Source organism: Cyanistes caeruleus, chromosome 16 (assembly GCF_971803275.1).
Source record: "Cyanistes caeruleus chromosome 16, bCyaCae1.hap1.1, whole genome shotgun sequence".
NCBI classification, from domain to species: domain Eukaryota; kingdom Metazoa; phylum Chordata; class Aves; order Passeriformes; family Paridae; genus Cyanistes; species Cyanistes caeruleus.
The window spans coordinates 10705100-10825657 of NC_141716.1; the positions used below are offsets into that span (position 1 = coordinate 10705100).

Consider the following 120558-nt stretch of genomic DNA (forward strand, 5'->3'; position numbering starts at 1 on the left):
GAATCAAAATCTCCCCTAATGCAGTGTAACATCATGTCAGGCTTTTAAACACAGTGACTGATACCAAAACCAAATGCCATTCCTGAAGTGTGCCTTATGCCAATTTCATAGGCAATTAAGAGTCCCTGCCAGGAGTCAAACCAATCCCTGGAGCTGGGAGAGAAGCCAAGAAGCCTCCTGGGCCAGGGAGTGGCACTGGGGAGCCCACACTCACCCACTGGGAGCAGAACAGATTCCTCATGCTGCTGTCAGATATTGTGTCTGGGATCAGCTGCCCTTTCCAGGGTGAAACGGGTTTCAGAGGGTTTGGAGGATTAATCACCATGGACTCTATTTCTCCTTGGGAAACAGCCTCCTCCCAGACTGAGCAGATCCACAGGGAGCAGCTCTGACACCGAGCTGTGGGGTTTCACTGAAACCTTTCTAGCTCAAGAGAGGCCTTTGGGCTCAGAATGTGAGTCACTCCTTGAAAGAGCACAAGGTGTAGGGAAGTGTTCACAGGTGATAAACCTGAATCTCTGCAAGAGTGTGAGAGAACATCCACAGGGGGAAGGTCTGGCTAAGGTGGCACTTACTCTTCTATGTTTTTGTGAGTTCTGTCCAGAATTCACTTATTACTACTGCAACATAGCAGAACCACGGTTTAAGAGTCAGCAAGTGACCCACAGAGACACGGCTTAAGGGTAAAACTTCTCTTATTGCTGCTGCCTCTGTATATGCAAAACCCTGAAAACAAAGCTGATGAGAAGAAAGCACAGCTGTGCTCTCCTCCTCACTGGATCCACAGAGATCTAGGTGCAGGATGGATGGAATGGGAAAAGCTTTAGCCACGTTAGAGGTTAATTACAGCTCTGGGACTTGACTTAGATCAGCAGCCAGGACCTTGGCAGCCCTGGGCTGCGCAGGGTGGAGGCGGCTTTCCAAAGCCCGAGTCTGGCAGCAGGAGCCTTAGCCCAGGGCACTGGAGAGCTCAGCAACTTTGCATCAGTCTCTGAAGTCCATAATTCAGTGTCTGTTTATTGAAATTGTGTTGTAAGCACAGCTGCTTTCTGAGGCACGTATGGAAATGAAGGGGGAGTCTCATAAATACCCTGGCTCTGCGCCAGACCAGTGAGTCAGCGTAAAGAGCTGAAATGCAGCTTAACAGCTACAAGATAAAAAAAAACCCCTGAAACATCCCCAAAAATGCTCCCCCAACCACCCCCCCCACACCCCTTCTTCTCTGTTGAAATTTGGGTACCAGCATTGTGATGACAAGGACAGGACAGCCCCAGCAGGATCTTGCAGGGCTCAGGGCCTGGGGCTGGAGAAGGTGGAGACCTTCAGGGCAGAGGGAGGGCTGAGCTCATCTGAGAGCCCGCAGGCATCTGCATCATCCTCGGTTTTTGCTGGCAAATCAAAGCCTTTGCTTCAGTTGCCAATGCAAAGATTTGGAGCTAGAAGACAAATACAATATTTGTTTGCTAATACAGTCAAAATTTACTGCATCAAGTTTTCTTTATTTCTTTTTCCAGTGCAAATAAAATTTTGCAGAGACCTAAGTTAAGAAAAAAAAAAAAAAAAAAAGGACACTTCAAAGGTGAACTTGAATAAAAAAGCACCACTAAAGCAACCAGCAGTTCCAAAGACCCAGTTCCTAGATTCCTCTTCCTCATCCAGCATTCAATCCAATTTCACAGGTAGTTTTGGTTGTTCAAATTCCTTTGCTGGAGAGATTTCACCCAGGCCTAAGAAGAGGATTTTCCTCTGGTGCTTTTACAATACATGAATTGGATTAAACCAAACAGGTGGAAAGCTGCAGTGCCTGAAGGACACTGAGCAGTCCCCGTGGTGTGGGTGCCCAGAAGGAGCTGCTGTGGGCCGTGCTGGGAGTTTCAAGTGAAGAAGTGAGGTGACAGCAAAGCTGGAAGCTCTGCAGGCTCCCAGGACACGCGTGGCCGTGGTCTCTGCTCCGCCGTGTCAGACACACAGCTGGGCTGCAGCCACACACAGGCCTGAGGGTGATGCTGTGTTCTCCTCTCTCTTCCTCAATTTATGCTTCCAATTTCTGCAGTTTTAGTGCCCTGGCAAAGTTCTCCTTTCATGGTGTTTCAAGGTCTCCTGGTGTATTTATCTGAGTCCAGCTCGGGGCTGCTGTCTGATGGCGAGCGAGCAGATCATGTCCTCACTTAAACCTGCTGCAAAGGAGCAGGAGCCTCTGCAGAGCAGAGGAACACGTCCTCTCCCTGCCTGCACATCCAAACACCTCTGGGAATGCCCATGGGCAGCCTGGCAGCACGGGGAGGGCTGGGGAGGAGAAACAAGTCATGAGACAGCAAACCAAGGCAGAAGCTGGTCACAGTCAGGGCTGCTCCGAGCACTGGGGCTCACCCAGGGCAGGAGGGGAAGCAGCTGGGCAAGGGAGGCACAGAGAGCACTGGGAGGGTGCTGGAGAGGAAGGTGAGTAAAATGGACATGGGGAAACAGAAGGAAATGGGCAAAGTTGCAGGTGAGGGCAGGTTTTGAACAGAGATAGAGGGAGGAAATTGGTGGTGCAGCACACGGGGAACTGCAGGGTGAGAGGGGAGGAGGGACCCAGCTGTGGGGTGGGAGATCACTAGAAGGCAACAGCAAGGGACAAGAAAAGGAAATGATGTTCAGACCAGGCAGTTGCCAGTGGTAAAACAATATCTTAGAGAAAAATTCATTAATAACACTGACATTGATTATTGTCTTTAAAACAAACAAACAAACAACAGATTCAAGGGCTTGAAAAGTGTTGATGTCATGGGAAGGCTCTCAAATGTCTTACACGTGGAATAACCAGAGTCTGAGTTAAAAAGGAAAATTAGATGAAGGAAATCAGTAAGAGAAGAGAGGACACAGGAGGACACCAAGGGAAAGGTGAAAGTAGCTGCAGAACTGAGGGACTAAAAGAGACAGAGGAGTGGATCTGGGATATTCATGCTGATTTCAGTAGAAGGTCAGGAGAGGATATCAGAGATTAGCTGAAGAATTAACCAAGATGCAAAAACATAGTGCATACATCTGGTAAGGCTGAATTTAAAAGTGCAGTAGAAAGAAAAGTCAAAAGTGACTGATATTTCATGTTCCAGCTTCAGATCAGTAAAAGACTTTGCAAAGGCTGGTGGGAGGGGCTGTGACCTTGAGGGCATCGCTCCACCTGCACCAGGAAAGTCCACACCAAAGTGGGCAGTGAACTGTCAGAAGGAATTCCCAACAAGCTCTCCAAGTGTATCCTCACCACTGCAATAAAAATAAGACGTGGGATGGCGCCAGTGGCAGTTTGTACCTTGTAAATAGACCAAAAGAAGAAAAAAGATTAATTGATCAATCCCCAATATTTGTACAACACACCCTTATCACAGGCTGTCACTCACTCCTCCTCTTCAGCAGGCACAAAGGCCAACTCCCAGAACATTCAGTCCCAGCACTACCCAGGGCAGTGGAAGCTGTAACATCCAGGACTTTCCCAGCACGGCCACCTGCAGACACAAAAGCCAGGAGGAAAACCTCTCCAAACCCACAAAAAGCCAGGACCAGGCTGACCTATGAAGGATTTCAAGCCTTGACAAGAAAGTATTACAGGCTGGTGGGCAAAGATCCACAGCTTGCAAGGTCTCAAGTCAAAATCCCTGTGGTTAGGAGCTGCCTGCTTGCCCAGGGTGAAGCTGCATCCCAGTTTTTCACAGCCTGCTCCTCCTCATCCTCATGCTGGAGGAACAGGCACTGCCTGCCCCACCTTGTCAGGGGTGTCTGCAGCCAGAGCCAGACCCCTGGGACCAGGTGAGCACATCCATGGGGTCACCTTAGTGCCTGCCATGAAATCCTGTGGGGTTTGCTTTGAGGGGATTTGCTCTGGAGGAGGTTTCCTCCCCCAGCCCTGCTCTGTGAGAGGCAGGAATTGCACTGCAGCAGAGCACAGCCCTCCAGAGCAGCAGCAGAGCTGCAGCAGCACCAGATTAACCTCACAACTCATCCCTGACTCTTTCCTAGAGCCTCAGATCCCTGCTGGGGCCTCCTGCTGCAGCAGCAGAGCACCATGTGGGGTGAGTGCCATCTCCAGAAGCTTCTGGGGAAGACCACACAGACAGCTCCAAGCTCTTCTCTCTGTCCATAGTTTGGGGGACGAAAATCCTTTATACTGCTATAGCTTGTTTCCTTTCTTTAATACCTGTTACTTACCTTCCTCACAGCAGTTTGGGGAGATTAATCACAAAGATCCTCTCAAGGTGCAAACTTTGCACCTGGCTGCAAACTTTGAAGGTCAGGAGTAAGCTGGTTTATGTTTATTACAGACTAAAACATGAAAGCACAACGCTCTGCTGGTGCTGCCCAGGCTCACTGCACTGACACATTGGCAATAGATGCAGATCAGGGAGTTTAAAGGTCACAGCTGCTCATGAGGAGGGGAAACTCAAAGTCTCCAAGAAGAGTGAACCAGAAGCAAGACCCTCTGGCTACCTGAAATCAGGCCTCTCTGGACAGCTCTGGTGTCAGTGATGGAGGCTTTTAGGAAGAAAATATCACATCAGGCAAAGCAGGATGCCCCTAAAACATCTCAGCACTGGGCTACTGAAAGATGCTGCAGCATTTAGATGAGACAGTGCTATTTTATTTGTAACTATCACTCCTGATAACATCCTTGAATTTTTTAGTGTAGCCCATAATTCACTTGTGGAACAGGGTGAGCCTTCACCTGTAGTTCACAAAGCTGATGGAAATTTGGAAAAGAATTGCCATGGTCCTGTTCTCCAGCCTGGGAACTCTGCCCAGAGAAAGCAGAGCCTTACACAGAAACCCAGAGCAGAGCTGTGCCACCAGGTTTGGTACACCTGCAAAATGGGGGCTGCACCGTCCTCAAACACCTGCAGCAGCACTCATTTCTCTATATTCTGGTTTCTTTAATCTGTTAAAAAAACTCCTGAGCTGAGAATACAGCCCTTGATCAGGAACACAACAGTGTTAAGTGCAATGGTAAATACAAAGAGCAGGGCTGGTTTTGAAAGCAAATGTCACTTTTGCAGAGGGCTGTGGTTTAGAGGGGAGGTCAGGGCACCACCAGAGGAAAACCATGACATTTTCTACACAACTCTCACACACTGGCCCCATTAAAGGCCTTCCACCTTCTATTAGGCAGCCATTGATTGGAATTAATTAAAATATCTCTTGTGCACTGGACTTGAAACTCATCAGTGCTTTGTCATTATCTGTGAGTTTTCTCCCCAGTTAAAGCAAATATTGTCCAATAATCTGGTTTGCAGTAAGCACACAGAACATTTAGCCACAAAATACTCTGTGGCATTCAGGTATTTGACAAGCTGGAGGGTTTAAGGGTGTGCCTGGCATTTCTGTTTAGATATACAACTGTGCAATGTATTTTTTAATCCAAGCTTAGAGAGAAACTTGGCCTCAGAACCCTCTGGAACAGAAAGACTGCAAACACGTTTCTGGGATCATAACCTCAAGCCCTTGGCTTGTTCTGGCTCTTAACCCTTGAGATGAACCAGCCATGCTGTGCCTTGCAGCCTGCTCTGTCACCTGGTTCTGCTGCCTGAGCAGCTTCATCTTCCAGTTTCCGAGAGGGTTTATTCACAGGAATTTCTCTCCAACCATTCCCAGGGCTCTGGTGCCTTCACTTGGGTCCTGCTGCTGTCCCAGGGGTGAGCACACACTTTGTCCCCTGGAGCAGCACCCAGAGCCAGCCTGTGGGAGGCTGGCAGTGCCAGCCCACATCTGACAGCTGGGCCAGCTTCAGAGGGGCCCCAGCTCAGCAGGAACTGCCCATGTGGAAGGAAAGGAGCAGGAGGAGACTGTGAGTGCTGGGGCTGCTCCCTGGGAAATGATCCTGACAGGCCATGCATCTTTAATGATGCTCTCTGCACAGGACACATTCGATAGCTGGAGGCATCAAAGCCTCAGCAGGAGTGTCAGAAGCCTTTGTCCATCTTTCAGAGCCAGATCCAGTTTCTACAGTTGATGAAAGTCCCCTGTTAGTTTTAGCAGGGCCTGAGGAAGGAAAGCTGCAGCTTGGGCTTACAGCTGTGAGTCAGGGGCTGCTTTATAGGGATTTAAACACAGATATTCCAGGCTTAGGACTTTCTCCTCCATAAGAAGGATGGCTTTACTGGTCAGCTGCCCTGACAATGATGATGCTGTGCAAACACAAGACTCTGCAGCAGCATTCAGATAACCTGGGTTATGTTTTCAGAGCTCCCCTGTCACTCATGCCCACTGTTTCCAACAGGGAACGTAATGCCTTTGCTCTTTAAATCCAGGAATTCACACTTAAATAATCAGCATTTAAGAACACTGAGAATGAGAACAAAGGAACACCAAAAGACACATCAGGAGACAGCAGAAACTCAGCCCTTCATCAAAGTTCCTTGACATTAGAAATACAGACTCAAGGTTAAGGTATCCAGCCTTAATTGAATATTCAGTATTACACAACACAGCACTAAAAGCAACATCAGGATTCTTTTTTTCCCCCCTGAGGCTATTGAGACCTGGTTTAATGATGTATCAAGACAACCTAACAGAGCAGAACACACGGAACAAACCCCATTCTCTGGTTATGGGAGCACACAAATCACTCCTGCCCCAAACTTGGGTTTTATTTTGCAACCCCTCCGATTTTCCCACTTTTATCAAGCTTAAAAGTTTTTTATCTTTTAGCACAGCAGATGAATGGGTTTTTTTTCCTTTCCCAGTGCATTCAGCAGTTTATTTGGGCACGGCTCTGTATCTATTGCAGGTCAAGATGTTCCTAATTACTTTCACATATAATCCAGTTAACTAGCCCTGGTCACCTTACAGAGCAAATGAAAGACAATTTTTTCATTGAGATCCTAATGAGTAGGAAAAAAATCAATATGACAACTGTAACAGGAAAAGTGATGATGACAACATACACTGTCCTACAGTATTTAAAATGAGGGGAAAACATTCATTCTAATCAATATTAATTGGAAGTTTCCTGCTCTGAGTGCTTGTTACTAGTCTGGTTCACAGTTGTATCACCTAGTCTGATCATGGGATCTCTGTCCCACAGAGTTTGTCTGGTATTTTTTGACACAAAGATGAACTTCCAGGAAAAAGAAATACTAAGAAAAATAGGAACAAAGAATGAGATGATGGTTGTTTCACAGATAAATTCTGCTCACATGCTTCTTCATTTTATAAGACATAAACCTGTTAATTTCTAGTTCCCATTGGAAGATTTGGTGCCTGACTAGGCAGAGTGCAGAGGTCTTAATTTTAAGGTCTTACCTATGCCCAACATCCCCTCTTTGACTGCTGCTGCTTGTTTAACAATAACACATTTAACCACACAGTTACTCAGCTGTTCTAAAGGTGACTGGACGGATAAAAACTCACAGCACTGGGGATGAAGTTATCAAAAAGGCCACTTATATCACATAAACAACACTTATTTCAGTCTGAAGGCATCACAGGTGTTGGCTCACTAGCCAGGACAAACACAGAGCTGCCACACTGCTCAAGCTCCCAGGAAAACACAAGCACAGAAAGGAAGATGGCATTTTGGAAATGTAAGAGGACCCTGCATAAAGTTATTCCAAAGCACTCAAGACACTGCTAAATGTTGATAACTGCTTAGCATTAATTAATTTTTTTTTTAATTCCACCCACAGGTGAAGGAATAAAGCCCTGATGTTTGAAATGAGCACTTTTGAAGGCTCAGCAGAATTAATGCTGTAATGACTCAGTGCTGGTTACCAGCAGAACTTGAACTGGGGACTGGTGGCACTAAAGAGACTCCAAAGGGACAGGGCCAGCTCACAGCAGTACCTGGCTGTCCCACTGCTCTGCAGGCCTAACCCCACTCATTTCCTAAAGGTTTTTGAGAAGGATTATTCTGGAGGAGAAGGAAAGAAGAGAGGATTTGCGATGGTTAATCTGAATAGTCTTAATTTCTTAAGGAGTTACAGTATTTTTATACTCATAAGAGAAATGCAGTTCTGCAGATTAGAGTGTAGGGAGAATTAGGGATGGCTGTTGCCATGGCTGGAGATGGACAAGCTGCTCCTTGGTTTGAGCAGAAGCTTTGGCAGCCGTGCTGAGCTATTCCTGAGGGGTTAAAGTGGGAGACTTCTGGTCTGCCTTGTGCCAACAGACTCCACATGCAGGTCTGTCAGATGGGATGAAGGCGTCTCCAGACAGCCAGCAAAGCCTTCAGCTGTGGGACTGAGCTACCCAGCCCTTCCTCAGAAACCCCTGCTCAGCACTTGAGGACACTAAATATCATAACACAGAATGCTGTGGCTAAGCTTCTTTGGTAAGGTCCTAAATTTTCTTGGTAATAATGTTTTAGAGGCATACAGAGGGTGAGGCATCAGTGAAGTCACCAGAAACACAGATTTATATCTATTAAATCTCACAAGTGCAGTGAGTATGCACAATAAAATTATTTACTTGGCTATGCCTTAAATCACACTCTAAAAAATAATTTTAGTGCCTGGACTACAGCATCCTGGTGTTAAAATATCACTACCTTCTATCAAGGAGCTGTTCCTATCCCTGACCATGACACAGTGGGGGAAAAAATATCATCTAAATCTGAAATACAGAAGGAAAAAGAAAGGTTTCCAAAAGCAATGAATATTGGTTTAAGTTTGCTCCCAAGATATCAACTGTTATCAGGCTGGACATGTACAAATCACCTCATAATGCCTGAAATACAAATTCTGAAATACAAATGCCAAGCAAAGGACAAAATCTTGCCTTTTCCTCAGGCTGGTAGGCTGTAACTCCTCACTCAGGTGTGTATACCTAAATAAAATACATATACCCATAGAGTGTAACTGAAGTTTCAGGTATGACTTTTTAAAAAATAAGTCCATTTGCAGCTCTCATGAACACAGAAATACTGAGGCTCACTTTGGAGGCCAGGCCTTGGCACACCTGGCTCAGCAGCATCATCCCCCAGTCCATGGAAAAGCCCTGGAGCTGCCTGGCAGAGCCCAGCTGGAGGTGGGAGATGCTGCAGAGCTCCCTTGGGAGCACAGGGACTGCAGGGCTGGGGTGCACCACTGCCAATTCACACGTGTGGGAGGGATAGAGAAAACCAGAAAAATCCTCTCCTGATTTGTTTTACTAATTCATGCAGGCAGCTCCTTTCATTTCTTAAGACAAGAATTAGGGGAGTTAATGGGTTGCTATAAATTCCTTATTACTGGAAAGCTGATGCTGTCACTGCCTCTGCCCAACACAGGCACACAGCAGCATTGGAAGGGAAAAGTCCTTGTGGTTTCCTTGGGCTGTCACATGGCCTGGGGACACCCAATTTAGAGATCACCAAGACCTCTTAAATTACCTCTGGACAGGCATGAGCCCTTCCCCTGCCCAGAGGGGCTTCAGGAACAGCCAGAATTCCCAGGAGGAGGCACGCTGGAGGTGTGTACCTGGCTGACTCCAGGCTGGCCCAGGGTCACAGCCTCATTTGTCCTCTGACACTTCACCCAGTGCTGCTGGACACCTCTGTTTGCTGTGAGTTTAATAGTGACCCAAACCACTGCAATTCAGCTTCCCAGGGCTCCAGCACTGCACACAACAGAATAAACCCCCAGCAGCATGAACCTCCCAAGAAGTCAGCCAACACCCTCCACCTGTTCTGCACTGAGGGAATCACCCATTTCCCCTCAAATCCAACCAGCTGACGCCTTCCAAGGCAGTCACCAAGCAGGAGTGTCACCAAAAACACCTGGGGTCAGGCACATCAACAGAGACCACAAGCAGAATAACTCAAATAGTTCATTTGTGTCCTCTAGAGCAGCCCCCTCTCACCATACAGGTGACAGTCCCAGCCCTCTCTCACCATACAGGTGACAGCCCCAGCCCTCTCTCACCATACAGGTGACAGTCCCAGCCCCCTCTCACCATACAGGTGACAGTCCCAGCCCTCTCTCACCATACAGGTGACAGTCCCAGCCCCCTCTCACCATACAGGTGACAGCCCCATCCCCCCCTCACCATACAGGTGACAGTCCCAGCCCCCTCTCACCATACAGGTGACAGCCCCATCCCCCCCTCACCATACAGGTGACAGTCCCAGCCCCCTCTCACCATACAGGTGACAGCCCCAGCCCTTGAGCAGTGGCACAGCCCTGCCAGGCTGCAGCTCAGTGGGTCCCCAGCAGACCTGGCAGGGGCACAGAGTGCTGCTGGCACTCCTGGCTGAACTTGCTCAGCCTGAATCCTTCACTGCAGCCCAAGCCTGAGCATACCCACACCACTGCTGGAGACAGGCCCCTGACTCCTGGCTCTGAGCCTGTGAGAGAGAAACAGGCACTGCTTTCAGCAGGGCTGCAATAGGTGTGGGTTCCCTGCAGGTCCAGCAGGCTGTTGTCCACACTGTGACAAATGGCTTTGTCCCTTCCATCTTCCTGCCCTAATTACCCCCAGTGTCCAGGCTGACCATACACAGGTATGGCAGAAGTTTGGGAGGAGATCCAGAAAAGAGAGAGCCCACAGCCCCAGGAGCAGCAGAAGCAAAGAATAATCCATACTAGAGATTATTTTCAGCCAGCAGAGAGATGGGGAAACATTCCTGATGCTGGTGATCCCTGGTGAGACACTTCTCTGAGCAGCTGCAGTAGGAAACGCTCTCAGAGTCATCATTAAGCCTTCTCTTAATTCAAGAGTAAGGAGAACATTATCTCAGATATATCTACAGCTTTCCTCCCTATCTCCTGTGGGAAAACTGGTCTCTTCTACCTGGAGCAAACCTCCTTTAAGCAAAGCAAAAGGGAGCCTGTGATCAGTGCAGGGGCTCTGCAAGGAGCCCTGCTGACCAGGGGACACGAGCCAGAGACACCTGTCCTGCAGGAACACCATTCCAGCCCCTCCTCAAAACCCACCCATCCCACAAAGCTGAAGCCAAGCCAGGAGCTGAGCCAGGGGTCCAACAGGAGCTACAGGGAACACCTACAGTGGGATATCACTGGGGTTACCCCACTACAGAAGGAAAAGCAACAAATCCCAAAGACTTGTTTGTCCCTGTTTGCCTCCCCTCTAACAGCAGTCATCAATGCAAACCAACAGACCCAAAATTTCTGAAATCACACAGCTGAGAATCAAACCCCTGCGAGACAAAGCTGATTCCAAGCTGGACACACTCATTATCCCCATCCCTCTGAGCTCATCTCCTGCCTACCCACACCTCACCCACTGACTGATCCCACCACCAGGCACTCCAATGCACCCTCCAGCACAGCACAGGCACAGCTGGGCAGGATCCCTTTTATTCTGCAAGGATTAGAAATGCTCCAACCAAATGTGCCATGTAATTATTGCAGTAAGGTATAAAGCAGAGTGGAGGTGGTGAATAGTTCATGGTGCCTTATTTAGTGGCAGGTGATTAGTTAAGTTACAGGGTTGTGGTTTTTTGTTGTTTTATTTTTTTTTTCTTTCTTCCTTAATCTTTCACTCTTCTGTGAAAAATTCAATTTGCCTTAAGGCAGTGTTGAGAGCTAATACTGACTTAATCCCTGAGCAGCCCGGACCTGACCTGCTGCAAATTCCCACCTCTATCACAAAACCACATTCCTCTCCCTGACAATACAATGGCCCTTGGATCCTTTTACCTTCAGACCCTGCTTAAGATGTGCGCTTCAAAACACATTATATAATTGTGACTCAAGAATCAAATCAGAGCCAGCAGGTGAAAATGTATTTGTCTTGTTCTGCAAGCCTGAAAAAGCAGAGTTAACTATTTTCTGTAGCTCTTTCTTTGAAGACTTCCAATTTTTCCTTCTCCCCATTTCCCTGTAAGGATCTTAATCTTTCTGCTCAGCAAACATTAATTCTCCTCTGTCCTGCCAGTGTTAAAATTGGCATTTCTGTTGATCACTCCTCCTCCTTTCCCTGTGCATCTAATTGATCATTATCGATTCTAATGTCACCAGGAATCTGGGAGGGATTCTTAATATCAAAGTACTCCTGGGGAACAGCTCAGGGAGGAACTGCAGACAGAAATAAGCATTTATTTCTCCTTGCAGCCCTGCAGTAACAGAGAGCTTGACATACACTCTCCTCCCTCTGCATTCAGAAGTTTAAGCAAATAATTTGAAGATCGTATTCTCGAGCACAAGGGTGTTCCAACAGCCTCTCAGTGACACCCAGCTGTGTTCCTGAAACACAAGGGTAACAGTGGCCTTGGACACGTGGGTGTCAGCATGCAGCCATGTGGAAGGGAAAAGCAGAAATGTATTTTCATCACATGAAAAATGTGGGCTGGAGGCTCAGAGGTGAACAGTGATGTGAGAACAAGGCTGCGGTACCAGGGTGTGGATAAAGCGTGTTCCAGCTGCATCATTCTGCTCCTGCTGAAGTCATTAGTGCTGGATTTCCACCAGGAGAAGATAAAAGCTCCCAGGCTCAAGGACTGGATGCCAGAACGTGCTGTATGGAAGGTAAAGGGATGAGGTGTCAGTGCTGGCACTGTGATCCCTGTGGGATGCACCAGGGCGTTGCAGGGACAGCCAGCAGTGCCAGCTGCTTCACTCACAGCAGGGCAGGCATGGAGCCATCAAACCCTGGAGTACAAGAGCAAATTATAAAGGTACAGCAGGGCACCTTTGCAGAGCATCCCCCACACCAGTGTGCTCGACACTGATGTGCAGGAACTTGGAGCTGAATGAAAATCACCCAGTCATGGAATGGTGTGGGCTGGAAGGGCCCTTAGAGCCCAGCCAGTCCCACCCCCTGCCACGGGCAGGGACACCTTCCACTGTCCCAGGGTGATCCAAGCCCTGTCCAGCCTGGCCAGGGATGGGGCAGCCACAGCTTCTCTGGGCACCCTGTGCCAGGGCCTCATCACCCTCACAGGGAGGAATTTATTCCTTTTATTCCTTAGATTTAATCCAAATCTACCCTCTTTCAGTATAAACTGTCTGCACAGGCTCACAGGGTTGCAAACCTTTATGAGCCCACCTGGAAAGAGTCACCTGAGGGCTGGGCATGACAGCAGGGTCATTGCTGCATCTCAGCACATGTTCTGCTTCCCAAAACAGCCAGGGAATGTAGTTTTGACAAAAAATGGAGAGATTAGTGGAAAACAGAGCACATCCTGTGGAGCTCTGACAGCCAAAGGCTCTTCATTCTGTTTTCCATGGGAAGGTGCTGAGAGGAAAAGGGTCAACTCTGGAAAATCCCGCTGCTCCAGCTGCACCTGGGTGTACTTGTTTGGGCTGGGATAGAGGTAATTTTCTTCCCAGTAGCTGGTATGGGGCTGTTTTGGGTTTGTGCTGAACACAAAGTTGATAACACAGGGATGTTTTTGTTCCTGCTGAACAGGGCTTGTACCATGCCAAGGACTTTGCTGTTGCACCAGGGAGGAGCGTGGGGGTGCTGAGATGTGGGTAAGGGACACAGGTGATCCCAGCTGGCTCCAGGGACACACAGCCCGTGTGGCCTCGTGCTCAGCACACAGAGCTGGCAGGAGAGGAGGGAGAGGGGAACATTTGGAGTGTTTGTCTTCCCCAGGCACTCACGGTGGAGCAATCCTCTCCTAGGGAGAGCTGAACACCTGCTGCCCATGGGGAGCAGGGAATGAATTCCTTGTTTTGTTTTGCTAGAATGGGTGACTTTTGCTTCCCATATTAAACTGCCTTTATCTCAATCCAAAAGTTTTCTCACTTTTCTCTCACCCCTCTCTCTGGGGCAGTGAGCAAGTGGCTCCATGGGGCTGAGATGCTGGCTGGAATGAAACCACAACACCAGGGAGGGAGGATGCTGTGGGCACAAAATGATGCTCCCTGGGGTTCTCTCTCCACATCTCAAGCAGGGAGTTCTGTATTTTATATCCTGCATTGATCCTATCTAATGCCTTTAACTTCTCTTTCCAATAGCTAAATTATTTTTAAAATCTTCTCATTTACTCACTTGAGGAAACTCTCTTTTCTCTGGAGAAATTATTCCACTGTTCTGCTCAGTAAGGAAGAAATTAAACATGATCATATTAATTATGGTTCCTCATTTAACATAAAGCTGTAATCAAATGGCTTTTATGTCTAAACAGTTGTGGCAGAGCTACTAAAAATGGGCATTAAAAGCTTGCATTAAGTTCAAAATGTTTGAATTATACATCTCAGAAGAAACTGATGCCACACTGGGAGAGGTACAACCATTTTATTTTCAAGCAGAAACATGGAGGTGCAAAACACTTTAAAAATAAACATTTGCTTTAATTTCCAGGAAGATCTGAAATAATATGTAAATTTATAATAATATACCAGGGTTTTTTTGCTTAGATTTAAGTCATGGTGCCTTCTTTTGAAAGGAAGGCACAGCCTGGTTGGGCATTTTCTGACAAAGCCCAGGAAACAAAAAATCTGTCAAGGACATGAAGTCTGCAGAGCAGGAGAACAGGAATTTATCACTTCTGGCAGGGCTGGACTCACTGGGCTCTTACCAGCCTGGTGGGGACTGCTGGTGTCCGTGGCTCCAAAGCCAGTCTCAGATTTGAGGACTGATTTCCTGAGCCAGAAAACCCAGGAGCATTTCTGTCTGCATTTCAGGAAAACACTTCCTCCAATTCAGGAGCTGGAGCTGCCCAAACAGCCGCCTACAAGGAAGAAAAATAGGAAATGGTCAGTGGGGCTGCTCAGAACGAGTCACAGAGGGTTCCTTCTATGGGAAACACCAAACTGCTATTTTGGGTTCAAAATCACAACAGTGGTGTTTGGAGGGGTGCTTTTTTTGTTGTTTTCTTAATATTTACTTCTTCCAGAGCAGGGACGCTCCCATGTGAACCAGCCCCACTTCCCACGTGGCTCTGAAGCTCAGTCCCCACTGCCAGGCCATGCAGAGGGGTGTTGGAGAGCACTTGAAAGTTAAAGTTCTCCTTGAAACAGTGAATGTCTACTTAACCCCTCCCCATAAAGCCCAGAGCTTGAGATAAAATCCCTCTCTGAGCCCTGCTTCCAGTGTAAGGGTGCACTTTGATACCTGATAAAATCAATTGTTGGTGGCTGCTGGCTCCTGTGACTGAAGTAGCACTGCTTGTAGAACTCCCATCTGCAGCTCCTCCTAAATTCACAATTAAAAACACATTTCCAAGCTCTCTGTAAGACTCAGAGTACAACCAGTGCTTGTACCTATTTGAAATCCCAGCATGTAAAATTGCAGAGCGGGTTGAAGGTGACAAAATGTTATAAAGTGCACTTTGAGTTGGGTAAACACACTCAAGGGGTTTATGGTTCCTGGGAATTGTCATCTCTGCTGCCTGGGGAATCTGGTGTGTGGTGAACAACAGCATTCACTGAGATTTCTAGCACGCATTCAAGCGACTGGGCTCAGGGGGAGCATAAATATGAGTTATTCCCTCCATTTCTGCATCATTATAAAAGCTGTTTTCACTCAGTACCCAGACAAATGGATGTGGGCAGGAAGGGGCAGAAGCAGCCTCCTGTGAGCAGGAGCTGAGGTAAAAGGCACGGATGTGTCAGTTTTACAGCACAGGGGCAAGCCAAGCCCCCGGGAGCTGGAGAATGGTCATGCAGCCCGGATTCAGAGCAGCCCCTGGGGAAGGGGCCTGGATCACACATGTTGGGTGTCCCTCACCTCTCCCAGGCACCAACCTGAAGCACCAACCCAGCTCAAAAAGCTCCATATCGAAAAGCCACAAATTGCCACAAGTGGCCGGTCGCATCCCGTCCCCTGGCGGCCCCGCAGCAGCGCCAGCTGCTCTGAGCTGCTCTGGACACGGCTGCGGCTCAGGAGGGCAGTGCTGGGCAGAGCACAGGCTGGGACAGTGCTGGGTGCTGGGTGCTGTGTGATGTGTGATTCATGTATGATGTGTGATGTGTGATTGATGTGTGCTGTGTGCTGTGTGATGTGTGCTGTGTGATGATGTGTGATATGTGATGTGTGATTGATGTGTGATTGATGTGTGATGTGTGCTGTGTACTGTGTACTGTGTGCTGTGTGCTGTGTGCTGTGTGATGTGTGCTGTGTGCTGTGTGCTGTGTGCTGTGTGATGTGTACTGTGTGCTGTGTGATCTGTGCTGTGTGCTGTGTGCTGTGTGATGTGTGCTGTGTGCTGTGTGCTGTGTGATGTGTGCTGTGTGCTGTGTGATGTGTGATGTGTGCTGTGTGCTGTGTGCTGTGTGATGTGTACTGTGTGCTGTGTGATCTGTGCTGTGTGCTGTGTGATGTGTACTGTGTGCTGTGTGATCTGTGCTGTGTGCTGTGTGCTGTGTGATGTGTACTGTGTGCTGTGTGATGTGTGCTGTGTGCTGTGTGCTGTGTGATGTGTGATGTGTGCTGTGTGATGTGTGCTGTGTGATGTGTGATGTGTGCTGTGTGCTGTGTGATGTGTGATGTGTGCTGTGTGCTGTGTGATGTGTGATGTGTGACTGATGTGTGCTGTGTGCTGTGTGCTGTGTGCTGTGTGCTGTGTGATGTGTGCTGTGTGCTGTGATGTGTGATGTGTGCTGCGTGCTGTGTGATGTGTGATGTGTGCTGTGTGCTGTGTGATGTGTGCTGTGATGTGTGATGTGTGATGTGTGCTGTGTGCTGTGTGCTGTGTGATGTGTGCTGTGTGATGTGTGATGTGTGATGTGTGCTGTGATGTGTGCTGTGTGCTGTGTGCTGTGTGATGTGTGATGTGTGCTGTGTGCTGTGTGATGTGTGCTGTGATGTGTGATGTGTGATGTGTGCTGTGTGATGTGTGCTGTGTGATGTGTGCTGTGTGCTGTGTGATGTGTGATTGATGTGTGCTGTGTGCTGTGTGCTGTGTGATGTGTGATGTGTGATGTGTGATGTGTGACTGATGTGTGCTGTGTGCTGTGTGCTGTGTGCTGTGTGCTGTGTGATGTGTGCTGTGTGCTGTGATGTGTGATGTGTGCTGCGTGCTGTGTGATGTGTGATGTGATGTGTGATGTGTGCTGTGTGCTGTGTGCTGTGTGCTGTGTGCTGTGTGATGTGTGACTGATGTGTGATGTGTGCTGTGTGATGTGTGATGTGTGCTGTGTGCTGTGTGCTGTGTGCTGTGTGCTGTGTGATGTGTGACTGATGTGTGATGTGTGATGTGTGATGTGTGATGTGTGCTGTGTGATGTGATGTGTGCTGTGTGCTGTGTGATGTGTGATGTGTGCTGTGTGATGTGTGCTGTGTGCTGTGTGATGTGATGTGTGCTGTGTGCTGTGTGATGTGTGACTGATGTGTGATGTGTGCTGTGTGCTGTGTGCTGTGTGCTGTGTGCTGTGTGCTGTGTGCTGTGTGATGTGATGTGTGCTGTGTGCTGTGTGCTGTGTGCTGTGTGATGTGATGTGTGCTGTGTGCTGTGTGCTGTGTGCTGTGTGCTGTGTGATGTGTGATGTGTGATGTGTGCTGTGTGATGTGTGCTGTGTGCTGTGTGATGTGTGATGTGTGATGTGTGCTGTGTGCTGTGTGCTGTGTGATGTGTGATGTGTGATGTGTGCTGTGTGCTGTGTGCTGTGTGATGTGTGCTGTGTGATGTGATGTGTGATGTGTGCTGCGTGCTGTGTGATGTGTGATGTGTGATGTGATGTGTGCTGTGTGCTGTGTGATGTGTGCTGTGTGCTGTGATGTGTGATGTGTGCTGCGTGCTGTGTGATGTGTGATGTGTGATGTGATGTGTGATGTGTACTGTGTGCTGTGTGCTGTGTGCTGTGTGATGTGTGCTGTGTGCTGTGTTCTGTGTGACTGATGTGTGCTGTGTGATTGATGTGTGATATCTGATGATGTGTACTGGACAGTGTGCGGTGCAGGACAGCGGGACAGGCTGGGACAGTGCTGTGTGATGTGTTCTGTGTGATTGATGTGTGATATCTGATGATGTGTACTGGACAGTGTGCGGTGCAGGACAGCAGGACACAGCCCCTGCCCGGGCTGGATGTGCCCGAGGCCAGCCCGGCTCAGCTCTTCCCGTTCCCAGGCCAGGGGACACTCCCGGGGCTGAATATCAAAGGCCTCCTGCGAGCCACGTCAGGCAAAAAGCATAAATAAAGCCTCCAGAGCAGTCGCAGCAGTTCCCACAACAAGAAGTCACCAGCGGTTAACAAAGGATAAAAGCAAATAGCCGAGCCCCCGGTTCCTTCCATGGGCACCACCCTGGAGCAGGAGGGTGTCCATCGCTGCTGGAATCAAAGCCTTCCTCTCCATTGTTTCCTCGGCACAGCCCGTGGCCCTGTGCCACGGCGGAGCTGGATGAAAGGAAGCCGGAGCCCCCAGGCGAGGAGCCGAGGCTGCAGCCGGGCCCCTCTCGCTGCCGCTCCCGCCTGCGCTGCTCGCCCCGAGCATCCCCAGCCCAGCACAACAACGGGATGCTCTGTCCAGCCTGGTGCTGCTGCTCCAAACCCACCGTCCTTGCTGAGCTCTGTCCTTTGGATACCTCAGCCTGTCCTGTCCACCAGGACAGGGCTCTGGGTCCCGTGTAAGGGCTCCAGGAGCACTGCGTTCCTGTGTCTCTGGCTGTGTTAGCATTTACCATTATTTACCATCCTCTCCCTGTTAACACACGCTTCACACTGCTGCTATTCATATACTTCCCCTTGGAGGTCACTTGCAGGACCAGGCTGGAGGAACCTTTGATCCAACAAACCTTTCTGTTTATTAAGGGAAGTTAATGACTGAGTCTGAATGAAGCTATTTTGACTTATCCACCTTTATGGTGTCTTGTCTATACTGAGAGTTTGGCCCTGTTGCAGCCCGAGTTCCGCTGGTCTCCCCATCTTTGCAAGGATGCAAATCTCTGCTTCATCCGCTGGGAACTTTCTCCAACAGGGTCTCCATCAATGACAATTGTAACAACCAAGTAGAAAGCAGTTATTGAATAGGGAAGTTAAAATTCTGCTCACCATTACCAGCAAAAGCGAGGTTCACTGTCATGGGCTATCTTTCAGGGAGGCTCGTATCCTAAATGGGGCTTTTCATGAGAAATCCACTTAGTATTCCTCTAAAATTCCAGGAGAGTGAAATTCCCCACTCCTTCATCTCATTAAGGATGAAAGAATGCCAGGTACGTGGCAGGAATCTGGGGTGAGAGGAGGAGTGGGGTATATTTTAGCCAAGTTGTAGAGAGGGAAAAATAAACTGATCTAAGGATGAGGATATGAAATGTTTCCCAGAGGTGAGAAGCAATGTCAGCCAGGAGAAATGTGCTAATGCACAAGGAACACAAAACTGAGTTTAAGGGTGACATGTCACTGTGGGTGTGCTCAAGAAAGCACTTTGGGACCCTCTCAAGTCATTTTACTTCTGGAGCACTGAGAGTTTATCAGCTGATGGCTTCTCGATCAGGTGGATTTATCTCAGTGCAGCAGAGAAAATGCTGGAAGGCAGCTGGTGCTCAAGGTGAGGGGGTGACAGAGAGTTCTGTGTGCCACAGGGGACTTCTGGTCATTCTAGCAGGGACTGAGTTATTTCTGAAATTGTGTGGAGAAGCCCTGTGAAGCCCTCGAAGCACAGCAGGAAGATCAGACCAACAGGACTGTTCCTCATCTGGATGCAGTGGGGCTTCTGCTCAGGTGCAGAAACAAGTGTCAGTGAGGCAGGACAGTTTTACACATTACCCTTCTCCTTTGAAGGGAATGAAAACACCCCAAAGAACAAAATCTCCACATCAAAATGTTTAGTGGACAGATAAGACCAGACAAAAACTGTTTACACAGACTGGAACTCACTACCAAGCAAGCTCAGACAAGGCAGTGAGTGCCCAGCCTCCCAAGCTTGTGCAGGACGTTTTTCTCACCTGGCAGACGGAGACATTTAGGAGCACAGGATACACTCCAGGGAGAGCTGCAGAAACAGCTCTGGTGATTGTTTAGAGAGGAGAAAAAACAGCCTCTGCTGCAGCCAACAGCCTCCCAACCCTCCTGGGCATCAGGGCACTCAGAAAGTGTCACCACAGCAGCTTTGAGGCTTTGGGGGCTGCAGGTTGCCATCATCCCTCAAACCTTCTCCCACCCTGAGGTTCACCATGCATCCTTGCCCTTCACCTAAACAAGGAAGGAACCCAAGGCACCATGGTCTCCCTGCCATCCAATACTCTATCACCCACTAGATTCCCAAAAAGCCCAAACAAGAGAAGCTTTCCAAAGGTCTCTCTCCTCCGGAATTCACTTGACATTGGTTTGAACAAAGCCACACTTTTTCCTTGCGTGTTGTGATGCTCATTTCTCCAGCCAGACCTGCCACAAGCTTCCCTGGGGATGAGCTTCCTCCAGCTAGAACAGCCTGACTACTGGAAGTGCAGGAACTTGGATGCCTTCACAGAACATCACTGACAACACAAAAATGCTTTCCCCATCAGCACTGCATATTTACCTCCTGTCAGATGAAGGGAGAAGCTGTTTCATACATCACTTCAGTTCTGAAATAATTTAAAAGCTAAAGAAAATACTGTCCTGACTAAAGCCAAGAATTTTAAGAGCACAAAGGTTTCTCAGACCATAAATATCCAGCTTACTTCATACTCTGATAGTGGGGAACAGCAACTGCTGACAAATAAAAGCAAATCTGCACAAAGTGGTTCTCACCACACTTGAGACTTCTGTTGGCTTCAGGAAATGAGAGCTTTGAAGATTTTTCCACTTGGCACTGTGCAGTGAGCACAGATGGACCAAGTCTCCATGATTTTTCTTGACATTCCTCCTTCCCCAGAGAAGATGTGCACTCTGTGAAAGCCTCAGCCAGAACCACTCTGCTGAGACACAGAACTGAGGGCACAGCAACAACCATGAATTCTCATAGTAAACACTGCTTAGAGATGGATGCATGAAAATGGTTCTTTCATCGTGACCTCTGCTGCATTAGAAAACGAGAACCAAGTCCATTGCTCAAAAAGAGAAAGAAAAGACCCCTAAGGGTGTAAAAAAAGCAATATAACTTAAAAATAAACAACAAAAAAATCCCTTGAAACCATGACACCTTGCTAACATGAGGGCTGAGATAGTGTGAACGTGAAGGGGGGAAAGGTGTTTGTCAGCCACATACAGGAAGCTGTGCCTGAAATGGAATGAAAGGAGCCTGAAAAACTCTTGGCAAACCATGCTCAGGGTCTGAGCCGTTTGAAAGCGAGTTCTGCTGCAGCTGATGCTCGCTCCCTGCACAGAGCAGTGGGAGTGAGCAATGGCAATCAGCACAGCTGCTCTGTGCCTGGCACTCCGAACCTTCGGGTGGAAATCCCACTGTATGACTTTGGGGATAATGTTAAATCCATTACAGCATTCTCCTCTCCCCTGCTCATCCCACACAAGCTTCAAAACTTGTGGTTTATGACTGACTGCCAGAGGATCACTGTGGGCTGTCTCTGGAGGGATAATCCTAAATTTCAAGTGACAGTTCACGGGCATCTTCTCTTTCTTCCGAGATGCTGTCTTACACAGCACATTAAGTATTCCAGAGATTAATAACTAGAGCAGAGAGTTCTAATCTTGGTGTCCTAGCAGAGATTTAGCAAAGAACATGTTTGAAGTTGCTGTGGCACAGGAAGCATAAGCCTTGAAGCCCCAGAGCGAGGCTTGTCAGCAGCTCCAAAGGAAATCTGGGACATGGGACATGTGATGGATGTTCAGTCTCCAGGGCTGCTCACTGACGTGGTGTTTCCACCCAGGGCAGATCTTAGGGACCCTGTGAAAGGTGGGACCCAGTTTGAGCTCTCTTTTAAATAGACCAAACTCAGCACTGCTGTGAAATTGTACCTTCATATTCTTTGACCTAAATTAGGGCATAACTGAACCGTATAACCAGCTTACAGGTGGAACTTCATTTACCAAGGACCAAATGGGAACCACTTGGCCATCTCAGACCTGGCAATTGCCCTGGCTCAGCTTGGAGGACACCTGCCAGGATAAACACAGCACTGATTCTGAGACTGCTGGCACAGCAGCTCACTCAACAGCAGCCCTGCCATCACTTGCCCAAGGCCCTCACAGCAGCACTTTGAGATTCCTGTCCACAGCGGGATCATTTTTATCTCCTACTGCTCCTCACACAGCCAAAAATCCCATTAAAAGGAGGCCTAGCAGGTGACTTTTGGCCTGTTTCCCTCTCAGACAGCATAAACCAATGACAGGAGACAGCCCAAGATCCTTCTGGGTTTGGAGAGCCCTGTGCCACTTACATGAAAAACAACCAAATTCTTCTGCACATGGGGATGAGAAAACCTTGCCACAAGTGTCACAATGGTGCAGCTGCACAAGGACTCCAACATCACTGTCCAAAATGACACTGATGTGTCCTCCTGCCCTCAGCACCACACACTCCTTCCTGCCAGCACCAAGGCTCAGGTAGCACCACAGCAAATCACTACCAGGGAACTGAACTGAAATGAGTAAAATTCATCCCATTCTGCAACGTTCAGCTTTTCATGGTGCTGCTCCAAGCACCTGAATGGGCACCAGCACACCCAGAGCAGCCTGTGACAGTGATCACCTTGTCCAAGTTCATCAATTACTCTGGCTACTGTGGCACAAAATATCAAATTAACAGTTAATATTCAGGAGATTATAAAATTACGCTTCCTTAAAGCTGTTTAAGCAGCTGCTCTGGCACCTCTTTGCAGAATTAGACAGCTCTGCTTTGAATTAATGCAAGTGGCTGGCATAATTTGGGCAAAGATTTAGAAGTCACATAATCATGCATTAGAGATGCCCTTTCAGGCCCTCATTCTGGAACAGTTTTATGCACAGCACACTTATCTATTTAGCAGGCAACACCAAATATCAGAGCTACTTCCATACTCTGGTAGTCCCTCTGCCTAAAGTAGCTAAAGATGGGTCAGAAAGGGGTCAAACAGCAATGGGACATTGTTTACTCCAGGTTACTGAGATCAGAAAAGACATGTTGGAGTGTAGCTTCCCTGGTTTCAGCATAGCATGTTTTTCCACATTCTTTACCACACATAGAACTCCCTTAATTGTCCTAAAACCTCCAGGCAGCCAGGGATAGGATCAATAATCCAAACTTGAGGTCACCTGGAGGCAGCCAGCTCCCTTCTGGGACTGGCCCGTGCTGGGAACCACAGGAACTGTGTCAGAGCAGGTCTGCACCAACCCTGCCCTCACAGGCTCCCTGAAGAACACTCAAGGCACAGGAGAGACCTCAATATTTGCCCATGAATTTCTCTTTTGTTGTTTTAAATTGTAAATCTCAGTAATACTTTTGAATCCAAAAATCTTATCCTGTGGCAACCAAATTCAGCACAAACAAGTTCCTCGTGCTCTTTGCTTTGAATCTGCCAGCTGACAACTCACCTTGATGCTCTGCAGCCCTTGGGGACACCAAACCACCACCTCTACACCTTCTTCATATCAGTCACAGTCTGGATATTTTCCCCATCACCTTCCCTTTTCTAGCTTTTGCCAAACTGATGGAGCCTCCTTAGGTTTGGGTACAGCATTCAATATGGATTATTCTCTTGGGAAAGCAACAAGCTGTTCAGTGTGACAGCTGAATCCCCAGGCAAATTTAACTTGGAACATATTGTACAGCAGGACAGGGGCCTGGCTGCCAACCTGTGTTTTTAAGGTACAACCAATCAAATCCATCCTCAGAGCTCTAAAGAGGTGAAATCACTGACACACGTAAGTTAGTGGTAAAGCAAAAAAGTTTTGCTTTATTGCTACGACAACTTTTTGATCAAAAAGTCCCATCAGAGAGCTGCCCTGCTCAGCCTGCAGAACCACTCAAGGGCAGCACAAGGCTTGGCAGTGCCTCTGGACGGTGCTTTATGTAGGGCTGTGTCTTTGTGTGCCCAGCTCTCCAGTTTCAACCACAACATCAGTATCTGACACCGATGGAGACAAGAAGTACCCACTGGTTAACTGGAGGTGGTTTAGCAGGAAGGAGATGAACAGGAGGCCTCGGGAGGTGGGCTGAGCTCAGCCCCCCATGCCCTGCAGCACGACCTGCCCGACATGTCCCGACAGACGACTGTGAGACGGGCAAGGGGGACACCTGCTGGGCTGCCCGGCTTGCTACAGCCCTGCTGCAATAAAAACCATATAAAAACAGGCCATTTTATTACATTTTAAAAAGCTGTAAAACGTACACTCTCCAAAACCCCTGAGCATTACTATGCCAGTCGTGAAGAAGCACTTTTCCTCTCCATGAGCTGCTGTGTTTGAGCAGCACGGAGCTGCTCCAGCCGTGCCAGCGTGTCCAAGGACCTGGATGGGATCTCGGTGCTCCAGCAGCCAGTGAGGCTGTGCCCTGCTGCACTCAGGAACTCTTCCCTGCAGCGCTGGGGGTGCCAAGGACAGGGCTATGCCTGCTCACTGGGGTTCCCTGTGCCCGAGGCTTTGCTGGGAGCCTCTGCTGCCCGCGGGGCCTGCTTGGGAAGGCGGATGGGAACGTAGACATTGGAAGCACAGTGTTCCTTGAGGTATTCCCCCCCTTTCTCCTCATAGTCCTTCCTGCTTATCCAGCCCTCCTCACGGCTCATGTATTCCACTGCCCAGTCCCTAGCCCCGTACCAGGCATCCAAGATGGGGCTGGAAGCAAGGTGAACCTGGATGGAAGGAAAACAGAACAATGGCAATTCAGCACAGGAAAGGGAAGCCCTTTTTACCATGGTTACAATGGTATATGACAAAAACAATGGAATTTCAGAAATTTGAGCTGATTATTCAGTGTCTCTCAGAAAGAGTAATGTTAGGAATGGGTTCAAGTCTGTTTTCACATTGTTATCAATTCCTAAGCAACCAATTTGAAAATTTCCAGCTGAACATGCTTTTGTGTGCCTAGTCCTTTAGCAGAAGCAGACTTTCCCTTTCTCTACTCACTATGCTGTCTTCACAAAGAGCAACTGAATCTTTGCTTAACCTGCACCTTTTCAGGTCAAAAAGCTGTTTGCAGAGTCTTGCTTTAAAACCCTCTCCATGCCCATGCTCTAAGTACCCCTGCTCTGCACTTCACCCAGTTACATGTGAACACAGAACAGGCTGTTCACATAATCATGGCAATACACACACCTGAAAGGATGACTGGAATGGCCTCATTTCCAGCAGCTCCTTCTGGATTCTGGCTTTCAGTCCAGGGTACATTGTATTTCCACCAGTGAGGAAAACATTCTGGACAAGGATAGCCTGTTGTTCCTTTGAATATCTGTGAAGTACAGGAACAGCTTCAGCCTTTCTCAAGGACATCTGCCCTATGAATTAAAACAGCTGTGGGGAATACTGATACCTTTTCCCAGGATTCACTTTGAAAAACTTCATTTTCCTAGCACAAAGAGCTTTGTTTGCTTTCTGGAAATTAAGGGGGTGGCAGAAAAAAATCCTGAAAGCACTCAGTACCCCATGAATCAACAACTGGATTTCTTTCTAGGGCTGGAATTCTTACCTTTCAGAAAATGTCATCTCCTGTTTGATATAGTTAAGGGGTGATATTTCATCAATGCTATTTTGTCTGGAAATGTCCAGCAGGTGTGCCTGTATCTTAATCTAAAAAGTTACCTCTGATTTTGGGCTCCCAAAACCAGAGACTGCCAGCTCACTGTTGCAAGGGTCTGTTGTTTCCCCCAATAATTAGCTGGACCAGGGATCTCCAAAGTGGGGTCTATGTAAAACAATCCAGTGGAGTGTAGGAAGATAAATTGATAAATACATTTATATAGTGTTTATTTCACCTTTATCTCATTCTTTTTTAATTTCTATTTTTGTGTGTGTTTTAAAATGTTCATAATATATTAGTTTAGTAGTAGCTGTAATTTACAAATATACATATATTGGAGGTGTGTGCTCAAACATTTTTCTTTGATAGGGTTATTGATCAAATTGTAGACTCACTGACTCAAAACAAGCAGAGTTACATGTGGCTTTCAGGAAGACATATCTAACCTACAATGCTTGACCCCCACCAAAAACAACTATCCAACATATTTTCTCAAATTATTGCTAAACCCCCAGGATTTCAAAAGCTGGTATCAAATGAAGAAAAGCTTGTCTGAAGGAAATAGTTCTGTAAACTCACCTTTCAAGGACATATTGCATGGTTTCTGCTATACCAGCCTGGTCCTCTCCTATCAGGGAGGGCTGGAAGACAATCTCTGGAGCCCTGATTCTTTCAGTGCCAAGGAAAAGCTGGTGGTACTCTGCCAGGTTAAACACGGGCTATGAAATGTGGAGAAGCAGTGGGAAATTATGGTAAAGAACAGTAATATTCTAGAATAAGCAACATTTCAAACAATTCTGTACAAAAACCAAGATGGTAATGCTCCCACAGAGAAACAGCATTATGCTAAAGGTTCTAGAAGGTCAGGGAAGCTGGACTTTTTCTATAATTTAGATTGCTTGGAGCCACTTAATTCTGAGGCTCAAGCTCCCAAGTTGAAAGCTGTGTGCACTGGGATATCGGGCTATGGATCACAGACAAAAACACTTGAGCAGAACTTTTTTCCCTTAATAGCACAGCACTGCAACACCAGGCACTGCCTGCAGAGTGAGCCAAAAGGGAATTCTCTTCCTAAGCCACCAGCTAAGATTGCCAGGATTTCTCTCTTAATGTCCTTTTCGTGTAGTTTAAGCATTTCTTCCCAGAGCAGGCAAACAATGTTTGCATGAGGAGAAATGTCAGCAGACTGGCTGGACAACTGGGATGCAAACCCCTGGCACAAAGTGTAAATACAGAAACCAAACCTGCACTGCAGCAACAGGCTTCTCAACTTCAGGCTGCTCCTCAGCAAACAAAGGTTCAAACTCATTAATACTCTCCACATCCTCCAGGGACTGTTCACTGCCCAGTGGATCCAAGTCAGGAGTCTGGAAACAGAGCAATTATGTTATGGTAGGTCAGCTCAGGTGTGATTTCAATTCTGGCAACATGGCTGGAAAACTCAGTTTTCTCAAATCTCAACTCTTTAACATGCCTGAAAGCAAACATGCCCAGGAAATAGAAATACAGACATTCATGCAAAGCACAAAAATCAACCACTTCCAAGAAATTTATCCCAATGCCAGCTCAGAAATCCGGGCCTCAGTCACCAGGCTGACTGCCAGGATGCCAGGCAGTCATGTCCTAAGCATAACAGCATATTAAAACTTAGTAAAATAACTTTTTATATTGGTTAAAACCTGGTACCCTCCCAGCACCTCTAACTGCTCTATAATTACCATGAAATTCCCTATTTTGCTTGTGTGGGACTGGAAAACAAATATTTGCTAGCTACAAAGCCACCACACAATTTTTGAGAGTTTCAACTGTCTACTATTTGCTCACAGGATGCACCAAACTCCCTTTTTACACAGAAGTGAAGCTCTTTCCTAATGAAAAGCACCGCTCAAAATCCTACCAGACTCCTGCTGTGAGGTAGGAGCAGCTTCTAAAATGTCTTAATTTTTTTGTTACAATGTTACCTCTGGGACCTCATTGCTAAATATTTGCTTTGGTTATTTTAAACTTGAAACATTTGTTGCAATTCCAGGATGAGCTAAAATTAAGAACTACAAACATCTTAAGTATCTATTTTATATGTACTCAGCCACTTTCAACTACCCAAACTGAAGTTAACAAGCGTTCCTTACAGCAAAAAATGTCTCATGTAGTCCTGTTAAATGCACTTCTTTTTATATCTTATAAGAAAAGGAAAAAAAAAACAAAACCAGAAAGATACACACAACTCAGCTGAACACCTGGTATTACAAAGGGATTTTGTGATAATTCTAAGTGCTCTCTCAAGGCACAGACCAAACAGCAAAGCTTGTGGATTCATTCTGAGGTCTGGGACTGCAGCTAGCAAAGAGCAGGGGTGTGGGAGATGTTGGAGTTTAGGCACAATCACTGAGAAAAAGCACAGGTAACTGGTAATCTTTCAATTCTTTTTCCTAGAATACCTTCTTTTGGCAGAAGGCAGGAAGATTCTTCACCACAGTCATAAGCCCATCATCTCCCTCAGTTTTGCTGACGCACAATCATTTTGATTCTTGCACTGATAATCATATAATCATGGAATGGTTTGGGTTGGAGGGGACTTCAAAAGCTCATCCAGCTCCACCCACTGCCATGGGCAGGGACACCTTCCACTAGACCAGGCCAAGCTGGCCTTGCACACTTCCAGGGATGGTCTAGCTACAGCTTCTCTGGGGAAACTAAATAAGGATCTCTCCTCTCTGCTTCCATTTTCTGTTTTTCTCTCTACCTTTTCCTTGAACACAGGCTGATAAAGCTAAAAAAGCTCTGTCTTATATGACTTGAAAGGCAATTAAAAGCACATGCACAAGCAGCCTTAGAGCACCTCTTGGCAGCAGCTGCTGTGTGCTGGGCCTGTGTGAGTCTGGCAAAGCAGACAAGGAGCTTCTCATCTTCAAGACAGCTCCAACAACCAAGTTCTTTCATTAAGGAACCAAAACAGAACATGCTGCTTAAATGCACCAAAACCAGACAGCTACAATGAAGGCTGGGTTGGTTGTTTACCATCAAGTTCTCTGCACTTGAAAGGGAAGAACAGAAAGGAAAACAAATACTGTTTTTAACAAGAAGACTGAGAGGTTCCCCTATATCTTTAATAGAAGGCTACTGAAGATTAAGGATGGTTGTCTCAGGACACTCTCTGAAAAGAGAGAAGCAGTTGCCAACTTAATAATGACTTGCAGTGTGTTAAAGAAAAAGCTTAGATCATCAATGGAAGTCTGAAGGGACACATTTGTAAGCACAGAAGTTTAATTCCTTCACAGATAAAATGAGGATTAACTTGGTGAAAGCATCCTACCTCTGGCTTGCTATCCACAACATCTACTTCAATGTTGACTTCTGACTGTAGGATTTTCTGCTTCGTTTGTTCAACAGACAGGCTCAATTTGTTGATGTAAGACTGAAGTTCTTCTGCAGAGTCCATGTTCAGCTCCACCAAAGCTTTGTGGAACTGATCCATCTGACCATCTTCTAAAAGTTCCTGTGGACAGACAGTCAGCTGTGATGAACAATTCAGCAGTGATGTACAGACACTCTGCTTGAATGGCTAGAGACTATGATGTGCACACTTTGACAGAATTTGAAGTACTTCCCAAAAGAAGTGCTGTTCAGAAACTGAAAACACCCCTGCATCAATAATCTGTTATCTCACAAGTAACCTTGGCAGGCTCCTATCAGAAAACACCCACGACACTCACAGCTTCCTTACCATGATGTGTGACCTTCTGACAATGCTCTGAGGGCAGCCTGCCCTCCTCCCAAGATACCACACCGAAACTCTGCCTTCATTACCTGCACATACAGCAACCTGTCCAGCCTCTCCTGGTCCAGCTGCAGCTTTTCCTCCCGACGCCGCGCGTTGAGCTCCTGAAGCCGCCGCAATTGCTGCTGCCTCTTCTCCTGCTTCTCCTCGGATGCCACGGTGCTGCCCAGCAGCTTGTTGGAGAAAGGCAGCTGCATCTTGTGCACATTGTTCTCGTAGTACTCTGGGCACCGCCACTTCTGCAGCTCTGGGCATTTGAAAAGCAAAGGAACTTTTTGTTCTGGCAGCCCAAAATGATTCGCGTGTTGTGTGCACCCCGCGTGAAGGATGAAAAGTGAGGAATGAAGGCAAAAATAGTGCATGCACAGAATTTTGTCACCTCTTGGCAGCTGTTCCCAAGCTTGGCTGTTCCCTCTGAGCACTGCCTCCAGGCCACACACCCAGTGCAGGCAGCTCTGACCTCCAGGAAACACCAAGTACTACAAGTGCACACTGAAGTCTCTCTGCCCAAGGGGAGGGAGAGCTCTCACACATTTCTAAGGAAGGCTCACTCAAAAGTGACAAATTTAAAGGAAACACTTTTCTTTAGCCACTACTTCAGATGACAGTTGCCACGGAAATTTCAAAACTTATTTAATTCACACAAAGTCATAAGAAATGTCCTGTGCAACTTTGAAAACCTTTAAGCAGATAGGAAACACAGAAATCCTGACCAACTTAAAGGTTTTGTTGATGTATAAAGGAAACTATAAGCTCATTTTAAATTATTTTCCACTGAAAGCATCACAATTTTTATTCACAGAGAAATTTGAACCAATACATATTTTTTGGTAGTAGTAGTAGTACTTAAATTTCATTTCTGTCTTAATTTTAAATGTTAGACCACTGTTATGCATGAGGCAGGTTACCACAAAGAAAACAAAACAGCAGTAGAATATTTCCAGAAGAATTCGAGCCAGCTTCGAAACAAGGGGTAGAGAGGACAAACTAAGTGTGCTTGAGCACTACCTGGTGGTGAACTAGAGCTGGTTTTACCTTCTATGTAGTCCTGGGCGATGTAGCTGTGCTCGTGCAGGATCTCCTCCATGCGGCTCAGCGTGATGGCTGCGAAATGCCCGGGGTATTTCAGCTGCAGCAGCCGCTGCAGGTACACGGCAGCCTGGCACCCCCCCAGGTTAATGCGCTTGCAGTTCTTGGCATCCAGCCTCAAAATGCAAACAGGCACAGCTCAGGCTGGGGGAATTCACAGGAAATCAAACAGAGCTCCTGCTCTCCCCTGAATTATTTGATTTCTGTAGATGAATATTCACAGATAAATATTTCAAGGTTCAGTTACCAGTGAATCTAATGCACCTGCTTTTCTTGGGCAACGGCACAATCACTGCTGTGGTCACTGTTCTACTCTGAAAGGTTCTGTTCTGCTCTTTTAAAAACCCCAAATATTAAATAATTTTGGCTACAGCAAGAAGATGTTCTGTTCTAACAAGAGAAGTGATAGGTAGTGGCACTAAAAGTAGTTTTTTAACATTTGTAATGCTTTGTGGTTGGACGTGTGTAAACCCTGAAAATTTGAAACTGTTACCAGATATAATAAAGCCATCTTCCCCAGTAAAGATTAAAAAAGAGAAAAAAGTAAAAAGAGAAAATAGAGCAATGTAGCAGAATAATCAGAATGATAAAAGCCTCAAGCACTGCAGAAGGCTCACACACAGAGCACTTCACTTTGTCCTAAAGCTGCTTTAAAACCTAATGTATGTTTTTTAATGCCCAGTTTCACTTGGGGCACATATCCCCTTCCCCCTTTGGAAGTACACATCAAGGCACAATTAGCAACTAAAACACAACATTTACAAGAGCTGCACTGCTTCTTCCAATTCAAAACTCAACAGAACTTAGCAAAATCTGTAGACCTGGTTTTAACTCATCAATATTAATGAATACAAGAGATAATAGTGCAGGGCTGGAGGAACAGGTATTTACATGACTTGAAAAGCCAGTGGCTACAGCAGACTTAAGACACCCAGAACTCACCTGCCTTCTAAAACTGGCAGAATGTGTGTGCACTGGTACCCTGAGGATATCACCAAGCCACTGCAGGGCCAGTTCTGCCTTCTGTTGTGATAAAAGCTGTACAGGCTGTCCACGCCATAGGACACTTTTGGCACTTGGTAGCACTCGAAGAGGAGCTCAGACATCATTTGCCTTGAGTACAGAGGATTGCAAACTGCTTCTGTCAGAACAATTGGGTGATCCACGCAGCCCTGGGAGAGACAAGGGGGAAAAAACAAAGGTATGAAGGGAAAATACAAGGTTTATTTATCTCCGCTTCTTCCTTTAAGCATCATCAACAACTCCTCCAAAATGGGCACGAGAAAGCACTTTTTGTGCAGGGTATTAATCCTGAAAGTTAAATTATATCTGGTGTTTAAGGGGGTAAAAAAGATCTTAATGTTAATTCAACCAAAGAATAAACTCATAATGGGGAAAGTGAATGGACTTTTAAAGGCATATATAAATTATTAAAAATCTAAGAAACCAAAATCTATGCAATGAGGAAGTGAGTGAAAACTAGTGGAAGTTCAGTTCCATTCTGAGTAAAGCTTTCAAACTGATGTTATCATGCAGGCAGATAACAAGAGCTCCATGATCTAGAAGCAATTCTTAACACAGCTGGGTATGCAGGTGGTCAGTAAACACCACTGGTAAGAGCATTACCCAACAGGCAGTTTAAGGGAGTACGTTTAGATTAGATATTAGATTTATTCCTGTTGTGTGAGCGCGGTGAGGCCCTGGCACAGGCTGCCCAGGGAAGCTGTGGCTGCCTTACCCCTGGAAGCGTCCAAGGCCAGGCTGCCCGGAAATCTGAGCAAGCCGGTGCAGTGGAAGCTGTCCATGCCCATGGCAGGGGGTGGAGGACGGTGCACTCCACGGTCCCTTCCAACCCAAACCATGTTGGGATCCGCGGGCGGCTCAGCCCCGGCCCGCCGGTACCTGCGAGGAGACGCCGAGGCGCTGGAAGACGTGGTCGAGGAGCAGCTCCTGCAGCTCCAGCTGGACGGGCACGTTGCGGTCGAAGGGCGAGCGCAGCAGCCAGCGCAGGGGCTCGGGGCTGCCCAGGTCATTCCCCACCTGGGTCTCTGCGCCGGCCCCGCCGCGGGCCCCGCGGCTCCGCGCCGCCAGCGAGCGGAACCGCAGCAGCGGCTCGGCGGGGACGGCGGGGTCGGGGCAGGCCCATCCCGCCCTCGTCTGGAAGGAGCCGTTGTCGATGACCAGCGGCGCCGGCTGCGGGCTCCGCACGGCCGCGCTCGGAGCCAGCACCGGGTCCGGGGCCCAGCGCACGTCCCGGAACGCGAACACCCGCGCGGGCGCCGCCATGGCGGGCGCGCCTCCCGCCCGCGTCCGGCCGGGAACTCGGGCCCGCACGGAGGTTCCGGGCCGCCGCTGCCGCCAGACGCGGGGGCTTAAAATAATCATCTTAAATGAGTGTGCTCCGTCATGTGAGCTCTGTGTGTGCTTCCAGCAGGAGACGAGACCTAATCGCTGGGATAGGAAGCAGCCAACACAGCACAGAATCATAGAAAAGGCTTTAAAAGATCCCATTCCAGCCCCTGCCATGGCAGGGACACCTTCCATTGTCCCAGGCTGCTCCAAACCCTGGCCTTGGACACTGCCAGGGATCCAGGGACAGCCACAGCTGCTCTGGACACCCTGTGCCAGGGCCTGCCCACCCTCACAGTAAAACAATTTCTTCCTAATATCAAACCTGAATTTCCCCTCCCTCGATTTGTACCCATTCCCTCTCACTGCAGTTCCTGAGGGAGAGTCACTGCCCAGCCTCCCTGTGGCTCCTTCACACACTGGAAATGTGCCGTGAGGGCTCCACACAACCTTCTCTTGTGCAGGATGGGCAGCCCCAGCTCTCTCAGCCTGTCTCAAGGTGCTCCAGTCCTCTTAGCAGCTTTGTGACCTCCTCAGGGCTTGCTCCAACAATTCCACGTCCGTCTGATGCTGGAGACACCAGAACTGTGTGCAGTGTTTGAGGTGGGGTCTCACTAGGGCAGAGTAGAGGGGGACAATCATCTACTCCAACCTGTTGGCATTCCTTACAGGATCATTTGCGTTGGAAAATGCTTCTGAGATCATCGAGTTCAACCTACTACCTAGCACAAGCATGTCAGCTAGTTCAGAGCCTCATCCAGCCCCAGAGATTGTCCTTCCTGAGCTGAGGGCCCAGACCTGGACACAGGACTCGAGGTGACCCTCACCGGTGCCCAGCACAGGGCAAGGATCACTTTCCTGGTCCTGCTGGCCACTGTTCCTGAGTCAGGCCAGGCCACCATTGACTTTTCTGGCCCCCTGGGCACACCTGGCTCATGTTCAGCCTCTGTCCACCAGCACCCCCAGGGTGGAACCTGTCTAAATTATCTTAAATTGGGATGTTTTTTGATGTAAGACCTTTGTATGCTTTCAAATCTAATGAGCAAAAGGAGACCTTATCAGTGGAACAGGCAGGATCATCCCTTCATCAAGGATATCCTGAAGCTAATAAGCTCCAAGGATGTAGCAAAGGAAGATGCTGATGTATGTCTATCTATCTATTAAAAATATTCACAAGGTCCTTGTGTCCTAGAGCTGAACATGTTCATTATAACACTAAAAAAGACCCTTCCCCTGAGAATGCACAGAAATTGGCTGGGCTGGTGTAGCTTGCATGGAATTTACTAACCAGTCCTAACAGAGGGGCTGTGCTTGGAAAGTCACTAGCTTTGAATTTCTGTGTCTAAATAATGTCAGGGAAAGTCCATGGGGGTGTGCTGGATTTGTGGAACACCACTGAGCACCCAGGCTAGGGCGGCTATGAAATAAACAATATTTATTGAATGTTTAATGAAATGAACTCTGGAGTGTGACATTTTTGGCTTGTTGCACACCAGGGAATAAATCCAATTTTGTGGGTATCACTGTCAGCCTGGGGCTGGGCTCAACTTCTGCTACCCTTCACATAGGGCCCCCCTGCCCTTTAAACTTGGGCTGTGAAACCTCCACCATGGCTGTGACTTGTGTGGAGGTGAAACCCCACAGCCCTGGGCTGTGCCACCTGCCAGGAGGTCACTGACACAGCCCAGGTGTCTGCCACTCCTGTGCCACCAGCCCCTCTGGAGATGCAGGGAATGGGGAAGGCCTTTCCCCCTTATTTCAACCCCTATTCCCTGGAGAAATGGGGTTCCAGGGTGGGATCCATCCTGACATGGCAACAAGGACGTCCCAGGCTGGCTCAGCTCAGTGAGAGCCAGCGTGGAGTCCAAGGGCTTCCAGTGATGTGACTAAGAGACACAATTTGTAATTAGAATTAAACAGATGACAGCTTCAGCTCCTTTCCATCCCTCTCAGCACTGCCTCTGCAGACAAACTAGCAACAGCCTGATTTCCAGAGGTGCCCCCAACCCACCATCCCCACTGTGTGAAATGGGGACTCAAATATTGAGCATTCTTGAAGCTTGGGGCAGCAATGGCTTTTCTCACTTGTTTATTCAATGCACAGAGCAAGGCTAATAGCTTTCTTTTATCCTGCAGAGGTGTTATTAATGTGAATTAATAAGAATTTGCAGAGTTCATTTAGATCTTGGGATTAAAAGGCTCATTTCAAGGGGCTGTTCCTACATTAAAACAAGCACATGCTCAGGATGCAGGCAATCATTTGTAATGTGCATTTACATCACCGCTCTCTTCTCCTGAGAGCTACACAAACAATTAATCTAGCCAAACAACCCTCTGTGAGGTAAACAGTAGATTATGGCTTTATTTTATTGAAGGAGAAACACACAGTGTGATGAATATCAAGTTATCAAGTCACATATCTGGTTCCTTTGATCACTACTAAACTCCTTTACTCTTAAGCAATACTTTTGTCAATACATATCCTATGAAATGTGCTAGTTGCCTTTCTTGGAGGGAAGGGAGACAGAAGGGCAATTAAAATATAAAGGTTTATTTCCCTAAAGGATTAACTAATAGATGAGGATATACGGAGTAGGCTAAAAATAGAGTCTATATGGGACATATTTGTGCTCCACAATGAATAAGAGCCAGGGAGAAGTATCTTGTAGCTGCCCATGCTCTACCCCTCTCTGGAGGGTTGAATCTGTTTTATTCTCAGGAGCAACCTTGGCTACTCAGTCTCAAAGTTGCCGAAGCACTTGGTTACCTCCCCTGTATCCAAAGACAAAACTATAACTACAGTTTTAACATAAGCCTCGAAAGCTTCCTAACCTGTATTAATCCTTTAAATAGCAGCTGAAGAAAACATGTAACTTGATTGGCCTTTCTCAGTTGTTCTTATCCCCCATTAATCCCTGTTGCTCCCTCCCCAGCACGGGGCTGTCCCCTCTGCTGATTTATCACTCCTCTTGTGACCACCAGCGCTGCAATGAGAGTTATTAAGAGTGGTTAGAAAGGGGAGCAGTCGGGCTGTTCTAAACTTAGCGTAACCTGAAGCAAGCCATGAGGTATCCCCTGGTTCCTCTGGTCAACGAGCTGACCTTTCCACTGCTTTTCTTCTGGTTCTGTTTGCCTTTTGTAATGCTGCTGATCATCGCCATTATCTGGCTACAGCTGCTGCTCAATGAAGGTAAGTTGGGAGGTTGATCAGGTAAAATGCTGCTGCATGAAGTTAACTTCCTCCTTAAAACACTCTGCTGGCTATTTTTAGGTTAATGCCACTTGTCACAGGAGGAAAGTGAAGGTTTGTTAGTACTGGTGGTAGCATATAGAAAAACCAAACAAATGATGATTTTCTGTTAAATATGCTTAGAAGACAACCAAGCTGCCTCATACCCTTCTTACACTCTCCCTTTTTCTCAGCAGTAATTTGATTTAAGAAAGACAAAGCACAAGTAATTTTTAAAGGTTTCTATTTCAAAAAATCCCCCAGAAAGCAAGCCTAATCCTCTAATTCTGTACACTTGAAATTCTGGCTTCATGGTTCTCTTGCACCTCTCCTTTTTGGGAGTGCGTGGAGGGTTTTATTGGGGGAGCTGGTAAGAAATTCTTTTATGTTGAGGCTGATAGAAAGTTTTTAAGGGAGCAAGACGTGTATTTTCATTTATTTATGTATTTTGCCAGTTTGTTTTTCCAATCCACTCCTGATTCTTTCTTCTAACATGTCAGCAACCAGTAACAGGCTTTGGTTTAGACTAATAATAAGCTTGTTGTTGCACTCGTGAGGATAAAACCTTGCTACTGTGCTCTAATGCTGGGAAAAAAAATCTAATCCCAGCTGAGGAAGTTCAAAATCAGGGACAAAATATCTATTTTATATAGCTGTACCACATCCTTACACTGCAGTTGTGTGCTCAGGCTTTTGTCTGCACAGAGTAATTCTTGCTAGGTAATTCTTGCTACATTTACATTCACAATTTCTGGCAGTAGTGACTGCTTTTAGCACCAGGCCTCCAACTGTTACCACAAATGCTCTAAATTACATTTTAACCAGTAAGACTACACACATCACTAAATTTTTACATACTGGCATATTTACAGAATAAGAACATTAAAGCTTTTCTCAGGTTTAAAAATAAGTGTTCTTTTTAATAACGCCCTGACCAGTCATATCCACTACTTTTACTCTAGTTTACAGCAAGCACAAGTAAAAAGGAAGTGTTTCAGCTCCTCCTTTAATATAATTGCTTATTAAGAGCTAATTAGATAAAATTAAACACTTGTAAAGGCCTTTTATTGTCTAGTTTGGTTTGACAATCCTTTATTTCAGATGGAAAAAGTTCAGAGAAACCTTGTCCAGCTCCTAGATGTACAAGTACTAGAACGTACAAGTCTTGCAGCCATGGGAAAAAAGTCACATAGAGGTGTTTTACATGTTCATTTTAAACCTGCTTCTAGCACAGATGCCCAGAATAGAAAAGATTAAGACAGAATCTCCTGATGAGCCTGATTCTGACTCTGAAGATGAACTAACAGAGGAAGAAAACCAGAGTGATGCATCCAGTACAGAGATGCAAGAGGAGTCACAGTCCAGTGGAACTGTGGGAAGACTGAGGCCCAAACCTGCTTATCTGAGCTTAAATCCAAAAAGCCAAAAGCAAAGTCTTGCTGTGACCTTGAACAGCTGCTCCCAGAGGCAGAAGATAAGATATTTCCCTACTGAAAAGAGCATTTTCTGTAACATCCTGGTGGTGAGTAGTGGGATCAGGCTGCCTCCTTGCATATCTAGTGCTTTTGTGCCTCAGCTCTGACTTTTTTCACCTCTGCCTGACTCAGAGGCCTCTTGGGTAAGACAAAGCTCCAAGATTGGTTTCTGCCAGGTTAATAACTAACAGGAGGTTTTATTTTCTGCCTTCCCTATTTTGTGATGACTCCTATTGTAGATGAGGTAAAGGTAACATAAAATTGTGCAGAATGACTATCACAAATATGTGTGTGTATATTTATTTAAATGTATATGCACATTTTAAAAGTCCTTGAGAGCTACATTTAAAATGGAAAAAATTTTCTGCTTATTCCTCTAAGGTAAGAAGTTTAACTCAACTGTGTAGAAACTCTCCTGGTATTTATGGCTGATATTACATACTTTTAAAAGTTGCTTCAGATTTCTTATGGTGGAGCATGTGACTGAAAATAAGATGTATTTCACTTGCTCAATAAGAACTGAGGCCAGAAGTCTCTTTCCAAACACAGCAGCCCTAATCCTTTTAGGCTTTACACAAATCCCAAAAGATAAATTTCAAGTGGTGGAAGAGCTTCATGTTTTGTCTGTCTTCTCTTTCCCTGTGCCTTGACTGTCTGTTCCTTTGCAGAAAGGGCTCACAAGGGAAAGCTGCTCTGTGCCTCCACTCTCACTATCCCCAGTTCTGTCTGCTCAGTTACATTGCTGGGATTTTTGACTTGCAGCAACTGAGGTACTCACTCATGTGTCCCTCTACCAGTTCTGCTGGAGTGCTAACCTTGCTTAGGCCGGACTAGCCAAGGACTGGAATCATCTTAAACTGCTGCAGTTATTTGACTAACACACCCTGAAGCTGAGCTTTAGCATGGCATCAGCAATATCTCAGTTGAAAGCATTTTTGAGACCGTTAACACCACCAAGGTGGTACCAAATCAGTGTAGTAACAATTTATTTAACATTCATTAATTTTGCAGTTTTTCAAAAGCTAGCAGTGATAACAATGAGCTTGGTCTTGTCTAGGGTACCATTTGGTTCTCCTAGGATTCCTCATATGTACAACTATTGACTTGAACACAGCAGCTTGAACTTGTCTTTTGTAGGACATAACATTTGTTGTGTTGGGTGGGTGAGGGAAGGGAACAAGCACTGGTGGTTTCAAAATCCTGTATATTCCTCTGAAACTGGAACTTCTTCCAAAGACATCATTGCAGTGACAATTCTGTTCTTCCTTTCCTTCCCCAGCTGTTTTGCACCTCACTTTCTTCTCTCACCTGGAAATATGTCTACCTGATGCTCCAGACCTTTAACATCCTGAGGACTCTACTGCTGCCATCCTACCTGGTTACCTATGTGGCTCAGCTGTTTGCTTTGCTGGGTGAAAAAGCTGGGAAAATCCTGGGCTCCCTGGGACTGGAGAGCAGAGCACTGTTGCTTTCAGTCCTGGGGAAGAAACTGCAGCTGAGTCAAGCTCAGAGAAGCACCTCAGGGTGAAATAAAGCAGGGAGTCCCATGGCAATCCAGGTCAGCACTGGTGACAGCTACTGCAGCGTGGCAGAGGGAGGGGAATGCTCTGGAAAAGAAACCCACTCAAGACTAAGTCAGCACCTACTCAGCTGCTTTCAGAATGTTGACAGCCTAAATGTGAGATGGATGGCAGCCAATTTCTTGTCCATTCTGCTCCACTCCCACCTCAGAGGGATAAGCTCCTTTTTTATAAGGACCGAGCACTCCACCAACAGTAATATTTGATTTCAGATAAGATCAAACAGTCTCTCTCTGTAGTAGCTCTTACTGGATTTTAAATGCAATACAGCCGTAGGATTATTATACTTATAGTCCAATTAGCACTTTTCTCATCTGCAACTTGTCAGTCCTCAAAGTAGGAAACGACTTTTCAACACTCAGGTCTAAAAAAAATTAAGCAGGTCTACCTCCAATTAACAAGAAATAATTAAGGCCTCTGCAGATCCTGAGCATGCACGTCCCTGATTTCTGTGCAGGCTTTGCTTTTCGGCACAGCTGGCAGGCTGATGTGAGGTGGAGTACAGCCTAGAGAGGCACTCGCCAACAGCTTGATTTAACCAGTTATTGGAACCACAGGGAGGGTGAGGAGCCTGAGATGAGCCATTGCTTTGTAGCCTAAGGGTTTATCGAGGTGCTGGGCTCTGAACAGAACAGCTGTGTGCTCTTGTGTTGATGCACACGTTCAACACGCTCTTTTGTTTTCAAGAGGGCCTGAATTACCAAGTAATTCAATGAACACGCTGCCGCTTGTGAAAGTCATTGTTCCCGCTGCCCATGTGCGGTGCCTGTCTCTCCAGAGCCTCACACACTGAGCAGCAGCAGCCCGAAACAGCGATGAAACCTGCCCTGCTTGTGTTTGCCTTTCCCTCCCCATCCCCCGAGCCCCGCGTGGCCAAACATTTGACCACGCTCTTAAATAAAACTTGTTTGCCCGCATCTTTATTTTCGCGGCTCCTTCCTTTACAAAGGAAGACACAAAAGAAAAACAAAAGCTGTTTGCCGAGGACATCCCCCTCTCCCTGGAGGGAGCTTCGGGGATCTTCTCCAGCGGGTGTCCCCCGTCTCTTCCCCCGAGAAGGGTGGGATGCTCCGGGCAGATGCGGAGGGAGCGGGCGGGGAGCGGGGAGAGCTCTGGAGGGGCGGGACGGGGGCGGAGGGAGGGAAGAAGGAAAGAAGGGAAGAAGAGAAGAAGGGAAGAAGAGAAGAAGGGAAGAAGAGAAGAAGGGAAGAAGGGGTCTCCTCTCTGCTCTCACCTCCGCTGAGCTCCGCGCCCGCCCTGGGCGGCTCCGGCCAGCGGGTGCTGAGCTGCGGGGTCGGGAGAATTCCCTGCTCTCTGCTCCTCCTCCTCCTCCTCCTCCTCCTCCTCCTCCTCCCCCTCCTCCCCTCCGGCCGCGGTCCGCAGCGCTGGCCGCTCCAGGTAAGCTGATGCTCGGCGCTGCTGGGGGCTCCGGCCGTGCTCCGGGGGTCGGGATGCCGCGGTCATGCAGTGCTGAATTGTCGCTTTTCCCGCAGAATTTGGCTTCTGCCCCGTTGGAGAATGGGGTTATTGTCTCGGCTGTACTGACATAGCAAAGCTGTCTTCCCTGAGCCAGCCAGAAGGACGCTTGCTGGTAGAGTCAAGGTTTTTCTCTACCTTTTTCACCATGTGCGCTTGAAATGTGTTGGCAGGAAAGGCTTCACCGTGCAGCTGCATCCTTGGGGATGCCTCTAATATTGCAGCTGAACCCCTGGGAATGATACCTCCTGTCTCTATGGGGTTTCACTTGTTCAGGCTGCTTGAGTCTTTCAGACTGTTAACCTCAGTTCGAAAAGAAACCCTGCTATCTTGAGGTGGTTGCCAGAATGCCACAGTTTAAATTAAAAATGTTATACTGGGACCATCACTGCTAAGAAGGAGATGAACTGAGGTGGGTAAATAAACAATCTAAAGGTCTGGGAGAATATTGCCTCTTGTACCCCATGGTGGTGTTCTAAAGCCTGGTGCTACCCAAGTGTCTGCTTTGTGCAGTTTTTAGCCTGCATAAATACACTCAGAATAGCTTTAGCCTGGCTGGGCTGGCTGTCCCTGGCAGTGTCACTGTAATAGCAGGGAGACTGGTGCCAATGTGCAAAAACCTGCTTGAGAAAGCTACTGTGAGGACTCCTGGTTCCTGCAGAGCTGCCCAGTACCACAGCTATGCTGATGGCATTAGTGGTGTAAACCTGGTTTTCCTGCCTTTGAGCTATGAGAAATAATGCACAAATAAATATTTGGCTGCCAAGAATAGGACTTTTGTGCATGAATTTAGCTAAAAGTAGTATAGAAAGGGCATTTTGGTTCTGCTGTGGATCAGCACCTCCTATAAGAGATTGGTGGTGTGTGAACCTGGTCTGGAGAATGGACACAGACCTACAGATGAGGGGTCTCAGTTTGAACCCTGTAGACTTCATATTGTGATCCACATTTATTAAAATATTTCCTTTCCCTGAATCTGGCTGTAATGCCTGCCCCTGTGCCTGTCTCTGCTGGCATTTGGAGCTCACAGCATGAATGTAGCATGACCTTGCAGCTGCCTTGTAGGCTGCAAGTGCTTCAACAACATCCATGAGTTTATGTTTTAATTTCCTTTTGCTGTTGTGAGCAAAAGCTGCTTCCTGGGCATCAGCAAGAGTGTTTACAGCCTTGGATGCTGTAGTGGAGATCCTGCCAGTGTGGTTGTTTACACTGACTGCAAATAGTTTTGGATTTAATTCACCTGAGGGTCTCTTGTTCACCTGGTGCATCATTTCTCATATGCACCCAGCAGAGTCTGTCCCAGAGCACTTCCAAGCTATAGCAACCAGGTATTTTTTCAGCTGAAAGGATAGCAAAACCTGGGTTGAACGCTCTGGAGCACAGCATTAGTGAGAGTTGTAATTTGGTAATTCCTTTTGGCTGAAGTTAAACCTCCTGGGAGGTGGAAGATGCATTTCTGTGTGCCAAACTGTACTGTATGTCTTTTGTGACCTTTTGCACATCACTTAATCTCTCTTTTTTTCCCCTCTTGTTGTTTGCAAAGCCTTTACTTTGCAGGCATGTTGCAGGGGTGGGGTCTGTTAAACATTAAGACTCTATTGGGAAGCATTGTGTGTATAAAAACAGAGATAACAATTTCTTTCTCCTCTGAGCTCAAAACTCTGGAAGATGTTGGTAAAAAGACCCAAACTCTAATCTAATCTAGTGTAAACTGAAGTGACCTAATGTGCTTTGTTGGATTTAAGTGATAAACATATCTCAAATCACTATGTCAAAGCATTTTGAAGGTCTTGCAGCATGTGGGGATCTCTAACTTGTCAGCAGGACCTCTCTGAGTAACAGCTGGGTGAGCTGTGGCTGTTTACATCCTTCTCCTGCAGGAGTCATGGGATGATTTAACTTGGCTGACATCTGTTTCCAGTAAGGAGGAATTGGGGTTCTTGGGTCCCAGCTGTATGAAGGAAAATAACACTGAAGGTTTGGCTCGAGATCCCACGAGGGCGCAGCAGCAGCCGAGTTCTTGGGTTAATCAAGACACATTTTTGAAGTGTTTTTTTTTTAATGTGAAAAGGAAAAAAAAAACATATCTGTTGTTTCCCACTTTGCAACATCTTTGATTAGTTGGATAAAGAGTTGTGTTATTTGTCAAAGCTTTATAAAATGAAAAGGGTGAGTGTCTGGCTTGCCTTAAGGACAATAACACTCACTGGAGTGCTGAAATGGGAGCCCAAAGAGGTGCTGACACCTCAGTTCTGTACATGACCCAACTGGCCAGAGCTTTCAGAACCCTGCTCTGGCTTCAGTTTGAGTCTGCTTTAAGCAGGAGATTGGCCTGAGGAGCCCCTCACATGTGCTGCTGGTGGTGTCCACTGCTCCAGGAGCAGCTCCCTTCCCTGTCTGCAGAGCAAAGGAGCCCCCACCTCTTCAGGGCTTCCTTGAAAATCACTGTCTCCTGCACTGGGATATTCTCTTTTGGGTAAGGAGGTCACCAGGGCACACATGCAATACACTCTTAGCTTTTTATATCCTTTAAAAGTTAGAAACTACCATACTTGACCAAGAATATCATCTATTTTAGTTTCATATGCCTTTTAGGCTCCCAGTTCAGCAAAATATTTTCTTAATTGGGGATGTTATGGCCCATATGCTTCTATTCCAAGCAGTTTAAATGCTTTCAGTTGGAGACATAAAAATATCTTAGTTGTGACATGATGTTTGAGCCTTCCTGCTGTGGATGTAAAATCCATATGGCAATGAGGCTTAATTGAAACCTGCTGGAGTTACTTTTCTCCTGCAACATATTACATGGAATATTCTTTATGCAGCTGGCTTGAAAGGACTACTCTTAATTAGATATTTCTAATCATTTTGAGCTTTTGGAAATTCTGTTCCTTTCCAACACTCATGATTTTGATTTATGTAAAGCACTTCAGTTTGATAAAGTACATATCGAGTACAGCGTATGTGATGTTTTCATTATTTATTCCACAGACTTTAGGTGTAAGTCATCCACAACAGAGTTGTTGATTGGGTGGGTTAAGTCCTTCCAGGTGTGTTGTGCAGTGAAAACTTGTCTGAAATCAGAACTTGTTGCTTGAAGAGTTTGGTCTCTAAATTGGTTTGAGATTCAGATGTTTGTAATATTTCCTGGTGTTTGTTGCTCTTTGGCCAGACCGTTGGGTCAGTTTGCAGGGCAGTATGTTTTGTGATTGCAATTAAGATTGGAGAAAGAAATACAAAAGCTGATGTAGCTTAAAGCGTACTCCCCAAAGCAGATTACTCCAAGAGTCTGGAATGTGTTGGTGGGAGGCTTCAGTTTTAGTGAGATGTTGCTCCATGCATGCAGGAGTCCTTCCCTTCCTAAATAATTGTTTCCATCTGCATGGCTTATTCCATCAGCCCCCAGGGCTGCCAGTGCCTGGATTGCTGAGCTGTTAAAATCTGTGTCTCTTGTAAGAATGAGGATCTTTCTCACTGAATATTCTGTGCCAGCTGTGTGCAAAGGGAACTTTGCTCTGGTCATACAGAAAAATAATAGGGCAACCCCCACTGGAGATCTTTTAGAACAAGCAATATTCTGGTATTTCTTACCCATACATTTAAATTTTTAGAGGGAAAAGTTTCAGGACCCTTGAATCTGCAATTATGAATTCACTAGTTCCCTGAAAGTTGTTTGGTTCTTAGAGAATATGGAATTTTGGCCATCTGTGGTAATTTGAAGGTTGTGGCTTCTGGTCTGTGAGATGTCTTCGTGAACATACACACTCCCATCATGTGGTGGAGCCTGAGCATAGGAAGTGACAGTAGCCTGCTTGGCCATTACACACTGATGGTTTCAGCAGCAGCAAACTGGGCATGGATGAGGCACTGACAGGAGGCTGCTGGCCAAGAATTATTTTACATTCCACATTATCTCTGCTTGGGTCACCTGGGGAAGCGTGGAAGATGTATCATTGTAACTGAGAAACGCTGGAAAGGCACAAATCTGGAGTACACTTCACTCCCTTGCCTCTGCACTTTTCTCTCTGAAGGTTCTCATTTCTGAATTAGATTTTAAGTGATGAACACTGGAAATAAAGGTGGAATTACATGGGTGTAAGCCCTTGAGTGAACAGGAGCCTGGGACTGTTGCGAAGCCCATAGCAGGTGGCCAATATATAATGGAACTGGAAGGATATCCTCTTTAGGCAAGAAATAAATACAGCTTTGCTGATGAAAGTTGTTTTTCTCGGTCAAGGTAAAGCTGGGACAATGTTCCTGTTTGAAAACAGCGGGGCTGACACAGTGGAAGGAAATCCCTGTGTGTCTCCCAGCGGAAGGGGAGGCATGCAGGGCAGTATATACATCCCTGCAGCTGATCTCCCAGCCCCTTGTTTGGGGCTAACATTCCTCAATCCTGGCCACCCTCCAGCCTGTGCACAAGCAGGGTAAAACTAGATAAAGGTAACAGCTGTATTTAGCTGCAGTGTTTCCTCTGAGTAACAGGAGAGGAAGGATCCCTCCTGGGAGCAGCCCTTCCAACCACCATTCCTCATCCAAGAGTTTCAGAGTTCACCCTCTCCACGCTTCCTACGCCAAGCAGGCGTGAGGCTGCCGGATGTTTGCAGGCCAGGAAGGCTTTGGAGCAAGCACAGAGCTGCCAGCTCCCTTGGGAGAATCCAAGGCTTGCTGGAATACCAGCACTCACCCTGGAAAAAGCTTTTTTTTTTTTTGGAGAATGGCTTTTTGTAGGGCTCATTCTAGCTGTAGTAATTTGTTAGATGGAAGGAAACCTAACTGGGGAGTGCAATTGATAAAAAAGATCAAGGACTCACTGCTTTAAGGTGTTCCTGTGAATTCTGCTAGAGTGGCCTGTGCAGTTTTGTAAAGGATTAGCATCACCTCATTGTTAACAAAGCAGATGGCAAAGGGGAAACAGTCTTTGTAAAGGTCAAGAAGCTGCTAGCTGGGGGTTTATGAATATTATTTAACCCCATAAAAGTTCTTTTTCTGGCACTGAGTCAGGCATCACAGTTCCTTTGGGTCTCTCAGAGTTTCAGGAGGATGTGAAGCCAGCTTTATTATGTGAGCTCATCAGGTAAAAAATTCAAACGAGGGCTGCCCCCTCTCACTGGGATGGTAGCTTCTTAATTCTCTAATTAATTAGTTAATTGACAAATTCCCTAGATCCCATGCTTAGGAGGAAGCTGGTTTCCCATCTGATGGTGAGAATGCTCTTCCCTCCAGTGTGGTACAAGTATCACAGTGGGCAGCCTGGCAGCCTCAGCAGTGCAGATGCCATCAGGTCAGCTTGAAAGCACTTTGGATAAGGTGATGTATTTACAGCTTCCACCATGGAAGCTTGATTTCTACCATTGCTGTGGGTTCTTCCAGTTATTTCTGAAGAGTTTGTCATATCAGACAGTGTCCAAGAGTTACCTTTGCAGAGATGCAAGCACAGCAGTTCCCAGTGCCTCCTCTCCTTTGTCTCTGCCATGTGTGTTGCTCCTGTTTTAGCCCAGTGGCTGCTCCCAGCATAGGTCAGGCTGAGCTGTATCAGCATTTTTGGGGCCAAAACATGAGTCGGAGTCAGGTCAGCAGCCACAGCCAGGTGATGCCTGTGTCAGAAAATGGTCCTTCTACAAAAGTATGGTTGCTTCCACCAGGGTTAAAACATGTGTTTCTGAATGTTAGTTGAGTTAAAGTGTTTATTCATCAAAATTACTAGAGCTGCGAGGTAAAACACAATTGCCTTAGTTCCTTTCTTGTGTGTTTTTAGGTTTATTTTTATGAAATCTTCATCATTTTCAATTCACCTGTGAGTCCAGGATGAATTTCTGCTTCTTTCACTTGTTGGTTTAGACTGTGATTTTTCAGTGGCTGATCTATGTAATAACTCCTTTTGGCCTTGGCACCAGCGCTGCACCAGTCTGATCTTGCACACCAGGTGTAAACTGAACAATAAAAATCTGTCTTGCATCACTTGACACTGATGCCTGAGACTTTGTGTCCCATCTCCTCTCTGTCCCTCCAGTTGGAGCAGTGGGTTTTACACAGCAAACAGCACGTGGGGATTTATAGGCACTGCTCTAATCCCTGTCTGACCTTTGAGATGATCTTACACCACCAGCCTCACCTGCCCTGAGTTCTTCCTGTAAATCCTGCACTTCAAAGCTGTTTTGGAATGTCTGTAGCAAGCTCCTCCATCCCCTCTTTGGCCCCCGAGCTAGATCATGTCTGATGTCTTCCAGTCCTGGTTTTCATGAGGACTCATGTAATTAAACTTCCTCATTAAAACTTTGGAAGAACAAGCCCTCTTCTAATGAGTTAACAGGCTCTTGACTACAAATAGCTCTGTAAGAGCTGTGAGCTGTATTGTGCAATCAGGTCCAGCATCTCAACCAGTTTTGTTCCAGCTGTTGCATCGTTTATAGATGAAACCAGTACAGACAAGCTCTGAGTGGTGACTTCAGAGCCAGGCGCCAGCAGAGCAAAAATAGTGGATGCTGACTTTTTTTTCAGTTCTGAGCCTTTAAACAGCAATCCAGCTCTCTTCTGGAGGACAAATGAGGAGAATGCCCATAAATACAAATTACAGGCCACTTGTAATCTCTCTCCACACAGAGAAGTTTGGATTCTTCCTGACAGACCTGTTACAGCTGAAGAGATGACACGGTAGAACAGAAGCCTGTTAGGATAAGCGATGGCACTTTGGAGTACAACAAAACTGTTGCTTATGAGTGGAATAATTGGCACTTAAAAGTGCTTGGCTGCTAAATAAGAGCTTCTGCTACTTGACTGTATTAAATCTTTTTATTTTGGAAATAACTGATTGAGCAATCAGGATCTGTGAAAATGCAGCTCCCCTGGAGAGGGGGGTGTCCTGTTCCCCTGCACAGTCTGGTGGATCTACCCACAAATGGGCACGGTGGAATTTCATTCCTGAGTAAACTCCCCACAGCAATGTGTGTGGGGACACTGTTTGGGCACCTATTTGGTCATTATTTTTCTCTGAATCTTGGACTATTTAGGTGACTGAATTTAGGTTTTAATCATTCAACAAGATAAGCTTCAATAAGGGGGGGAGGGAGGGGAGTCCAGCCTAATTTCCAAAGTAGTTTTGGCTAGTCTGACCCAATATAAAAACTTTTGAGGAGATTTTAAAAACCATAATATGCTAAAATCTATTAAAACAAACAAACAAGAAAACCTCCTAAAAGAAACATTGCTTTGAAAACTGTATTTGTACTTAGTCCATGCTCAGGTGTTTCACTTTTAATCTTAACAAACAGCTTAGTTATGTAGCTATGATCAGGTCACTCCCACTTTTCTCCTCCCCTTACCATCCTTGCTAAAACTCCAGCTTATCAGTAGCTATTGTTGAGCTGTCTCATAACCTTGGTAGCTGCACTGATTGTGGGGCTGTGCCGTGGGCATGACTTCTCCCAGGAGTGGATGTTTGGCATTCTTTGGGCAGCAGCTCCTGTGGGATGCCCGCAGACTGACTCATGGTGAGTTCAGCCCAGCGAGCCCATCCCGCTGCTGCCATTATGCTGCAGGAAATAAACAAGATGACAAGCTAATCTATCACATCTTTGGGCTGAGAACTGGGACACCCCAGTAAGAAAGTCCATTTCTGGCATCGTCCCTATTTGTTGCTCCATTGCCCCATCCCTTTCCCAGAAGGGAACGGGAAAAAATCCAAAGTGCGAAAATCCAAATGAGGTTTGTGAAATCAGCCGGGGCGTCAGCTTGGGAACTGGAACTTGTGCACGTTCTCCTTCTGTGAAAATTAAGGATGTTTCTGGTGCTCCGTGGAGGTGGTGCTGGGGATGGGCTGTGCAGAGTGGAGTCTGGAGAATCCCTGTGTGTGCTGGTCACTCACTGCAGCTGGATAGGCCCTGCTCCCACCTGCCTGTGCTCCAGCCTGGTGTGTGGCACTGTCACCTGGCTGCAGGGATTACAGGTCCCTGTGCTCAGAGGAAGTGAACAAGCAGCTTGCTGATCATTACTCTGGTGCCTCTGACTCCTTTCTGCCTTCAGTGAGAGAATTTTCTGCAAAGCACAGCCCCCTGTAGATACCAGGCACGTGTTTGAGCAGCGAGGTAAACGAGGTCATCCTCTGAAACCCGCTAAGGCTTCTAATTTTACACAGTCTTCAGTGCCCAGGAGGCAGAGTCATATTCAATTTACATTAATAAGTAAGTCTTGGTTATTCATCAGAATAAGTGTTTTTGAGTGTTAAGAATAGCTACTGTCTTAGTGCTTCCTCCTATTGTTATGGCTCTTCCTTGAGCAGTGGAAATGTTTTGGGTGATTTAAATTACATTTACAGTAGTAGTTAAGTTTAAGCAACTTTGCAGTTGACTTATCTGAATATACATCTGTGTCTAAAGAGGGGATGCCTTTTCCACCCCACCTCCTTCATTCTCCCAAGGCAGGACATTTCCAAACAGTGTGGGCAGCTGGAGATAGTGATATTTATCAATATTGATTATTGATACTGCAGCTCCCTGGGCATCCTCCCGGCAGGGTGACAAATCAGCTCTTGTCTCACACAGTAAAGTCATGAGTGGAAACACTTTGTAGAGCCTGAGTGTTGCTGGGGCTGTTTCTTGGCAGCTCTTTTCCTGTGAGGTGCTGCTTTTCTCTCCCAGCTCAGGGCAGAGCCAGATGTGTGGCAGGCCCAGCTGCTGGGAGCTGCTGCCTTACCCAGACCTGAGTGCAGCTCACTCTGTGCCCCAGGCCACAGCCTGGCTGCTGCTCCCTGCCAGGCTGGGAACAAGCTGGGGCTTGGATAATCTCACTGATTTAGTGATTCCAGAAACTGGAATAATCTCTTCATCTCAGTGTGTCTCTGTGATGGATAGGTAGCACCACTTGAGGATTTTCTTATGTGGTGGGATTGAGGGGGGATAAATGATTTTCAGGTTTTCCTAATGCTATGTATCCTCAAAATAAACCTGAGAATAAAGAATTGTATTTTATGGGTTTGAGTTACATCCAGGTTTTCCCACTCCACATTGCAGTGTGCCACTTGCATTCTTTTCTCAGGGTAACAAATTAATTTTAGGATGCTTGAAAAATGCAAAGATAAGATCCTTTCCATAAGATCTTGCAATGCAGGCCATGGATGTTTCATTCCAGCTGACCTGAAGGCTCTGATGCCCATCTCTGTCAGGCTCCATGCAGAGGCAGCTCTCCCAAACTACAGAGAATTCCTCCAGTCTTTAGGTCTCCAGCCTGCTGAAATTCCTGACTATCCTAAAACATGTTGGATGTTTTTCCACCTCCTTTTGATCCTGAAGAAGTCAGGCCAAGTCATGTCAGTTTGGCAGGATGTGTGGATACCTTCAGAAGTAACTTGTGCACTAAAGTGGTGACGGTCAAAGCGCTGGGTCTGTTCCTGTGATTCATTTGAGCTAATTGGCTGCTGAGAGCATCATATGTCTCTTTGTCTCCATGTTTGAGTAAGATTCAGCTCCTGTGATCCAGATAATCTTATCCTAGTGAGCTTGTCTCATCTCTAGTGATGCCAGGAAGACTGTCCTGGAGCATGAAACATGCTGGAGAGCTCGAAACCAGAGCTGGAATATTTATCCTGATTCAGTCTGAAAAAGCAGACGCAGCTGGCCTCTATTCCTCCACCTTTTTTCTCACAAGCACAATCTAGGAGATAAACTTACTGATTACTCCTCTCAAATACCATGAATAACTGAAGGCCAGACAGGAGTGAGGATGTGAAAGGCTGTAGTGCAGCTGTTATTATCCACAGAGATCAGAAACTTTCAGCAGTGCTTGTGTACTCTTTGTGTGAGTAATCAAAGCTGAATGTACTCTTAAAGAATTCTGTCTTCATCTGGATGCTTTAAATTTGCCTCAGTTGTGCAACAAGCCTGGCTGAGTTATTACTACTGCATGAGAAACCTGAGGATGAAACTGCCTGGTACGAGTGTCTGGCAGCCTCTGTCTGTAAATTGGCCCATTAAAAAGGATGATCAGCTGGCTGCTGAAGTTATTAAAAGAAATGTAATGACAAGGAACACCACTGAGGGACAAAAGAAATATAGTTATGGGCTGTGGTGCCCATCTGCTTGCAGTGCTGGCAGGTTACAGGTGATTTTATGTCCAAGAGAAGGAATGGCCTGAAACCCAACCCCTTGTTTCAGTGCAAGATGTGCTCGGTGGGGAGTGGTTTGGAAAGGCTGAGTGCTCTTTGGGGAGGAAAAAATGCTTTTCAAAGTTTGTAAAAACAGACAGCAAAGAGCAGCCACATCTTCTCTCGCAGATGTTTTTGCTGTCATCCCTCCTTGCTCTCCCCTCCCATGTCTCACATCCTGAGCAGTCTGTGTGGTCACACATGGTGGTGACACTTCTGCAGCAGCTGTAGTCTGTGTAGCTGCATAAAGGGATGCAAAATCTTTTATTTGCTTTCTGTGTTCCTACAGTCTTCATTAGTGGATGAGTTTTTATGATGGATAGTAGTAAGGAATTGTTCCCTGGGAGGGTGGGGAGGCCCTGGATCCCTGGCAGTGTCCAAGGCCAGGCTGGGACAGTGGGAGGTGTCCCTGCCATGGCAGGGGTGGGACTGGGTGGTCCTTAAGGTCCCTTCCAAACCATTCTGTGCAATTCTGTGTAATTCTGTGCAGTTGTAAAACCTGTGGGTTTTGGTTCTAGCTGAGCTTCACACGCTGGCGCTTTCTGTGGTTGATCTTTGTTTGGGGCTGATGCAGGAGGAGCTATGTGGCTAAACCTGAGTTTTGAATTACAGGTGGAGGAATATACTTTACAGGAATTGTGGGTAAGGAGGAAAAGAGAGGAAATTCCCATCAACACTTTTGCATAGTTAGTGTGAGGAGCTGTGGGTGTCCCAGACCGAGCACCTTCCCAGTGCCAGCCCTGGCTCTGAAGGGGGGAGTGGGGCAGGGCTCCCTCAGCAGCAGGGTGGGCTCGAGCAGTGGTTGGAAAAATAGCTGTGTTAGTAAGAACAGAACAAAGATGGGCTCTTTTATGACGAGGGATTGTCTCTAAAATCTCTGCTGCTGCCCTTTGAGCTGTTGGAGGCAAAGCAGGCTGAGCTGTAGATCCAACCTTACCGGGAGTATGAGAAACACAGAGTGGGACTATTGTGCTGGATGAGCTTTGCTTAAGTTTCACTAAAAAACTTAAAGAAATTATCCCTTTAACTTCGGGATTATGAATCAAAAAGCGTTAGAAGAAAGGAGAGTTACTGAAACACTCTAGAGAGAATAACAAGGAAAGAACAAAACCTGTCAGGGAATCCGACTGCTTTAACCCTTTGCTCACTTGGGCATTGCTTGTTGATGAGATTTTTAAAGAATAATCTGGATCTTGCAAAATATTCTCTGTGGGTGTTACGAGTTTACACTGCTCTTTCAACAGCAGTGTCTTACATCCAGCTGGGGTTTACTCACTGCTCAACTATGGCAAGAAACGCTGAATTGCTTTTTTTTAATAGGCACTCGGGGTTTTCTTTCTGCCCTCCCCACGTCCCCGGGCAGATATTTTGCTTTTTTCCCGATGTTCTCTTGAAGCACAACGTCAAGGAGCGAATGGGCGGCTTGACTCCTCCTTCCCAGGCTGCGTTTGGGAGTTCCTCTCGCCCGTGGGCTGCGGCTTTAGGTTAATGTTCATCCATCCCGAGCCGCAGCCCGGCGCTGGCAGGGGCTGGCTGCTGCTGTCTGTGCCTGCTGCCTGTGTCCTGTGCCCGGGGCTCGCACGGGGAGCAGAGGATGCTCCTGCCCTGGGCACCTCGCTGGTGACAAGGAGCAGCTCTCGGCTCTCACATCGCGGCTGGAGGGGCTCCCTGCTCCCGGCTGGCCATGGAGAAGCGCGGCCCGGGTGGCTCCAGGATGGCCAGGGGAGGGATGCTGGCGGCTGGCCGGGCAGCCAGCTGTGCCCAGCTGTTGGGCAGGTACGGAGCGTTCCCGCGGGGCATCCCCGCCGCTCTGCTCCCTGCAGCGGGGGCGAGCCGGCGCCTGGGCCAGGGGAGGTGGAAGCAAGGTGAATTTCTAGAGGTGAGCAGGCTGCTGTATGCCCTCGGAATAGTGCTCGGAGCGCCTCGGTCCTGAAATGAAACCTGCGGAAATTCCCTTTCTTTTTCCTCATACCGAGCCTATGAAAATCTCCGTTCTTTTCTCTGTGCTCGGGGTGAGGGTGGCTGAAATTTCCTTGCGACACGGTGGTAACCTGCCTTGGGCTCTGAGCCCTCCTCTGGGGCTTGTGCATCTATGGCAATGGAAGAACTGCTGATTTATCATGCAGGTACTGGAGGATAGAACTGAAATTTGAACTGCTTTGCTTGACAAACACCATTCTGCTTGAGTGCTTAATGGATATTATATGAGTTAAGAATTCATCTAAGGTGTATTTGCATCAGTTTAGAAGTTTGCATTGAGTTTTAGGATGTTTCCTTGCTGAAATGGTCAGAATCTGTTGAGTTTGGGTAAATGTGCTGACAGTGATTTTACTTCTGATCACAGCTCACATTTTCATGTGTCTGAGTTCTCATTCTTTCCAGACAAATTTGATGAGACTGTGCATTCAAAGCAAGCCAAGAAATCTTTAGAAGAACTGAGGCAAAATTTGAGTTGTGAAAAAAAATAATTAATAATAATTGTAGGGGGACTGACACAGGAACGATATGGTAAATTACTTCAAAATTACCCACGTGTAAGAGAATGAGATTAAAACCTCCAGTATTGCAGGCTTTCTTTGATAAAAATCAAAATATTTGTTAACAACTTAAGGCTTTTGCCCAACGAGTTAGTTGAGTTCCAAGGTCTGTGCTGGTGCCAGAACACCTTTGTGGTCAGCTCTGAAGAGGTGCTACAGCAGGAACCTCAAACTTGCTCTCCAACTTTGCCCAAAACATTGAACTGCAGCCAAGTGACACTTCCTCACTCAGGACTCACCACAGGTGTGAGGTGGCTGTGGATGTGAACTAAGCCTCTTTCCTAGGATTGACCTAAAACCTGCCTGCGCAGTGGGGCAAGGTTATGCCAGCCTGCTCTTCTAATCAGTTGACCGTAATCAGCGTTTATTTTAGATCAGCAGCTCTGATGTGCTCCTTGAGGTTCCCAGTAAGGTTCCTACTGGGAACATGGGGCTGGTGCTGCTGCCATGGCTCCAAAACAACAGTGAGCAAACCACTGCTGAGCCAGATCTGCCTCCCTCCTCCTCTTCCTCTCGGTGTTGTAAAGCTCGTGGGACCAGGGGTGGCTCACAGACAGGGCTGGTGGCCCTGGGCTGGCTGGTGACACTCCAGTTACAGAATTGGTTGTAAATCCCAGCCAAGGGCTTCTCATGGCAGGGAACAGCCGAGCAGCCTGTGTCATGTGTAATAACTCTGCCCTGAGAAATCCACACGAGGAGTTTGAGACTCCTCCCTGTCTTCCTGCATCCCTAAGGCTCTCATGAGTGAAGCATAGCTGGATTCCAGCACACCTCTCCACCCCTGCTTCCCTTGTGCTGGTCAGCACGTCACTCTTGTGACCTCTCCAACATCTCTGGGCTGTTCTCATGCAGCTGAGCAACAGCTTGCAGTTACTCATTCTGTGCTCTAATGCAGCTACAGCTGGTAGAATGGGCTACAAGAAGAAATAAGGATGAGTTCTATCATCCTGATTTACCCCAAGTTCATTTAAGAAGCTGTAGAACAAGTATTTAGTATGTGTGAACCTGCCTCAGTAGGTTCCAGCCTTTATGTTAATGAATGATCGCACAAGAAATAAGTTCACAGCTGTTTTTATGGTGGGTTCAAACATGCTGGCAGCCTTTCCTCAGGAAGCCAAGTGGTCCCTCAGCCCTTGTTCCCCCAGCTGAGTGCCTGAGGTGTGCACAGGCTGAGCATCTCTCCTGAAGCCCCAGCAGTGATGGCAATGAAGGTGCCTCAGCCTGTCTAACGGTAGCGTGTTTTGAGGATGTGTTTAGTGACTGGGAGCTATTGACTCATTTGCCTCGGCAAAACCCCTGGCAGTGTGTGCTCGGGGCTGTGACAGCAAAGTCACCAAAGGGCAGTGATTCCCTGGCTGCTGCTTTCCTCGTGGCACTCCTGTGCACAGGCTCAGCCTGGGGCAGCTTCTCTGTGCAGGAGAGAGGAGAGGGAGCTACTGGGCTGTGGGGTTTGCAGCCCCATGCCAGCTGGGCTGAGGGGTTTGGGGTCCTGGTGCCATACTGATAGGTGGAATTGGGATGGCAGTTCCTTGTGGGAACTGGATGGATAAAATTGCTGATGTGTTTAAATGGATTCAGTGGAGATGGAAATAGGGTTAGGAATACCACCTTTCAATAGTGATTGTCATCTAATCATCCTCTAGATTGGCTTTATCAATTCACAATCACATTAAAGATCCCAGTACTACTAAAGATTTGTTTTGGCCAGGTACCCCTTTCTCCCAGCAGGATTTCCCTTTGGATGAAAGCCCTTTCCTGTTTGGCTTACCCTGCTAATGCAGGGAAAGTGAACAACAGGCTTGTCCACAGTGACCTTACAGTCAAACACAAAACCATGCACAGAGAGGATGGCTTGTGCCTTCTGAGGCCAAAACAAACCCTGGTGTGATGGGACAGACACCTAGCTAATAGTCTAAGTTAAACGTGGCTTTGAATATTTTTAATTTGGCTGTATCTGCATGAGATTATCAATCCTGTTTTTATTCTGCTCTGAGTTTCTGTCACAGATGCCTCTAGGCAGATCTCTGATTAAGGGCAACTTTCCCTATTCCTTAACTTGCTTATTTAGCCCCTTACTAGATGGAGTGGAGACAAATCTATTCCAGATGAAGGCCTGAGATAATGAAGTAGAAATGGAGCTTCTTTGCCTTTAAAAGTTTTGATGGAGACACTTACTGTCAGGAAAGCTGCAAACCTGTGCTTTAGTTGAGATCTAAAGCTGGGGTGGAGATAACAGAACCATAGAATGGTTTGGGTTGGAAGGGACCTTAAAGATCATAAAGTTCCAAACTGATCCATGGGAAGGGCTGCTCGTGATCAGGTCAGGCAGCTCCAAGCTTTGGACATTCCCAGGGATGGGACATCCACAGCTTCTCTGGGCACACTCTGCCAGTGTTTCACCATCCTCTGGGGTTTGTCCAGCACAGGAAATACTGGAGGTGCTAGGCTGAAGCAGTGGGATCCACACAAGCCTCAGGATTCACATCTTTCATTCCCCACAGCCCTGGGCAAAGGGTTGCTGTTTGATTTTTCTGGTGTCACTGGCCATGCCAGGACAGGAGGTGAGGTTGTGCCTTCTTGCTGCTGCACAGAACGGGGAGAGCTGCAGCTGCTGGGAGTTACTGCACACACACAGCACGATCTGGCATGTCCTCTTTATCACTTGCAGAACAGGCTTCTTCAAAACAACCTGAAATGACACTGCTCCCTGAGCTGCTTGCATAATGGAAGATCTTGATGAGCTGATTGCTGTGTTAATGAAAACAAGCTGTAATCTTATTAGCAAATTGTGGCAGTGACATCTCAGCTATTCTCGCTGGTGCTGTAGAGACAGACCTTCAACTGTGCCATCCCACACGTGAAAAGTCCCTGATAAAATGCCTTAATAGGGACAAAAATGGGGATGGCAGCAGTGCTGGAGAAAATAACCTGGGCTCAAGGCACTGTGACTTCTCACAGGGGATGCTCTTGGTGAAACTACTAAATATGTGAGCAAGTCTCTGGTCAGAGATATGCAGGTGTACATCAACAGTGGCAGATAGCTGCAAAAATTGCTTTAATTCTGGCTCTTTAGCTGCTTTGGTTGAGTTGAGCCAGGGAAAGGAAAGCATGGTAAGAGTCTGTTGGGTAAGTTACTGTTGGTTGCCACCACAGTAATTTGATAATTAGCCTCTCTTTGCTTTTATGGTGTGGTCTGAGGAATCTGAACCAGCCATGTGCTTTCCATTTTCTCCTAAGTGTAAGCCTTAGTAGTTCTTTTCCACATGTTGGTGTGGGGAGAAGGGAGGAATTTGTAGAGGTGTTCATGTACAAAATTTGGGGTATTTTGAGGGTAACTAAGCCAGGTATTAAAGATTTGCAGTAGGGCTTTCTTCTGATTTAGATCTTTGGTAGAGAAGTCATGGAATTTTTGTTCATGAGATATCTCCTGTATAACTTTGCTGTTTCTGATAGGAACAGAGTTTTATGTAGTTCTGTGTGTCTGACTGAAATAGTGATCATGTGTATTTATGTCAGGTTTTGATAATGAGTAGATTGACTTCTTCCATACAGGAACCTGTTTTTATATTTGCATTGATAATTTTGATAGGATGAGGTTTAAACCTTCAATAAGCAAAACAGCTACAGCTATATCTATGTCAAAAAAAAAAAGAAAAAAGTATATATGTGAATTATTACTTCAGGATTTTCTCAGATTTTTAAATAATCCTGTCTGTTATTCCTGGATGCCTTTATCCCACTACATGATTTTAAACAAGAAAACCTAGTATGTTATGAACTGTGATCTGCTGATCTTTAGGTGCCTTTTTTTTCTCTTCAGAATTAACTACACATTTCATCATTTAGGTTTAACTGCTTGCTTAGGGTAAGAACCTGGAAACAATGTGAAGAGAGACTGCAGGGACTTTTTGGTTGTTTCTTTCAAGGTTTTGCTTTTGTACTCATGACAAAACCTCATGTTTTTGACCTTGAAGTAAATGAAAGCAAGTAAGATGTACGTGGTGTGACATAAATGTGGTTTTGTTCTCTGACTAAGGGTCTTTATCTGTCAAAATACTGCAACCAGTTGATAGACTAATCTCTCTTTTTCTTTTTCTTGTAAGATGCCTGTGTTCCATGCTCATGGTCTGGGCTGTTGTGAATGATGCTGTGACTTGGTGTGCGACTCCAAACCTGCTCTTGAGGCTCATGCAGACTTTCTGTCTGTTTCTTTGTTCCATGTGTGCCTTTGTGCTTGCTCCAGATCTTTGGAAATATCTTTAAAGAGTGGGTGCTGCTTGTGTGGCAGGACCGCCTTGTCTGCCTGAATTCTTCTGTTCTTGTTGCCTTTTTCCCATCTCAGTTTTCTGGAAGCAGTCCTAAAAGAATTCCATTTTCTTGGCTTGCACTTGTTGCCTCCTGGTCTGTTTGAAATGCTTGAGAAGGAACCTTTTTATTTATTCATCTGCTAAGAGGTATTTCAACGAGGGAGGGATGTTGAGCAAGCAGAAAAGAAGCCCAAGCAGCTCCAGTTCCTTTGAGAAGCTCTCTCATGGGAGTGATTCAAGCCTGGAGTGAACATAGCAACAGTGTTTATTGTATTTTGGTATTCAAGAGGGTGAAGAATTACATGAGTGTTTGCAATGTATTTGCAGTGTGTTGACAGTATCTAGGAGCAGATGGAAAGCAGGACAGGATCAGTGAGCCCCCAGCACTGAGCCAGGTATGGAGGGCTCCCAGGGATGCTCGTGGAGTGGGCATAGAGAAGGAACAATAAGAAAATGAACTCTGTAAGGTCTGTGCCAGCCTAATTTCTCACAGCTGTGCTATTAATGCTGTGAAGTCAGGCTTAGACTGAAAGTGCCAGGTGAATCTCGAGCCTTGTTAAAACTGGCTGTGCTTTTAAACAAGAGAAGGCTGGATTAAGATGCTCAGTCTTTCCACAGAGCCCCTCCTATGTGCCTGTCCTTAACAAGATCTTCTTGCCAGTCTCCTTTCTGTTGGGTTAATTTTTAAAGCTTCATAATCTGATGCTTTTTGTTACATTGACAGTGCAGTGGAGTGAACTTGATTATTCCACCTACTCTTTGCCCAGTTGCACTGAGCCATTAACATTTTAAGCCAACAATCTCTGCTTTCGATCTCAGCTGTTGCTGTGCTTGCACGTCACAGGCTGCCCTCCAGTTGACTCGGGTATGCAATGAGGAAGAACAATCTTTTAGGTGCACTGAATCTAAAATTAACCTTCCACCTGGGCAGCTGGATCTGCAAAGCACTGTGCACTGAGCTCAAGGAAAAAAAAAACAAAAGCAGCTGAGACCAGAAAGTCAAACATTTTCTAAATGTGAAGGGCTGATTTTTATGTTGTCCTGTGAGACAGGAGCAACAGCAGCTCTGGTTTAACACTTGTAGAGCTGGGCTTTGGCTCCTGCTGTCCCTCTGTAGAGCTGCTGTGCAATATCAACATCCTGCAACTCGGTGAAGCCAGGTTTAGTGCATCAGTAAATGAGCCAGCTGAGGGGAAAAAAACTTAGGATGGCTTTTGTTTGACACACAATTAGCTCAGCTGAGGTTTTCCTAGAGCAGGTTTGTAGTGTGACTGGTGGACTTTTGGTGCTGTGTGTGTCACAGAGCACATCTGGGTGCATCCTGCTGGGGCAGGTTCTGCTGGAGCTGCAAAGGTAAATTCTGTTTTGGTGCTGATCCCTGGAGATTTCTGGGGTGTTATGAGCCAGCTCCAAACCAAGCTGAACACAAAGGAAAGGAACATTTCAGAGCTGCTTTAACCTGTATAACCTAGATCTCACAGCAATATAGGGCAGTTACTCAAGGCAAGAAGAGTTGTTTTATACCTGTTGAAAGCCTGTAGTAGAGCAATTAGGAGAGATTGTAAGATGGTTCCTGAGTGATGTGTGCTGGGAGACTTCTTCAGTGCAAGTTTGTCTTCCAGTGCTCCTCACATGGCCAAAACCAACTCCCTCAAAATATTTGAATTCCTCTTTCCACTCCATTTCATGTTGCAAGTGATGAGTTCTGTTGACTGGTTGATAGCAGAATCCTGGGACGGTGCTGAACAGCTTTTTTGATGCTAGCAAGGGGTCTTTATTTAAATCTAATCTCAGGAGATGGTTGTCAGCCAATGTGAGAAAATGGAGAGGAGCACTAAAGATGAGGAGTTAATATGAGGGATGCAATCTAAGTTTTTAAATATAAATGGGTAAAGAGTTGAAAAGAGAAATAAGTTGAGTTAGTAACTGCAATGGAACTGGGAGAATTGGACATGAAGCGTGCAGGTAAAAAAAAATACATCTTAGATGGGCTACTTAAGGGTTCCACCAGGCTGTAAATCTGTATCTTGAGTGCTATTTGGATATCCAGAAATAGGAAAGCAGACCACCTCTGTTCTGCTGGGTGGCAGAATAGCTCGAGTCAGTTTTTCACTTTTGTCTTCCTGTAAAACAAACAAACCCTTTTAATTCTAGTTCTAAAGGCTGTGGCTGTCTCCAGATGTTCCTGCAGTGATGGTTATTGCTGACCTCCAGAGGAGAGGGGCTGCCTGTGTGTGTTAGAGTGAGGTGTGAGCATGGTGTGCGTGCACGTGTGTAAATACAAGTGCAGAATGGCCTACAACATTTCTCTTAGTTGTTAGATCTTCAAATCTAGCCCTTTATGACTTAAATACTTTACATAACTGAAGCAAGTTGTGCCAGAACTGCTAATAATGACTTTTTGGAACGAAAGGGGATAAAACTTTCCAGGTATTTTGCCATCTATAACTTTTGGCTCCGAGAGCTAAGAGGCTAAATAGCATTTCATGGGTGTTTTGTTGTCATGGTTTTCAAGGTGTGAGACTTAGACTTGATTTTTTTTTTTTTTAATGAAACTAGGAAGAAATTTTGGCCTGTTTGGTGGTCATGGCTGTTCATGGGTGTTTCTCAAACCACCCACAGTTAGTGTTCCACCTCTTTAATTTTTGTATTCATCAGTGGAACCATTGAGGTGTTCTCATAAGTATGTTCCACTTATCCCATTTTTTTGTAAGTCTTTGAAAAATATGTATAGCAGGGCTTAAATGGCTTGGAACTTTTTGAAGACAATTATAGCTCATTTTAGGAGAGGCACTGCTTTATGAAGTGATGAGAAGCTCACAACACAGGGGCTGAAAGCTGAACGAGGCCAGGCTGGGACTTCAGCTATGCATGAATGAATCAGCAGGGTGGTAAGAAAATTCCATGTGCTTGGGTTTCCCAGGACACCTCATGTTGTTTCACAGCTGAAAAATCTGGTCTGGGCAGGAAAAGGGGGCCTCAGCCCCGTGAGTTGTTTGTTGTGTGAGCTGAAGCGCAGGGGATGGAGCTGGGCTGGTTTTTCCATGGGGAGCACAAAGCCCAGGGGTTTGAGCTGCTGTGGTGGGAGCTGCCAGGCTCCTGTCTGTGCCAGGTCCTGGAGCACCTGAGCTTGGCACATCCTGGGGGGCTGAGGATGCAGAAGGTGCCTGTGCAAACTTGCAGGGAGGCCTTGCAATGAGTGTGGGGCGGTAGTGGCGTGCTGGAGGTCACTGGAGGGACAGCCCTGAAAAGGCTCTGTTGATCCTGTGTCCTCTGGCATGTTTGGACAGCAGTTTTCCCCATTCTCCAGGGGATTTAGTCCCAGCCTTGTCTGTAGGGCTAAACACTAAGCAAAGGAGGTTCAGCACTTGGCTGTGTTTGGCTTTGCTGCAGTCATTAATCAGAGAGGGCTGGACACCAAGGCCGTGGGGAATACGTGGAGCTTAATTTCTCCTTCCTTATCTCTTCCTCTCTCAGCACCAGACATTGCCCTTGGAAAATGAACCAGCTTCCTCCGAGGAGTCCTGTGGCATCCCTGGCGTCAGAGAACACCAATTCCAGGGTAGAGGCCTTGGACAACTTGTCAATGGACAGTTTTTGGCTGGAAGTAGAGAACATTAAACAGAGCACTGAAGCCGAGCAGGAGGAATGCAGCCTTGCAGATGTCAAAACACAGGAGGGTAGGTTGCCAAAAATGTTGGGAGTGAGGAGAGGAATGTGAACATCTGAAACAGGAGATTTGCTTATGCACCTGAACGATTCAGAAGCATGTTGGAGTATGGTTAGAATATTATCAGTCGATCAGGGATAGAGATAATATTTTAATTGGGTGGTGGATAATGCCCTGCAGAAGGGGAGGGCTGGCCTGGCCTGGTTTCGGCTTCTGAAGCAAAGCTGACTCCAAAGGTCAGTGCCAGGAGCATGTTCAAGGCTGCGGGTTTTTCAAGCAGCCCCAGCAAGGGTGGGGGCTCTCAGTGCCAGTTCAGGAGGTGTGTGGCAAACACCCTGTGAGAGCTGGGGCTGTTCTGGAAGCCTTGTTTGTGTGCATGCTTCTGAGATTCATCCTAGTGGCTTTTATGGGAGCTGCTTCTGTGGAAGGCAGACTGTTCCCTCTCTAATTTCCTGTTCAAGAAACCACAATAAACATCCAGAAAGCCTCGAGCCCATCCACATGCAGTTTTTCCTGCATATCCTTTTTGTCCTTCCTTTGGAAGAAGTGTGTATGGGCTGTTTCTAATGCTCTTTCTGCAGCACTGATGTTATCCAGTGCTTTGGAATAATTGGAACCTGGGCCAGTTATTCCAAAACTTCTGGAATATGTTTTCATTCTGTAGAATCATAGAATGATTTGGGTTGGAAGGGACTTTCAAGCTCATCCAGTCACACCCCTGCCATGGCAGGGACACCTTCCACTGTCCCAGGCTGCTCCAAGCCCTGTCCAGCCTGGCCTTGGACACTGCCAGGGATCCAGGGGCAGCCACAGCTGCTCTGGGCACCCTGTGCCAAGGCCTGCCCACCCTCACTGGGAAGAATTTCTTCCTGATATCTAACACAACTTCCAGTGTGAGCCCATTTCTCCTTGTGCTGTCCCTACAGTTCCTGAGGACAGTCATGGGAGGTACAAACCCCTGGGGTGTGCTGCAGGGCTGGCAAGCAGTGACAAACACCCAGTGACCCCCCAGGTGAGGATCACACCTTTCCTGGGTCCCTTCTGAAGAAATGGAGGTGGTTTGCTGTACATCCCCTCGAACACAGGTCTGCAGCCTGCACAGCTGCTGTGCTGCCTGATGCTGGGAGCGAGCTGTGTCCTGGGGAGATGTTTGTGTGGCAGCCCCAGTGCGCTGCTGGGCTTGGGAAGGGCCAGGAGCTCCGTGGGGACACAGAGAGGCTCTGGGGAGCAGGGTGGGAATATCATTGTCCCTGTCTGCCATCGTTGGCAGGACATGGTGGACATGAAGGTCTGCTGTTAAAGGATTGTCCCTTTGACACAAGTTGGATTTTTTGGACTGGAAGAGATGCAAAGTGATTCAGAAAAGGAGTGCACCAGGAAGGAGACTGGAAGTAGACCATCCCATGAGATCAAAGACTGTCTGGGGTATCCTAAAGACTGATATGCTGGAGGCAATTTGATTACTGTGTATAAGCAGGGATATGAGGAAAAGTGTCTTTTAATGCTGTAGATTAATCTAGCAGGAAGGATCTGAGTGTTTAATTGGCCATTGAAACCAGACAGGCTTGAAATGATGCTCCGAGTAGCAAAGCATTCCCAGCAGCCTGGGGAAGGAGGTGGGGCAGGCTTGGGCTCCTGATGCCTTCTCTGAAGAAGCTTAGGCAAATAAACATTGTTCTGGGAGTGGAGAAGCTTTGGATGGTGTGCAGGGTTTGGCTTCCACATCTCTGCAGCTCCTGCTTAGAGCACGGAGGCTGTGGGGCTCCTCAGAGCCAGAGGCACCGCCACCTTTTGCATAAATCTGGGGAACTGAGAATTGGGCAGCTGTGTCTGGAGACAGCATGGCTCAGCCTGGGAGATGGCTGGTGATAACCACGGCACAGGGACGGTGGGGAGGCTTGTGGAGATAAGGCATTGCAAAAATGCTGACCCAGCTGGGAACACTGGGCTCCTGAGCAAGCCCTGGGTGAGGGCTGGTGTGTCCTGGGGAGCCCTGGCTGAGGGCTGGTGTCCCCTGGGGAGCTCTGGGTGAGGGCGGGTGTGTCCTGGGGAGCCCTGGCTGAGGGCTGGTGTGTCCTGGGGAGCTCTGGCTGAGGGCTGGTGTGTCCTGGGGAGCTCTGGCTGAGGGCTGGTGTGTCCTGGGGAGCTCTGGGTGAGGGCTGGTGTGTCCTGGGGAGCTCTGGGTGAGGGCTGGTGTGTCCTGGGGAGCTCTGGGTGAGGGCTGGTGTGTCCTGGGGAGCTCTGGGTGAGGGCTGGTGTGTCCTGGGGAGCTCTGGGTGAGGGCTGGTGTCCCCTGGGGAGCTCTGGGTGAGGGCTGGTGTGTCCTGGGGAGCTCTGGCTGAGGGCTGGTGTGTCCTGGGGAGCTCTGGCTGAGGGCTGGTGTCCCCTGGGGAGCCCTGGGTGAGGGCTGGTGTGTCCTGGGGAGCCCTGGGTGAGGGCTGGTGTCCCCTGGGGAGCCCTGGGTGAGGGCTGGTGTGTCCTGGGGAGCTCTGGGTGAGGGCTGGTGTGTCCTGGGGAGCTCTGGCTGGGGGCTGGTGTGTCCTGGGGAGCTGCTGGTGACCTGCTGGCAGAGGGAGGCCAGGGTGTAACTGCAGACCTGGGCTAGCTGGAAGCTGCTGAGGGTACTGGTGGTGTTTGGTGGGAGTAGGAAGCAGCATTTTCCTGAAATGCAGCCTTGTGCTGTCCTTGCTGTCACTGTTTGCCCAGCTCTGTCCAGAGGCTGACAGCACAGCCAGCTGAGGACACAGGCACTCTGCCACTAAAATACCTGTTTGTGACCTTACAGCACAGAACTGTGGCTGAGAACTGCCTGCAAAGGGTGATCCTTCACCTTCAAATATTACATAGGAAGTCGTGCTTAATGTTTTAGCCTGAAAATGTAGGGTGCTGTAGGTGTCCTTTAAATGTCTGGAAAGTGAATATTATGAATGCTGTTTTTGACTAGGTTATGTTTCAAGTAAATTTGTGGAACTGGTGTACTTTAGTTTTGTTAAATCATTCCTAATTGTGCCCTCCTGAAATGCTTGCCTGGAACTCACAAGACAAATCTTAGCAGCTCTCCAGGCTTAAACCTGCAGCTTATATTCTGTGGATTTCTGTTCTGACCTGTTTCTCTCTGATTTTTCCCTTTCCCCCAGAAATAGTCCATTTTGGCAGTTTCCTTTTGTGTTTCTGGCAAACATAACTGGGCCAAAATAGTAAGCAGAGGGATTACAATCTGGTGTTTTGGCATCAGGGGGGCAGCAGGCTCGCACGGATGTCCGATGGAGGGGATGCTGTGTGGTATTGTGTATAAGATCAGTTTCCTGTTATGACTGGAATTGACTATTTTCAAAATTTGCAAGCAATACACTTCACTTCCTCTAGTTCCCAAAGGCAAAATAAACCAGAGGCTTTTTGTGTGTTGTTCTGCTGAGAGACCACGGGTGTAGGACAAGGTGTTTGGTGAGGGGCTGTGAGTGGGACCATGGCTGTGCCCAGGGGATGCTGCCACCTGATCACTTCTGTAAACCAGACATGGGAAAACACCAAAACTTAGGGCCATGTAGGAAAAACAAACAATTTTTCTAGAAGATTCACTTAGGGAAATACTTGACTTCAAGTTCAGCTTTATTTATTGAGGTGTGATGATGAAAAAAGTTCTGTTTCATTTTGGCACCTAAAATCACAAAGACCGTGCTCTGGAGACTGAGTTTTTAATGTGTCACAACGTGTGTTTGCAATCTGCATGAGGTTTCTCCAGAAAAATTAAATTATTTAATCTCTCAAGGAGAGCTGCATGGCTGCTTTTTATGGATGGAGCAATGATAAAACTTGAGCAGCTGTGACAACTGAGGAGGCAGAAGTTTGCAAAGGACAGGAAGAGTGAGAATGAGCTGCTCTGTGCCAATCAGTTCAGTTGTGATTTTTCTTTTTCCCAGTATAACCTTTGATAGGGCTGTACTGGAGCTGCCTGCAGTGAATGAATGTGGTAGATGGAACTGAAAAGATAAAGGCTTTGTGGTATTTGCCCTGTTAAAGTTGAAGTCACCTGCTAAATTGTTTCTTTCATCTTTGAATTTCAAGTAGCTGCCTTGCTCAGGGCACTTTCTCACTTGCCCTTCCTTATGAGTGTATCCCATAAGAAAAAAAAAGTCTTCTGTGTTTGAAGTGCAGCTTTTTATGTGTTGAAGAGTGAGGTGGATTTGAGCTTGTTTGGGTAATGCTGCTGTACTGTCTCCAGGCTTCTCACACTTCCTTCTGGAACTGGAATGGTCTTTAATTTTAGTGATATTTTGAATTGGCCCAGGCATAAAATGAATGCACAGAGGAAAAATAACATTTTTGCTTTAGCTGAGTGGATGGATATCAATCCACTTAAAAAATTGAAGAATAGGGATGATGCACATAAAGAGTTCAGCAAGTACATTAAGTAAAATAATTTGAACCTACCAGATCAGGATCTGGACATTAAAAAAAATAATAATTGTTGATACCTAGGCATGCATATAAGTTAAAAAAAATAAAAAATTAAGCAACCAAGTCATTTTGAAAAGTACAAAAGCTGAATGTGCAGTGTTGTTTGCGGTGGCTTCTCACAGACCTTTTGTCCATTCTCAGAGCTGTTGACAGATCAGGTGGGAAGCTCTGCCATTCCTTCTGGGGTGGCTGTGTGCTGCTGCCAGAGCTCCCCTCGGCACAGGCAGCCCATGGAGGGGCAGATTTATCAAGTCCTCCTGACTTCAGTCCCATACCCTGTCACAATCCTCGCCTAAATACCACCCAGAGCCACACTTGGGCCCTCTTCTGCCCAGCTGCTCTGGGAGCCCGTGCTCCTGGCAGTATCTCTACCTCCACAGCTCTTTTCTCTCATTTTGCTCACCTGGAATGAGCAGTAAGAGCTGTGTGAGCAGCTGCACTGCCCAAAGAGCTGTGTGCTCTCCACTGCCAACCAAAACCCAGCCGGGCACTCGGGAGTAGGGCTGAGATTTTGGGAACATCCACGGCTTCAGAACAGAACTCCCTCCCAGTGATGTCCCATTGCCACCCCAGACAGGGAACAGCCCAGGCTCCTGCTTCCCACCTCTGAAGCGTGGCAGGGCCCCAGGCTGCTGCTCTCTTCTCACTCTGCCTTCTCCTGCCCGCTTGGTAGAGGGAGAAGCCGAAGCCGAGTGGCTGCAGGACGCGGGGCTGTCCGAGCTCCTGGGGGACGTGGCCTCGGACAAGGACAAGCTGGTGCTGCTGTCCACGCTGACCAGGACCCAGGCAGCGGCCGTGCAGCGCCGGCTGGACACCTACAGCCGCTCCCGCCGCAGGAGGAACAAGCATCCCGTGCGCGACGTGCGCGACATCTTCGGAGTGGGCAGCTCGGAGGTTTGCTGGCTTTTTTGGGGTCTCCTGGAAGAGTTTCTTGCCTTGTGGGAGCTGACTTGGCTTTCCTGGGTCTAGGGCTCCTGTTATGATTTCATTTCAGCTGAAGGGAAGGTGAGACTGGAGAAATCCTGGCTGGGGTGTTGAGGGGTTGGTAGAAAACCTGCAGGTCCATAGCCTTCCCAGACTGGAATAACATTCCTGCTGGAATGCTTCTGTCTATCCTGGAATGCTTCCTCCTGGAGCATTGGCATGGTTTGGAGCCCTCTTGTGTTTCCTTTGTTCCAGTGACATGTTAAATCACCATTAAACAAAACAAGAGAGCTTCCCAAATTCAGCTCTGCTAAGCTGGCCTTGTAGAGGTGGAAATCCTGGAGAAAGACTGACTCTGCTGTTTTGGGGAGAGGGTTGGCTGCTTTATTTTGAATTTTTTTTTTTTTTCTTGATAAAGAATTCATAACTACTGTCTTTTCAGCTGTTTTCCTGCAGTTCTGCTGTTTTGGTTGTTGCTAAAAAAATTTCTTTTTTTACTTTTCAGGACAGTGCAGCAGAGAAAGAGGAGTCCAGCCCAGATCCACTGTGGCACAATCTACGGACTTCAAACACCCAGAGAAGTAAGGGGGAGGTTTTTAAATGCAGAGTAGGATCTGAAGTAGGGCTGGAACTGGAAGGAAAGCCACACACATATTTAAGTATACACAGGCTCTGAAACATTGACCTTGTTTGTGTTGGGATGTGGTTTCTTTACGTGGTTATTCACACCTCTGGATTAATAAACTTTTCTCCAGTGTTGTTAGAAGCTGTGATCAAGCTGATCATTGTAAGTTTTTGATAAAGCAACTGAAAGATGAAAACAAGATCAGTCTAGCAAAGATCATGCAGTGAAACTTTAAATGCCATGAGCAGTTGTGTAAAGAGATGTTAGCTATAGGTGTGTCCTTCAATTTAAAGCTGTGGTTTTGTCTTACCAGTGACCTGGTAATTTTAGCCACAATGTTGTGATTTCACACTGATCACAGAATGATCAAACTTGGTAAAGATCTCTAAAATCACAAGTCCAACCACAGACTCATCACCAGTGTCCTCACCACTAAACCACGTCCCCAGGTGCCACATCTGCACGATTTTTGAGCACTTCCAGCAGTGACTCCACTGCCTCCCTTGGCAGCCTGTTCCAAAGCTTGACCACCTTTCAGGGCAGGCTCTTACCCTACTGATCACTCTGTGCTGTGGGGACACTCTTTTCACGTGTCACTGTAGGATTTTTAAAAGCAATGGTAGCAAACCTATCTCAAACTGCATTTTTAGCACATTTGCTTTCCCAGCTTCACCCTCCTGGCTTGCAGAAATTCAAGACAATGTCTCCTCTGCAGCAGAAACCCAGGATTATTCCTGCACAGTTCGGAACCCTGGGAAAGAGGAGGTGTTCAACATGGATGTTGCCTACTCAGAGCAAGCAGCTGTCCTGCTCAAGGGATCCTTCCTGTCTGAATCCAGGAAGTTAAAGGATGGAAATGCCCTAACTGTAAGCACTGGAGGGATTTTTCTTGTTAGAATTTATTGGTCTTGTCTTGCCAGGGTGGTACAAGACACCAAATCCAATTCACACCTATGGGTTGCAATGGGTCTGTGTTTGGTGGTATTTTGGGGTGTGTTGTGCTGTTATCTTTGCAATGATGGGCAAGGATAGCCATTGTGTAGTGGAGGATCAAAAGAAATGAGACTTTTATTTACCTATTTTGACACACATCCATGCTGTTTCCTCTGAAAAGAGGAGAGTAACTAACTACACTTTCTTACTCATAATTTTAAAGTTTTCCTCTCTCTGCAAATGAACAAGGCTGCTTCCAAAGTTCAAGTAGATTAGGGTGGGTATCAGGCTGCCTTTAAATTAGAAAAACTGGCATCTCCAGTAGGATTAAAGAGCAATATTGAAAAGGGAAAATATTTATTCAGCTGGTGGTTGAGTAGGAGTAGTTTTGGGCATGTGTCTGGTCTTGAACACAGCAGGAAGAGCAGATGCCTGGTTATGATAAAAAATAAAACTACAGCAAAAGTTGTTCACTAGTGGGATTAATAGTGATGACTTGAGCTGAACCTTTTGTGTGTGTTTCCCTTAGAGATTTAAGATCCCAAAGGGCAGACTAGGAGTGACAAGGATTGGAGATCTTTCGGCTCAGGACATGAAGAAGATCCCCACACTGGCCCTCATTGAACTTACAGCTCTCTGTGATGTCCTGGGCTTTGAGCTGAAGAGAAACAAAGCAGCAAAATTGAAAACAACAGGTTAGCTGTACTCTTTTTTGTGCCTTTTTTTTTTACCCTCATCTTCTCATCATACATTCATCAGTTGTGTTTCAAATGTTAGAACAGAGGGTCTTTGATAAGAAACCTTGTGGCAGGTGTGTTTTCCTTGGATTTCTCCTGGAAGTCAGTGGATCATGACATCAAGACCTACCACCACATTTATGTCTGGCTGCAATTGTCCTGTTTGTTTGGAATTGTCCTCTCTTTCTGCAGTATCTGTATTTACAAAAGTACCATCTTAGTCTGCAGTGGGGGATATTTCCCTTACACCTCCATCAGAGGTGATACAGACTTGGAAATGTTGTTTTTGTTGTAGAGAAAAGACTCTTTGGAGTTTCACTCAACACTCTGCTGGAAAATGACCAAAAGCTGCTGCCCAACACCAAGGTCCCTCTGCTACTCCAGGCAGTAAGTTCTCTGCTGGTTTCTTTCACACCTCTGGTCCTCAGAGCCAGGAGTCTGAGATGAGGACGGGCTGACTCCTCATCCTCTGTTCCTAAGAGCTTTGTGTTTCCTCCTTTTACAGCTGCTGTCCTGCCTGGAGAAGAGAGGACTTGAAACAGAGGGCATCCTGAGAGTTTCTGGGTCCCAGACCAGAATTAAGGTATGAGCTTGAGCATTGTTTGGATGTGTCAGGGGTGATAAGGAAGCATTTGCCGAAGCAAGTGTTTGAATGACCTGAATTATCTCGTCCCCTTCCCAGTACAACCAGAACTGGGAACCAGAAACATTCACTGGAGTGTGTGCTCAGGCTCTCTGCACCGTTTTCACTTCATGCCCTCCCAGTGCTCAGCTATAAAATTTCTCTTACATTTGCTTATTAAGGCACGTGATAAATTCCATCTTTTCACAGAGCCTGGAGCAGAAGCTGGAAAGGGACTTCTACAGTGGTCTGTTCTGCTGGGATGAGGTTCACCAGAACGACGTGTCCGGGCTGCTGAAGAGATTCATCCGCGAGCTGCCGGCCCCGCTGCTGACAGCAGAGTACCTGCCTGCCTTTGCTGCTGTGCAGAGTGAGTGCCTGCTCTCACCAGCACCACTTGGCTTTGTGCAAAGCCCCACTGGCCCTGGGCTCTCCTGCTGGCTGTGCTGGGAGCCTGTGGATGCCCTGGGAGCGCAGCACAGCTGAGGGCTGTGCCTTTGTCCCCTGTCCTGGGGTCTGCAGGGATGTGTCACTTGAGCCTGCAAGCTTGCTGCCATCATTTCGGATAAACTGATCAGTAATGACACAGACTGAGCTGTGGGAACTGCCCAGGGAACACAGTCTGCAGGTGATGTGCTGTTGTGCAAGCACGTTTCTTTGAGGTTGGTGCCTCAGTAGGTAGTTTGGATATGCTGAGTGCATGCATTTGTTCAAGAAATGGGGAATTATTGGTTCTTTTGCTGCCCTTCAAGGGCATCAGGGCTGCTGGTTGATTGTGTGCTCTAAAGGAAATGAGTCAGTCTTCTAAAGCATGGGTAGTTCCCTTCATAAGGGCAGTATGAGTTTGATTTACTTCTGTGAAACAAGATCTCAAATTTGAGATGACCAGCAATTCAGTAATTGTCTCATTCCTTGGAGGATTCCTGTGCTCACAAAGAAGTGCCAGAAACCTGACTTCTCTGTCCTGTTGTCACTCTCCTTCTAGATATTCCAGACCTAAAGCAAAGATTGCAAGCTCTAAACCTCCTGATCCTGATTCTGCCAGAGTCCAACAGAAACACTCTGAAGGTAACTGCTTGCTTTTGATTTAGCTGGTAAAACCTAGAATCACAGAATTGTTTAGATTGGGAAAAATCCCATAAAATCATTGAATCCAGCCATTCTCCCAGAACTTCCAAGGCCCCCACTAGGCCATGTCCCCAAGTGCCACAGCTCCATGGCTTTTAAGTAAACACCATCTCTGCCTTTCTGTGCATATAAGAGCTGTGGTGGTTGTGGCTGACTTTTTCTTTTCCTCCTGAGTAGTTCAGCTCCCAGGTATTAAAGGTAAGGCTGACTTAGCACCCTGCACACTTCATTTAGAGCACTGGAATGTATAATTCAGTCAAAGATGATCTCTCATGGCTCTGGTGGAGGTGTGAGGTGAAAGAGAAAATCCAAAAGGGTTTATTTTTCCACATCTGGGACTGGCTTTGAGGGGAGACTGAAGGAAAGGGGGAATTCATCTTTGGATTCAGAAGCTTTTACAGCTAGACTTTGTAAATTACCACCTGCCAAGGAGTAAAAACTCACCTGTTTCCCACACAGACTGCTTTTCCTGATTTATAAGTACTGGATAGACCTCTCTTGGTGTGTTATTTGTTGCCATGCTAGTATTAGAAATTGGTCACTGTGCTTCCTGACTGGAGAAATGGGATTTGCTGATCTGTATCAAGAAAAAGTGCTAATTAATGATCTCTCCAGCAATTGCCACGCTAGCTTTTTGAGCATCACTAGTAATGGACGGGCTTGTGTCTCTTTCCCCCTTCTCAGGCCCTTCTTGAATTTCTCAGCAAGGTGGTTGCCAGGGAAAACAACAACAAAATGAACCTCTGGAACGTTTCCACAGTCATGGCCCCAAACCTCTTCATGCACAAGGGGCTGCCAAACAAGATCCCTGAGGGGAAGGAGAAGCAGCTGGCGGAGGGGGCGGCTGACGTGGTGCGGATGATGATCCATTACCAGGATCTGCTCTGGACAGTGAGTTCCACAGGAATTATGGGCTTGGTGTCTTGGACTTGGTAGAGCTGGGATAGGGAAGGGATGATAGCCTTGGAAATTTCAGAGGAATTAAAGAGCTGTGAGCAAAACCTCTGGCTGAATTCCTGTCTACCTGTCCTCAAGGTACACAGATATTTTTGTCTATTCAAGAAGCTGAAGTGATGGTCAGGTTCCTAAATGACATCCTTATCTCTGCTTGATTTAATTCCTGTTTTCACCCTTTCCCCCTGCCCAGGTCTCCTCTTTCCTGGTAGCTCAAGTGAGAAAGCTGAACGAGAGCAGCAGCAAAAGGTACCAGTTCTGTGACAAGAGAATTAAACATTTGTTACGGAAGATTCATGCTGATAAAGACAAGGTGGAAAAGAACCAGGGAGAGGTGAGTTAGGGCTTGGGAAAAAAACCCAAACCCCTTTGTGGCAGTGCCAGATGTTTGCCTGAGACCTCAGAAAGATAAAAGGGGTGATACACTTGAAAAGAGCGAGAGGGACAAAATAAAGCAGAATAAAGAGGAACACTTTCCCAGATGCTTTTGGCCAGGTTGTGGTAAAAACTGATCTCAGCAGCAGGAGCACTAAATATATTTCAGGCTACAAAACACTTGGTTAAAAGAAGGAAGTGATTAGGAGCAGAAATTTTATTTTTCCCCATGTGAAGAGCAGAATTCTTATGGTTCTGAGTGTTCCATGTGTTGGCACAGATATGTCTGCTGTGATAAAGGCAGACTTCTTTTCATTTTTTAAAGCATAAATTCAGTCTGTTGCCTAATTTTCTTTTTATTCCATAATGTCTGTTAAGATGGCACATCACCTGGTGTTTCCTTTCTCTGGAAAGGACCTTTCTGGAATTCAGTAGCCTGCAACCAGATCTCTAAATTCCTTCCCAAATAATTTAAACGTATTTCAGAGGAGTCATTCACTCTTGTGCAAAACAGCCTGTCAGAATTTCTTCTGGCAAATCCTGTTTTCCTCTGAGCTCCTGTCAGTGCTGTGTTTGAACAGCAGAGAGCACCAGCACACACTGATGGAGAGCACAGGGCTCCTCTCGTGGCCTCAGCACCAGAACATTGATGATTTATTCATTATGCTCACCTTGGTGCTTCCATAAGCTTTCAACCTGTGCTGTGTGTGTAAGAAACAAGCCTGAATTCTCTGAACAGCTGTCTGGACAGGTATAATTCTTCACACTCTCCAATCTGTTTTGAAAATTAAACTCTCACCGGTTAAAACATTTTCTTTAAGAACTTTTTTCTTGTTGCCTGCCTTGTTCAGCCTTCCAAGATTGTGAAAGTCCACGCATCACTCCTCCTGAAGGACTCTCTGGAGGTGCACTTGAACAATGCAACCAGGGTTGCTGATGTCTTGAGGCAGTTTCAGAAGAACCTGTGCCAGAATGGCTGGAATATTGTTAACACTGTCAACCTCCTCAAGTGGTAAATGGCTTTTTTTCTGCTTAAAAAAGAAATAAAAAGAAAAAACTTAAGTGGTCTAGCTGCTGGCTTCTGTCTTGGGGTAGAGGTGAGGTGGAAGCAGAGTGAGTCATGAGGAGAGATTGTTCTCTGCTCCAAGCTCAGGAAATGGTGCTGGGGAAGGCAAATTTTAGCTCACTGAGTGATTCCACCCAGTGCTGAGGCTGTCAGGAGGTCAGTGGTCCCCTCTGGGCTGCTGGGCACCACGTGAGCTCCAGAATCCTTGCTGAAGGGAAGGCAAAGAGCAGCAACATTGACCCTGATGAGCAAACCCCTTCCAGCTCTCCTGGAATCACTTGTATCATTTGCCTGGAGCAGTAATTCCAGTGTGTTTATGTTAATGGAGGGATTTCCTAAAATAAACTCTGCAATTCCCTCCTGTGCTCCTGTGGCAAATTGCTGAACTAACCCAAGAAAGGAACAGAGGAGTTCCTGCCCCTCTCTGCCACAGCTCCTGCAGACTGTGTTTAGTAGGTAACGTGGCAGTGCCTCTCCTGTGTCCCAGGAGGTTTCCAGACAAGGAGGGTGGAAGGGCAGCTCTGGATGTGGGTCAGCTGCTGTCTCACCAACATTTTATTTTATTTTATTCCCCATTTTGGGTGTCCTGCACTGTGCAGGAGGATCAGCAAGGTCTGTGTACCATGGCCTCTTTGCTGTTTGCTGGCCTCTGAACCACGAACAATCCTTTTGGATGGAATGTTCTAAACTGCCTAACCTGTCTTTGCAGAGATTTAACCTTCAGTGTGTTTTTCTTTCTGCAGTAACAACTCCATGGAGTGCACAAACTTGCTCCTCTATGAAGTGGGAGGCAATATTGGTAAGTACAAATGGTAGCTGAGAATAAGGAGTCAGATAAGCAGTTTTTATGCTTAGCTTCTTTTAGGAGTTAAAAATCTTCTCTGGGCAACTGTGCCATTGCCTCACCACCCCAAAACTGAAGAATTTCTTCCTAATATTGAATGTACATCTACCCTCTTCCCTCTCAGAGCCATTACCTCAGATTTGTAGAAATGTTCTGGAAAGGTTATAATATTGCAATGAATGTGAACAAATCCTAGTTTTCAGATGGGGGCAAAAAAAACCCAAAAAACAAATCTTGCAGCTAAAGGACTCTGGATATTTAAAAACGTGGGTTTTCTTTTTAATGTCTTGTTTTAACAGGTGAACATTGCCTGGACCCAGACACTTACCTCTTGGACTTGTACCACATCAACCCCCATGCTGAGTGGATAATTAAGCAAAACCCATCTTATCCTCGGATGTTCTGAGAGAAAAAAGAGCAAAGCAAAGCACTTGGCTGCAGTTTTTGGAAGGTGTGGAAATAGAGACTTTCCTGTTGTAGTGTCAGAGCAGACACAGCTTGTTCCTAGGAAGGAAAAGCACCTTTATTAACTGCTTCTGTGGCAGCTGGCAGTGAGAGCACAGTGGCCTCTGTGCTAACAGGGGTGTTGGAAACAAGCAGCAATTATCATTGTGTAGCAGAGTTTGCAGGGGGAATGACTGTTCCTAAACAAAACACCCCCCAAAACAAAGCCTGAAGGCAAAGCTGCAGTGGTTGTGCAGCAAAGATGGAACAGAAGAAGAAAAAGATGATCTTGAATATGGTGGAAGGCATTTGTGTATTCTGGATTTGCTCTTCCTTTTGGAGGAGAGACAGCCAAATGCTGCAGTGGTACTAAGGGCATCCCTTGGGTGAGGACCATGGCTGCCTGTGGCATGTCAGCACAAAAGTTAATGATCCTGGGCTTCACTGTCAAGCTCCTGTTATGCTCTTTGAAGAATGAAAAAGGATGTTTCCAAAAAGGCCAGATGGAATGTGACACCAACACGTCGTGTATTTCATGACTGAAGTTAAATACATTTATGCAATACAAGAGAATAACTTTCCTCGAAAAAAGGGATGGAAAATACAGCAGCCTTTCAGATGTGCAGTGTGGCAGGAGAGAGATGCCTGTCCCACGCAGCTCTGCTGTTAATGCAAACCCAAATTGCCACCAACAAGGGTAAAACAAGCATTTATTTTTATGGACAGCCTATGTATCAACAGACAACGGGGGAAATACCCTGAAGTTAATGTGAGGTTGGAATCTGACCTGGCCACGTGAACTGAACTTGCTTGTGGAAGATCCTGTGTGAATGTGTTTGTTCAGCAGCCAACAAACCTCCCCTGGGATGGGAGGTGGCTGAACTGAGCTGAGCCCTCGCTGCTCTGGCTGCACATTTCCATCACACCCAGCACAGTTATCCCTTTGGGCTGGACAGCTGAGGGCAGAGCAGGGCACTCACACCTTGCTGCTGCATCATCATCATCATCACCATCATCATCATCCAACCTCGGCTCCAGGAGGAGTGTGCTGGTGAAGAGCAGTGCAGAGGTGTTGCTCTCCTTCGTGGTGATGCTGAAATACCTCATGTGAGGGACCCCACTGTGCAGTGTGAGGGGTCAAACCCTCAGCCTGCCTGGAAATCTGGATGTCTTTCTCTAAATACTGTTTTTGAACGTGGTTGGATATTTATTCACGTGGCAGAAGCAGGGCTGCCCTGCAAGTGTATACTCAAAGTATTTCATTTGCCAAATCCCAGCTGCACTAGTGGCAATCTCCAGTATTATTTCTTTTGTTAGAGGAGTTTGTTTCCATTGCAATCTGAATTTTCACTCCTCTCCTTTTTTTTTCCCCAGGATGAAATGTAGCTTTCCCTACTCATTATCTCAAACTCCTAGATTCTGTAGTAAAGGTGCTTCACTCTGTGATTATTCTGTGTCTGTGGTTAATTCCTCTTGGTGGTTAAGATCCTTGAGGAACTGGTGAGCCACAGTCCATATCCTTTCCATCTCTTTGTGAATTCTGTGTGAGTGGTGCAGATATCTTATAATTATTCATATATTAGAGAGTCTGTGTATATTTTTTTTTTGGTTGAGATGATGCAGATGCATTGACTGGTTGGATCACCTTCAGAGATGTCGTCTTAAGAACCTGTAATAGAAAATCCCAACCCTGACTGTGGTGTCAGCAACTCTCAAGGTGCCTCTTTTATAGGGCTTAAATTGTGCCTGAAAGAGCTTGATTCTTTTCCTTGAGAATGGGTGATTTTTTTCCCTCTGGAAAGATCAAGCTGCTTTAAACAGGGGCTTTAAAAACCAAAGGTACCTATTCAATATTCCTTCTGCAATTCTTTGTGGCAGTGATGGAGTCAAGATGGCAAAGAAATACCAGAGCTGTGACACCCTGAGAAATATCCAGCTCATAAAGGTATCACTGAGCTCAAAGATCCATTGCAGTCTGAATTGCACTCTGCAAATCACACAGTGCTGCATTTTTCCCACCCTTCCTACGCTGGTTTACAAAATATTCTGTCCATATGCATTGAGGGGTCAGGAGGGCATCACTGCTGCTGTGGGCTACAGGTGAGTGGGGTTTTTTGAACACCAAACAATTTGAATCAATGCTGTTAAAAACAAGGTTAATGGGAGATTCTCATGAGACAGACATCAGGTTTAATGTAAAATGTAAAAACAAAAACAAAACCCAAAACAACTCTTTCTAGATGATGGATATGCTTTTTAAATTTTTTTTTCCTATCTTTGTAGGAAAAACTAAGTGTAAATTTTTCAGTGACGTGCAACCCACTCCTGAAAGATGGCTTTCAATACCTTTAATTTTTTATGAATTTTTAATTCTGTATTTAAATTTCATTTATTCAGTGAAACAATAAAAATGCAGTAAAGACTCTTGGCTCCATTTTCATTAGTGCTTGGGAGCAAGTTAAATGGCACCACACCTGTGAGTGCAGCAGGATTTGGCCCATGCCTGAAGAAGTTCTGAGTGAGCTGGGCGGGAGTTTTGTGTTACAGCTTCAGGAGAAGCTCCTCTGTGGCTGATCCTGTGGGGCTGCTGCAGAAGGATGGTCCAGGAGGAAGAAGAGGAGGTTGTTGCTGGGTGTCAAAAGCCCAGAGAAAGAAGAGCTGAAGGTGAGCACCCTGAGTGACTTCTGAAGGAGGAGGAGCAGTTGTCCAAGATTTAAGCTTGAGGAAATGTGTCCATATCCCATGAGAAATCCCCTTCCCACCCCCTCAGTCCCGCTCAGCTGAGCTGTGCTCGGGGACCTGGGTGCTGGACCAGTCACACCAGCCAAGAATAACAGGAATCCAGCCTGGATCTTTGCTGAAATCACAGCTAATAGTGCCCAAAAGTGATGAGACGTGGCATAAATCTACTGTGAACTGTTTAAAACCAGTGCAGCAGCCTGTCCAGCAGTGCTTGCTCTCCTACCCAGACACAAAAAGAAAGGGGGAGGAGGATCCAAGAGGCTTCAAAAAGCTTCCAGAGCAATTATCTGAGGAAAACACCAGTTTATCAAATTGATTCCACCCATTCATCTTCAGTAGTATCGAAGTGCTAATCTCTCCCACCCCCAAGGGCTTCTGTGATTGATCATTACACAGCTCTCCCCCACTCAGAACAGGAGCCCAGGATTTATTCTGAATGCAACGTATGTAGTGCTGAGATAAGGGACAGGGCATAAAAGAATCTTGCAAATGCTGGTTAAATGTAGTTGTAGATGAAGTGGAACTGAAATATCAAAATAATAATAATTTTTAAAATGTCGTTTGCCTTGGGGAAAAATATTTGCAAAAAATACAGTCTCTTCACAGGAACAAGTGGAGCTTCAGCCCTTGGAGGGAAATGCCACAAGTAAATGCATTTCCTGGAGCAAAGTAAGTGACAGCAACTATTGTTGTAAATAAAATAAAACTGCATTTGATTAAATCTATTTCTTTATCCTCATGCAGTCCCCAGTGCTGAAGATAAGATAAATTACATCTGTGGTTTTGCATGCTGAGAGGATGCAACCTTAAAGTTCTCTCTAAATCCTGTTTGTGCATGAGGGCTGCACATGTCTTCCCCTTCTGGGGGGGAAAAAGAGGCTGAAATTCAATGTTTTAAGTCACTGGAAAAGAAAAAGTGCAGCTGCACTGACAGACCAGCTGGGAAAAGGCCTGGGTATCTCTAGTCTCTCCAATCTCAGGTCTGTATGGGGTTTTTTGCTGTTTGTGGTGGCAGACACCCTTTGCCAGAGCAGCTTTGTGTTGTTTGTCCTCCCCCAGGACAGTGAGGAGTGGTGACCTCCCCTGCCCAAGTCCTTCCCCCCAGCACCTGGACCTGCAGGATCCCCCGAGCTCGGGGGTTGAAACCTTTCCCTCCACACTAAGCTTTGTTCTCCAGCCCTGGCCAGGGGCTGAGCCCAAGAATGGGAGTGGAGGAAGGTATTTCTTTTCTCCTTAGTACTTGGAAGGGAATTGGAAGTGGTGATGTTTTCATCTCTGTGTCCACCTTGGCTGTCTGCACTTTTCTAGGTGCTGCAGAGGTAATTACCGAGGGGATAAAGCAGGAAAAGAGGAAGAAACCCAACAGAAATGAAGGGTGGGGGTGTACCTCTGTGGGTTTGGTGTCATTTTGTCTGTTTTTCAGGGTTTGGAAGAGACACAGGACTTCTGTTGCACTCTCCTCACTGATCCCAAACCTTGCTCTTGGCAGGCTGGAGGAGAAACCTGCTTCAGGAATTCCATATCCTGGAATGAAGATGAGGACAAAAGATTGTTTTTCTGTTGCTTTCAGCTTTTGCCAGCATTTTCTTTCTGAGCTGGAAGGGTGAGGTGAGCCCTCAATACTGAATATACTTCTTATTTATCCACGGGTGTGGATGGAAGCTCCAAGCTGAGCACGGACTGCTTGCGCCTTGTACTGAAACTTAATCTTTTAAGCTTTACCCAGGATTTTAAGACTCCCAAGGAGTGTGGTTGTCTATAACCTGCTGGTATTGCCTCCCACCTCAGCTTTCTGCATGTGCCCAGTCAGTGCAGGAGGAAAGAGCCACCCTTGCCTGCCCGGATGACTCTGGTTAAGCCTTCTCTGGACACAAGCACAACCACAAAGTGGAATAATTGCCTTTTACTCATAACAAACTGGCAGAGCTGTCTCAGGGTTTCAAGAGAGACGATTAAAGATTTTACATTGTTTTCTTCCAAAGGAGAAATAGACCTGGGGGTTCCCTAATAGTCCTCCTGATTCTGCACCGCCCTCTCAGAGCGTCTTGTTGTGGGTTGCATTTATTATGAGCCACTTATTATCCCTAATTATTGAGCAGGGGGTAGGGCTCTCTCGGAGTTGTGGCTTGATGAACACTCAGCTGTCTCTATTTAAGATAAAATTACTGTAATTAACAAATCGATCAACCCTACTTTCGCTTTGCCTGCCTGGGACAGAACAAATGGGCTAAATGAGACCTATTCAGCACAAAAGTAGAGAAAGGGGTTCACAGACCTCAGGATACACAGGCTCGGAGCTTTTTTGTTACACACTGCTTTTAATGGTAATGTCACATAATTGCCTCTTGTTAGGCAATTTTGCCTCCAAAAAGAAGCACCCACGCTGCACTTTGCTCAGCTCAGCCCAGCAAGGCAGAGTCAGCGGGTGAGCAGCCAGGTGGGCTGTTTGCTTAAAACCTCCCCCTCCAGCAGGGCTGGGCTGGATTCCCTGGGTGCTGTGCTTCCCTTGGGACTCCTGCCAGGCTGTTTGCAGCATTGGTGTCTTTGAGAGGAAGATTGAATCCTTAGGTTGGCTTTAGTTGTGTGGATGTCACCTTCTCCAGGTCCCCATTTCCTGCTCTTCACCTTGCTTTGGTGTCTGAGGGTATCTGTGATTTTAGCTCCAGGAATCCTCCCAGCTCTCTGGTTGGGAAACACTCATCCCCAGCTCTTCTCCCAGAGCCTTGTGCTGTCTAAGAGGCGTTTGACAACAGGAATTTGTCCCTCTTGAAGCTTTTGTGGTGTGTCTGTGCGCTTGGTGAGCTGACACTGCATGTGCTGGTACCCATCCTCCCTGCCTGGCCACGCCAGGATGGTGGCACACCCACACATGGATTGAGGGTGATCCCACGAAGGGGATGAGATGCTGGAGGGCCAAGGAAATGCTCTGTTTCACTGTGTTCTGCCCTCCTGGGAAATTAGCTGGTCAAGGGTAGGTTTGCTACATCTGGAGAAGGCTCTGGAGCACAATTTGGGGAGCAGCTGAGGGAGCTGGGTGTGTTCAGCCTGGAGAAAAGGAGGTTCTGGGGGAACCTTATTCTTCTTTACAACTACTGGATAGGACATAGGCAGGTGGGGGTTGGTCCCAGTCAACAAATGACAAAATAAGAGGAAAATGGCCTCAAGCTGTGTCAGAGGAAGTTTAAATTAGAGAATAGGAAAAATTTCTTCACTGGAAGAGTGGAACAGGCTGCGTGGGAAAGTGGTGCAATCACCATCCCTGGCAGTGCTGATGAGACGTGTGAAGGCAGCCCTACCAAAGGGGTCTGTGCCAGCCTCGGGTCTTTCAGGAGGATGAAGCTGGTGCTCCTGCCAGCAGTGGTTGTTCTTGCTGCACCAGCTCACCTAGGTTTGCCTCCACATGCTGAGACCATCACAGTCACATTTCTTTCAACATCTTGTTAACCAAATAATCTGTAAGTGCTTCGAGGAACTGAACTGCCTAACCTGGAGAGTTGTCCTCATTCTGGCCCTGTCTGCACAGGCCAGAGGAAGTTCATCCTCGCTGTCCCCACTGCAGGCAGCAGCGAGGTGTGGAAGGCTGTTTAGGGCAGAAGGATAAATGGGAAGCAGAGAGTGTCTGGCTTGGCCTGTAACACTGATGGCTCAGCATTTCACAGGGCCTGCTCATCCCTGCCTGCTTCTGGGGCTGCTCTCCATCCTGGGGGCTGCTCTGCTCTCCCCCACAGCTGGCCCTGCCTCTCCGCTGGGCATCTCCCTCCCCAGCACGGCTGGCCGGAGGGACAGCGAGTGGCTGCTGTCACTGTCACATCCGAGCAGGGGAAGCCCGTGTGGAGCCGTCAGAGGCAGAGCCAGGAGCCTCTGAAAGCTTCATTAGCCGGGCTTTGTTCTGGGGCGCAGTCAGGCGGGGAAATCACGCTCCAGTGTTATCAGCCATGTGCAGGAGGCGGTTGCGTGGCAACCCCGATTGCGGGACCGGAAAAAGAAATACTCATTTTCTTCAATTTAGGGGCATTTCAAACAGGAATTCATTGCTGATGGAGGATTTGCTTAGGTTTAACATCTCTTAAAGGGATGGCAGCTGGTGTTGGCGTTGTGTTGGTATCGTGTGGGTGCACACTCGTGAGGTAAATGAACATAAAAGAATCCAGGTTTTGTCTGGGTTTTCAAACACTGGTTTCCATCCCTTTGTCCTGCTGGGGCTTGAAATGGAATGAGGACTGGAAATTCCATTGCTTCTTCCAGGCCTGACGTGGAGGCATCTCCAGGGAACCCTTCCTGGTCCCACACTGGTTGCTGCAGGTGAGGAGGGTGATCGTGGTCCCTCTTCCCTCTGAGCCCTGTTCGGAGAGGAAAGCGCAGAAAGGGCAGGGTTCTGCAGCTCCTGGCCAGGCTGGGGAATTGCTCAGACTTCAGAGAAACTGCAAACCCACAGTACCTGTGAGGCTGTTAAAGAGCACTGGATGTAAGGATAGGAAAGAGATTAATAAATCTGCTTTTGTGTGGAGCCTGAGATGTTGAGATGGAGGCAAACAGAGGCTGCCCAGGCCTGTTTTGAAGGGGAGCATGATTATATAGTGCAAGTAAGAAACAAATCCCATCTCTTAGTGGGACTGCCAAGTGTGCAGGGCATCCTGTGGTCTCCCTGTCCTGCTGCAGCTCTGGCTGTTTCACACAGAAAGGGCTCAAAGAGCTTTTTTAAACTTCAGCTTTGGTGTGTGCAATGCAGTAAGAGCAGTGGGGTCAGGTCAGTCTGCCCTGAAAGAGAAACTGGGGTGCCCAGACATCATGAGTCCCTAATGGGTTTGTCTAGATTTTGGTAGGGGGATTCACATGCTCCATCTATCAGGATGATGTAGCTGGCTTTCCAAAAACCTGTGTGTGTTTGCACCCACCCTTGTACACTCCTCTCTGGTGCCTAGAACGGACAGGGCATGCCTGAGTGCTCCCAGCTGGAAAGAGTAAAAGGAAATTAACAACTACAGGGTATTTATTGTGCTTCTGTGTCCCCATACAGTAATGTGGAACTCTGTTTTATTCTTTGTGCACCTGGTACTGTCTGTATTGCCAGGGTGAGGTGTTGGCACTGGCATTGGGATCTGTGATGGAGGAGAGATTAAATGAACATCCTCTGTGTGGCCTCTCCTGCTGAGAATGTGGAGGCACTTTGTCACTGATCAGCTTGTGCATCAGGTGACAGCAGGTCCAAAGAATATTACTTGTACATGGAAAACTCCTTTCTCTGCTCTGTCCTCTGACTTCAGCCTTTCAATATTGAACAATAATACATCTTCCCTTCTTATTAACAATTCAGTTTGAAGACTGATTCAGATTAACTTGGTCTCTCGTTGTATTAAGCTCTTTAGGAAAAAAAAAAAGCCACAGGAGCTCAGGATGTTTATGAAAAGCAATTTCCTCAATGCCAGGCAGTTTAATAACTCCACGGCCATGGCATTCAGGCTCTCATTTATTTTAAACTGTGTTTCCAAACTGTGACGGGTCAATAATAAATAAGGCAGGGTGGCAGAATTTGTGTGGAAGGGAGCTAAAAGGAAAAAGGCACATTCAGACAGGAGCACAGAGAAGAGTGTGGCTCTTGGGTCTGACAAATTAAAGGCTTAATTGACAAACAAATTCTTCTTATAATCAATATTTCCTCACCGAACTATTGAGAGCAAGTGAAATTTTTGAGCTATATATAGCAAAAGGGAGAAAATTCTGATCCTCTCTTGTCCAAACTGTTTTCTTGTAACAGTAAAATTATTCTTCTACATATTGGTCTGGATTTTCCCTTTAATCAAGTCTCTGGTGGAAGGAGACACGTAGCCCCAGGCAGGCTCTTGCACCCGAGACCTCCAATCTACTCAAGCAATAAATACAAACATCACAGAGGGTTTCAAATGACTTGTTAAAATATTGGAAATCAGTACCTTGTAGGAAACAAAGTGAGTTAATAGTATTTGTTGAAAACACCTTTTACAAACCACGTGGGACACTGAGCAGGTCAAGTGGAATGTGTAGCAACATTCACCTGTCTCCTGCTTCCCTCTCTGGATATTCAGGCAGAGATTTTGGTGGGTGGAGGTTTTATGATCTCCCTTGGAAGCACAGAACATGCAGAAGAACTGAGCTGAATTGCTCTGTGTTGTGTCCTGCTCTGCTTACGTGAACTTCAGGCTCTCCAGCTCAGGAAGGACTTTTCTTCTCCATATTCCACGTTCAGGGCAGGGCAGCAGGTTCAAAATGTAACTCAGCTTCAGAAAGCTGGAATATTCAGATTGTTGTTAGTATACAGGGATTGGAAAATTGACTTCTGTTGGTCACATTCCCTTTCAGATTGCTCCTGGTAGAAAGATGCTCCCCTTCTCTATGTGAAGCATGAAGTGGATTTTTCCTGGATTATCAAAATATTGAGCTTGATTGAAATGTTACTAACTCAACAGACATATGTGTTGGATAACTTCTGTGAATAATTGAGCAGGGAGGTTATCTCTGCCATTCACACCCAGCTGGAAGTTGAGCTGTGGCTGGCCAGGGAGCTGAGCAGCTTCTGCTTTTATTTTGGTTAAACAGAATATTTATAAATCAGGTGCTCAGCCTGAGTGTTTATTTAAAAGTCCTAGTTTTTTTCCTTAATGTTCATGAGTGCTCACTTATTAGAAGCTCACACTGTGAGCCCCTAGGAATTCATGAGATGTTTTCTCTATCTGGGTACTTTAAATAAATCTCACAATTGCAGGCTGCAGGGCCTGGGTAGATGAATTCCTTCTGAACAGGCTTCCCACACTAACCTTCCCCTTCTCCAGCTTGGTAGGAAAAGCTGCACCAAAATCTTGGGTCTTTTGCCTGTTGATGGACTTACCTGTGGAATTTCATGTTTGAAACAGGCTTCAGTGGTGCTCAGGATGACACTGGAGCTGCAGGTGATGCTGTCCCCAGAGGCTGTGTGGATAATGGTGTGAGCTGGGGTGGGTTGGGCCTGGCTGGGTACCAGATGTTCCCTCAAGCTGCTTCATCACTCTCCTCCTCCTCCTGGAAAGGGGAGAGAAGACACAACAAAAGGCTTGTGGGTTGAGATCAGAGCAGGGAGAGATCTCACCTTTATCACTGCAGGCAAAACAGACTTGCTTTGGGGAAATTAGTTCAATTTATTACCAACAAAATCAGCTGTAGTAATGGAAAACACAAAAAAATCCAAAAAATACCTTTGTTTCGCCTCTTCTTTTTCCTGGGCTCAGCTTTACTCCTGAATGCTTTCCCTCCTCCCCATGGTGGTAGAGGGAATGGGATTGTGGTCGGTTCACCACACACTGACTCTGCTGCTCCTTCCTTCTCAGGGGAGGACTCCTCACAATCCTCCCCTGCTCCATCACTGGCTCCCTCCCATGGCAGACAGTTCTCCCTGAACTCCTCCTGTTTTGGGCTGTCCCACAGGCTGCAGCTCTCCATGAACTGCTCCAGGCTGGGTGTCCCAGGGGGTGAGGCTGTGAACCCCTCAGCATCACAAGTCCTGCTCTTGGTGTCTTATGTTTTATCTTTCATATTGTCCAGATTCTGCACTGCATTGGTATAGAACTCTGAACTTCAGATAGTGTCAGCAAGCTCTCCTCACAGTGTAGTCAGACACAACAATCATTTTCCAGCCCCAGAACCAAGGACAGCATTGCAGCTTCAGGTCCAAAAGGTGTAACCAGCAGAGGGTTGAGGAGAGCAGTCTGGGAGGATGGGACTTCATTAACTGAAGCTGAAATTGGACAATTAACCCCAATGTGGAAATGGACCAAAACTTATAAAAGTGTGAGAACTCCTGACCCAGAGTCCATCTTGGGTGTAGCCTCAGCCAGGCTCTTGCACTGCCCAGGGTGCATCCTTTGAAGGCCTTTTAATAAATCCCAACTTTATTCCTTTACCTCTGTGCAGCCTCTGCTCCAGGCAGCCTCTGGAGGCTCACCCCAGCATGGGCTCCTCTCTCCATGGGGCCACAGAGGTAACAGCAGAGGAGCTCCAGCGTGGAGCTCTCCCAGTGCTGCAGCACTTCAGGGAGGCTGACCAAGACCTGGCTCTTCAAAGAAACAAACCCCAGCTCCTGATGGTCTAAGGGAGGTCAGGCATGAAAATATCTCCACCCCACCTTCTTCCTCCCTCCTGACCTGAAGCCCATGATCTCTCTGACCCAATGAATCAGGACTCTGGGCAAAGTCTCTTCCATGAGAGTGCTGCAGCTGGCAGGGTAATGAGACAGAACTGTGATGAGCTCCCATTCCCTCTGCTCCTGCTCAGTGCCTTGGCCATGAGCACGTGTGAACACCTGCAGCAGGATGCAGAGCGATACACAGGGACACACTTCCCTTCTCTGCTCCTTCAAGGACTTCATTTTTTAAAGCTTCCATAAGAAATGTGCTTACACTGGCAAGGATTAAGTGGGAAGAATGAGCTATGCCTCATCCTCCTGCAGCCCTATCCTCCAGGATGTCTCTGCTTTCAAAGCCATTTCTGAGTCCTCTCTTGATGGCTGGGCTGCAGGGCACTGACCAGGGGCTGCAGGGGGTATCTCAGTGTGAGGAGGAGGAGGGATGGCTGCTGCTGACCAGAGCCTGCATTGCTGCCTGCTGCTTGCCTGCTTTTGTATTCCCTCGATTTCAAGCCATTCTGCAGCATCTGGGGATTAATTTTGCTCAGATGTGCTGCTTACATTTATAAGACTTGTAGAGAGCAAGAATTATCATTTTAATTCATAGTAATATTTCCGGGCAAAGACTTGGATTGTGGGTGCTTTTTTCTCTTGTCTGTTCATGTTTTGGCTCACAGAGGATTTGCTTTCTATCTGGGTTTGGAGGGATATGATTTCTTTGTTTCATTTTCCTTCCCAAATATCCTGTCAGCTGCATACCGAAGAAAAACTTCTGTCTGAAAAATAGAGTCATATCTTATTTTAGGCTTCCCTTCCCTACCCTAATCTATGGCCAGGTAGATCTATTTGTATATAAAAATGAGAGAGACAGGAGATAATCTGCCAGTCTTGGCAGTCTTCAGCTCTGGTGGTGGTGTCCCAGCTGTTTCCTATCTTCACCTTGCTGGAGAACCCATTTTCATGATGAAAATCATTTGTCAGCTTTTAATCTCCCAGTGCAGATGTGACAAAATAGTTTCATAATCCGCTTGCGTGCATCAGGCTGCTCACTTCTATTTTGGGAGAGCAGGGCTGACTAATGTGTAGCTCTGGCTGATGGTGTGTGACACTGCTGTGCCAAAGGCTGTCACAGTGCAGCAAACGCCTCCAGAAAGGGGGTAAATGCAGGGATTTTTTAGTATCAGTTGGAAACTCAAAGCAAAAACATCTCACAAAGCCACGGAGAGAAGCCTGGATTGTGACTCACAGGAGGAGAAATGTCTGTGTCTGTGCAGGGCTGGAGCAGGGGACTGACATCCCTCGTGCTGTGAGAGTGAAACGTGGGCTCCAGGCCAAAACCAGGGAATGGTGACTCACCCCTGCTTCAAAGGGGTGCAGATAGAGTGTTCCCCATCACAAGGGACACCAGCAACTCCCAAAATCCCCAGGGACATTTCTGTGAGTCATCTGCAGGGTGAGAAAGTGGAGGGATAATGGGGAGCAGTTTGGGTGTTGTGTCACTGAAGTGTGCTTTGCTTGTGGGAAGGGGATAAAGCACTAAAATCTAATGTAGCTGCATTGAGTGTGGATTATATGACTGAATATTCCATCATGACTTGCTCATGTGGCATTCTCTGTGTGTGCTTACCTGATTTGGCCTCGTTAAAGCTGAGAGAAAGGATGGTCAAACATTTGTCCAGATAAGAGTCTAGACATTCAATTGTTCCTAAATAACTGTGTTAAATTAAAATAATAAAAATTTCAGAAAAGTCTCAGTGTGTAGACAGTTTAATATGAAGATGAAATGTGGTTGAAATATAATCAATACCTTCATCAATCCAAGGGATTTAGTTTTGGGAAGTAGAAACGAGCTGTATAGGGGGAAAATGGCAAAAGTCCTCGATGTCTTGAGAGCATATTTGGTTAAATCAGAAAGTTGGTAGAAAGAAAATGCAATTTCCAATTGTGCCTCATGAACCCACTAACAAGCTTGTGAAATGTGTGCAGGGAAGGTCCTGACAATGTTGTTTTCCTAATAGTTTTAATACTTAAATAATATTTTACTTAATATAAGTAAAGATGGGAACTAGACCAAAGCAGAGTCCAGGCATAAATCCTACCATTTATCATCTGTGTTCTTCTGGAAACAAGAAGTGACTGGCATACATGCTTAATTCAAACTAAATAGCCTATAAAACAAGTTCCCTAAGGCTAATAATAATAATAATATCAGGAGAAATGAATATAAGGATGATTGAATGCAGGATATGCTGAGGAGTGGATATGGGATATAGATACATATCATGCTGGCAAGGACAGGCTGCTGTTTATGGTATGCTGGGAACTCCAATCCATCATCTGACCAGAGAATATAATGCAGTTAGAATCAAAAACGATGCCTCTGTCTGAAGCAATGTGTGGATGTTATAAACCAGAAAATGCAAATAATTAATCAAAAGCGGCGAGCGGGGCAAAGTAGAATATCATCAAGCAATAATTCAAATCACAGCTGTGATTATGAGAAATAACCTTAAATCTGCTATTTAATTAATATTAAGCTCCTGACACCCTCTAGGATGGGGCATACAAGCCTTCTCAGGATAATATGATAATAGTTAGAGAAAATATTATGTTCCTTAGCAATTTCAGAAAGGGTATTAACCATGGAAGGCTCTCAGGTCTGTGTGTATAAACCATGTTCTCTGCACCCAGACCCTGCCCAGGTTTTCTGGGATCCCTTGTGAGAGACCCCAGTTGAGGCTGGGGCAGGCTCAGCACTCCCATCACCTTTGGGGCTCCTCTTTTGGGGTTGATCCATGGCTGCAGTGGAGCCTGATCCTTTTTGCCTGCCAGGAATAAAAGAAAGATCCCCTGTGAGACCTTGCTGAGAACCAGCAGCAGCTCCCAGTGACTGAAGCTTGGCTGCTTTAGTATGGGATGAGGGTGCCCAAATGAAGCCCTGAGCTTCAGAAGAGATCCCAGAATGGTTTGGGTTGGAAGGGACCCTTAAAGCTCATCTCCATCCAACCCCTGCCATGGCCATGGCCCCCTTCCCCTGGAGCAGGTTGCTCCAAGCCCTGATGATGACCTGACACCTTCAGCAGCCCAAGGTAGGAGCAGAGAGGTTCTTACACCTGCTCCCAGGGCCTGGGTGTTATCCACAAGCTGATCCATGGCATGAGGCTTTTTCCAGCCAAGTGCAGATAGAAATATCTTTGCAGTAAGGTTGTAGATTTGCTCCATCAATGGAGTGACTGACTCCCGTGCCTGGGAATCAAGCAGCTTCCTTCACCCTCCCCAGCTTTGTGAGAGTGTGTGTGTGTGTGTGGTAAATGACCTTTGGAATGAAATTATTAACAGAAAAGGAAAACATGATTGTAATTTATGAAATGTTAGCCCAGCTGCCTCTGGGGGAGAACAGACCTTTCAGCCCTGCAAGCTGATACATCGCTGGGTGCCTGCATTGACACAGGTGCATTTAAAGAGTCAATTAGGGGGAAGCTGGGTATTTACACAGCCTGGATGAATTCCATGTTTTGGCAACTTTCTTTTCAAACAGTTGAGACTGCTGATGCTGCTCAGAGAGGTTGCTTGCTGAGAAAGGGCTGGACGAGGTTCCAGAGCAAGGAGGTGAAGCCCAGACCTCTGGTAACAAAGCATTTGGGTGGTCACTGCACCCTGGGAGAGCCTCAGATTGAACAGCCCCTGCCTGTGCTGGAGCAGCTCTGGATGGTGGGATTTGGGCTCTTGAATGCTGGCAAATGGCTGCAAACAACTGTCAAACTTCCAGGGATGTTTCCTGCAGGAGAACAACAGAAGTGGCTGCTCTCTTGGCAGTTGCTTTGTGCAATTTGATTTTATGGGTAAAAACCCTGAGTTTCTGTCTTCATTACTGGCCAGGGACTTCCACATAGGGCTATTAAAACCTTAAAAGACTCTCTTTGAGGTAGATCAATGTAAAATGAAATGAGGGAAAATTGCTTATTGCTGAGGAAAATACAGCACTGTGAATAACAAGGAAGAAAATGCAGCTGAAGGCTCAAATTGAATCTCTATTATGCCTGTGATTAAAGATAATGTGCTAGGAAAAGGGACTGCGGGAGGGTTTCTGTGCTAGGTTGGATGGCTAAAAACATGATGATTGTGGCTGCTGGGCCCTCATTGGCCTGGGTTTGATATCTAAATTATAGGGCTATTACCCAGAAATGAGTTTGATGCTCTGAAAGGCAGAGCCCCTCCACAGCCCAGCTGGCTTGTCCTGCTTGAGGTTTGTAAACTGTCCCTGTTTTCCTTGGCACTAAGGGTTTGTAGTTCTTTGTATAACAGTTTTGGGGTTTTTTAAAAGGCTTAAGAAATTAAAGATGGGTTGGTCTTTCCAGTCACCCACATTCCCATGTGAACCTCCAGAGAGTTCAGGAGGGATTGTTTGTTTTAAAGCTGGGGATTTTTCTTGTTTATTTTAATGAAGTTTTAATTTATTGATTAGGGTCATATGTGATATGTGGAGTGACAGCACAAGATCTGTGATGTTTTCCAGAATAAATGTGCATGTTTATAAGTAGCTGATGTTCTAAATGATGGCTGAAGATTTATATTTGGCAAACTCAATTACATTTGAAATTAGTTTGGGCTTGAACTTGGGAGATCCTGCCTTCTGTTAAAAACAAAACTGTTCTCTAGGATGAGAGGAAGATTTCAGTGACATGTTTGTATTTAGTAAGCTCAAGGCACTTTTCACAAACTTCAGAACCATTCAGCATCACAAGCTGTTTTCTCCAGGAAATCTTTCCTGCTGCATCCTCAGCCCCCACAAGCCTTGATCTGGGAATTGCTGCTATCAGCTGCCTGCAGTGCTCTGCTCCTGCCTTATCTGCTCCTGGCACAGAAAGGACATTGACAACTGCTAATCAACCTCGAGCACACAGATCTCCCTAAAACATCAACAGCATCTGCACTGCTCCCTCTTCTTTATTCCCCCCTCATCCTTTGCTGTCTGCAATCTCCTAAGCTCAAAAATTGGAGCACAGTTAATTATGCTTGAGTTGCTGTATTACATTTATCCAAACCTTAACCTGAAGAGCAGAGCAATTTGAATTTGGAGTTTTATGTTATATATGGGGTTTTTAGCACTGAGGTCAGGTCTCCCTCTGGCACCAGTGACACCAGTGTTTGTACTGTGCTGCTGGGTGCTGCAGCCCTGCTTCCAGCCCCTTGGCTTTTGGGAGCCTGCTACAAATCTTGTGTTCTTGGAGCTCCAGCTTGGTTGGTGTCACCTCTGGGTTCCTCCCTCTGTTAGTGCCAAGTGGTTTTTTGGTGACCCACAGAGCCACTGAGGTTCTCAAGGTGCTCATGTGACAAACTCTAGCTCCTCAGCAAAGGACAAGAGGAAAGATGCTCTAGTGAGATCTCCATCCTCTGCAGGAGGACAGGCCAAACTGGGATTTGGTCTGTCACCCACACAGGTATTGGGAACTGGAACTGACAAGTTCTCTGACCATGGTGTTTCTTGGGTTATTTTGTACAAATATCCCACACAAACAAAACTCTATTTTTCATTCAGAATTCCTGTTGCCACTCCTATTTCTCCTGCTGCTCTGGCTGCCTTTGCCTGGGACATTGATATCCCAGTTGTCATCAGTGCCAAAACATGGCAGGAATAGCAAGTGTTTCTGCAGGAGTGTTTCTGCAGGAGAGGACTCAAGGTCCTGGGGAGGCATCGAGGGAGGGTTTACCTGACAAACCTAAACGTGTGTTTGGTGTTTTTGTGATTTACTGAAAAATCCCATCATGTGTTCTAGGTAAACCTCCAGCTCTAATCCTCTGCAACCTTTACTGTCCTTAAAGGAGGAAAAGGGATCTGAATGGGAGGGTGCAGGTGATGTTCCAGGGTGGAAAGGCTCCAGTCACTGGTAGTGCAGCAGTGGTCCAGCGTGGCTTGGGTGATGTTCAGCTCCGTGGTGGGGACAAGGCAATGGCTCCTGCCTTGTCCTGTGGCTCTTGTGTGACTGGTACATGTGCATTTCCCAACAGCCCTTTGTGGCTAATGGAAAAGCCAGTGTGTGTCCACAGAGAGGTTCAGCCTGGCTGTGTCAGACCCTGCCTTTTCTGCTTATTTAATGTGAGCAAACAAGGTCAAAGATAAAACAACTCCCCCTTCCCCTTTCACAATCCTTCTACTGTAATTTTTTAAGAGCCAGCCATGTGTGAGATCAAGCAAAGGTTAAATTGTCAGACTCTCTTAGCCAAGGAGAGGTCTGACTCCTAGCCTGAGGCAGGGGTATCTAACCTGAGCTGTTACACTGCTTGTTAGATCCTGCTTTTTCATAGCCAAAACACACTGACAGCACAGCCCCACTTCCCTGCTGGCTGTGGGGGTTTTAGTCAGTCTGTGTAAGCCTGCTCTAACACACCCTGTAACCTGTTATCCAGAACTCATCCAACTGCAGGCTGCTAAAGTGACTGGCATTGCACTTTTGTTGGCTTATGCCAGGAGGAAGTGTTTTGTTTCTCTGCATCCAGTCTCTGGTGAGTGGGGACTGGGGATTATTAGATATATTTTCAGGTTTACACTGCTGCAGATGAACATGCTTGTGTTTCTTGTGTTTGTACTCAGGGCACAGAGTTGATTCATGACGTGGCTGTGAGTGCTGGCTGATTGCCTCTGCTTCATCAGGGAATTGAGAAAATTTAACTCCCATTACATAAGTTCACCCTCACTGAAATTTATACAAATACAGCTGGAGGTGTGCTGCTGCTAGCACCTGAGGTGCTCGGTGCTGCTGAAGGGGGAACCTGTAACCTGACAACAGCGGATTTTGCTGGTCCTGAGAAGCCTTTATGTGGCTTTTCTTACACAGAAAATGAAGTTGCAGCACAGCAAACTGCATTGCAGCTGCAGTGGGGACCCATCCATCCAGACCATCTGGCAGAGCCCACAGAATGGCTGAGCCTGCAGGCTCAGGGTCCTGTGACACACCGAGGGAAGCCATGCATGAACAGATCAGCTCATTTCATCAGCAGGAACAGCGCTTCAACACAAGGAGGATTTCACAGTGACAGTCATTTCTGTGAGATCTGTTGTGGTTAACTCCTCCCAGTGAGGGAGGCAGAGCTCTCCTCTACCAAAGGCTGGGTTTCTCTTGACCCAGCATGGATGTTTCTGTGTCCATTTTCAGATCCCTCATCTCATGATGAAGGTAGTGGTTTTCTTAGCCCATCCTTACAGATTTCCTGAATGTAGAGTAGAACCAAGCAGGAAAAATTGCAAGAAGTCCTGCAATGTTGTATCAGTCTCAAGTATTCGACAGACATTGGGTGGTTTTCTCTCAGCCTGGCTCTTACAGGCATCCCTCTCTTAACTAATATACTCAGAAAATCAGTATTTTGGTAATCAGCTCCCAACTGCTGTTACACAATAGTTCTAAGCTTCTTTAAAAAGCCAGCAGAGCCATTTTTGTGAGTGTTATGAGTGGAAATGTGTTCTGAGTGTTGCAGTGGAAAAGTGGACAGTGGTGCAGCCACAGCAGGTCAGGGTGAAAGCTCATCCCTGTTCCAGCTGAGAGTGAGACACTGATAGGGACCTTCCAGGTGATTTGCTGCAATCTGAGTGCCAAATTAAAATATTTACAAGCTCAAAGTAGTCAAAATTTAAGGCATTGAAGCTGTCAGTGTCTGAAATGGATTTTGGAAGGAAGTGTAGCTGATCTGTACCAGCTTCAGTGACAGGTTGGATGGCACTTTGAGCAAACTGTTCTAGTGGAAGTTGTTCCTGCCTGTGTCAGGGGGTTGGAGCTAGATGGTTTTTAAAGATCCTTTCCAAGCCCAACCAGGCTGTGATTCTCTGACCTTTCTTTCCCTAACATGGGCTGTTTATTTCTCCAATGTCTCTGTGACACATGCCCCTGCAGACAAAAACAATCTTTGCTTTCACGTTGGGACTCAGATAAACAAAGGCATCATCAGCGGCCCCCAGAGAGGCTGGGCTGTAATTGAGGTTATTAGCTTTGCTATTTTTCAGAGCACAGAGCAGGCTGGCAAGAAGCCAAGCCTTCCCTGAGCCGGCAGCATCTCCTCTGCTCCCACAACCTCTGCCTTCGACACCTCCCGCTTCCTCCCCAGCCCCTGCTGCCTCTGCTCTCTCTTCCCCACACTGCCAATCCCCTGCTCACCAGGAAGCTTTTTAAATGGCAGCATGTCTGGCTAAAAATAAAATGAAATTTTAATGACTGCAAAATATCCCCTTTTCCACCCAATTTCTCTCTGGAGGAAAGGAAGGGCTGGGAAGTCGGGGAATGTTCAAGAGTTGATGCAGGGGTCGGTGCCTCCCACCTGCTTTACTGAGGTGGTAGGGAGGGGTAAAGAAATAGAAGATTATTTGATTAATAATTTTTAAAATATATTTTATTACCTTGTGGTGTTGTGGGTGAAGAAAATTTGCTGGCAATCATTTGTTTGACTTAGAAATGGCGTACCCAGGCTCGTGGTTTTGTTCATACGGCTGCGATGTAACTGCTGCCTGAACACAGAACGTGTTCTCTGAGCAGCACCTCCAAATCTGCCCCAGCTTGGGCACTCTGGGACAGCCAGATTGGCAGAAACTCCTGAGCACCAAGTCAGACCCTCCTGGTGGAGTCCCACTGGCACCCCTGGACCCCGTGAGAGGTTCTCAGAGAGCTCAGTGCTGCAGTAGCCAGCACAGTCTGCACAATCCAGGTTGAATCTGTCACTTTCCCCCAGTTTTTCCCATGGGAAAAGATGGTGTTACAGCACTTGGTGTTTGTGTTCACTTATCCACCTTGCTGAAGCACTGTGTGGCTTCCTCCACCTCCCTGAGACTGCTGAGATCCAACACCCCCTGCCTCTCTCCTGGCAGAACTTTGTACCTACTCAGGAAATTATTTGGAGACATTGGATGAAGCTGTAAATCAAGAGCAAGGCAGCATGTCTCACCAGGCGGGGCTGGGAGGGAAAACAACCACGGGTGCTATGATCCTCACAGGCTTTCCTGCAGGAACAGGAGTTCCCTGAGGTGAAGGGTTATGATGACCTTCCTCATGTGAAATCCTCCTCTGGGGATTTGAGAACCCCAGCACTTTCTGCTCAGAGCAGATAAAAATCTTTCCCTGTACATCCTTGCGTGGAAGGGCATTGAAAGCCTCCAAGCTGGAGCATCAGAGCAGCCCCACAGCCAGGATGGGGCACCCCAGGAGCTGAATCAGCCTCACAGCACCTCACCCTGCTGGCTGCTGGGGAAGTCAGAGGGAATCCTGGGGCTTATCCAGCTTCCCTGGCTGCTCCTCTGCCAGGTACATGCTGGCAACATCCCAAGGGTGCAGCTCAGCACAAGCAGCAGCCCTGTGGGGGACAACAATCACATCACCCTGCTGGGATTCCCCTCTTTCCTCGACAAAAACCCCATCACAATCACTTTTTCATCCTGTGTTTGCTCAGTCAGAAAAGATAAAGGCACTTGTTATTTTTATGTGCTCTGTGACTTTATAGATGAGCATGACATTTCTGACTGCTGTAATTTGACGAGGAAAACAAAGTACTGGCATCTAAAAATTAGTGGTGGGTGCTTTACAAATGTCTGGATACCCAAAACTAGCTGCAAAAGACAGTGCTGCTAGTACATTTTAAGCATAAGAATGAGCAATGGAAGCATCCCCAGAACTGCTTGAGGGAATAGCAGACTTTTCATTTAAGGCTGTATTATTTAATTGGATTATCTGATTAAATATATAGGTTATGTGAGGACCTGACACTATCCCCTTTAGGAACTGCTGCATATAGACAGAAATAAAATAACAACCAATTGCATGTGAGGGAGAGCTACAACAAATGCTATTTTTGATGCAATTGCTCTGGAGAAATTGGTGGCAGATGCATCACGCTGCTATTTGGTTAAAAGGGCTGTTCTCTCCCAGACAAATCAGTTTATGAACTGTAGTGAATTTGCCTTTGCCAAAGTAATTGATCGAGTCAGAGCCATTGATATGGGGTATTTTGTTGGAATTTCCATGTTTTATTTATCCTGTGCTGGATTTCCATATGTATGTAAATAAATGCCAAGTGTACGTGCCTTGCCACGGCTGTGCTGTGTGGCAGTGAGAGATGCTGGGGCTGCCCTCAGATCCCTGTGCTTTGGGATCTAAGAGAACAACTCACACCAGTCCTGTGAGTTGAGGAAGCTGAATATATTTAACTCAGCTTTTCCTGTGTCTGAGCAGGGGATTTGCCTAGCCTGTGGCTGGCTGTTTATTAGCATAACTTAATGGCTGGCTATAAATAGACATGAAGGGAGGTGCAGACAGAGACTTGCCTTACTAACCTGTCTCTTGGGCCCTTGCCTGTGATCTTCCTTTTTTCTAGATTTTTTCCACAGTGATAAATAGTTGCAACGCAATTACAATGTTAATTTGTTGTGTTAATGTGCTACAGCAGGAAGCCAAAGGGGATGCTCAGGCAAACTGGAGAGCCAGTCAGCTCCCATTAACCACCCAGGCTGCTGGGGGAGTCGTTTGCCAGGGAAAAACCAGGAGACACAATCAGCATCTTATCAAGGCTGACACGGAAAGTGATGCAATCAGGCTCAAGAGTCCCAGAAGGACCACAGCACTGAATGAAGATAAAGCCACTCAGCCTTTTCCTGCTTCACTGGGGTCATGGGGAGGGAAGGATGTCATTAACCAAGCAATAAATCTCATTCCTGAGGCTTCCAGTTTTGGTGTTCCCCCTGCAGCTCCTCTGTGATGCAGGGAAGGGGATGGCACCCAGGACCCCTTTGTCCCTGCACGGGGGGCTCTCCCCAGGCTCCTCTGTTTGTCCAGAGAGAATCCTGCTGGGGGCACTTCAGGGCTTCATGGGCTCCAGCACAGGCTGTTGTCCTCCCCTCAAGGCCATCCCTTTTTCCTGCTGCTGCGTTATCCAGGGCTTCAGTCCCCCTCTCACAGTGCTTTTCATGGCTCTCCTCTGCCCCAGCAGCAGCTGGAAGCTGTCCAGACCTCCAAACTTTATCCCAGCGCTCCTTAACACCTTGTTTTTTAAGAGACAACAGGTTTTTCATCTCTTGCCCATTTATCTGACATCCCAGGCTCTCTCCCAGTGAAGATGGCAAAAGGCAGAAGTTTTGTCTTTTCTGTTCTTGAAACAGGAAGATTTCTCCTGCCATGGACAAACAACCCTCAGATGAAGAGCCCAAATTGTGAACTAAGATATGAAATGTTATTCTTGTCTTGAGAGTGGTCCAGCTGCTGCTGTTCTTCTTGGAGGTCCTAAACCACTCTGTGGGTGCTTTAGTGCTCTCAGCACATGGAAATAATGTCTAGACCAGGGTGCTGGTGGGAATGGTCAGATTATTCTCTTTGGCTGATATTCTCTTCCATTCTACCTCTCCTTCCTTATGAATGCTCACAAAGTACAGCCTGCTTCAGCAGAACCATTAGAATTTATTGGAAGACCAAACACAGCCTTAATCAAATACTTTTTTGGTCAGGTCTTACATAAATAAGTAAACCAGTCTCCAAAGCAGATGATTTGCTGGTAATAGAAAAATATATTTTTATTGCAGTAGCTGGCTTTTCAAGGAATTAAAACTCATTAGCCTCTCCCATTTAGAAGAAAAAAAAAGGCTTTTAAACATCAATTTATAATCCATTTACAGGCTCTCTCAAGGCCCTGTGTTACCACTTGGATCCAGGGTTATGTCTCCCTAATAAAATACTGGGAAGTGTTAAAAAGCAGTTGGGGAAATGGAATTTCTGAAATATTACCTTTTTTTAAAAAACTAAAATATATATTCAGATGCTAAATTTCAAAAAACAACCAAAAATGCCCCAAAAACCAAAACAAAAAACAATCCCCAAGCAAAAAAAAAAAAAATCCCCACAAACTCTTGTAAACAGTAATTAATTAGAAACTCACTGCCAAAATATGCAAATTATGTAAAGTTCAAAAAGGCCAAATGCCATATTCCTGTTTATCTGAGCCCTGGCCTGGCACAGTGCTTGCGGAGAGGGTTAATGAAAGATATTGGTATTAAAATTAAAGTTATCAAGCTAAAGGATATTTGCTTTTCAAAAACTGCTCACGAAAGGATAAAAGCAGATCTACATTAGCATTTTGCAGCCTGATACTCTGAGACCTGTTTTTTGAGTAGTCCAACTCCTCCAGTCTGCAATTAAAGCCAAGTGGTTTGGATTTTGAAGATACCAGGGGTGGGGGAATATTAAAGACCTTTGGAAAACCAGGAGATCCTGTGTGATCCAAGCTGAGCACAGAGCCAAGCTCTGCTGCAAAGGTGAGATGGGGCTGCTGCTGTCCTCCTGAATCCTTGGGCAGATGTATTTATTAGTGCTTGGAAAACCTGGCTGCTCTATTGGCCATGAAAAACGGCCTGTGGGGAAACACAAACTCGTCATTGAGAACAGTGCCTGCCTCTGTGCAATGAATGGAGCTTGTGGCCACAGAGTGAACAGCAGAAATAGATGATGCTGCTGCTCTTTATTCCCTCCTGGGGCAGTGTCCTTTCCATGTGTGATGTGAAGCAGGACTTGTGTGTTGTTTGTTGGAAACCTCACTGTGAGAGAGGACAGGGCATGGGGAAACTCCCCAGGCCAGACATGAAATGAAGTCAAAACTTTGACTGGCTGTTTAAATGTGCCAGGAAGTGTTTAAAAAGTATTGGTAAAGACCATCTGCCAAAGTATCATTTGTTCCTCCTAAAGTAGCCTGAAGAGAAGGGCACTGTAAATAAGTCAATATATTCCTGATTTACAGAGATCATGCCTTGAGCTGGCTCCAAGTGTCTGTGCCCTTGTCACACCTCACTGTGTTGCCTCTCCCCTCCATCATCATCACATTAATGAGCTTATGCTGCTCCTGTAGGTTCTTTTACAGTGTCCAAAGGCACCTCACACAGCAGAGCCAAAGACCAGGAGTTTACAACAGCCCATCCCCTTGGTGAACTTCACGAAATTAGTGATTTCTGACACAGTGTTGGTGTTTTCCTGTAAACTGGGGGGTGCACAGCCTGAGCCATAGTCCACTCCAGTGCTCTCCCCTTCCAGTGTAAAGTCCTTCCTCATGCTGGGGTGAAATTTCTTGTATTTTGGCCATTGCTCCTCATCCTGTCACTGGGAACCATTAAAAAGTCTGGTCCCATCCTCTGACACCCCCTGGAGATGTTTATATGCATTGATGAGATCTCTGAGTCTTCTCCAGTCCAAACAGCCCCAGCTCCTGCAGTCTCCCCTCATAAGGGAGATGCTCCAGACCCCAAATCAACTTTGTGACTTCCACTGGACCTCTGTAGTAGCTCTTTCTTGTTCTGAGGAGCCCAGAACTGGACACAGCACTCCTGATATACCTTTCATGTGTCTCCCTGCTGTAAAATCCTGTCCGTGGTAGTATAACAGCACTGACAATTATCTTTAAAGGGTATTTCTCATTTTATATAGATTTAAATACTTTGCCATATTTGCCAAGCGAGACAGATTGTTAAAGGCCAGAAAAACCGTCTCTCTCTCTTAGCACTCCACAGGGCCACACAACTGGAGTGAATTTTAATATTATTGTCTCCAATTAAAAAGAACAGAAAAATTAAGCCAATTTTAGGAAAAAAAATTAGCAGCCAGGACTTTGCAGTAAGCCTAACTCATGCCTGCCCTTTAAAATGTTATAAATAGAAAAACATCATCAACAAACTCCTTCACTGTGCAAGAGCCTAATTTCTTCCTCTCCACTGGGATCTGGTGTGTTTTGCAGTCTGTCATTAATTGTGCTGTATTGTGAGCATTTTCTGCTTCACTAGTCAGTCAGATAGGCAGCAAATGGAGTCAGCTCTAGGTCAGAGAACACAAAAAGCCAACTCCTGCTGCCTCCCAGTCAGGTAGGGATATTGAATTGGGCTCCACATAATTGAAAACATTAGCAGGCTGGACAATAAGCCAATTCTTAAACACATGAGCATGAAACACAACAAAGACACAAGGTCTGAAATTCCCAATGAGCTTGATCCATCTGCCCTTGAAAGCAATAGAATTTCCTCCACCTCTGGCAATGGGTAGGGTGCCTGGAAAGAAATACCAAGGGCCCACTGATCTAAAGGTAGAGATCAAAATATTTAGCTTCCCCAAAAGCTGTGGACAAAAGTAGGCTTAGCACTGCCAGTTTTTGAACAGGCATGCTGAGACAGAAAAAGAGGTGGGGTGTTTTGCTGTGTTTTTAAAAGAGGATAAATAAAACCTTTTTTCTATCTATGAATACATAAGCACATCTTCCTTGCCCAGAGCATCTCCTTCCCTAATTTTTTGTCTAGAAGTTGCCTTTAGCCTCCTTCCAACAAAGAAGGCAGTTCTGAAAGGCAGAAAATACCTCTCTGTTCTGTGGTGTGCATTTTCCCAGACATCAGCTCTTGTGTAAATGAGACCTGGATCTCCAGTTCCCTGAATAGTGTGGTGTTTTCAGCTTGGCTAAAAGCACAAAAGCTGAGGGATATCACCTGGCACTGCAGACATGATACACACAATGTTTTCTGACTGGGGCATCAGCCTAAAACAGCCACACTTGAGACTCCGACATAGGGCACTGAATGAGTGATGGACACTTCCCAGCCAGCCTCCCTCTTTTCCAGCTGAGGAGATACCCCAGGCTGACCCTTCATTCCCTGGACAGCCTGCAGCTAATGCTGAACAGAGAGCTGCAGAGCCTGGCTGATGTCTCTGCTGGGCACAGGCACAATTTGCAGCGGCTGAGTGTGTCCCTGCACGGGGCACAGCAGGGCCCTGGTACCAGGGACTGTCTGGATGGCTGCAGGCAGGTAACATCCCTGGGTAAGCACCCAAATATTCCCATGCAGGATGTGTAGAGGATAAACTTTCCACGTGGCCATAGCTATGACCTCCTTTTTCTTACCTTGCATTTTTTGGTTTCACTGTCTGAGTCAGTGGCAGTAGAGATCACCTTGGCCATGGGAATGTGCAGGGGGAGAGGTTACAGTACCTTAAAATGCTCCACTGTTTATTTACAGTATAATACAACCAGAGGAGGAAATCAGAGGCTCCAGCTCACATGGGATGTGCAGGGAAGTGGTGCCCTTGGGGATGGGCTGCTCTCTATGGAGGATTTCAAACCCCCCAGAGGCTCACCTCTGCTGCTAAATGTGGGGAAGGGAGACAGAGAGGTGAGTGTTCATCACATCTTCTTATGCAGATTATTTTTTTTCTGGAGCAGTTATCATATTGCTTCCCATCAAATATCAATTTGCATGTCATGCTGTAATATCAGGCCTCCAGGCCTGGTCCCCACTGTGGAGGCTGTGACAGCAGCAGCCTATACTTGCATTTTAATCAGAGTTCATTGCATGTGCTGTCCTCCATGTGTCTTCTTGTATAACAAAAGCAGAATAGCAGTCATGGCTATGCAAAATATCTAAGGAAAGGAACTGTACAAACAAACACACGTGATGGAGCTTCCCTTATCAGGTGAGCAGCACTGGCAGCCACGTCCTCTGGGAGCTGTGAGATCGGGGATGATGACGTGCAGTGAGCACAGGAGATAAGGCAAGGAATAATTCCCCATTGCCTCACACTGTTTCAGGCCTCCTATCTACACAATCACAGCCCTCGCTCTGTGTAGGCTGAGCGTTTGGCACTCGGGCCAACAATACCCAGCCAGCGTATCAGCAGCACAACAGGATGTTCAAAACCCAGAGCTCGGAATCTGCCCAGCCCTGCTGAGAGGTGGCAGCGCTGCCTGCTCCTCTGAGAGGGGCCACAAAGAGCAAAGGGATTTCCTGAGCAAGGGGGAAACTGGAATGAGGAGGGATGGATGGATGGATGGATGGATGGATGGATGATGGATGGATGGATGGATGAGGGATGGATGGATGATGGATGGATGGATGATGGATGGATGGATGGATGGATGATGGATGGATGATGGATGGATGATGGATGGATGAGGGATGGATGGATGGATGGATGGATGGATGGATGGATGGATGGATGGATGGATGGATGGATGATGGATGGATGATGGATGGATGGATGGAGGATGGATGATGGATGGATGGATGGATGATGGATGGATGATGGATGGATGATGGATGGATGATGGATGGATGGATGGATGGATGATGGATGGATGGATGGATGATGGATGGATGGATGGATGATGGATGGATGATGGATGGATGGATGGATGATGGATGGATGATGGATGGATGATGGATGGATGGATGGATGGATGATGGATGGATGATGGATGGATGATGGATGGATGATGGATGGATGGATGATGGATGGATGATGGATGGATGATGGATGGATGATGGATGGATGGATGGATGGATGATGGATGGATGGATGGATGATGGATGGATGGATGGATGGATGGATGGATGGATGGATGGATGATGGATGGATGATGGATGATGGATGGATGATGGATGGATGATGGATGGATGGATGGATGGATGGATGGATGGATGGATGATGGATGGATGGATGGATGATGGATGGATGATGGAGGGATGGATGGATGATGGATGGATGGATGGATGATGGATGGATGGATGGATGATGGATGGATGATGGATGGATGGATGGATGGATGGATGGATGGATGGATGGATGGGGGATGGATGGATGATGGATGGATGATGGATGAGGGATGGATGGATGGATGGATGGATGGATGGATGGATGATGGATGGATGATGGATGGATGGATGGATGGATGGATGGATGGATGGATGGGGGATGGATGGATGATGGATGGATGATGGATGAGGGATGGATGGATGGATGGATGATGGATGGATGGATGGATGGATGGATGATGGATGGATGGATGATGGATGGATGATGGATGGATGGATGGAGGATGGATGATGGATGGATGGATGGATGATGGATGGATGGATGGATGATGGATGGATGGATGATGGATGGATGGATGGATGGATGGATGATGGATGGATGGATGATGGATGGATGGATGGATGGATGGAGGATGGATGGATGGATGGAGGATGGATGGATGGATGGATGATGGATGGATGGATGGATGGATGGATGGATGGATGGATGGATGGATGATGGATGGATGATGGATGGATGATGGATGGATGATGGATGGATGGATGGATGGAGGGATGGATGGATGGATGATGGATGGATGATGGATGGATGGATGGATGGGTGTTAGTGAGTGGCTGTACCTCCAGTATCTGCCCAGGAACCAGAAACTTCTCTAGAGAGAATCTGAGGGAATAAAACCTGAACCAAATCACACTCTGCTGTAAGTGCAGAAATAATATTTATGGGAAATAAAAAACTGTCTCCTGTAGCTGCTGTACTCTGTAAATAGTAGATGAATCCATGTCAGGACCATGCCAGGGCTCAGGCTGTGCTTGGACACTGTTCTCAGGCACAGAATGGGATTCTTGGGGGAGCCCTGGGCAGGGACAGGGCTTGGCCTCAATCCTTGTGGGCCACTTCCAGCCCATGAGAGCCTTGATTCTACGTGCAGGGCATATTCATACCTTTCTCCGCCTCCACATTTGAAGACAATAAATTTCATTACATCTCAGGAAATAAACTTGCTCCTTTCATTAAGCAGTACTTTGCTGAGGGGGGTGTGCCCATTCAGAAATCCTTCTTTACAACCTCAGGCACTGTTTGTTTTGCTGATGCAAACCCCACGTCAGAGGCATCGTGCAGCAGCTCTGCAGCCTCACCGTGGGCACAGGGAAGTGCAAAGCACAGCTCAGGGTGTGCCTGATCGGCACGGGAGAAGCACAGTGGATGCCAAGCTGACAGAATCTGTGTGAGGTGTTAAATGTTAAAGCACTAACATACATTTTAGGTCTTTGTTTTCTTCAGATTCACTCTGGAAAGCACCTCAGAGGTGTGTCCCAGCTCCTGAGAGCAGAGGCTGGGGAGGAGGAGAGGGAAGCACGGCTCTTATGCAGGTAAGGGCTTGAATTCCATCGGTGATGGCAGCAGAAATCCCTGGGATGCAGCGATGGAAAGGGGGGATGGGAACCTCTGGAATCAGCTTCTTGGGATGCTGCTGTGCCACTGCTGTTCCAGCCACAGGGGTTGTGAGGATCACAGGAAAACAGCTGTTTGCAAGCAGCACGGGAACATGGGTCACCTTCATGGAGCTGCAGAGCAAACACCTCGCAGGGATGAAGGAGGCAGTTCACAACCCTCAAAGAATCGTGAAAGAAAATTACTTTCAGGCTTTGCAACAGTTCCAGGAAGGTGAAAATGAATCTCTACCTCTCCCCAGCCCTGTGCTATGAACTGACACCTTTAACAATGTGCTTTTCCTCCTGGTGCTGTTGCAGCTGAGGCCCTGCATCGCTCCCTGTGTGTGATGTCTGCGCTCAGGTCGGGATGGAGAGCAGTTCCCACCTCAGCAAAGCAAGACAGCTCTGCAGGGATTGCTGGCAGGGGAGGGAGCCTTGTGCTTTTACAGGTGCTGTAAATTTGATGATGTCCCTGGCCAGAAGTGAGGAGAGGATCCCTGCCTTGTTCCCGGTGACAGGTTTCACTTCATGGGCAGCCCTGCTGCCACCCTCAGCATCCTCCAGAGGAGCCCCTGTGTGCCCCTTGTGCTGTGCTTGAGTCTGACCAAAACCAAGCCCAAATCCCCCATGTGAGTCTGTCCTGGGACACAAGTGGCTGGAAAAGGCTGAATTTCCAAAGCTGAGTGGAGGACGGGGCACACAAGCAGAAAAATCCCTTCTGTTGTTACAGGTGTGTTTAGTCTGGCCCCACGTCAGGGCATTCCTGCAGAGCCCCCCATCCCTGGAAGTGTCCAAGGCCAGGTTGGATGGGGCTTGGAGCAAACTGGAATAGTGGAAGGTGTCCCTGCCCATGGCAGGGATGGTTTTCAGGTTCCTTCACACCCAAACCATCCTGACATGATTTTGTCAAAACAATATTTTCTGTGCTGTGACTAAGACTTGGATCCTGGCAAGGTTCTGTGTGTGTGTGTGCTGGAAAAATGGCATTGGCACTACCTGAAAATCAAAGGAAGCAACCCCAGAGTGACAAGAAACCTGGGAAAAAACAGAGAGAGAGATACAGAGTTTGATCATAAAATAAAACTTTAATTCTTATAAAGCCCTAAATGAGACGCAGGGAGGGCAAATATTTGTTCTGCTGCTGACCTTCTCAGGCAAATAGCACACCAGGCCCTGTGGGGCTGGAGGCATCGTGCTGCTGGGAAGTGAGAAATCACCAAAAGCCAGAGAGGGCTGTAGAGAGCCAGCTGATTACTCAGGGGAGACAAAATCCAGCACAGAGAGAAGCTCTTACCTGGGTGAATGTGCCCAGATAACAGATATATTTTTGCCATTACTTTTTGCTGCTGAGGAGAGAGGAATTAATTTCCAGTGTATGTTTGGGCTTGAAATTCAAACATATTTTCAGCATATGCATAATTTCCTGTATGTGATTGGTCCTGCCAGCTCAGCTAGTGAATAGTTTTTAGTATTTTGAACTGAAGAATGATCTTCTAAAAGTTTTAGGTAGAATTTTCCATTCTATCACACTAAGAAGCTGATTTTGGTGATGTCTGTGCCATCAAGGGCACAGCACTTCTGTCACAACAGGGAAGGGGTCTCACCTGAGCTGGGCACATGGCACAGCCACAGAATCACAGAGGGGTTTGGGTTGGGAAGGACCTTGGAGATCATCTCGTACCACCCCTGCCATGGCAGGGACACCTTCCACTGTCCCAGGCTGCTCCAAGCCCTGCCCAGCCTGGCCTTGGGCACTGCCAGGGACAGGATATCCAACCAGCCACTTATTTCCAGCTCCAAAAAGTGATTTTTTCACTCCTACCTGGAGTCTGTGCTGGGGGGCTGACACCATCCAGCAAAGCAGTGCTGGCTCTGCTCTCTGCCCAGCCTGGAGGTTAGGCCAGGCTTAAGATAGAAAGGAAAAGACAATCCAGGAGATGAGCTACAAAATGAACTCCTGGCTGATGGGTTAGCAGGGAGTGGGGTGGGTGTGCTCCTCCTGGCTTCAGGTCTCTTCCCCACAGCCCTGCCCTGAGCCGGTGTCTTTATTGGGGCAGCTGATCACCTCGGTAATGATGCCGTTTGTGACTAATCTTCCAGGATTAAAAATGAACTGTAGCCGCTGCAGCTTCCACCTTTGCCGCATAGCAACGAGAGCAGAAAGTCAATTAATTACCTTCTCGCTGGAATCCAGGGGCCCTTTCGTCCTCGGCTCAGCCGAGTGTGTAATGGAAAAGGGATCGAGGCAGGCTGCAGCTGGCCAGCTGGGAATTGCATGACAAAGTGAAAGATGAGCTCTGGGAAAAGGAGGAGAGGGAGAGTGCTGGGGGGAAACCCTCATCCCGCAGGTTCATTTAAAAAAAGTAAGATGCTACTGATTACACAATTATTGACTTATTTCCCTGCTTTCAGCCCTGATGATGATTCTGCAGACACCCTGTCTTGTTGCAGGGCACCACCTGAGCTCATGGAGACACGGGATTATCTGCTCTGGCCCTTTCCCTGCTTCAAAACTGGGCTTTCAAGGAGTTTATTTGGGTAATAGTCCCTTTTTTGGCTGCTGTTTCTTTGGGTAATGGTCCCTTTTGGGCTGTTGCAGCATCTCACATTGCCCCAGAGGGTTTCCAGCCAGCAGCTGTTTGGTGGCTGTGAGAGCTGCTTTGAATGTGATTGTTTCACTGCTCTTTCTGGTGGCTTTCTGCGGCGAAGGTTAATGGGAAAATCATTCCAAAGATTGAATTTCCTTGGAAAGATTTGACTGATGGGTGCATTCAAAGCGAGAAGCCATGGGTGATGTGAACAGGTACCGGGTTTGACTCAGCAGGAGGACCTGCTGCTTTTAGCAGCTTCTCTGGAGACTGGGGCTCGTAAGGTCACCCTCAGTCCTCCCAGACAGGACTCTGCTCTGTTCTGAGGGAAACTGGAAAAGTGAAGGAAGATAAGGACTGTTTTAATGTCCTTTTATCAGATCTGACAGCTTCAGAGCCCTCGGTAATTGTCTGTTAATGAGAGCAAACGAATGTTACCTCTGGCCCCTCTATCTCAGCTGCGTCACTCAGGTCACCTCGCAGGGGCTGGGAGAGGGGGCACCAGGACTGGCACTTCTGGGGCAGGAAAGAAGGGGCAGTGGGAGGAAGGAGCATGAACTGGGGTGTGCAGGAGCCTCCAGCATGGCTAGTGTTTGAGCCATGGGCTGAGGAGGGCTCCCTGTGCAGGGCCCTGCTGCAGTGACAGCCAGCGAGGTGAGAGAGGGAATGTCAGGGAGAAATTTGGCACCAGGTGCCAGAAAGAAATCCTGGTTTGTGGAAAGGATCAAACCTAGAGAGACCAAGGAATGTGAGACCCTCTAGTTTAACTTTCCCTCTGGGCACATCTGTCCTGTTATCAGTTGGGATGTGAGCTGAACCAGGCTCCAGTGATTTATCCACAGAGACAGAGCTACAGCGACTGAAATGGAACAAGGAAGTTTAAACTCTGCTTTCCCACACCAGCTGGAAATTCGGAATCCCAGGCTGCCCTTTGCCCATCATGGGTTTGTGCTGTGTACTGAAGTTTTTGGCAAAACCAAGTGTCCAGCTCTAACAGCCAAAGACCTTTGATGGGCAGGAAGGATGCCAGCTCCTCCTGGAAACACTGAGAGGCTGCGGTGCCCACTTTGTGAATTGGGTGAATTCAATGACATTTGCAAGCCTTAGGAAACAAATCTTGAGGATCTTTTACCTGATGCAACCTCCAAATGTTGGTTTAATAGCTAGTCCTAAGGTGAGGTGTTTCAGGATTGGGAGAGAGCTCCTGAATCACAGTCCTGCTGTGGGACAGCACAGCCCTCTCCCTTCCCAGCCTCGCAGGCTCCTCTCACTCAGCTTTCTAAGGTGGAGAAGGACTAACCTGAAGTCTCATTATTAATTTATCTCTTCTGCAGTTTACATGTGTGCAGGGGGAGGTAATCACAGAGTTGCCTTCCCTGCTGTTCTCTTCCTGAGGCTTTATACTCTCCAAATTTCTTTTTGTCATAAATCAAATTAGCTAAATTGCTTAAGAAGTACTGTTCTATTAAAAGCAAATAGCGCTGTGATACCAAAAGTTTATTATGAGAACCATGTTTTTAATAGTAAAACTTTGGAATTACAGGCTTCTTAATTCAGAGTTTTAAAGTTTAAAAACTGCTCAACACTTCCCTGTGAAATAAATATTCTGGTATGCATTTACAGAGGCCTACAACATGGTACAAATGGATGAAAAGCATAAATATGGTTAAAACATTGGTTATTTTATTCACTGAAGATCCTTGGATCGCCACACAAAGCTGTAGAGCTGCCTGAAGTCTTGGTGGCCCTGAGTGGGTTTGGGAAGCTCCTGAGCCACAAAGAGTGAGCCCAGCTGGTGCCTTCATGGACTCTTTCACGGGATGCAGCGATGCACTTCATCAGCAGCTTGTCCCCTTTATTGGGAGCTGTCCCAGGAGGAAAGTGGTGTGGGGGAACAGCAAACCAGCACAGCAAGGCTCCCCAGCGTTTCAGTTTCCTTCCTGCTGGGAAAGCAGCAGCAGGGGAGGGTAAAGCCCCCCCAAAACCTGCAGTGTGTCCCAAAAGGATGCAGCACAGTGGGCTGGAGTGCTCAGCAGGGCTGCTGCTGGTGCCACGAGCACCTCTGAGCCTCCACCTGGTGCTGCTGCCCTCACTGCAAGGATGGAGGCGGTGGGCAGGAATGCTGCTTTAGTGCCCAGAAAGTACTTATTTGCAAATATTTTTTCATCTCCTTTTCCTTCCTCTTTATTCAAGTCAAAGGCTTAAGCTAAATTCATGGAAAGGCACAGAATCTGTCCCTGTAATACCCATGAAGCACGGACCCTCGGGCTCCTGGCAGCTGCAGAGCAGACCCTGGCTGAGAACCACCCTGCCTGCACCTTGCCTAGTCCTGAGCCCATTTCTGCCTCTTATGGAGCGGAGCATCCCACCAGGAACAGACCAAAATCCCCACAGGAGCTTTGCTGCAGTGGTGTGGGGTGAAATTTCCATTTTTCTGGAATATTTGCTGTGCGTCAGTGTGAGCTGCACAGCTGTGCTCTGTGCTGCTGCGTCACCAAAAATCCGTCCTCTGCTGCAGCTGCCACTTCCAGCTCATGGGCTGCTCCCTCCTTCTTGTCTCCTGGCAAGGGATCATTTCAGTCCTGCTCCAGTGCCTGTACATTATCCTGGATGAAAGAAGAAAGGCCCCTCTGCAGAGGTCTGGTCTGGTTTTCTGGGGTTGATGCTGAGACCCCCAGGGCTGGTTGGACTCCTCTGGTTCCTCTGGACAAGAAATTGCTGCTTGCCTGGTGGTGTGAACAATAAGTATTACTCTTTCTCAGCTCTGTTAATCTGAAGTGCTGACAGGAAAGCTTTTCAGGTCAGAGTATTTGAGAAACTCTATAGAAATGCTGCATTTGGGCTGTAATTACTGAGTGCTGTCCCCGTGACTGGCTCTGCAGTGTGAGGTATCGAGGGTTTTTATGGGCACCCCTGCAAGATAAAGACACTGTGATGAGCTGCTCTCTGAGCCTTGTAAGAAATAGGCAGGTTCTCTATTGCTTGTGCTGAGCACAGGTAACTGCATTTCCTTGCACCCTGCTCCTGCAGAACCTGGAGGTTCTGCCCCATGCCAGGTTCCCCTCTGGCCACAGAGGGCTGGGCACCCACACCCTCCCTGTGCTACAGTGAATTTTGCCAGCATTGTGCACTGCACTGCTCACACTGGCATGGAGGGATGAAAGGGAATGGGGTGTGTGGAGCCTTCCTGCAAAAAGAGGTTTTGTCTTTTTCTTCTTTTTTCTTTTTTTTTTTGGCTTCCTTTGCTAGAAGCAGGACTCTGCCCACACTGCAGAGAGGCAGCTGAGGTGAGTGCAGCCCCCAGTCCTTGCTCAAGCACCAGGATCCCCTCAGCTGGCAGTGGGCATGCAGGGGACTCACAGGCAGCAGCACGAGGGGTTTTCTATCTCCTCCCCAGCAGCAGAGGAAGTGTTGCTGTGGGCTGAGCTCTCCTTCCCTTTGCATCAAGCTGTGACATCCTCACTTTGCCCTTTGGCTTTCCTTAGGACACAGCAGCAGCTTCACCTGGAGCTTTCTGGGCTCAGGTTGTGACTGTATCCTTTCCATGGAGTTCATTTTTGGTGTCTAGAACCCAAACTGATTGATGATATCTGCACACACAGGTTGCACATCCAAATCCTGCTGCTGGAAACAGCCCCCTCCATGTGTGAGGCTCCACAAATTGGTGTGGGAGTCAGGTCCAGAGACCCAGCTCCAGTCCCTGGCTTAGGTGAACCTGGTTTCTGTCACTCCAAAACACTGACAGAGGTCCTGTTAAAGGAAGATACACAAACCTTGCCTTGTCATCCTTGGCTGAGCTGTCAGGCATATTTCAAAGCAGGATTTGGGGTTTCCCAAATTGCTCCTCCTGGCTTTTGGAGAGAGCTGGGAGATGTTTGCAGGAGATGTGAGTGACTGTGTGTTGCTGACCTGCTTTTGTCTGAAATGGACAGATGGGGGATGGAGCAGGCTGAGATGGAGCCCTCCTGACAAGAAACACCCCAAGGCAAGCTGGCTGCCAGTCCTCTGCCCTGAGAGGCCCTTCCCACAGCATGCACAGATTAAACACAATTAAGAAATAAAAGCACTAAAAGAATAAGGAAAAATATAGATTATATAAAAAGTCTCCAGCACTGAGGCATCATCTGACCACAGGGAGAAATCTCCTGTACAGAGCAGTCACTGTTTATTGCAGCCCCTACAACTGCAGCAGAAGAGCTTTATATTTGAAAGTTGATATTAAAAAGCTTGGCACCTATGAAACGTGCACCTTCCTTTGCTAGTCCATTGTCAGTTCCTGTGAAATACAAGATCATGTACATATATGAATATTTAATTTGACAGTGATGAAGCTTTATATATTAAGTCAATGTTAGGCTCGTGGGAACAATACTACAGAGTAGTGAGATGAGAATTTGGTACCCAGTGGCTACCACTTAATTTTGGTGTGAAGCATGAAGACAAACAATGAGTTAAATTTAATTCCAACCTTTTGAAAGTGGTTTTGGGTATGTGTTGTGCTCAAATTGAAAATTAATTTTTAGTTTATAGGTGGTAATGATTTATCAAGGCTCTTCCCTCTGGGAAACAGAAATCATAGCAATTCATGTACTAATTTTATCCCAAATTACAGATCAGAAGTTATTTATTTTGCAAATAGTGAGGTTAAATCAAGAAACTTTTCTTTTTTTAATGTGGTAATTTTTTTTATCACAATCCACATTGATGTAAAATGATGATATTTCCAACCCTTAATATGTGTGGTCTTTTTTTTTATGAGTCAGTAATTTAGGCAGCCATTTTGTGTTCAGTAAAAAAAAATGAAACCAAGAGGGGACATCCACTGCAGGCTTCTCCTGAGGACTCTGCCTTTGGATTTGACTCTGTTATGGCTATTTTATTGCAGAGATCTGTCAGTGTGGCTGCTGCTTTGTCTTGAACATGGGGCTGTGGATTCAGCCACAACAGCCAGAGCACAAACCCAGCAGCAGCTTGTGTGATTCTACAGCCAGAGTTTTCACTTGGTGCTTTTTGCTCTGACGAGAGCTGAACACACTCAGGAGGGAGAGCCCAAGGCTTGGGACATTGCAGCAGCCTGGGCCCCCTCCCCTCTCCTCCCAAACCCACTCGCCGTGCACCTCGTCCTGACACCGATGCCTTTCCCTTCCCTACCCTCCCCAAATTCCCAGAGCTATTAACTGGGTCACGGGAGCTGCTCCCAGTCCAGCAGTTTATCTAATTGCCTTTTTATAGTATAACGTGCAACTCTTCATTATCCTGTCAGGGCTGCCTGGCGGGGAGGGGGGATGAGGAGGCAGAGCTGGGATGAAGGCGCTGCTGTGCAGCCTCTCCAGCCTCTCTGTGCAGCATTGCTGCTGCTGCAGGGGTGCCTTGGGCCTGCCCATAAACCCAGGAGCTGCTTTTGGCAACGGCTGCAGGAAGGTGGAATGACTTCCATGTCCTGGGGTCACCTCCTGAGGTGCACATGTACCTGCCCAGAGGGGTGGCTGCTGCTCCAGGAGCGCCTGGGCTGACCCAGGTGGGTTCTGTTCTTTGGGCAGATGTCACCATGGGATTTTCTTGGCTGTTTGGGCAGAAGGTGCCCCTCAGCCTTCCTGTCTGTGTTGGAGGTGCCCTGTAGCAGGTTAGGGGGTGTGGGGAAATACGGTGGCATAGGCCAGGAGTCTGAGCAGGAATCAGGGGGTTGCACAGCTGCCTTTGGACACCCACTCTTTTCCTGAGTGTTACAGGGGAGGGTGAAGGTGAACATTCAGGATTTACACACTCCCTTTTTCATGTGGTCACAATTTGCAGTCTAGAGTGTTTGTAGCAGCTCACAGCCCCCCAAAGCCCTTGAGAATCAGATCCTGCCTGAGCAGTGAACTAGCAGTGATGCCCACCCTTCCCCAAATATCTGCACCCTTGTGCCACTGGCACCGCTCTGTGCTGCCCTGGAGAGGGCTGGTGGTGAGGGATTTAGAAAGATAACACACCCAAGATTTGCCCTCCTGGCTTGCTTTAAATGATTTTTGAGCACAAATAGCTCTTTTCCCTCAGTTTAATAACCAGAAGACCCAGCCACAACCCTCGCAAGCCTGGTGTGGAGAGATAAGGCAGAGCTGCTCCTCCAGCTCGGATGTGCCTGGGGAGGATGCTGGGGTCAGGACGAGCTGCTCCCCGCAGGAGCAGGGCTGCACACCCCTAGGGCTGCTCGAGGGGCCCGGGAGACCCTCGGCCCGCCCCGGGGAGCGGCTGCAGAGAAAAGCAGACAGTGCCAGAGCCCCCCGGCTCCAGCGCTGGCAGAGGGGAGGCTGCGGCTCGTTCGCGGGTTCGCTCTCGCCTTTTATCTTCGGCTGAAACCATTTGCAGCCCAAACGCCCCCCTGAGAGCCGCTAACCTTTGCATAAGGTTTGGCATCGTTATCCTGCTTGGGTTAATTGGGAGTTAGGGAGAGCCCAGGAGCGACGCGGCTGCCTCCATCCATCCGTCCGTCCGTCCGTCCGTCCGTCCGTCCGTCCACCCGCACCTCCAGCCTTCCCCGACACGCTGAGGGCAGCGATAGGGAGAGAAGCAGAGGTAAATGCCCCGACCCTCCTCTCCATCTCTCCGGGTTTTCCTCTCTTCCTCTTTCTGTGCCCCGTAGCCCTTCCCCCCGCTCCAGTTTTTGTGCTTTCTGCCCGATTTCAGTCGTCGGTAGTGGTTCGGGGGGAGAGGGGAGAAAGTCTTTCTATTTTTCCAGCCGCTGCTGCAGAAAATCTTTTTCTCCCTCTCCTGGAGCGGGGCAGGAGCGAGCCGGTGTCCCGGCGGCAGCAGAGGGAGCCCGGGGGTGTTCCCAGCCGGGCAGGGGGCGGCGGGGGCGGTTCCGAGGTCCCGGCAGTGCCGGGAGGGGAGGCGGCTGCGGGCTCAGCTCCCCGTGCTAAAACCGGGGGGACACCGCGGCATCCCTGATCCTGCATCCCTGCTCCTGCTTCCCTGCTCCAGCATCCCTGCTCCAGCATCCCTGCTCCAGCATCCCCGCTCCTGCATCCCCGCTCCTGCATCCCTGCTCCTGCATCCCTGCTCCGGCATCCCTGCTCCAGCATCCCTGCTCCTGCATCCCTGCTCCTGCATCCCCGCTCCTGCATCCCTGCTCCTGCATCCCCGCTCCTGCATCCCTGATCCTGCATCCCTGATCCTGCATCCCTGCTCCTGCATCCCTGCTCCGGCATCCCTGCTCCGGCATCCCTGCTCCTGCATCCCCGCTCCAGCATCCCTGCTCCGGCATCCCTGATCCTGCATCCCTGCTCCAGCATCCCTGCTCCTGCATCCCTGCTCCGGCATCCCTGCTCCTGCATCCCTGCTCCGGCATCCCTGATCCTGCATCCCTGTTCCTGCATCCCTCGGAGCCCCCGCACCCTGACCTCCTCGGCATCCTCGGCATCCCCCACAGCTTCTCGCTGACCTCGGAGTCCCACGAGGCTCGGCAGCCCCGGCTCTGCGGGCTCTCAGCTCCAGGGGTCCCCGAGCAAGGAGGGGGCACAGGGAAAAGAGACCCCCGAGCCCAGGGGACATCCCCGGCCGGAGGAACGGCCCTCGCAGGGCAGCAGTGCCCCGGGACATTCTCCCGGCACCTGGACTTATCCTTATTTTCAAGCTCCCTGTGGCTTGCTTTTTTTCTTTTTTTCCTTTTTTTCCTTTTTTTCCTTTTTTTCCTTTTTTTTTTTTTTTTTTTTCTTGTCTTGGTTGGAGTTTTTGCTTTATTGGTTGTTTTGGGGGAATTTTGCTTGGGATTTTTTTGTTTTGTTTTGTTTTGTTTTGTGTTGTGTTTTTTTGTTTTTGTTCTGTTTTTGGTTTATTTTTGGTTTGGTTTGGTTTAGTTTGATTTTGGTTTGGTATGGGTTTTTTTCTCTGTTATTTGTTTTTTCTTGGTTGGTTGATTTTCTGTCGGTCTGGTTTTTTGTTCCGTTTTTGTTTGTTGTTTATGGGGTTTTTTTTTTAAATATTATTGCCTATTTTGGTTAGGATTTTTTTTCCTCTAAGAGATGCCTCCCGAGCACCACATGTCCATGACATTCTGGATGCTGAACGAAGAGCCAAAAACCCATTTCCTCCACCCTTGGCGTGATCATGGAAAGATTTGGGCTGGAAGGGACCTTAAAGGTCAGCTGGGTGGCTCCTGTGGAACCCCCTGCACTCCCTGGCATCGAGGGCTGCTGGCCGGGGTGCCGTGAGATGCCCTGGGACCATTTCGGGTCTCCCAGCCCGTTCGGGGGTGCAGGAGCAGGGACAGGGGTGCGTCAGGGCTATTTGAGGAAATAATCACGCACCAGACAGAGGTTTGGATGCATTTTCGTTCTTTCTTCCCTGATGCCTCCTGCAGCCTCCAGAAACAGAGCTCCTTCACGTCTTCCTTCATAACGAGCTTGTCTTAAGACGAATAAAAAAAATAATAAAAAGAAATAAAAAGAAAAAAAAAATAAAAAATAAATAATAAATAAAATAAATAATAAAAAGAAAAAGAAATGGTTGGGTTAATCCCTCTCGGTGTCCATAGCTCTGGTTTTCCCGGGCTGTGAAGAGGCAGCCGAGGGCAGCGGTGACGGCCCCAGCTTTGCAATTTCACCCCTTAAATCCCAACCCTTCAAAACGCTGCTAAACCCGGGGCGAAGCCGTGCCCCGCTCGGCTTTCTCGACCTATCTGTGCACTGACTTGTAATAATTCCCACGCAAGGCAAGGATGCGCCACGCTGACTCGCCCTCCTCCTCCGCTGCCATCAAAAATCCCATTTTCGGGGGGCCGCCTGTAGAAACATCTCGCTCATCCCCGCGCCGGGAGCAGCGGCCTCAGGGGGGATATTTTAGGGATTTTTTCTGATTTTTTTTTTGCACCCTTCAGCCTCTATGAACCTAATTTATTTTTACATTGTGGCTGGGGAAAATAATAAAAAGGTATTTAAGGAGGTTATTTAAGGTTTTTTCCCCAGGAATTGGGTTTTTCCCTCCCTCCATCTCTGTTCTGTACCGCATCCCACCTGCAACCGCAGCTTGGGCGCTCCCTCCCTGCTCCCTCAACAGCGATACTAGGAAATAATTTAGTGGTGCCTTTTCCTCCCATCTGTAGTAAAATAATGTTTTGGGTTTTTTTTTTTTTCCCTTCCAAAACAGCGAAGGAAACAGAAATTCCTCCCTCCCCCCACCTTTCAAAGAACATAAATATATATAATTTTTTTTTTTTTTAAACAACGATTTAAAGGCTCTCCCGCCGCAGAGGGGACGTGCTTTCCCACACACCGGCCCCGAATGCCATCGCTCCCCCTGCCACTCTCCACCCGTCTGTGTCACAGCACAGGACCGGGATTTCCCGTTGTCGGCTGTGTTGGCCGCTCACCTCGGAAAAATTGAAAATAAATTAAAAATCGGAAGGCTTTCAACTTCCAAACGAACATAAACTCTTGGAAACGAACCGAAAATACGGCTATTCTGTTTAAAGGAAGGAGAAGCTCAGTGTTGGCTGGTGGGACCGGGAGCTGTGCACGGAGCATCCCCCGGTGCCGGTGCCCCGCTGGGGCCGGGCGGTGCCGCTGCGGTACCGATTCGGTGCCACCCGGCTGCGGGCCCCAAACGAGATCCGCGGCCTTTGTCCCGCCGGTTTTGGAGCTCAGTGGTCGCAGGAATCGTTAGAGACAGCTGGGCCCCCGCTCCCCGTGCCCGGGTGGCCGCGCACCGCTGTGTCCCCTGGCCAGGGGCCGCTTCCCAGGCCGCCCCCGCCTCCGAAGGGGCCGCGCGTTTTGGGGGACAGAGAAAAGAAAAAGAAGGGGGTGCGAGGAGGAAGATCCCGTTAAGAACCTGTCGAAAGCCGCCCGTCCGCCTCTTCAGCGGGGCTCTTGTGTTTCTCCGTGGGGAAGGGGCTGGCGGCCGGGGGCCTGCGGGCGGGTGCGGGGCAGGGAGCGCAGCGCAGCGAGGGATGCGGAGCCGGGCGGGGGGGGTGATCCCGGGCTGCGGCGCTGCTGGCGGGGCCCGGCGGGCGTGGGTGGGGAGGGGGGGGAGTGCGGGGGGCTGGGCTTGGCCGGGGAGGCTGGTACCTCCCCCAGAAATGCAGCAATTCTCTCCCCTCTCCTCTTCTCTCCGCGAGGTGGGCGCACTGCGATGGAGACGCGGCGCGCTCTGCCAGGGGCTTGCTCTGCCCGTCTGGTGACATCCGCCGGCTGCTGACAGCCCCCATCCCGCCCGACTCGCCCCCCGATCCCGCCGCGGGGCTCGGCGGAGCGGCCGGAGCGGGCGGCGGGGCGTGCGGGCCCGCTCCCCCCGCAGCGGTGTCATGCCCCTGGGCATCCCGGCCGGGAGCCGCCCGCACTGCGCCGGGACGAGGAGGTAGCGGCTCGGAGCAGCTCCCCGCAGCCGCCCCTCGCCGGGCGATCAAGTCCCGTCCACCGGCTCGCCGCCCGCCCGCCCCGTCGGGTCTCTTCATCCCCGAGGGTCCGCGAGCCGCGGAGTCACCAGAGCCGCCGCCATGGCCACCCTCCTCCGCAGCAAGCTCTCCAACGTGGCCACCTCGGTGTCGCACAAATCCCAGGCGAAGATGAGCGGCATGTTCGCCAGGATGGGCTTCCAGGCGGCCACCGATGAGGAGGCGGTGGGCTTCGCCCACTGCGACGACCTGGACATGGAGCATCGGCAAGGGCTGCAGATGGACATCCTCAAGTCCGAGGGCAGCGAGGAGGGCGGCGAGCCGCCCCTGGAGGGGGACATCCACTACCAGCGGGACGGCACAGGGCCCCTGCCGCCCAGCGCCTCCAAGGAGGCCTGCTCCGAGCTCTCCGGGCAGGGCAAGCCCAAGATCACGGCATGGGAGGCGGGATGGAATGTCACCAACGCCATCCAGGTACGGCCGTCCCGCGGGGCACCGGGCAGCGCTCCCTGATCCCGGTCCTGTTCCCTGCTCTGAGTCTCGGCCAGCAGCCCTGGGCTGGTGGCAAACCGGCTTCGGGGAAAAGAGGGAAAAGGGAATAAAAGGGGGGAAAAAAGAAAAATATGTGAAAGATAGAGGAGAATAATAGGGCAGGGGAAAGGAAAGAAAAGGGAAAACGGATTTTTTAAAAAAAAGGAAGCTAAAACCCCCCCAGCACAGCTTTCTGCTTTTCCCTTCCTCACCCACGAACAGGGCACAGTGCCAGGGAGGGGCCCAGGCCCCAGCCCTGTCACGCTGCAGCTTCTGACCCCATCAGGCTGCCCCAGCAGGGGTCACGGGCAGGGAGGAACAGGGGCCTGGGGTGACTGGGCTGGTGGTGGGGCTGCACTGGGCTGGGCCCAGTCTGGCCCCTCCAGATGTCCCCAGCTGTGGAGGTCTTGGCGCGCTGACAGGGGCTGGGGACAGCGAGGGTAGAGAGTAAAGCCCGGGCACCCAAACCTCTCTGGCCTGTTGTGGGTGCTCGGGGGCGCGCTGACGCGGGCGTGACCGTGGGGGTGGCACGTCACAGGGACAGGGGGGTGCGTCACCGCGCGTGGCCGCGGCTGCGTGGCGTGACTGCGTGACCGCCCGCGCGGGTGCGATGTGCGTGGGCACACGGAGAGCACGCGCGTGACCGCCGTGCTGCGGCCGCGCGCTCGGCCGCGGGCCTGGGCCCCGCGGAGATCCAGCAACACGGTTTCCATTTTGTCTCTTTCTAGGGGATGTTTGTTCTGGGCCTGCCCTATGCCATCCTTCACGGTGGATACCTAGGACTCTTTTTAATAATTTTCGCTGCAGTGGTTTGCTGCTACACTGGGAAAATCCTTATTGCCTGTCTTTACGAAGAGAATGAGGATGGGGAGATAGTCAGGGTGAGAGACTCCTACGTGGACATCGCGAACGCGTGCTGCGCGCCCCGCTTCCCCACCCTCGGGGGCAGAATTGTCAACGTGGCTCAGATCATTGAACTGGTCATGACCTGCATCCTCTATGTGGTGGTCAGTGGGAACCTGATGTACAACAGCTTCCCCAACCTGCCCGTCTCCCAGAAGTCGTGGTCCATCATTGCCACGGCAGTGCTCCTGCCTTGTGCGTTCTTGAAGAACCTCAAGGCAGTCTCCAAGTTCAGCTTGCTCTGCACATTAGCCCACTTTGTCATCAACATCCTGGTGATCGCCTACTGCCTCTCCAGGGCGCGCGACTGGGCCTGGGACAAAGTCAAGTTTTACATTGATGTCAAGAAGTTCCCCATCTCCATTGGCATCATTGTTTTCAGCTACACCTCCCAGATCTTTCTGCCTTCCTTGGAGGGGAACATGCAGAACCCCAAGGAGTTTCATTGCATGATGAACTGGACTCACATAGCAGCTTGCATCCTTAAGGGACTCTTTGCCTTGGTCGCCTACCTGACCTGGGCTGATGAGACCAAGGAGGTCATTACAGACAACTTGCCATCCACCATTAGGGCAGTAGTCAACATATTCTTGGTGGCCAAAGCCTTGCTCTCGTACCCCTTGCCGTTCTTTGCAGCTGTAGAAGTCCTGGAGCGGTCCCTTTTCCAAGATGGAAACAGGGCTTTCTTCCCCAACTGCTATGGGGGTGACGGGCGGCTCAAATCCTGGGGGCTCACCCTCAGATGTGCCCTGGTAGTTTTCACCCTGCTCATGGCTATTTACGTCCCCCATTTTGCCCTCTTGATGGGTCTTACTGGGAGCCTCACAGGTGCAGGGCTCTGTTTCCTGCTCCCCAGTCTCTTCCACCTCAAACTCTTGTGGAGGAAGCTCTTGTGGCACCATGTCTTCTTTGATGTTGCCATTTTCGTTATAGGTGGTATCTGCAGCATCTCTGGGTTCATCCACTCTTTAGAAGGCCTCATAGAGGCTTTCAGAACCAATGCTGAAGACTAAGGAGGGGCCAGAGTCGGGTGCAGGAAAAGAATCGCATCGAACATCCGCATAGCCAAATAATTCTGCATCCCTTTAATGGAAAGAGTCATTATTTTCGTTACGTGCATCCAACAAATTCTATGTCATAGAATCTGCAAACTAAGGAAAGTAAGAAGAGATGAAAGTGCTCGCCCTGGTGTCTTTTTAAATAAGCTCAGATTTAAATCTATTTTTTTGTTATTTAGATTTTTTTGAAGGAAATTATCTGGTGCCCCACCCCTATCTCCTCACTCGTTGCCTGAAGCTTGGCCCCCCACAAACGGCCTGTTGGGAAACAGTCACAGTTTTCAACACTCCTCACAGATATGCAATTCCGTGTTTCAGGAGCTGAAACACAGGTGCCGATCCCATGGGATTGGGTCGCTGTGCTCACAGACAGGAAGGAAACCCGCCGTGGGCGCCGGGAGCAGGGAGCTTTGTTTTAACCCTTTGAGAGATGGATGTAGATGAGACCCAGATTGTACAACCAGCCCAACAAGCCCAAGCAGCGTCTGACGACCGGTGATGCCGCTTAGCTGCAATGTTTACGCCGTGGTCACGTAGATGTCAGGACTGCCTGATTCTTCCATCCGAATCCACGCCGAGGAATGGCGCTTCCCATCGAATACAAACGTGTTGCCTCTGGTCGAAATCACAGCCCTGGAGTCCACTTCTCGGTGACTTATGTTTCATTTCGTTTTAACAATTGTTATTTCTAAATTATGAAAAGCTAAAAAAAAAAAAAAAAAAAAAAAAAAGTATTATAATATATGGTTGGATTTGATGTCGTTCGGGATTACAGGAACAAAACTACGACACAATTCATTCTGTGCAATCTACCAGATCCGTGGAGCTGTTTCCAATGTACGTGTGGTGTCATTGTGGTAAATAAGATGAAAAATGTATATCAGAAAAAAAAAAAAATCTATCTTTAACATATAATGTGGTACATAAATATATCGAACAATAAAGAGAAAACATAGATGATGAGGCTGGCCTGGTTCGTGGGGGGCTTGGAGGAGCAGGGCAGGGGCAGAGGGAGGTTCATCCTCCCCGTGTCGGGGCTACAACACATCCTCGGGCTAAGGGGAGGCAGCGCTGGGTATCCAGCTGGCATTCAGCTGTTTGAGAGAGGTAGGACACATTTTTTGGGAAGCAGCCGTCTTACAGCTGGGGGTGGCAGGGCTGATTTCACCCCCTCCTCACAGTTTTGCTTTCTCCCGTAGTGCTCAGACTCCAGGGACGGGAGTTTGCTGATGAACCCCGTGGTTTTTGTTCTTGTGAAAGAGGGGAAAAAAAATCCCCTCACAAACAAACAAAGGGGGAGAAATCAACGAAATAAAGGGCTGGGTGTATCCCTGGCTTGATCTAAACTCACCAAACCCTGCCCACGGGTGTGGAGCGTCGGGCTGATCCCCCCTGCGAGCAAAGCCGCCACCGGGGGGGGGAGATCAGCCCCACACTCCAATCGTGTGACCGAAAATTCCTCGATTTAAAAAACCACAACACCTAATTGTCCATCCGCTGCCGCTGCACAGCGAGGATGAGGATGGGGGGACCCACAGGCAGCTCTCCCGCAGTACAGCACAGCTGAGGTCCCCGTGGGGCTGGGGTGTCCCCCCTGTCCCCCGCCCGGGCCGGTGGGAGCGGGCGGCTCCGCAATGCGGTACCGGGGGCGGGAGGGGGTGCTGGCACAAGCTGGGAAAGGGGCTGCGGGCGGGAGCGGGGGATGTCCCTGCCCGGGGAAAAACGCATTTCGGGCGATTTTCTGGGCAACCTCAGAAAGAAAAGACCTGGGAGCTGTGGGGTGTGTGCCGTGCGGGGACAGGGTGGTGTGGCTGGGGTGGCTGAGCGTGGGGGGCATCGTGGTGGGGCACCTGGCCCCGGATTTCCCTGCATGCCGGCGCCCTTCCTAGGGATATCCAGCAGCGTCCTACACTATTCTCAAGCTCATCCCCATCTTCTTCATCGTCACCCCTACCTCCATCCTCACCGCTCTCATCCTCATCACCCCTGCTCCCACCCCGATGCAGGTGACCCGTGATTGCCGCCCTGCCGCAGGCACCGACAGCTCCGTCCGGCCCCCGGCCCGTGCTCTCCCCGCCCGCAGCCGGCCCGGAGCCGCCACG

General features: G+C 47.7%; 5 protein-coding genes and 2 long non-coding RNA genes across 29 annotated transcripts; 3 read left to right on the top strand and 4 right to left on the bottom strand.

Moving 5' to 3' along the window:
- Window positions 1–1478: 1478 nt before the first annotated feature.
- Window positions 1479–8576, bottom strand: LOC147650187 (uncharacterized). Its single transcript, XR_015277045.1, has 3 exons — window positions 4186–8576; window positions 3358–3485; window positions 1479–2286 (listed from the first exon to the last, which is right to left on the bottom strand). It is a non-coding gene; the product is annotated as an uncharacterized LOC147650187 (long non-coding RNA).
- Window positions 8577–14133: 5557 nt separating this feature from the next.
- LOC147650188 (uncharacterized) lies at window positions 14134–23908 on the bottom strand. The gene is made up of 3 exons (XM_086853415.1): window positions 23898–23908; window positions 14971–16546; window positions 14134–14587 (listed from the first exon to the last, which is right to left on the bottom strand). The coding sequence occupies exons 1-2, from the start codon at window positions 23906–23908 to the stop codon at window positions 15562–15564; spliced, it is 996 nt and encodes a 331-aa protein (XP_086709541.1). The 3' UTR covers window positions 14134–14587; window positions 14971–15561.
- Window positions 23579–32564, bottom strand: ACTR5 (actin related protein 5). Its single transcript, XM_023939922.2, has 9 exons — window positions 32153–32564; window positions 31193–31422; window positions 30197–30366; window positions 29191–29408; window positions 28697–28879; window positions 26628–26750; window positions 25963–26102; window positions 24963–25095; window positions 23579–24499 (listed from the first exon to the last, which is right to left on the bottom strand). Exons 1-9 carry the CDS (start codon window positions 32534–32536, stop codon window positions 24254–24256), a joined length of 1827 nt encoding a protein of 608 aa, XP_023795690.2. The 5' UTR covers window positions 32537–32564; the 3' UTR covers window positions 23579–24253.
- ADIG (adipogenin) lies at window positions 32563–39800 on the top strand. Its single transcript, XM_023939923.2, has 3 exons — window positions 32563–35789; window positions 37058–37350; window positions 38583–39800. Exons 1-3 carry the CDS (start codon window positions 35663–35665, stop codon window positions 38829–38831), a joined length of 669 nt encoding a protein of 222 aa, XP_023795691.1. The 5' UTR covers window positions 32563–35662; the 3' UTR covers window positions 38832–39800.
- A 155-nt stretch (window positions 39801–39955) lies between these two features.
- Window positions 39956–76544, top strand: ARHGAP40 (Rho GTPase activating protein 40). Of its 22 annotated transcripts, none has more exons than XM_086853374.1 (16): window positions 41620–41687; window positions 60127–60232; window positions 60819–61021; window positions 66143–66363; window positions 66899–66974; window positions 67734–67885; window positions 68481–68646; window positions 68984–69075; window positions 69194–69271; window positions 69521–69680; window positions 70296–70378; window positions 71123–71329; window positions 71586–71726; window positions 72619–72779; window positions 73577–73632; window positions 73977–76544. In XM_086853374.1, exons 2-16 carry the CDS (start codon window positions 60213–60215, stop codon window positions 74081–74083), a joined length of 1923 nt encoding a protein of 640 aa, XP_086709500.1. In that variant the 5' UTR covers window positions 41620–41687; window positions 60127–60212; the 3' UTR covers window positions 74084–76544. The 22 variants fall into 22 exon arrangements, with proteins under 22 accessions (XP_086709502.1, XP_086709508.1, XP_023795695.2 ...); XM_086853373.1 differs by lacking the exon at window positions 41620–41687 and adding an exon at window positions 56298–56378; XM_086853371.1 differs by lacking the exon at window positions 41620–41687 and adding an exon at window positions 57943–58694.
- A 32289-nt stretch (window positions 76545–108833) lies between these two features.
- LOC111938270 (uncharacterized) lies at window positions 108834–115480 on the bottom strand. Of its 2 annotated transcripts, none has more exons than XR_015277116.1 (3): window positions 115403–115480; window positions 113884–113983; window positions 108834–112123 (listed from the first exon to the last, which is right to left on the bottom strand). It is a non-coding gene; the product is annotated as an uncharacterized LOC111938270 (long non-coding RNA). The 2 variants fall into 2 exon arrangements; XR_002868909.2 differs by having other exon boundaries at window positions 115021–115480.
- Window positions 115481–115672: 192 nt separating this feature from the next.
- On the top strand, window positions 115673–119419 carry SLC32A1 (solute carrier family 32 member 1). The gene is made up of 2 exons (XM_023940174.2): window positions 115673–116438; window positions 117224–119419. The coding sequence occupies exons 1-2, from the start codon at window positions 116067–116069 to the stop codon at window positions 118409–118411; spliced, it is 1560 nt and encodes a 519-aa protein (XP_023795942.1). The 5' UTR covers window positions 115673–116066; the 3' UTR covers window positions 118412–119419.
- The last annotated feature ends 1139 nt before the right edge of the window (window positions 119420–120558 follow it).

Coding starts and splice junctions, on each gene's coding strand:
- ACTR5 (XM_023939922.2), bottom strand. CDS start 32,536: ATGGCGGCGCCCGCGCGGGTGTTCGCGTTCCGGGACGTGCGCTGGGCC. Junction 29,409..30,196: donor CGCCCAGGACTACATAGAAG/GTAAAACCAGCT, acceptor TCAAATGCCCAG/AGCTGCAGAAGTGGCGGTGC. Junction 26,751..28,696: donor TTGTGGATAGCAAGCCAGAG/GTAGGATGCTTT, acceptor CTCTGTTTCCAG/ACTCCTGACTTGGATCCACT.
- ADIG (XM_023939923.2), top strand. CDS start 35,663: ATGAGGTATCCCCTGGTTCCTCTGGTCAACGAGCTGACCTTTCCACTG. Junction 35,790..37,057: donor ACAGCTGCTGCTCAATGAAG/GTAAGTTGGGAG, acceptor ACCTGCTTCTAG/CACAGATGCCCAGAATAGAA. Junction 37,351..38,582: donor TTTTCTGTAACATCCTGGTG/GTGAGTAGTGGG, acceptor TTCCTTCCCCAG/CTGTTTTGCACCTCACTTTC.
- ARHGAP40 (XM_023939924.2), top strand. CDS start 52,182: ATGGAGAAGCGCGGCCCGGGTGGCTCCAGGATGGCCAGGGGAGGGATG. Junction 61,022..66,142: donor AGATGTCAAAACACAGGAGG/GTAGGTTGCCAA, acceptor CCCGCTTGGTAG/AGGGAGAAGCCGAAGCCGAG. Junction 73,633..73,976: donor TGAAGTGGGAGGCAATATTG/GTAAGTACAAAT, acceptor TTGTTTTAACAG/GTGAACATTGCCTGGACCCA.
- SLC32A1 (XM_023940174.2), top strand. CDS start 116,067: ATGGCCACCCTCCTCCGCAGCAAGCTCTCCAACGTGGCCACCTCGGTG. Junction 116,439..117,223: donor ATGTCACCAACGCCATCCAG/GTACGGCCGTCC, acceptor GTCTCTTTCTAG/GGGATGTTTGTTCTGGGCCT.